Source organism: Tachysurus fulvidraco, chromosome 11 (genome assembly GCF_022655615.1).
Source record: "Tachysurus fulvidraco isolate hzauxx_2018 chromosome 11, HZAU_PFXX_2.0, whole genome shotgun sequence".
Classification (NCBI taxonomy): domain Eukaryota; kingdom Metazoa; phylum Chordata; class Actinopteri; order Siluriformes; family Bagridae; genus Tachysurus; species Tachysurus fulvidraco.
Genome location: NC_062528.1, coordinates 8,063,744 through 8,203,256, shown reverse-complemented (window position 1 = coordinate 8,203,256; position 139,513 = coordinate 8,063,744). Strand labels below are relative to the sequence as shown.

The 139,513-nt window shown below is 37.0% G+C and overlaps 8 protein-coding genes and 1 long non-coding RNA gene across 22 annotated transcripts in view; 3 read left to right on the top strand and 6 right to left on the bottom strand.

Annotated features, from left to right (window-relative positions):
- Nucleotides 1-11,701: 11,701 nt before the first annotated feature.
- pde9ac (phosphodiesterase 9ac) lies at nucleotides 11,702-22,053 on the bottom strand. 4 transcript variants are annotated; one of them, XM_027173919.2, is made up of 19 exons: nucleotides 21,515-22,053; nucleotides 19,390-19,460; nucleotides 18,218-18,295; nucleotides 18,080-18,123; nucleotides 17,865-17,919; nucleotides 17,680-17,750; nucleotides 17,491-17,578; nucleotides 17,300-17,381; nucleotides 17,142-17,216; nucleotides 16,939-17,025; nucleotides 16,724-16,828; nucleotides 16,537-16,619; nucleotides 16,279-16,435; nucleotides 16,040-16,153; nucleotides 14,942-15,046; nucleotides 14,723-14,851; nucleotides 14,129-14,224; nucleotides 13,039-13,116; nucleotides 11,702-12,598 (listed from the first exon to the last, which is right to left on the bottom strand). In XM_027173919.2, the coding sequence occupies exons 1-18, from the start codon at nucleotides 21,581-21,583 to the stop codon at nucleotides 13,066-13,068; spliced, it is 1,560 nt and encodes a 519-aa protein (XP_027029720.1). In that variant the 5' UTR covers nucleotides 21,584-22,053; the 3' UTR covers nucleotides 11,702-12,598; nucleotides 13,039-13,065. The 4 variants fall into 4 exon arrangements, with proteins under 4 accessions (XP_027029720.1, XP_027029721.1, XP_027029722.1 ...); XM_027173920.2 differs by having other exon boundaries at nucleotides 11,703-12,598; nucleotides 13,039-13,110; nucleotides 21,515-22,051; XM_027173921.2 differs by lacking the exon at nucleotides 13,039-13,116 and having other exon boundaries at nucleotides 11,704-12,598; nucleotides 21,515-22,051.
- Nucleotides 22,054-24,905: 2,852 nt separating this feature from the next.
- Nucleotides 24,906-36,532, bottom strand: hepacama (hepatic and glial cell adhesion molecule a). 2 transcript variants are annotated; one of them, XM_027173926.2, is made up of 8 exons: nucleotides 36,319-36,532; nucleotides 34,667-34,807; nucleotides 33,374-33,712; nucleotides 31,425-31,706; nucleotides 29,608-29,701; nucleotides 28,693-28,757; nucleotides 27,009-27,085; nucleotides 24,906-26,889 (listed from the first exon to the last, which is right to left on the bottom strand). In XM_027173926.2, exons 1-8 carry the CDS (start codon nucleotides 36,404-36,406, stop codon nucleotides 26,587-26,589), a joined length of 1,389 nt encoding a protein of 462 aa, XP_027029727.1. In that variant the 5' UTR covers nucleotides 36,407-36,532; the 3' UTR covers nucleotides 24,906-26,586. The 2 variants fall into 2 exon arrangements, with proteins under 2 accessions (XP_027029727.1, XP_027029728.1); XM_027173927.2 differs by lacking the exon at nucleotides 34,667-34,807 and having other exon boundaries at nucleotides 24,912-26,889; nucleotides 36,319-36,528.
- A 4,295-nt stretch (nucleotides 36,533-40,827) lies between these two features.
- spa17 (sperm autoantigenic protein 17) lies at nucleotides 40,828-55,323 on the bottom strand. Of its 4 annotated transcripts, none has more exons than XM_027173904.2 (7): nucleotides 55,261-55,323; nucleotides 54,494-54,659; nucleotides 53,033-53,103; nucleotides 52,886-52,944; nucleotides 50,694-52,146; nucleotides 45,012-45,210; nucleotides 40,828-41,717 (listed from the first exon to the last, which is right to left on the bottom strand). In XM_027173904.2, exons 2-7 carry the CDS (start codon nucleotides 54,645-54,647, stop codon nucleotides 41,665-41,667), a joined length of 1,989 nt encoding a protein of 662 aa, XP_027029705.2. In that variant the 5' UTR covers nucleotides 54,648-54,659; nucleotides 55,261-55,323; the 3' UTR covers nucleotides 40,828-41,664. The 4 variants fall into 4 exon arrangements, with proteins under 4 accessions (XP_027029705.2, XP_027029706.2, XP_027029707.2 ...); XM_027173905.2 differs by having other exon boundaries at nucleotides 40,828-41,714; XM_027173906.2 differs by having other exon boundaries at nucleotides 41,356-41,717; nucleotides 45,058-45,210.
- Nucleotides 55,324-56,864: 1,541 nt separating this feature from the next.
- Nucleotides 56,865-60,362, bottom strand: LOC113660468. 2 transcript variants are annotated; one of them, XM_027173994.2, is made up of 8 exons: nucleotides 60,203-60,362; nucleotides 59,786-60,106; nucleotides 59,669-59,710; nucleotides 59,297-59,578; nucleotides 59,073-59,217; nucleotides 57,519-57,565; nucleotides 57,320-57,432; nucleotides 56,865-57,190 (listed from the first exon to the last, which is right to left on the bottom strand). In XM_027173994.2, the coding sequence occupies exons 1-8, from the start codon at nucleotides 60,255-60,257 to the stop codon at nucleotides 57,041-57,043; spliced, it is 1,155 nt and encodes a 384-aa protein (XP_027029795.1). In that variant the 5' UTR covers nucleotides 60,258-60,362; the 3' UTR covers nucleotides 56,865-57,040. The 2 variants fall into 2 exon arrangements, with proteins under 2 accessions (XP_027029795.1, XP_027029794.1); XM_027173993.2 differs by having other exon boundaries at nucleotides 59,669-60,106.
- Nucleotides 60,363-61,768: 1,406 nt separating this feature from the next.
- On the top strand, nucleotides 61,769-78,891 carry LOC113660449 (multiple epidermal growth factor-like domains protein 6). The gene is made up of 34 exons (XM_047820909.1): nucleotides 61,769-62,201; nucleotides 62,307-62,418; nucleotides 62,505-62,592; nucleotides 63,325-63,513; nucleotides 63,644-63,749; nucleotides 63,938-64,165; nucleotides 64,278-64,379; nucleotides 65,561-65,752; nucleotides 66,186-66,296; nucleotides 66,396-66,588; nucleotides 66,694-66,830; nucleotides 66,945-67,169; nucleotides 67,305-67,446; nucleotides 67,522-67,645; nucleotides 67,801-67,992; nucleotides 68,455-68,592; nucleotides 70,154-70,336; nucleotides 70,425-70,619; nucleotides 70,704-70,852; nucleotides 71,305-71,473; nucleotides 71,554-71,688; nucleotides 71,785-71,937; nucleotides 73,540-73,741; nucleotides 75,185-75,325; nucleotides 75,877-76,062; nucleotides 76,156-76,227; nucleotides 76,370-76,496; nucleotides 76,572-76,705; nucleotides 76,818-77,021; nucleotides 77,106-77,255; nucleotides 77,409-77,588; nucleotides 77,935-78,051; nucleotides 78,134-78,283; nucleotides 78,728-78,891. Exons 1-34 carry the CDS (start codon nucleotides 61,991-61,993, stop codon nucleotides 78,889-78,891), a joined length of 5,301 nt encoding a protein of 1,766 aa, XP_047676865.1. The 5' UTR covers nucleotides 61,769-61,990.
- A 72-nt stretch (nucleotides 78,892-78,963) lies between these two features.
- On the top strand, nucleotides 78,964-111,068 carry si:ch211-286b4.4 (zonadhesin). Its single transcript, XM_027173955.2, has 67 exons — nucleotides 78,964-79,192; nucleotides 79,322-79,426; nucleotides 81,320-81,464; nucleotides 81,572-81,783; nucleotides 82,045-82,263; nucleotides 82,696-82,799; nucleotides 82,969-83,122; nucleotides 83,217-83,316; nucleotides 84,073-84,239; nucleotides 85,200-85,433; nucleotides 85,543-85,730; nucleotides 86,139-86,259; nucleotides 86,342-86,492; nucleotides 86,599-86,738; nucleotides 86,851-87,000; nucleotides 87,571-87,690; nucleotides 89,805-89,960; nucleotides 90,149-90,265; nucleotides 90,352-90,513; nucleotides 90,600-90,818; nucleotides 91,693-91,860; nucleotides 91,944-92,081; nucleotides 92,310-92,525; nucleotides 92,777-92,955; nucleotides 93,039-93,141; nucleotides 93,459-93,617; nucleotides 93,698-93,860; nucleotides 94,301-94,404; nucleotides 94,545-94,724; nucleotides 94,860-95,066; nucleotides 95,594-95,773; nucleotides 95,895-96,086; nucleotides 96,167-96,316; nucleotides 96,404-96,507; nucleotides 96,662-96,864; nucleotides 97,344-97,564; nucleotides 97,742-97,888; nucleotides 98,016-98,180; nucleotides 98,980-99,131; nucleotides 99,213-99,381; nucleotides 100,346-100,454; nucleotides 100,550-100,689; nucleotides 100,767-100,892; nucleotides 101,018-101,197; nucleotides 101,847-102,071; nucleotides 102,160-102,286; nucleotides 102,382-102,581; nucleotides 102,712-102,924; nucleotides 103,031-103,176; nucleotides 103,543-103,670; nucleotides 103,842-103,989; nucleotides 104,124-104,256; nucleotides 104,421-104,576; nucleotides 104,672-104,798; nucleotides 105,219-105,430; nucleotides 106,248-106,410; nucleotides 106,496-106,569; nucleotides 106,673-106,833; nucleotides 106,928-107,018; nucleotides 107,114-107,256; nucleotides 107,348-107,579; nucleotides 107,908-108,243; nucleotides 108,967-109,070; nucleotides 109,155-109,261; nucleotides 109,356-109,435; nucleotides 109,517-109,551; nucleotides 110,028-111,068. The coding sequence occupies exons 1-67, from the start codon at nucleotides 79,117-79,119 to the stop codon at nucleotides 110,310-110,312; spliced, it is 10,521 nt and encodes a 3,506-aa protein (XP_027029756.2). The 5' UTR covers nucleotides 78,964-79,116; the 3' UTR covers nucleotides 110,313-111,068.
- A 531-nt stretch (nucleotides 111,069-111,599) lies between these two features.
- On the bottom strand, nucleotides 111,600-115,701 carry c11hxorf65 (chromosome 11 CXorf65 homolog). Of its 2 annotated transcripts, none has more exons than XM_047820666.1 (6): nucleotides 115,551-115,701; nucleotides 115,367-115,453; nucleotides 114,905-115,021; nucleotides 114,023-114,097; nucleotides 113,880-113,921; nucleotides 111,600-113,697 (listed from the first exon to the last, which is right to left on the bottom strand). In XM_047820666.1, exons 1-6 carry the CDS (start codon nucleotides 115,573-115,575, stop codon nucleotides 113,639-113,641), a joined length of 405 nt encoding a protein of 134 aa, XP_047676622.1. In that variant the 5' UTR covers nucleotides 115,576-115,701; the 3' UTR covers nucleotides 111,600-113,638. The 2 variants fall into 2 exon arrangements, with proteins under 2 accessions (XP_047676622.1, XP_047676621.1); XM_047820665.1 differs by having other exon boundaries at nucleotides 113,841-113,921; nucleotides 115,551-115,695.
- scn3b (sodium channel, voltage-gated, type III, beta) lies at nucleotides 112,378-129,685 on the top strand. Of its 5 annotated transcripts, none has more exons than XM_047820663.1 (7): nucleotides 112,378-112,541; nucleotides 120,326-120,416; nucleotides 121,698-121,864; nucleotides 123,811-124,036; nucleotides 125,999-126,137; nucleotides 127,560-127,651; nucleotides 128,428-129,685. In XM_047820663.1, the coding sequence occupies exons 2-6, from the start codon at nucleotides 120,362-120,364 to the stop codon at nucleotides 127,624-127,626; spliced, it is 654 nt and encodes a 217-aa protein (XP_047676619.1). In that variant the 5' UTR covers nucleotides 112,378-112,541; nucleotides 120,326-120,361; the 3' UTR covers nucleotides 127,627-127,651; nucleotides 128,428-129,685. The 5 variants fall into 5 exon arrangements, with proteins under 5 accessions (XP_047676619.1, XP_047676620.1, XP_027029830.1 ...); XM_047820664.1 differs by having other exon boundaries at nucleotides 120,299-120,416; XM_027174027.2 differs by lacking the exon at nucleotides 112,378-112,541 and adding an exon at nucleotides 119,598-119,953.
- Nucleotides 129,686-134,775: 5,090 nt separating this feature from the next.
- LOC125145847 overlaps nucleotides 134,776-139,513 on the bottom strand; it is a 7,454-nt gene continuing 2,716 nt past the window's right edge. The window contains exon 2 of the long non-coding RNA XR_007144303.1: nucleotides 134,776-135,468. This is a non-coding gene — a long non-coding RNA (uncharacterized LOC125145847). The remainder of the gene's footprint in view (nucleotides 135,469-139,513) is intronic.

The window sequence follows — 139,513 nt, the reverse complement described above, 5'->3', positions numbered from 1 at the left end:
GTGAGTGTTATGTCCAGTAAAGTGACAACTAGGTTATAAACAGATCCTGGAGCCTAAAGGAGTTAAAAGAACATTCCAAATTCCAGTTTACTGCTAGATTACTGGTTGCATTAAAGTTCTGTGAATATATCAGGACGCCATGCTTGTACGATTATGTAGGATGAAGTCTTTGTACTTGAAACTCAACATAGTTGTGTTCAGTAAGGGCACAGTGTCACATTAACTACATCAGAATTCACAGAAGAAAAAACAACAACAGTAAAGCATTTGAAGGCAAAAACAAAGATGAGTTATGTGCGTTCCACTGTAGGAATAGACATTAGAACTCAACCTTTGTGTAACTTTGTTTTATAAAGTTCAGTTAGAGAAAAAGACACCTTGTGTGATTAATTATAAACCAAGTCACTGGTTCTCACTAAAAGACTAAATCTCTGAACCGTTTTCACTCATTAACCAGAATCAAGCTGTTCTTGTACTGAACTTTTCAATTTAATTTGTGTTTAAACCCACAGTTCTAGCACAATGATGGATGCTTAAGATGTTTTGTATTTTTTTTTCTTTCGGTTCACTGTGGCGATTCTGTGTCTTTATTAGGAATGTTAGATTAAATGCAAAGTGTGCAATCGCACAGGACTATACTGACCATTATAATGAGTTCCAGCTGATATAAAGCCTCATACTTTCTATTCTCTTAAAACACAAAACCATGATTGCAGTTCTTGGTAAATAATTCCATCAGAAACAATGCGATCATATCACCATGTGTGATGCAGCAGGAATCCTAGGGAGGAAAACCTGCTTTACTCATTCCTGCTATTCATTTACAGGTGTCCATGGAGTTTTATCACAGAGGAGACATTTTATTAAATACATCAGTTTCTGCTTCAGTATTATATGAGATTTTTAATGGACTGTAGATTCAAAAGGACGAATGTGTTATAGTAGAACAGAGAAGAATGTGAAAAAACTAAGGTAAAGTTTTTCTATTTACATTTTATTGTTCAAAATTCTATTGTTCGCTCTTGAACGACCTGAACAATTGCACTTAGTTCACAAAGAGCATTACTCTGAAATCTTTAATAAAACCTCGAAGAAGAAGAAGAAGAAGAAGAAGAAGAAGAAGAAGAAGAAGAAGAAGAAGAAGAAGAAGAAGAAGAAGAAGAAATGTCACTAGATCCCAATGTTTCACAATGTTTCCTGGTATGCAACCAAACACTAATTACTATTTGCCAGGAGGCCTGCTGACAGCACCAATAATGCCACATAGATATGCATGAAATGCATCTGTGACAACACATATATGAAAACACACAATAATTCAGAAGTATAAACCAGGCCTAAGTGCCGACCCATAGACTCTTATGCATAAATTGCATAAATGCTCCTGAAGGGAAATTTCATCAATGAAATAGAAGTTTGGTTTAGTAGCACAGAAGATTGGATAAGATATCATCTGGGAATATTATTGTAGTGTCTTAGTGCGAAAACTTTTATTAGGCGCTTCTTTAAAACAGGCCTGTTTTCAGTGTGTGCTTCTCCCAGGACAGAGTAAACTCACAAAATATACAGAAGAGACGTTTACATAGTACCACAATTCCAGTCTTCACCGTTGAGAAAAAGACACATGGCTCATGCTTCTAAACCAACAGTGTGACAGCATGTTGACAAATCAGGGTTTTTTTTTTTGTCTTAAGCAACTTCTCATTGAAGGGCTGACTGGAAAAATCACTCCTTTACACCATGAGCCGAAAGAATGATTAAGCATCATGAGGCTTTACTTTTTCAAACGACGGTGTGCTCTTTAGGCAAGAGCTTTAATCACTCTTCCAGAAAAAAGAAAAAAAAATGTGAGAGTAGGAGTGCAATATTTAGATAAAAATGGATCCAAGCGTGTGCTGTATAAGTAATGGAAATATCTTTAGCGTGAATACTGAAAGGCTGCCCAAGTCTGCGGTATCCAGCGTGGCAGGAGGAACATCAACTTACACGTGTGTTTGAGCACTTCAGAACACTTCACCCAGTTGGAGCACAGGCACAAATGGAGGACAGGATTCAGAGATGACTAAACAATGTACTGTAGCATTAAAACCCCATCCAGATATTTCTCCTAATGGTGATTCGATGATATAACTTTTGAATCCTTTTTACACATACACACATATACATATGATAAAAAAAACCATTCAAAATGGTTTTAACCCATCTTAGACAAGTATATCACAAGGTATTCTTTGCTAACTGTGTGTGTATTTTGCTCTTAAATGAATGTTGAAAAAACACAATCGAGGAGTTGAACACATAGAATTAACAAATACACAAAATGTATAACAACACCAATATGACAATAATAAAACATGACATGACAGGCATGACAATAACAAAACATTAACTATAATTGACTTAATAATTGACTTAAAATGCATTTTTTTTGTTTGTTTTTTCCCCAACTTGCTCTATTATGCTTGTTAGACAGGAAAATGGTTTTGACCCCATAGCCTTTCATCCTAAATAACTTGTCCGAGCTGGCTATGCCTATACAGTAGAGAAATGTACTTTAAGCTGTTTTCACAGCTGCATAAAAAAAGTTAGTTAGTCGCTGAAATCATAATGAGCAGACATGTATGGGCCTTATCTATACTGGATATAATTTCTTTGGAGCTTTCAACAGCTCGTATACAGTACACAAGCAAGATAAAAGGCATTAGAGACTTAGTGTGGCTTTTGAAACTGTCAAATCATTTGTTTATTCTTTTTAAGATTCTACTGTATATTTGGGATTTTTTTTGTCTCCTCTGTAATGTCTTACAACTCCTCATTACTGTAATAGTCGAAGTGTGTATGTGTTTGTGTGAGCTGGGGTGAGAGGGGTTATATCACATTTGTACTGAACTGGTTGTTAATATAACATACTATAATTTAAGTACTATAATATACTATATAACATACTATAATTTGAGTAATATCCATGTACAAAGTGACTAAGCCAGTCAGTGCACCAATATAATGAAAATAAAGATAAAACAATGAGGAATTTAGCTTTTCTTCTTCCCACAATATTCATGAAATTCAGGTCATGTTCTTTGATCATGTTGATGGTTTGAGTAAAAATTTTTTTTAATAATAATCACTGACAGCCATTGATAATGCTAATTCAAGTGCAAAATGTTAAACGAATTTGAAAATAGATTTTAATTAAAAATATTTTAATGATTCTATTCATTTCAAGGTAAAGTGGAGTTCTAGGGGTCTGGAACAGGCAAAAGAAAATGTATTGAATGTATTCTATGAAATATGCACACAGTCTATTGCAAAGGACACTTTACCTATGTTTTAAGTGTCTTTTATTTATTTATGTTAATAGATTTTTTTTAAATTTTACTTATTTGCTAACTGGAACACAATTGACTCACATTGTACTTAAGAAATGTAGAAAATTCTACTCAAACTCAAACAAGTCCGGTGTTGCTTCAGTTTCTGTCTCAGCTATACAAACACATCTGCACTGCACATGTACAATACATTGCATTCCTCATTACATCCAGCCATAACGACTACATTAGACCTCACATTCGTTTTCAGCACTTATTGTTCTGATGGGGAATTTTTCCTGAAACAAAGAAGGAAGAAAAGTCTGAGAAGTGATCAAGACTGGATCAAGAGGTCTCCTTTGCTGTAAGGCAAAAAAAAAAAAGGTAGTTGAAACCATCACTGTATTAGCTTTGCAGCTTTCTCTCTGCTTCTTATTTACCCACCAACTTCTTCAAGTGACTTCCAGATGGGACAACTTCAGCTCCAACGGCTGTGTTTAAAGAGGAGCCATGTGAAACATTGCTAATTTAACTCATCTGTTGCTACGGGATGCCTACAAGATTTCAAGGCAGGCTCCGAACCTTTTCCCTGTGGAAATTCCCATTGTCGGGAGTGGGGTGGAACGAAAAGAAGAAGAAAAACCCTAGGTATTTTAGATTACAAAAATAAACAAACATGTTTGGACATATCCTGGGAAAGTGCTTAGCCCCTCACAAGCTTCTCTAATGTCATACCTTAAATGTAAGATGAAAGAAAATCCGCATTTACCCGCTACTGGCAGACATATCATTTATTGCACTATTATGCAAGGTCAAAGCACTTAGAACATAATGGCTGTTGCTCCCTTCTTAGTCTGTCTTTAAGGTGCCATGTGCAAGACGGCATCTTTCCATAATTACAGAACTGGAGCCAAGCTTTCATAAGCCTTGCATGTACGTATATCTTGAGGCTGCTTGATCCATTTGTCTTTAAATGATCTCCTGACAGGACAGTCTGGAGCAAATGAAGCTGAATGAGCACTAGTATGGTTTCGAGTGAAGCCCTAGCTGCAGGAATCAAATTGCAGTTTTTGCAGACATGTGACACATTTGTAGTGGTGTGGTTAGGATGGCAGAGGATTGCTAGAAACTAGGAACAGTCAGCTGATAAAGTCAGATAGTCCTTGAGACATAATTAGTGGCCATGTGCTGTTAATAGAAGCAGGAAACGCTGTTTTTGGTTGATGTCCATGGAAAAAGTTACAAAGACTGGCTCTCCTCCTCTGCTCCTCTAAATAGTAATAATCCTAGCAAATCCACCCCTGGAGACATAAACAGTGCCGAATGATTTGACAATTTTCACAAACAAACACAGCGTTCTCTTTCCGTGCTTATATTATTTTAATGTGCACATAATTACACCTTTCAGACCTCTTTGTGTCCCCTATTTTATGAGGGCGCTATAAAGAACAGACTCCAGCAGAAATAAAGTCCTGCAGACTTTTCTGTACAGCAGGGTCTGGCAGGAAGTGGAGGATCTCTGGTGCACTCACAATAACTGCAGATAACCTGCAGGCAGTAGGAGTTACCCAGACCAGATTTGGAGTTTGAGAGCAAGATCTTTTCTCATTTCTCCTAAACCCCTCTTCTCAAAGTCAAATGCAGTCTCAGAGGATGACAAGGCTGACAGATACAATGCTGATCTTCTCCCAAAGCACAACAAAAATGCTCAGAGGAGATCAGCATCAATCAAAAATAGTTTCACTGGAAAATTGCATCAAACTGCCAGAGGTTTTATAGCAGATCAGATACTCAAACTTCTATCCATTCATTTTCTGAACAGTCTGTTCTGAAACAGGTGACTGGGGGCACAAGGACACAATTGCAGGGCACAATGACACAATCACACACACACACTACGGACAATTTAGAGATTCCAATCAGCCTGCCACAAATCTTTGCACTGGAGGAGAAAACCAGAGAATCTGGAGGAAACCCCTGAAGCACAGGAGAACAAACTCCTCTTATGCAGGACAGAGGCAAGACCCGAATCCCTAACTCGAATGGTGGAGTCCCATACAAAAAATTTTAGGAACCCCTGACAATTTCCAAGATTTTCATTTATAAATATTTGGGTGTTTGGGTGATGCATATTGCACATTTTCTGTTAATCCAATAAACTTCATTTCACTACTGAAATATTACTGTGTCCTTCAGTTATTTGATAGATCAAAATTAAATTGCTGATCTAAACACCCCAATATTTATTTATAAATGAAAATCATGGAAATGGTCAGGGGTTCCTAAACTTTTGCATACGACTGTATATACTTATGAATGCTGTAGAATTATATATTTTTGTCTTGCTTTACTGCAAAAATATCTGTTGTAAAATATTCCAGCAAAAAGATATTTTTAGTTAATCACATTAAGTATGCCATTTTTGGTACAGTATATGGAAAAATAAAAATAATTACATTCATGCAATATGCAAAATATAAGTAAACACTAAAATATAGTGAGATGTGATTTTACTAGAAAATAATCAACAGTTGGTGTATCATAATGTGGCATGACACATTCACAGAATTTGGCAGATGCTGTCACAAATAGCAACTTACTTGTCTTGCTCAAGGGTGCAACATTGGCAGCTTAAGTAGAAGTCCTGGGGTTTGAACTCAGAACATTTGGATAGGTAGCCCATTGAGCAACCACTTCCTAACACATAGGGACATAATCATTTCCAAATATAAGCATATCCTGAGGTGTTTTTTTAGTACTGCACTTTGCTAATGACATTTTTAATTGTATTTAAATGAATTGTAAAAAAAAAACAACTACCACACGATTTAGATTTGCTTATTATTTCCCATAAACTGCCCTTTCCCCAGCAGCCTCTCTATATTCTCTCTTTTGAAATAAACACATATCACATACAAACTTTGTCCTGAAGACTCTTACTGACAATGGAGACTTCTTCCAGAAATGTTAAACAAACAGCTTATTACAGAAAACAGCATAATTTCATTAATTATACATCATACTTTGTTAACATCCATCATACAGGTTATTATTAATACATGTAATCAATAACTTCTGACCAATCAGATTTGAGAATTCACCAACCACAGGGTGTAACATGCAATTTGATATACTCTTTCATCACAAGTTTCATCTAACCTACTAAAAGGTTTTTTGTTTTGCCCCAATGGGAAAACACTTAAGGTTTCATGTAGAACAGAGGGATTCATTTTCAAAGAGTTTTCTCTTCAGATGAGTTAAGGGCTTTAAAAAAAAGGGAGATAGTTTGCTAAAAGTTTTAACAACACAGCTTAATGAGGAGCAAAAAATGTAACAGTAAACTGTAAGCAAATGAAATAAGCCAAATATCTGAGGTTATTTATGAACACGATATAAGCTTTACACTCATAAATCAGGCCTGTGAGATGTTTGGCTAGCATGCGAGATGTTATGACAAGTTGCAGACTACAGGATCATACTCTGTCTACATGAGACAGTGGGACAAGGTCTCCTGAGGTCAGACATAGAACTTTTGGCCCCCCCAGTGGAGTACTTAGATATTTGTTCCAAATTTCAACAGACTGTCGAAATATTCTGGATCTTTGCTGTAAGTTTTGATCACTATGCGCAATAATACAAATGCCCAGATTTTTACTGAGCGGAAGTCTGTTGCAGGTGTTAAATTTTTAAGACTTTGTTCAGGAGGTGAGACAACCCAATCTTATAAAAAGTCAAAGGGATTTTACTTTCTCACGAAGACAAAAAATGCCCCCCAAGCCTATGCTTTGTACCTCACATGATTTGAGTTGCACTGTTTGTGTGAGCATTTATTTGCTCCCTCATGGTCCGCCTGGAAGTGAGATGAACAGGCCGTGTGTGTGATACTGATCTGTAAAGGCACCTTCATGCTTGAATAAAAAGTACTAAAGGGAAGTTCAGGGTTATTACCCGTAAAGCAGAAATCATTTACCATATGCCCATTGGAAATAATAAATGAGCACATACAAAATTAAAACATTTTAGAGATTAGTTGTCATTCAAGACGGGAAATTACAAAGGGATATTTCATTTGAAGAGATGAGTCATCAAGGCAGGGAGGGCTGAGAATCTAGGGAGAACTGAAGCAGGGTTCATCCCACGCAATGACCCAAAGCTCTGAACTGATCGTAGAAAACATATTGCCGAGAAGAAGATGAGGAAGTTCTCAGAACAGTATCGGGGTGTGGTTAGTTGAAGAATATAGTTTTAACCAGACTGATTGTGAAGAAAAAAGTTCCATAAAAATATTTGTAAGACTTTTTTTGACTAAAAACAAACTGAATCATTGGAAAAGTCCCTAATTAAGCAAGAAAAAACATCCCAGGGTGTGGTGTTAAAGGAAAATAGTCCATGATGGCATGGTGTAACAGAACCCAACATGGAATTATTTCTTATTGCCAATGATAACAATTGATTCAGAAATTCGTAATGTTTTTTTATCCATTTACAGTTAATAGTTCTTTCACCACCCTCTCTTTTGTCCCCTTTTTCATGAAGTTAGATAATGGGGCAGTGTGTTGTTGATCGGGATTCAAGGCCCCGCACAGCCAAGCTGCCACTGCTGGGCCCTTGAGCAAGGCCCTCAACCCTCTCTGCTCCAGGGGTGCTGTATCTTAGCTGCCCCTGCACTCTGACCCCAACCTCCTCAGTTGGGGTATGTGATGAAAAAAATTCCACTGTGCTGTAATGTATATGTGGCGATAATAAAGGCTTCTATGCCCCCGTTCTTCTATATACAAAAATAAAAGTCATCATGTTATCAGAGAGTCTTGAAAGACTTTCACTTCCTGTTACAAAGCACTGACACTGGAAACTCTTTCCATAAATCTGAAATAAGCCATAATTTTACATGGATTTTTGTTTTTTGTTTTATAGATATATTTTTACTTTTAAGTCACAATGCATGTTTTAATCCATTTATTATTTGCTTTACCTATGTATTATCGTCCAGCATACAAGTCTCTGCGAATTAGCTATTAATTCCACTTCTGCTTTCAATTTGACTCGTTCCATTTGCACTACAGTGAGATTTTACAGATTTCGATTTACATTCCAGTGAACGTTCACAGGCAGGGCATAGGTCTGATAAGTTGTGATAAGAAACTAGGGAAAGGTTTAAAGCAGGATCAGATTACCAAGCGGCCCACATCTCCCACACGCTGTGGTTAGGACCTACTAATTTTAAAAGGCACACATTCATTGATTCATTTGATGAGTCCAAGTCAAACAAGATCTAAATTAATATCTGGTTGTTGAAGTGTCCTAAACACTTTGGACTGTTTTCAAATGGTTCTTAATGTGGCAAAGCTATCAAATGAGGGTAGGAGGGGTCGGGTATCAGGATATAATAGACAGTATGATATATGATACCACCAGCAGAGTAGTTGAGTGAAACTTGTGAATATGAACAATAATATTATTAATATAAATCTTCTCATTTTAAGTAATCACCATAAGTGGTGGCTGTAGAGAAATGTTGCCACCCTGTGGAACAATACAGCTTAAACAATACAGTGCTCTAAATCTGTTCATCCCTTAAATTTATCTAATCAGCTGATTTACTTCAGTCCCTCTTCATTTTGTTTCCATTACATAGCTGTAATTTTGCTTCTGTCCCAGCTGCGAGGTTTCCTATTCTCATCACCTCAGACCTCATATATAACCACTACACAGTGCAAGCTATTTGTCAGCTGAACATGCCATTGGGTTCTGGCAGTACATCTTGGCACGCAACTAAAGACTGGTGGTGGGGCTGATCAAAATAACAGCTTAGTCAAAATAGAATCACTATTTTACCTCATTTCTCATTCCACTAACATTTTTCATTATAATATGTAATGTAATGGGTTGTGATTATGAATGCATGAATAACCAGTTTCTAGCAATGCTATGTTAAATTTGGTGAACACTCAACTGCTGATAAGTTTGATAAGATAGACGTCATCTTAAAACTAGAATGATTTTCCTGCTTACATAATCATAAGTTACTGATCATATACAACACATATATAAAAGGTAAATATTTTTTTCCCTTGAGGATGAATTCTCTCTTGGCCCTCTCTTTATCTATCATTCTACAGATTAAAGCCAAATTTAATGTAAACCTGCTACCCTGATAATAAATTATCAACATGTTCATATTTTCCTATTACTTTGTTTGAAATGTATCTAAAGTGTACAAGGATTTAAATGTATAGTATATAACAAGTAATTGGTATTTCGATGGAATTTAACAAGTACAGGGCAGTGAATTATGTTCAAATGTAGTGATGATTAACATCACTAGGTGATGTACCTAACAAAGGTGCTGATTACAGGAGGCACCGTTGGATAATCCACCATAGAATGAACCACACACACATGAAAAAGCTAACCTACTGCACATGCACTTTTCTCCATAACAAGCAAAGCAAAGGCTTCACAAAGCTAGGTTTATTTATGGTTGTTTCTGTGGTAATGGTTGCTGTTTTTATCATGAAAAGAAAACATAAAAATGCGTCTGTGATGAAAAGTGTCACAGACACAGCAACGCCCTATATCTGTACACGTGTCAGTGCAATAACCTGATAGACCTATTTTTTCTCCTCACACCTGTAATCAACAAGGTAAACTTCTCACCATTTTATTTTGTATAATAGGGCAGGAAGTGCATGGGTGTATGCTGTCGTACAACTAAAGGTGAAGCTACACTCACAATTACTGCTCCATTTGTGCTTCAAGCAGTAACCTGTCCTTACTTTTTAAAGTTTCTGGTAATAACACAGAAAGAGCCACATGATGCCAATAAATCATCTTTCATTGCAACACTAATTCACTCCAATAATTGCTACCCTCTGCATGTCGCCATGTTGGCTAAGAAGTACTTTTCAACAAGTGACAGTTTCACCAGTTTACACAGCCTAGAGCTACAGAAATAGATTAAGCACAATGCTCCCCGTATACTGTTTAGCCTATTTTAATAATATGCTGCTCACCTTCTGTAAGGTTTTGGAACCTATTGCCTGAGAAAGAGTACTCACTATGTATTCAGACATTGCACTCAATTCACAGAATCTGAGGCAAATTAGCAACTAATGACAATTCTTCAAATGTTATCTACATAGATTCTTACTAGCTTTTAAAGTCTCAGTAAAACTATGTAGCTAGCATATCACCATTAACACAAGTTTTAAACTCTAGATCAATGTGACAAATAAAAACAAAAAACAAAAACTAAATTCAAGTACAAATCAGTGACTTGCACAGCAGGGAAAACATAAAAGATCCAAAAGATCTTTGTTACATGCTTTGTACTAACACCGTTGGCATACAACATATACATAAAAATGTTTCTGTTTGTTCCGATTGTTACCAATTTCTACCAAACACCACTGATACATGTCCTGATTGGAAATTACAGGTACAGGACTTTTTATTTAATAAAAACCATAAACAAAGTAGTTTTGGAATTATGTCTCAAATTACACATCGAAAATAACATTGAAATAATGACTGTTTAACGGAATAACATTGAATGTTACACTGAAAAGTCAGTTCATGATGCTGATGTGTTGAAAGTGGCAAGCATAAGGATCTGAGCTGTGGTCCTGGTATGAAGAGTGTAGAACCAGAAGTGGTCCAACAAAGGACAACCGGTGAACCAACGACAGATTCATGGGCACCCAAGGTTTCCTGATACGCTTGGGGAGTGAAAGCTAGAATATATGGTCTGATACTGTAGCACACATTGCTGAAAAAGTTCATGCTGGCAACGACAGAGGTTTCAGAACCCATGCTGCAAATGAGGCTGCATGTGTTGCAAAGCAGTTAGATTAACCATGCTGACCCTTGTCTAATGCCCAAAAACACTATAATGTTTTGATGGCAAAAGAGGGACCTACACAATATTAGGCAGGTGGTTTTAATGTTTTGGCCATTCAAGGTATACAATATGTATACCTTACATTTCACACCTGTAAATGTGTACATTCAATCTCTTCCATACTGCATATGACATCCTGTTACACTGTGGAGATTAACAGGAACAAATTCCTTGCATGTGTAAACATGCCTGGCAATAAAGCTGATTCTGATTCTGATTCTGATGTACTTATAAGTAAATTTGATTGGTGTATTACGGTGAAGTTTTTAAATGACTGCACTCTAATTAGTGGCTATTTATGCGGGTATGATGAATAGAGACAGGAGAAATTGGGTGAGATCAACTTTGGGCCATGATGAATAAATAAGTGCATGAATAATTTCAGCCTGAATGAAGCTTGGGTATCTTATAGGTTATTAGAAGGAATCTAGAGATTTAGTTCTAAGGGGTAAGGGCCAACACTGAAGAGGTCATGTGTGTTTGTCTGGTGTTAGACCAAGGCAAAGTGAACGCAGGGTCTTCTTCTGGAACATAATATACTCATAAGTCAGTATATGAACAAAAGCACAGCCTTTTTCAAGTAGAACTGAAGGAAAGACTCATTAGTGAGACTTTATTGTGCTATCAGGTAGGAGTCATTAAAAAAATCAATATGACAGTAAGTAATGAAAGAAAACATTAAGTATGTTTTAATTACAGATTATTATTTTGGATTTAACAAATGCAGCACAATCTAAACATAAATCTTCCATTGCAAACCCGTATAATTATAATGAGTGCATTACTCAATGCCTTTTGTTAATTTTTTTTTTTATTCTCACGCTTATTGATCATTTATATGCAACACCGTTATGGATTCTATTCTGCAATCACTAGTAAAACTAGGAAATTCAGACATCTTGTTAGGTGTTATTACACTGCTCCACAGCTTCTAGGAATCAGTACATTAAGCATTTTATTATTATCAATTTCACAGCTATTAAGAAGCACTTTTCAATAGATGTACATCAAGCTGTAGCCTTGATTGTGTCTTCAGTCTGGCCTCGTTTAAAACATTAATCTCTACTGAAATCATACAAAATAATAAATTTAATTTGTAACCTCAAACAGATGTCCCAGTGCAACACTGCAATACTAAAAAGCTGGAAGAAATGGAAGAAGAGGAAAAACCTAGCAGACCAACAGGCTACTAGTCTATTTGTTTGCAGCTATGTTGAGAGAACCCTTGTCCTGGTTCCACACGCCTGATTCGGTCAGATGTCACTTTGGATTCAGCACAGGGAGAAACCATCTTGAACACCACTTCAGCTTTAGGGAAGACCGATGAATGGAGCATCTTATCAAAATCTTAGACCGGCGCTCTGTGTAAGCGGGCCAGAAAACAAGATCCCTGGGAGGAAAAGAAAAAAAAGAACATATATATAAGATACAGTGTAAAACAACTTTGTTCTGACATGATTTTCAGCTCTGCAAAGCTCTGCAAAACAGCCAGTCCTTAGGAAAAGAAGGCAAGCTTGGTAGTATGTTAGTGTAGCTGAAGCAGAGAAGTGGAACCTGCTAGTTCAGAATACACAGAGGAAAAGGATCAACAGAGTGGATCAGTAGATCAGCTTGCTCACTTTGTCACAGCAGAAAGTTGTTTATAATTACAGATATTTAAAGTATACCAAAACTATCCTTCTAGCATTATTACCTAAAAAATATATTCCATCCCAAAGCAGTATGCTGTCACAAGGTGAAGCTTGATTTAGTAGTATACAGAATGTTGAGCATAATGGGTGCTGTTGACTAGAGAGGAAATGGAAAGCACTCAGCACACAAGCTACTTACACAGTGTCACTGAGCTCGCCCCAAAGCTTATTTCTTCTTTCCTCCTAATGACATATTTTCTGTTTTTTTCTTCTGTGCCTCATTGAACAAAAAACACACTTTTATGTTAGCACGTGCTGAGCAATATGGCACCAGGCAGCTAACCAGCACTTTCTAATGAGGATCAGCTACAAATTTTCAGCAAGCCTATTTCCAGTGTAATTATAACTTCACACTAGCAAGTGGTAGCTTCTAAAGTGAAATAGGAAAAGACAATATAAATAATGTCCTAAATAGTGTTACATTTTGTTCAATTTTTGATTTACATGTTACATGATACATATTACAGGTTTTGTACTAGCATTGTTGGCAGATTGGCAAAGCAAGCAATGTTTACAAGCTAATAACATATACCAAACTTAAACAGTAGTAGCTTATAACACTAAATAGTTAAACACAACTTAAATAACGTGCTAATTAGTGTTAAAGTTGGTTGTTTGAATTGCATGTTATCTGCTAGGATTTGAATTAGCATTATTGGAAGATTAGCAAATCCAGCTAACTGTAGAAGATGTCCACACACAATAGAGGTACAAACAATGTGGGCTACATATTTCCAAGCTTTATTTATTTATTTATTTATTTATCTATCTATCTATCTATCTATCTATCTATCTATCTATCTATCTATCTATCTATCTATCTATCTATCTATCTATCTATCTATCTATCTATCTATTTATTTATTTTGCAATGTCTCAATATACATTTAATTATAGGTTGAGCATTATTTGGAAATAATTTATGCATGATGCTGTATGTAAACCAGTCAAAACGGAAACAAACATAACATATTCTTGGAAATCTTAGCTTATATTGTGAGATCAGATAGAATGTGATTATTCAGTACTGAATTCTTTTAATATGAAGACCATAAACCATCATGAGTATGCATGTTAATAATAAAAATATGAACTGAATGGATGCTATATATATATGTCTTTGTGTGTGCGTGTGTGTGTGTGTGTGTGTGTGTGTGTGTGTGTGTGTGTGTGTGTGTGTGTGTGTGTGTGTGTGTGTGTGTGAATGGAGGGAACAGTGGAGAGTTTACCTCAGTCATGGCGTCATCGATCTGCTTGAGCTCCTCATAATGATCTCGGGAGTCTCTCAAAGGTTGTACCATGATCTCCTCGATCTGCGGGAACAGCTAAACAGACATGAGACTCAGAGTTAGCGCCACAATGTCATTCGCTGCAACAAATGACTTCAATCTTGAATGTGATCAAAATGGTCGAGTAGATCCTATTTCAGTAAAATATCTTCTAAACTTCTAGATATATTTCACTATTTTTAAGCTTCTTTTTTCTGAGATTATTATTTATTTCAATTTATTATCATTATTATTTTTAAAAGAAGCCAATAATCGGGCAATAGAATAAGAAAACTAAAAAGAATAAAATGTGCCCAAAATAGGATAAATTATTTTATATTTTGTTTATTGTAATCTTTTGACTAAACTAAAGATATTATTACTTGCTAAGATGTCTTTTTTTTTTTACAGTGTACCTAGAATGCTGATATTAAAAATATAATATATATTTTTTTTATTTAAAGGCAAAATTCACAGTTGTGCCAAGACAAATATCCACTGAGTTCAAGAGCTATATCTGAGTTAAACATACACCAACAAGACACTGGTTCATACCTTCATGACTGTTTCAAACATGGGGATGAGGACAAATTTAATAAATCCAATCTGAGCTGTGGGCTTGGTCACTTTGTCTCGGTCCATAAACGGAGCGACGGGTAAACCCTCAGACTTCTCTCTGTCACTCTGAGCAGAAATATGAATGCGTGACTCTATGTGTGGAGCAACTCAATTAATAAAAGCACCATACAGTGCAGGAGAAAATGTTGTGCTGACCTGCATGAAATATTCCTCCAGCAGACAGTCTACCCATGGCTCTGCAACTTCTGTGGGCCTGACTTCATTGGAAATGTCACAGCATTTGATCAGGACCATCTTCAGCTACACACACACACACACACACACACACACACACACACACACACACACACACACACACACACACACACACACACACACACACACACACACACACACACACACACAAGAGAGAAACAAAGAGGAATATTGTGTACTGGGTCATCAATTCGGTACTTTTAATCAGGTTCCATGCAAGAAAGACAAAACAGGCACTCATCAAACTGGGCTATATTTGGAGTTGAGTGAAGCATGAGAAACTTAAACTGAAATTGTGTGCAAACAGAGGTACGTTTCAGTTATCCTATATTCACATTTGAAGCAAAAAATATACTGAGGGTCTGATGTTGGTCTTGAGGAGCTTGGTGCAAAAAATTGGGCTTTGTTATTTTATCTGCTTTATTATTATTATTATTATTATTATTATTATTATTATTATTATTATTATTATTATTATTATACATTCATTTATTTTCTACCGCTTATCCGAACTTCTCAGGCGTCATCGGGCATCAAGGCAGGATACACCCTGGACAGAGTGCCAACCCATCGCAGGGCACATTTATTATTATTATTATTATTATTATTATTATTATTATTATTATTATTATTATTATTATTATTATTATCTTCTTCTTCTGCATACTACTGTAGTGTCTACTATTTCCATATAGTAGCAAACAATAACATAGGTGAAGCACAAACTGCAACATTTCTAAACTGATAAATAATTAACCTTAACCATAACTATGTTGACCAAGAGTTTAGAACACATGACACTGGACACTCCTTTTAGAAATTAATGTCACTTCAGAGAACATTATCATTTGGACTGAATGAAAAATGTTCCAGTGAATGAGCTGTTATTATAGAAATGATAATATTATTATAACATATAACTTCAAGATGCATCCACCTGAAAAATGTTTTGGACTTATGGCCATCTTTATTAATTTAACTCTGGATGTGGCTGTCACACATAAAGTGAATTTACATTCTGTGAAATTGAGTACATACACAGGTTACATGCTCCTCATTGGTGAAGTCAAAATTGTCCACTTTGTGCTTGAAAGAGTCCAGGATCTCTCCATGCCTGGCCATATCAGTAGCTAAAATCAGTGTGATGATCGCCTATAGGTGAAAGGTTAAAGAATTACAGTGCATTGTATACCTTCTTATTTGAAATCAGTTACTCCCCTACAGAGTTCTCACAGAACTCTGTAACTCTTACAGAAACTGTGCCTGCATGGACCAACCTGACGGATCTGTTTAAATGCCTCAGAGTCCACGTTAGCAAAAATGTTGCACTCGGGCAAAGCCAGGATCTGAAAGGCCACGGCACAATGGTGGTTCTCCAGAGGAGAGATGTCATTGTAACGTACGGCTAGCTCGGTGCGTGCATTTATCTGATACCTGAAAGAAAATTGGATGTTGTTTACACTCCACCGACTTGCTCTATTCATTTATATTAATGTAGTAATTTTAAGGTTTAAATGGCTTTTAAAGCTAAATACGTGTTATTGTAGCCAGGATGGTCCAAGTCATGACATACTGCAGCAGTCATTAAAATGCCCAAGTCCGTCAGTGTGAGCTTTTCCTGTTGACCAAAAACACCCACACATGCACACATACACAAACAACATGTTTATGTGCTTCTATAAAAGTGCAGCTGTCAAACCTTTAGTAAGCAAGAGTTCACACCTGAAGGTTGCAGAGGTGAATCATGCCATACATCATCTGGCTCACACAGAAGCAATGACGGAAGTTATGGAAAGGGTTGCTACGGTAATTCTCTTGAATAGCAAGCTGGGAAAATATGTACATTAACATTATAAACTCTATTCATTTTTCCCCCCTATAACTTCACCTTTATAGACTCGATAACTCAATAAAATGGCTTAAAATCTTTTTCTTACCAGCCAGCGTTTGAGAGTAATGGGGTTCATGTTGAACTCCTTCACCAAGCCTAAATCATGGTACATATATTCCAAGCAACTGAGCATCTGAAAAACAAAGCAAAACTCACACTGCTATCAAATTGCTAAACATAGATGCGTAGATAACAACAAAACTTGTCATACCAAAACATTTACTTTCCACCGAAGCATAGTGTACTTACCTCATTATGCTCCCAGTGCCAGACATCAAAAGTAGGCTTCTTCAGAGCTTCAATCGTCTCCTGAGAGAGTGTGTACTAAGGTGAAAGAAAATAAATGGTGTGATGATGTTTTTTTCTCTTCTTCTAAAAACCAATTCAAATCATTTTGTTCCAAGCACCTTTGGATAGCTGGGCACATCACGTCGTGGAGTTAATTTCTTTCCATCGTCCGAGAAGTTGTACTTACACGGACAATTTACTCTAATGAAGGAAAAGGTAATGTTATGCAATGCGTAACTGTTGATTTACAAAACATTTTAGTTTGACCGAATGACTGTAATTAAGAGTGAATGAGTCCCCAACTCCTTACCTTCCCCCTCCTCTGGAAGTCATCTCATCTCTAAGCTTCTTCAAGTCGTTCTTGCACTTTTCAATCTCTACAACCTTCAGGCCCTCCACTATGAGATATAAAACAGAGCAAAACTCTATCATGAATATCACAATTGAACTACAACACAATCTTAATTTCTCATACAAAACAGATGCACAGAACACCTACGCTCCACTCGCTTCTCCAACATAGCCAGCCTATTGGTCACTTCAGTTTTCAGTTCATTGATCTTGAAGGCCCTAAAGAATGAGAAACTCTTTTCAGACACATGGTCCGAGAAATTGTCAGTGCACTGCATTTGAAATGTGAAAGAGTGCTGGTTCAGTCTCTGGGAAAGCAAACACTGGCCTTACCTGCTGAACTGCTCTGCCACCTGCGATAACACGTTCTGAAACATGTCTTCTTTCTCTGCACAGGGAAACATACAAACTGTAAATCACATGCTTACCTAAATTACCTGCAAAATATAGACTGAGGAAACAGTCATCAGTCATAATAAATGTCAGTGGCAGAGATGGAAAGAGTCATAACAGTGTTGGAAAGTACAACGTGTTTTACTGTTTGTTACCTCCCAGCTGACCGGTGGAGAGGGGAACAACTTTATATAAGGAACTGGATGGAAAGAAATTATGCAAAATAGTTAGTTACAATTACAAATACAATTTATGACAATTTATTAACACGATAAATAATTGAGTTACTGTACTTGGGCGAGTTGGTGGGCATGGTGGGGTCGATAGATACCAGAGCGCCCTCAGGGTCCACCAACATTATAGCTGTGGTCCTGTGGAAAGAGATAATGTATCTAAAACTTAGCACCCCTGGGCCACCATCCATTCCATGCATCCATCTATTCATTTACTATACACAGGGAACCTGGAGTCTATCTTATTGGATTCAGGGCAGAAGGAAGGGGACACCCTGGGTGCAGTCCCAACCCATCATGAGGTACAATCACACACACACTCGTCCACACAGTATGGACAATTTAGAGATGCCAATCAGCATAAAACATATTACTTTATACTGCATGAGAACACTGGAGTACCGGACAGGATGGAAGCAGGAATCAAACACGCAACTCTGGAGGTACATGCTGGAACATGGAAACCACTAAAGCATCAGGACACCTTTATGAATATTCTGGGTTTTATTTAGGTAAATATATGGGATTTTGGATTTTGTCCATCTTTTTTCAATTAAACCCTTACCGCTCATGTATGCCTGTAATTTTGGTTTTCAATAGTTTACTAAGACCTACATCATAATGTGTGAACAGCATTCTATAATGTCTTGCTTAATATGTAATTTGTGCAGTCCAGTGCTTAAAAACATGTCTCTAATTAACCATATAGACAATAATGAGGTAATTATAATCTATAATGTTCTAGAAAATATAAATAAAAATCTTCATAATACAGTATATTATTTATGAACTGTGAAGTGTTTGAAAGGAAACATGGGTTAGTACAGATGCCTTACACCTCTAATGTTGAGGGGTCGGTTCCCTTTGGAATGCTCCGTGTGCTTTAGAAATTTCTTCCTGCGGTCCATAGACATGTGCTGTAGGTTAATTGGCATCTCTAAATTGTCCGTACTGTGTGGATGACTGTGTGTGTGATTTTGCCCTGTGGTGGGTTGGCACCCTAACCGTGGTGTCCCATGGGATGAGCTCCAGCTAAGCAGTGAGCCTTTGTAGGAAAGGCATTACAGAGGATTGATAGATAGATGGATGGATGGACAGATGGAAGTGCTTTTGACATTTTTACTTCATTATTGTTAATAAGAAACATGCATAAAGCTTAAAACCATAAGATTCCGCTGTCGTTTAGAGGTGTTTACATGCTATGTCACATGATACTAACACAAGCGACTAACCTGGAGATGTTGGAAGAGGAGCACAAAAGCTCTTTAATGTCACATGGACTGCAGTGACGACTAAACAACACCTAGAAAAAAAAAATCTGTGATGCAGAAGTAGTAGTGGTAAAACCTTAAAATATCAAATATCTATGCACTGATTCATACAAATGAGATTATATTAAGTAAACAAAATAATTTGACTATTAAAAATGCGCTTGATTAAGCCGATGAGATCGTGTACAAGGACGTTAATAAATATATATCAGGGACGATAAACAGGCCATTTCGTTTGGATTATAGGTACCAGCTTGGAGTAATGGTCTACAGGTGTATGAGACAGCTCACTCAGCTCCAGTCTCCAGCACTTCCTACTCTAGAGTGGACACATGTCAAATCCAGCTCCCACTTGGCCCTTCTGCTGCATGCGTTTCACCCAGAAGTAAGCCGTGATCACATGATCATCATTCATATCAATTATCTGAACAAGCGTTTCACAATATGTGAGTACAATTACACATGGCCATGTTTTAGTAACATGTGACTCTCTGTAGAGAGCATGCAATGCTGTGTGTGTGTGTGTGTGTGTGTGTGTGTGTGTGTGTGTGTGTGTGTGTGTGTGTGTGTGTGTGTGTGTGTGTGTGAGAGAGAGAGAGAGAGAGAGAGAGAGAGAGAGAGAGAGAGAGAGAAATGGAGAAAGGGAGTTAGAAAGAGAGACCTGTCTCCAAGGAATAGTAGTGTAAATTGTCCCCTATCTTTATTACAATCATTTACTCCTCATAAAATATTTCCTGAGGGTAATGTACCTGAGAAGTGCTGACAGTGGCGGTGCAAGTTGAACGTGTTAGTAGCAGGTGTCGCTGCAGCCTATTATGCCACTGACACCTGTGGATCAACTTTATTTTTAACCTCAACTCATTGCTATTCCTGCACAAGCTCTTGACTACTACTCCCCGTGTCCTCTTAACTGATGATAAATAAGCTGCTCGATGACCTATTTATTAAAAACAGACATTGCTTTATCTGCATGTGTTTTTATATCTAAACAGGGCATGCTTTTTTTTTACAGTACAAAATGTCATGCAGATGCAAAGCACATGATTTGCAATTATGTGGGACAGATGAGGGTTAAAGGCCTGAGGGGGAGACGCACCCAGGAAGTGGTGGGATTTAAACTAACAACCCTTTTATCACTCTAATACTCAGCCTAATAGTTCATTCAACTTAATCGAATGTTATTTGAATTTTTAGCTATTGTGTGGACTTTTTTATAACCTCTTACAATGTTATCCCTTATAGTAGATCTATTTTTTTATTTTAATATTTTTTAATAATATTTTTTTTTAATTAAAATTCTAAATGAAAATAATAATGTACATTTTTTAAACAAAATTAAAAAAAATTGTCATGTGTTTTGTTTTGGTTGTATTATTTTTTGTATTTTTTTTTTATGTAACCAAACTTAAATACAGAAAGCATTAAAATATCCAGACTACACTAGATGTTGTAATGCTTTTACTAATCCTTTATCATTTTCCTTATAATAACAATGATAACAATTGATACCTTGAATGGAATTTGTCAAAAGTTGCATATGCTTCATAGTTTTCCTAAACAAAGTTTTTCTTTTGCTTGTCATGCTAAAGAACTACTTTATGATATTCCTTGATATTTTTTTTTACCCATTTGTACCTTGAAATTGCCTTATTCTCTTTGTAAATACTTATACTCGTGTTTATGTCTACGAAAAATAAAGAAAATTGACAACATGATAAATAGGCTTAAATGTCTTATATTTGGAATATAATAAAATCCCCTAATAAAAATACAGTAAATAATTTGAACTTTTATTCAAGAAATAATCATTTTCACTGTCACTATTTTTTTTGCAATGTGGGTATCTATATAGTATGTGTTTGTTCACTAACCAGTATTAATCATATTGTATACTGATGAAACTCTGTACATTTATCTTCACTGTTAAGTCCCAGAGAAATATATAAAAAATAATTTGATAACAAAATAACATTTCACTAATTGTTGTACTGTGCATTAGTTTGTGTGTGTGTGTATGTCCAATAAATTATGCATGTCATCATCAGTGGTATCGGAGCTATACCATACACAGGAATGCACTACTGACCTTCTGTACTTTGCCATCCACGTCCAGGTAGATGGTTTTGGGGGAGTAGGATGAAGAGCCTGATCCCATGCTGGCAGTGTAGGATGTGTTCAAGCTGAAACGATCTCCCAAGGTTTATGCAGCCCCTCACTCTTCCAGGTACAATGCATGGAGGGGAAAGTGAAAGGGGGAGACGAAAAGGGATCGTAGGATTTTTAATGTAATTGCAGCTCTCCACCGTTGCCAGGGGACTGTTACTACACAGAGAAAGTGGGCTGCTCTTGTCTCGCTCTCATATCTTCAGCTGCTATTGTATTAGCTTTTATACATATTGCTGCAAATGATGTCAGCCGATCCGACAACTTATGCTGGGCGGGTGTATTTTGGCTTGGGTGAAAATGCATTGAAAGCTTTATGCATGCGTCAGAGCTGAGATAAACTGATTACAAAAGACTTTTCAGATAAATCATTAAAATTAGGCAGTATGTCTATGAGATGTCATTGAAGTGAATGAATGGTCTTAAAAGCAATCCAAAGGATGTTTTGTGGTCTGCTAAAAAAAATAATATAATAATAATTGCTGATCTTGTTAAAATTCTGCACAATATCTTTAATTGTTTGTGTACCTCGGATTTTCACTCAGTCTACCCATCACTGATCATACACACACTATGTATTGCACTGAACTGCAACTCTGTATTGGCTAGGAGCTCTCCAGAACCCGAATGGCAGATGTTTTTGTCAGATCTGGGTAAGCAAGACAAGACACTGTTATACCATTTCATAACGATTCCCCTTCAAAGCATCTTTTGTATTTAGAATCAATCAAAAATGCCTCCAAAAACAGCCAATATGGGAGAATAAAGCTGTAAGTGCATATGGCTGAATCATTAACACCCTTGTGTGAACAGAATCAGAGTGTCAGCAGTCGAGGCAAGAGTGAGCCTGCTCAACAGCCTTGCTCTAATTAACCTCCTTCCCAGGGGTCACACACATCCTTCTCACCTCTCCATTCACCAAATCTACTTTTCTCCTCCCTAAACCATGCAGTGTACACATATGCTGTTTCAATGCACAGTACCAGAGGGAAACAATTAGGATATGCAAATTGGTCTCCAGAAACAAATGTGGAACCAAGATATATTTTTTTTTAAATAATACATCTCTGTTTGTATCTCAACAGGGTTGGCAATCTCTGCATAATTACACAGTGGACACTAATATATAGAGAAGCTGGAAAAGCTTATGCAATCCTCCACATTAAACATTCACACTTTGGTTAATCAAGAATGCAAGAGGCTGCGATTAATGAGGAGACAAAGGCGAGGCGTCCAGTCACATTTGAATGATAAGAGGTGTTCAGGTGGAGATCTGAGAGAAAGACAATGTCCTGATAATGGAGACTGCCTGTGTGTGACTCAGATGAAGCCAGTAATATGGAAAACTACTCTCCTGGGCTCCTTTTATCTTCTCCAATCTCTGATCATATTCCTATCCTTTTTTTCTTTTACTACAAGTGAAGAGCTTGAAAAGTGTCCTCGAAGATTTATTGACTAAACATACAAACATGGATTGTCAACAGACACGGCTTTGTACTTTATATGTTTGAATGGACTCATGATCACATTAGAAAAGGAAAGTGCTTCTTAATTTACAATGAGGTCAAGTTTAAAATGTTTTTATAGCTACCTAATAAAACAGAATCCTGCAGACGACATGGTCATACATCATTCATTGTTAGTGCTTTAATAAAAAGCCCACTTAATTAAGGCTATTTAAAAATAATCAGAAATCTATTCAGTAACATACGTCTGATAGGACTTGATTTGACTCTATATTTATGCTGGAATACTTTGGCAAACACTGGATTTTACAAAATTATCTCATTTCCTTCCAGGGAGCCTGATTAGAGCTATTATCAACACTCTACAGCAGCATTTAGGGCCATGGAAAAACACTCAGTAAGCTTAACTACGCTCACATGAAGAGTTCTTAACCCATAAATAACAACTCTGAGCCTTTTGGGACCCATCATTGTCAAATACAATCAAAGATGGCTATAGTCTAAAACCATACTTTTTTCTTTAGTATGGTTACTTCATACAAAGCAAGTGCTTTAATAAATGTAAATGTTGCAGTCATGCAAACGAACAGAAGAATAACAGAAATTAATGAAGCAAAATTAATTTACATGGATACTTACCAATAAAGTACACAACAATTAATGGAGCAAACTTCTTGTGAATCATTTCATGGTGAACTAAAAACTGAATAATATTATTAGAGATTTAATCAATTTAATTCAATTTAATTCAAATCCTTTCTGGAAAATGTTAGATTAAGTAATCACTCAAACCATTTGGAGACATCACTTAATGTGATGAAAAGATTCAAAGAATTCCTTCACATCCTCAAAGGTATAGACTAAGTATCAAACTGTAATCTGGTAGTGAAGGGTTTGATAAGATTATTCCTTGCTTTAAAAAAAAAATGCTCTGATGGTTTACGTGTCTTTGCTGGTTTAAGTGGTCTCCCAGAATGGTAGAATGACTGGTCTGTTGGCTGTTGGGTTCCCAGCATCATTTAGCTGGATGGTTAACAGGCTGAATTTCTACATCAACCTGACCTTCTCATGATGTATCATCTATGCATCTTGAAATTTTGAGAAAATTTGAAATTTTGGGAGACTACCGTTTCCTAAACATTTTCAATAAAGACCTCTGTCACCACCTACTGGTCAAAGTGTAGTATTGTAGTTTAGCTGAAACATAATGAGTAGTAATAAACAGAAATAAATTAAACAAGTTGTAAATTAAATTAAATGCAGTAGTTCCTACATTCCTACTTGTAACCAGAAATCTACCTTTACTTAAAGATATCTTATTGCACTTGTAACATATTATTGCTTATTCTGCTAAGTTTATTATGATAGTTTTCTATACATATATGATTTATGTCCAGATCTATCAGGAATTTGTTTGCTTGTGCAACGAACACATTTACATAACTTTGTAAATGATTAATAAATTAGGCCAGCATTAGATGTCGGGCATGAAACAACATGACGATAAGTAAGAATTTGGCCGCCTTTTGTTTTCGGAGCTGCTACACAAACACCCTAGAGTGTGAAAATACACCACACTTCAAGAACATACTGTTATGTGGAATTGCTGAGGGCAGCCACTGTGAAAAGTGAAACCCATCCAGACACAGGATGACTCACCAGACAATATTACTTTCCTTTAACAAGTTTGCAGTCATTATATAAGACTGGTTATTAATTATTATTTTGCATAATTTAAAAGTATGTAAAAGAAATATCAGCTACGGCCAAATTAGTTTTGTGGCTCGTTCAGCGATTTTCATTGAGCAGCTACTGCTGAATATTAAAGCAAAACATCATAATCATAAAAATTTCGTGTTTTATTTATTGAAAACTGTCCAGCCCACTATCCATTGTTTATTGCTATGTTAGGTGTCTGATATTGATTTAAGAATTGAAAAGTGAATGTGCTCCATTTAACATGTCCTGAAGTAGAAACAGAAATAAACGGTCAAGAAGTAGAGGTATGATGACTTTGAACTGACATAAAGCCATTTCACAACAAGTACCCCCATATAATCTGATATTTCTGACTTCTATGAGACATTTAGTTTTTGTTACCAATGATATACAATACGTGTGGCAGCCTGGGAAAACCTGTGGCTAAATGTGGACAAAAGAAAATGTGTTTTGCTTCAGTTTTACATTTTTTCATTACGTTAATTTTACAAACACAGCTGTAAAAACAGTCAGTCCGCATAACCATACTTTCTAAGTATGCTATACTTAGTCAAGTGGCTAAAATGCAAAGGTTATGAGTTGAATGTCATGCTTTTTCAGTGATACTGTAGGTTTTTTACAGATGCTTTTCTGGATGTGGCATTCAGATTATATAAATCATCTGCTTATACACTATGTGGTAAAGTAAAGTATGTGGACACTTGATCATCACACCCACATGTGGGTTTTCCTTAAACTGTTGCCACAATGTTGGAAGCAATTTCAGGTTCTCCTCATTGTGAATAAAAAGGCCAAAACAAAGCAAGCTGCATGAAGACATGATTTACCGAGATTGGAGTTGCCCTGACTCTGTCTCAAACACCCACTGAACACCTCTGGGATCAACTGGAACACCAAATGCACCCCAGCCCTCCTCATCTAACATCATTACCTGAAATCACTAATGCTTTTGTGCCTGAATGTTCACAAATCCTCAAAAACACGTTCCATAATCTAGTGGAAAATCTTCCCAGAAGGCTGAAGGTCATTATAACAGCAAAATGTGGACTATATCTAGAACAGGGTGTACAACAAAAATGTGTGTGGTGGCTACATGTACTTCACACTTCCAATGTTGCCAGATTTATCTTGATAATAATCTATTTTTTTAATGAAATTTTCTGTACTTTCCATTATCCTCCATGCGAACCAAATCATTTTGTGGATTTTAAAGGAATCCATATTAATAATCATATTTATGCACTTAATATTTTTTCAAATGGCATTCCCTAACTTATTTTAGTCTATTTACAGACATATAATGGTTGTATTAAACAAGCAGACAGTGGTGTTGGATTAACTCTTCTTTGTGTTGCTATATGTCATGCCAGATAAATGAGCTTTCCATTCTGTATTCGTAATTTATATTTGATTTCTGAATGCTGGTTATTACTATATAAAATCCATGAATAACTCAACTCCCTCTGAATGTCCTAATTTTATCAGGTTGTATGATAGATACATAGTATAGTGAAATAAGCATAATGAATTCAGATACAGACAGTCAGAATATCTGCAGTTGAGTCTGATAGAATCAGAAAATTAAATATTTTCTTTTTTCACTTTAGGGGATAGATTTAAAATGTTAGCACTTTACTTTTGGTAGAGTTACATACAAATGATAAACAGGCTTTAGAAGAGAAAAGTTGTATGGTAGAAACTCAGTATATGAAGAGTTTTCCCAGACCGCTACACCTTAACAAACACAATCAAACATTTCCTTTTTCTTTATATATTTGTTTGTCTCTAATAGTGTGCTTTGACCTGATGGCTAAATGTGACTGTGAATGCTAGACTCGTGTACAGTTGACTGTTCCTCTGTCTGTGATGGGGTGGGGCTTGCAGCTGATGGGTGGGGCTTTCGCGGTAAGCTTCGCAGGTGTGGTGAGGGTGCCATGGGCATGGCGGAGGTTGGGGTTGGGGGAGGAGAGGGGACAGGGGTACGAGGGTATCTTCTTCCTGAGTAGGTATATGCTTCTGGAGAGGAGAATGTGCTAGGATAGCAAGGTGGACTATGTGGATTCAAAGGGTGGATGTAGGTACATGGGTCCTCGTCTTGGTCTTCAGAAAAGTCCTGCAGTTGTATTAGAAAATAGTAGAATGCAATCAACTAAGCTAAAGGGAATCACACAGCTATTCTTACATTTGTAAAGCAACTCTGCTTTAATGATTCAGGAAGATATTTTTACTTACTGTTTCCTTCAGAACGTATAATCCACCTGGGCCTTTTCGGTTATGGTAGCTTCTCCCCGGCACAATATCAACTGAAACTACAAAGTATGGATATGTATTATTAGTGCACTGATAATGTTTGTTTGGTAATACCGTGACGATGACATAAATCCTTATTTCAGTAACACTTATATGCACAACCAGGCTGCCTTACACTCATACTTAGTGTTTGTGAGTGTTAGTGTTTACTCACTGTACATTAAAAGGTAATAATAAATAACTTCAGAAAAAAGCAATTATTTATTACAATATAAATACCCGGGTACAGCTTCAAATTCTTCAATTCAAGTTAAGGTGGAAAATTAAAATCTGTTAAATTTAACTAGGAAAGCAAAAGTACTAGAAAGTTAAGGAAAAGAGTAAGAAGTCTGCCTTGAAACTGACTTGCTGGTAAATTAGAACCTCTTTTTAACAAGCAACCCAGGAACGTAAAAAAACTTTGGCTAAGGCAAACTACCAACAGCTTTTATAGATATAACTGTAGCTAGCATACAAATAAGTTGAATGCTAATAGCAAACCTTGCAAACTCCACTGATTAATTAAAAGTTTACTAGTGAGAAATACAGAAGCAGATTATATGAATAGTACTCTGTTACATTCCACTTCTTGGTGAAGTTTGCTAAGCTAAAAAAGGTATTATGATGTAAACCTGATATACTGTATAGTGACAGTAGCACACATAAAACATAAGGTTCTAAGACCTGAGACTGTAGACTCATCGCTAGCCTGTAGCGTGCTGTAGCTATATTCCACCATTATTTATTTAGTAAAAACACAATTGCAAATGTGATATTGCTTTTATAAACTTCCATAAACAAATGAATATGGAGTAATTGATATTTCAGACACAAAATTTCCAAATGTTTATTTTTGCTCAGTTAGCGGAAACCTAAAGAAGTAATACTCACTTTATAGCATGTCGGCTAGCTAGCTCATGTGGAGTTGTATATTCTCATTAAAGATGCTTCAGGTAAAATTAGCATCCCTTTTTAGGTAATCAGTTAAAAGTGGGAAGTGGAATTTGATGTAGTGAATACAGATGAGTGGTTTGTATTTGTAATTTAAAGTTTACTATTTAATTAAAATTTATTACAGTGTACTGAATTAATTATATATTAATTGATACTTTAGTTTAAATGTTGTTTTATATATTTTTTAGATTATATATATTTTTAAGTTTAAGTTTAAGTTTAAATCTTTTTTTTTGCTATGTGAGACAACCTTAAAGCCTATGATAATATAATTAAATACTTATGCCTGATGTATTTCACATCATCACTATTATGCAAATATCTAAACCAGTTTATGGCACATTATGATAAAAAGCAATATTTATGAGAGTGCACACCTGTCAGATTTTGCCTTTATAGATGTAGGTTAAGACCAGTTGTAATTAATGATCTATGTAAGATACATGTAGCTTTATAAAGTATATTATTATAAAGTGTTAATCCTTTAGATTCAGATAAGCGGTAGAAAATGAATGAATGAATGAATTCTTTAGATGAATGAAAATATATAGCAATGCATTACTCCTGAAATTCTACCTTTTACCCTGCCATCATATACATAATATTTAGAATTAAATTGCCTATAGAATAGAATTATTTAAAAATAAAAAAGATTGAAATCTTGAAATGTTACCTTCATGATTGCCATTGCTCTGCTCTACATTCTGCCTGCTCTGAATAAGAGGCTGTTGCCTTTTTCTGTAAAATCAGATGAAGAGATGAACTTTGTGAAAAGCAAATTAACAAATAATCAATCAAATGTCTGCTGCAGTGGTGAAGATAGAAGGTTCAGCAAGTTTATAATATGGTTAATATTTACATTCATTATTATTAGACATAACTGTTCATATTAGATATTCTGTTTCTAGGTTGTATCGAGTGACCCCTGTCCATTGAAGGCATCTCAGTTTTTAAGTCCATAAGTAGTGATATTAATAGTATTAGTAAGTCACTATATACATAACATGAACATAAAGGTTATAATAATAACTTTTTTGATAATGCTGTTGAGTATTTACATCTTGTGAACTCTGAAGTAATCCTGTGAATTTCAGGATTAATAGTAAAAAAATATTGCCACAGGGTGTGTTTAGGGAGAATTTAGCTTAACCCAAATTATAGGCTCGTATATAACACAGGACAATTTGACCTTTGAAGCCAGCCCCATAAAAAATGTTGTTTTGAGATCTCATTTACTGATCTACAAAAAGGGTCTGTTGAGAAACTTGCAGGAGTTTGATCTATTCATGAATAGAATCCAGTTACATTTTTAACAATATGTATATTCTATTTCTATTTGCAATATACCCTTTATTAGGGATTATATTTAAAATTAGAGGGGCAAGAAAAGAAAATATAAAATGTCTCAGATTGACAAATTATCATTCCGTAACATTCATTGTTAATCATCATTAACATTTTTTGTTACCATTCCACACATAATGCCAATAATCTTTAATAATCCTGCATACACTGTTTGTGAACCTTTTAGTAAAGTGTGATTTCAGACTTATTATAACCAAAGTATTGACTCAGGAAGTGAGATTACTTTTTGGAAGGCTTCCAGCAGGCACACACCGTCACCAAGGTTATGAGCAAAAAAATTCCACCAGTGGAAAGGATGATATAGAGAGAGCTTCGTCCTGCAGAAAAAAAGAAAACACCAGGAAGACCAATGTTGTCATGGTGCTGTTCTGTCGTGCTGAAAAATATGTGCCACTGTTCATCCATCTCTTTCCATCTACATGCATGCGGCACTACCGTAAAATGATTTTACTGCTCAAATGAAACAAAGTGTAAATGAGGCTCTGAGCTCAAACTGAGATGAGAGACTGGATTTGTTTAGAAGTTTAGTTAGAGTGGGAATGAATAGTTGTGCTTGTTTTTTTTTTAAAGGGCAGTCAGGTGAAGAGAAAATGCAGAACCCCACTGGGCTGTTGCTGTGTCTTAAGTGTATGGTAGTGTACAAGGAGAAGGAGGAGGAACAAGAGGAGGAAGAAGAAGAGGTAGTGGTGGAAGGATAGGCAAGAGTAAGTAAACTAAGTTTCACTAGGACTAAAAATTTTCACCTGGCCTGAAATTAGGTTAGTTTTTGTACACTATTAGTATATAATGAATTTAATTTAGTTAAACCTAAACTGTATCCTTTCTATCAGTGCTATATGGATAAGTGTGAATAATAAATCATTTTGACTCTGTTTCCCGAAATCTAGTCTATCAAAAGTCTGAACTATTACATTCATGCTCAATTCCTAGAATTTTATTCATATGGGTTTAATTCACTGGTTTCACTATACACCTCAAAACTCTGCTCATCAATAGTCATGCCATGAATCTTTATGTTTGTGTTTACATCACAGTTATTGTTTTAATTGATTATTTTTTGTTTAGTTTGTTTGTTAAGACAAGTTTGTTGATTGGTTGAACCCTAGCATAATTTTAACCCTTTTTGAATCTGTCTGATTTCCATAAACATTTATTAAAAATAAATGTTCTCCCTATTTCTTTATTAGTTTTGTCTTGGCCAATCCCAAAAACTGTCCACTCTCAAATGACATAAAACAGCTAACAACCAGGGAACATTACGGATAACACAGGACACATTTCATTTAAAGGAATAAGCTGGCAATTTTTTCCATATGCATGATTTTATCTCATGTAACTACATCCACCCTCACTCATTCATTGTTAATTTTGCTCTATTAAACTCAAGCTTGACTTTTGCTATTTTTAAGATTCAAGCTCACAAACTCGGGATGATAAAATTATGGATTTTATTGGAACACAACAGATAGGGTCACTGTTTTTCTGTTCGACTTAGGTAGCAATGTACATTTCAAAGAAAATCTCAATATTTGCACTATGTTAAGCTCTGAATTTGTATAATTCTTGCTTTCAGAATTAGACATGTGTTTGTTTGGTCATTTATAGTAACAGATCAAAATGCATAGTTACCAGTAGGCAAGGAGTTTCTAAACTGCACACATATGATGTATAAAATAAATAAATCGGCAGCAGCAGCAGAATCATCAGCATATACAGATGTGTCTAGTTGCTCACTGTACAGATATGACACCTAAGAAACTATGCACTTAAAAACACAACTGGCTAACCTGGCTTGCTTAAACAAAAGCAATGCTAGCAAACTAAATATCCCTGGGTTGATTCTAAGACATTTCAGAATATTTATTGCAAAAGTTCAACAGCTCAACTTAGTTTTCCATTAAAGGTGAGTTTTCAGTCAGTTTGATTTCTTCCATTTGTTAAGTACTGAGAAATAAGCTATTCTTGAAAAGAGACACACATTAGGCAGAGATTAGTGGGGGGGGGGGGGGGGTTAAGATGGAAAAAGAATCCTGCACCTACTGTAGACTGTGAGTCTGATAGGTGTGCTCTTCATGTTGCTGATGGGATTCTCTACAGTGCATGTGTAGACATCATCATCTGATATTAGAACCCTGGAGATAGTCAGAACTTTCTGGTCTTGTGACAGAAGCAGACGTGAGTCATTGGTCAGAGGCTTCCCGCCCTTCAGCCAGCCGTAAATAGGCTTTGTGCCCCTTTCATGAGTGCAGTTAAGTATAAAGTGCTCAGTAAGCTCCAGCACAGAGGAAGCCACCAGGTGCACAAATGGCCTGGATACAGGAACTAAAAAAGAAAACACAAAAATTCAGAATTCTTTTTTTTATGTGGATTTGTTGCATAATTTTTCCATTTAATAGGAATCGTTCTGAGCAACTTATTTCAGTTTCAGTAACAAGTAACTGTTTCAGTTTTTTCTTCTTGCTTTCCTGCTAAACAAAGAAAGCATTTGATAAATCGTAAAAACTTTATTTTTATTTAGAAAAAAGATCCCAATCCTAAATTTTCAATCTGTTCTCAGACATTTGGACCCTAATAAGCATCTCAGGATTTTGGGTTTCTATTGTGTCAGCCAGGAATCTGCAGTGGACACAAGCCCAAATAAAATTGGGTCATATGATACCATTAGGAAAACACTGCTTGGTCTTTATTCCAATCTTCATCTTCAAATTTCGAACTTCAATCGTTTAGGTTCAATCCAAAATTGAACGAATCTCCAGAACTATGCACTAGACCAGGGGTGTCAAACAACCGGCCCGTCAGGGAGTTCAGTCATTGTTCTGTTCAGGGATAAATCTGCAATATGAAAAAAAAATCATTTTCATTTTCGGCAGAACTACAGCAGATGGTAGTACTGAGCTTCAGGGTCTGAATAACATTTTAGTCAATAACTCCTGAGCTAAACTCTGTTACTACACAAATAACACCTCTTTTCTCTCGTAGTAATGTAGAGAGGCAGCTACAACCGCGTTTTGTGTAGTAACAGAGTTTAGCTCAGGAGTTATAGACTCGGGAAACTCCAATCTGTGAATATGCGCCAACTTCCTGCTCCTTCAGTTCTCTCCTCAGCGCTGGAAAGCTGATCCTATATTAACACGTCCTACTTCTTGCCTTATCGTAAGTCTTTCTTCTCTTTCTTTCTTTGTTTTTATTCTTCACGTCAATGTTAAAACCGCTTTCTGCTAATGTCACACATGCGCACTGAACACCCTCTCCGCCGCATATTGACAAGACAAGCCCCTTTCTGCTCATTGGTTACACGTTTGTTTTGATTTTTTTTGTTTTGTTTTTAGTTTAGTTTTTTTTTGTTTTTAGTTTTCTGAAGCAGTTCTCTATGGGAGACCCTACATTAACATGCGATTCTAAAATTGTCCGCATGCCTGATATTGATGCACTTGTGCAGGCTAAAAGATGCCAAGTTTCAGGGGCAAATTGATAAAATAAATTTGTTTCCTTTATTAAAAAACATATATACTTGCGTATAAATTAACAATTTTTACAAAGATTTTCTTTTTATTAAGCTGCCACTTAAGATTTTAAGTTTGTGGAGTCAAGATTTGTATTCAGATTTGCTTCTCAGAATTGGAAATTGGATTTTAAACAGTTTCTATATTTTGATGTATGATTTATGTTAACATGCAGGACAGTGTTTATAAGTTCCACAAACCTGTGACTAAATGTTTTGTGCCACTGTGCAATAATTTTGTTCAGTTTTTATGCATAATGCACTTAAATAAATGTTGAACTGGGTAAGTGTTTTTGAAATTGCACATACTACTTAGGTTGTTCATAGTTCTATGTAATTTTGCTATGGGTTTACTGGTCTGGCCCCCTTGAGATCAGATTAAACTGTAAAACCAAAATGAGTTTGACACCCCTGCACTAGAGTGTTTATGCTGGAGCTGTAAATGGCAAGCTAAATGCTGTAAGGAAACCCTCCTGCCCCTGCCTACCGTCTACAGTGAGGTTCATGTGTTTCTCCCCGGTAAAGGTGTCATCAGTGATGGAGATCTCTACTTCATAAGCACCCTCATCTGACAGCTGCAGGTAGTTGAGCAGCAGTGAGCCATTTTCGAAGAGCATGATGCGGCCGCGGTACTCGCCCCGCAAGTTCCCAATGATATCAGTGCCGATAGACTGTACCACAGTGACAGGTTTGTCCCTTTTCAGCTGCCACTTGATGACAGGCCTGTCAGAGCTGGTGCTGGTGTAGCTGACGGAGAGCAGGGCCGAGCCACCTAAGGTGCCTCTTACAATAGAGGATGGGCAGGTGATGTTCACGCCACTGACAACTTTATGTAAACACAAAACATGACACAACATTGACCTTAATGAATTTATAATCTAATATGTTTAACAATAAACTTCCATTCTCTACTATTTATAGATATAATTTGGTCAAAGAAAAACTTCACAAATATCTACTTAATCGTTTGGGCCTTTTTTCTTTGTATCTTTTCCATACACAATCAAACTTCAATCAGCAATATTTATGACCAAACTAAAAAAGAAAGAAAAAAATCTAAGAAAATCTCGAAGGAAATCTAAGATGAAAATTCAGTAGAATTTTATAGATCTGCAAAGTGCTGTCATAACTTTAACCTATTCCCTAACCTTGAATACTGCATAAGATTTAATGTTTTTGGTTTGGTGCAATACCTACAGCACAAGATGTTGGCTCATCATAGATACACAAAACAAGCAAACACCACAGAGACACATAAACAATTAACTGTATGACATGCAAAATGAGTAAATAAGTGATAGTTGCTATAGTATTTTTGGATGAAAAAAGCTCTGATGAAAAATAGAAAGTTGTTATTCATCTAGATTGGAATCTTAACATTTTTGCTCTTCTACTATACATGTATACTAATACATAAATATGTTCTTTACTTTTCTATTGGCTGAAGATTAGTCTGCCTACTCTTATATCCTATGTGTATTAATCTTGAAACTGTCAAATAAAATATCTCTTTTTATCAAGTATAAATGTAAATATTGTCAATAATGTAAATATTATATACACCAAATAATATTTATGTACGAAGTTTCCACAACATATCAAATATTTGGTTTGAAATACATTACATATGGCCACATATGGTGTCTAATGGCCACAGGCCAATTTCCTTCAGATATTTATACATTAGATATGTTATATATGTAAATATAAAACTGATAACATGAAAAGCATCCGCCTAATATTGTGTTGATCCCCCTTGTGCCTCTCATACAGGTCTGACCTATTAAGGCATGGACTTCACAAGACCTCGGAAGGTGTGCTGTGATGTCAGGTACCAAGTCCTGTAAGTTGTGAAGTGGGATCTTTATGGAGCAGACTTGTTTGTCCAGCACATTCCTTAGATGCTTGATTGGATTGAGATCTGGGGAATTTCAAGGGCAAAGTCAACGCCTTGACTCCTTGTCATATTCATAAATCATTCCTGAAGAAGTTTTGCAGTTTTCAGAATAAAAGAGGTCACTGAGATTAGAGAATACTGTTGCCACGAATGGTACATGGCTTGCCACAATAATTGGGAAGGTGTAATCAGGACCCAATGTTTCCCAGCAGAACATTGACCAGATCATTACACTACTTCACCTGTCAGTGGTGGTGATGTTATGGCTGATCGGTGTGCATTTTATCAATTTCTCTGCAACTTTCTCAGCCTATTGTTGCACAGAATTGCATTGCACCTACAACTGCACATATTTGCATTTTATTCCAAATATAGTTCATACTGTTACTGCTACCCAACTTTCATTTCCTTTATACAATTTTTATTATTGCTCTTCTACTTCTTATACAAAATTTTGGTTTATAAAAATTCTATTTTATGTCTTGGAAAGTAAAAAAAGCATTTTACTCGTATTTTAATTTGTAATTTGATCATTCATCTCAAAGTATATACTAATGAGATGAATATTTATTCATGGCTATACTTTATTAAAAAAACACTCCCTTTCACCTTAGCGGCTTTGTACAAATTAGATTGAATAAAGCTTTTTTGAGAATTCAGGGGCGAATATTAGGTCTGCCATGTTGGCTAAATACTCTCCAGGCTTCCTGAGTTGCTGAACCATTATTATTCTGTAGCAAAGCCATCTGAATATTCCAGCAGGTTCAAAGGCTGTTCCTCTACTCAGTTGTAGCAGGACTATGTAGTGCGATTCAGCATGGCATGTCTTCATCGCCTTGGTAACAGGCCTCAGCGTTCACGGCTTGCCAAGACGAGTTAACAAAGGCCAGGATTGTAGGCCTATCCTCGTCCTCTGAGGGCCAGCTGGGTGATAGCCAGGCTCTTATGTGATTGGTGGCTACCAGACAGTGGCAGCTCAGTGATTTTGCTAATCAACACACAGCACAATGACACAAAAGTAGTGCTTGGAGCCAGGCTTCGACTGCTACATGTTCTCCTGCATGAAACAACCTCCTATTTCCTAATGTCTTTCTCCATCTAATCTACAACATGCTACAATCTCTTACAGACTCACAGCATGAAACTAACCCTTACTCAGGGGGAACTAAAAAAATGAAATACAAATAATGCTTTTGCAGCTGATTTAATTATGGAGGAAATTACATAAATAATTACATAACATTGTTTTGAAGCAAAGTGTTTCGACCGAAATAAGAAATTATACAACTAAGCCAAACGAACGCATATCAAATTCAAGACCTAAAAGTTTTCATCAGTTAAGATTTTAAATCATCTGCACAATATAAAAATATGTAAATAATGTAAAAATATAAGAACCCAACAATTCCACAATTAACTATGAAGCATTGCATACGTATTTAAACACTTTTTTTTTTTTTTTACTTTTTTCTTTTTGCTTTTCTCTGCAGTTTTAACCCTGGGACACATGGCACAGCAGGTATTTCTGTACTTACCTGCCAGGAAATAGGTGAAGATACACAGTTTCTGGAAAAGTGAAAAAACTCCTGCCTCTTTGGAGGAAGCCTGCATCTCCGCCTTCATCTTGGGAGTAGCATTAGGTTTCTCTCCCCCGCACTCAGCATGGTTTGGCCACTCCAGGCACGTCTCCGTGAACACACAACACTTCCTGCTAGACTGGACGCTGCCTGCACTGAACCCCACTCCTAGGACCCCTCAATGAACAGCTCTCTGTTTCTCTCTCTCTCTCTCTCTCTCTCTCTCTCTCTCTCTCTCTCTCTCTCTCTCTCTTTCTGTGTGCCTAAGTTTCTGCCCAGTGCACATCTATTTTCAGGGGTGCCTCTGTGTGTGTCCTTATCCAGTGGTGTCTATTGTATTTCCCCATAAGTCATTGTTCTGTCACAGGTTGAACTTTTACCACTGTATTTTCTCTCTAAAACAGACTTTAATTACATTGCTGCTATTTTTTTCGAACTTTCTAGACAATTTAATTCCTAGTCCTACTGATATAACTGCTTTTTTTTAAATGTCTCGCAAAAACCCTGAAATAAATGACACAAAACTGATTTACAGTTTATTGTAAATAAGGTCCTTGATGAGATTCTGCAGGGCAGGAACTTAGCTGCTCTTGTAGAACATAAAAGCCACATAAAAGAAAGCTCTTGGGTTCACATGTGAGCTCGTCAGAACAAGAGCACAAAATGAATAGACCTGCTGTTGCTGAAAAGCATTCGCCCTCCAACCGAGCCCCAGTCTGCCCAGCCTCCTGAAACACTGCTCAAACCCTTTAAAATGGCAACGTTTCGTTTCATTTTCTTAATGAACATTAAATGTCTATCCCCTTGGATGTCCAGCTTGGGTAGGTGAAATAAAGATTTCGGTGAGACTTACACATTTTAGAAGATTTCTTTTTGTGTGACATGATATCCAAGCTTTGAATAAAGCATAATTTTCTCATCAAGACTAACACCCCTAGTCTTAACAGAAAGATGATGTCATGTTGCTGAAATCATTCTCTCTAAAAATGCCTGAGTCTAAGAAATATTGTTTAGTTTGAGAGTATGATCATTTGAATAACACCTCTGGAAATTCGCAGCATGTCATGTAATGAAATTTAGGCTCCTCTGAGAATACAAGGATGTGTATATTAGAAAGAATGAGAGTTAGACCGACAAAGAGCAAAGCCAGAAAATCCCCTTTTCTGTTGCATGACTCCTCTGTTTGAGCTAATCAAAGCTTTTATGGGGATCTAAGAGTTCCCTTTAATACCCTTATATATACAGGCTTTGGCTTTTGTAGCCTTTTCAGAGGGATAAAAGCGCCACTGGGATGCTCATCTTCTGAAGTTTTCAATCAAGTAAAATCATAAAAATGGGTAAGGAAGAAGGTCAGCAGAGCATGAGAAGAGTGCAAGGGCTGTATGGAGCATGTAAAACTACCACCTTGAAAAACTGCTCAAGATGTTTGTGAAAATTAGTCACTTTATCCACCTTGTTTGTTTTAACCAAGTCACAATGGATAGATTATTTATTTATTTATTTATTTATTTATTTATTTATTTATTTATTTATTTATTTATTTGCACAGTAACAGTAAAGTAAGGTAAGTTAAGGTAACACATTTTTGTGTGGCAAAGAAGTATTAAGAATAAGTATAATATGTTCATGTATAGATTGTATACTATAATATAGGCTTATTTGCAGAAAAGTACTCAATTACAAACACAAGGCAAAGTACACTAGGTAATAAGTAAACTATTAAATTACTTTAAATGTAGTGATGGTCCATTTATGGTATAAAAGGTTTTCGATTATACTAAACACTAGAGTCTACTTATTTATTGTCCACACTAAGTTATTTATTAATGTTTAATGTGGGCAAGTTTACTAATTGAGTATAGAATATGATCAGAATATATTTGAATTGTTAATTCTAGTCACTTTATTTTACTTGTCTCTGTAAATTAACTAAAGGATTCTCTCAAACGTTTTCTTTACCTTTATCGGCTTTTAGGAGAAACAGGTGAAAAGGTGATATCTAAATTAAATGTAAACGAAAATTCCTGTTAAATCTTTACGTTTAAAAATCATCCGAGAACCTTAGGGTACAACTCTTTGCTATAATATCCATAAATAAACATATATTAATACTTAAGTATATAAAGTATGATATCTTGCTAACTCATTAACATTCTGTAACTGTTCATTTGTTCTTGATTTTAAGCATTACCTAAGGATCTTTATATAATGTATGTGGACTTTATATAGTGAAGTGTTACCATAACGTTTCTTTGAGGTTTCGCATCTGAGCTGACATTTTTGTGAAAAGCCTCCAAATCTAGACTAGATTCTAGCGTAGAGTTTGCGAGTCACTATTATGTCCACTAGAGGGTGAAAGACAAAATTAATAGAGACCATGTTCTGACTCAGTGACTCAATGCTGAGTTAATACAATACATTTCAGTCAAAAAGTGATACAGTGTTCATTGCATTACAGCCCATGAATGCTGTTCATCATTCATATGTTCTCTGCAGGGATTACATGTGATCTCAGCATCTATAAATACAATGTGTTGCTGAGCTGAACAGGTTCGGTGTCAGACAGAGGTGTCAACAGCATTCTTGGGAAGCAGCGCAGTCCCCATAACAGCTTCAGAAGGAGTGTAAGAACAAGAGAAGTAAGAGCTGTCTTGCAGGCTTTGGGTTGCCATTGGCAACCAGCGATAATGCTGATGGCAGGCTCTAACTCCTGTAGCCGGTGACAGGATTCATTGTGAGGAGACGCTGCTATCTGCCTGGGCCCCATGCATGTGGGAGGCAGTGTGGGCGGCCGGCTAGCTCCACTGCTCATTTCTGCACCTTGGGAAGAAGCCAGCTTTAGCCATAAACATGACAAACATGACAATTACTGTGAGGGTCTCTCATGGTTTGTCTTGAGTTAGAGAATTCGGGTTATTTGCTACGAGATGCTTTAGACTAAGGCATGATTTGAAAAAATCTGCCAGAGGATATATTTCAATACCACTATAGTGATAGAAATAATTTAATTTATCACAGTGTCCTACCATACCCCTACTGTAGGCAAGTTTGTACTATAAAGTTTAAACTGCACTCTACAGTCAGACTGGATCACAAATAGCCCAGAATACCACACAGCAAGATTCATCGGTTCAGGAAGTGTGACTCAGATGAGCCTGGTGCAATGTGACAGGACTGCTGTTTACAGGTACACCTGCAGATCCATATTTGTCATTTGGAAATAATGAAATGGTAGCAGAAGAGGTTTCTGCTTCAGCTCCCAGGTTGCTGTTTGTGTTGAGTTTCACATGTTCTCCCTGTGTGTCCGTGTGGGTTTCAATCTTCAGTTTCCTCCCACCTTCTAAAAACATGCAGGTGGCCTAGTTGCCCTAAATTGTCTCAAGGAATGAATGTGTACATGTTGTCCTGAGATGCACTGGAGATGCACACTATAGGCCCACAGTAGGAGGACAATAATACAGGAGGATAATGCATCAGGTTGACAGAAGTGAATAAATGTATGAATCAATCAATGAATCAATCAATCAAACACCAAATGCCTTTAAATTTTATCATAATATACTTAAGAGTTGGTGCAAAAGCTTGAAAATTAAGGAATAATGTGACTCCCAGTGACTTTCACCATGCCAAATGGGCTGGGTTTAGTAGAAATCTTCTGTAAGTTTTCATGCATGTCTCTGGGGAAAAAACACCCAGTGAGCATCAGTTTTGCAGGTGGAAACACCTTGGTTATGATATAGATCAGTAAAGATCCGGCCTTGTAGTTTGACTTGATATGAAGGTTAGGTAACTCAAAAAAACACTCATTTCTCCTCTGGTAAGCAGAAATACATCACACAATATACACCATGCTCAATTTGATACAGATCAAGTTCTATTCCTGTCAGCCAAGAATAGGAATATGAGGCTACAGAGGGCACAGGATCACAGAAATTGGAGAGGAGATGTTACAAAAAGACCATTTTTCAATTATCCTAGTGTGCCATGTATAACAACACTGTACATTCAAATAAATTAATAAATATTGAATATCCATAGCCACAGGTTCCACTACACAATGCAAGTTGGACCTACATGCTGGACCTACAGTACTTGTAATTTTCTTCACGTTCCCCAAATGAACCAAATGAGGAACAATGTATGCAATGGCTGTATATATTTTGATGTAAGTATCATTATTAGGCAGGTTAATGAAACTACTTCCTTCTGGGTAATGTTACATAAGAAGAAGAATTAAAGCCAGGTGTTAACGATTCATTTAATCATAATAGATTATAGCCTAGGCTTATTGGATTAGTTTCCTACTGGGAGAACCCAAAGTGATGAGAGAGAAGTGTAGATTAATATTTCAGTCTCTGTGTCATGTCTCTTATGTTGTCTTTCCATTCAGAGCTACAGCATCTCTTATAAAAAGCCATCAGAAGTCTAATGATCTGCAAACAGCACAAAATCATCTACGCAGAAAACTACATTTCAGAGCTTTTTATTCAGTTTACTGTTGATGCTTTAATCCATTGTTTACATGCAAGATGATCTTTATAACCATTAATAAAACATACATTCCTAGTAAAATCAAAATTCTTAAACTCCTTGAAATACAGCAATTTGATTATTTAAAAAAAGAAGAAAGAACAGAAGGCCAGCCATGCTAACTGCCGTTTTGGAAGCTCTGATTTCTTTTTTCATCTGATTCTACAGAGAAGTTAAATATTAAAGGGAGCAAAGCAAACATTTAACAGATTATAAAGCAGATTCATAACAGCAATAAATATAGAAAGCATTCAATAAATTATATACACGCACACTCGCGCACACAATCAAACACACTCACAAATTCCTAAAGTATTTAAACATAATGACATAATGCATACTACATAATGATAATCACCATGATAAGGCAAACCTTCAAGCAAACAGCAAATACAAAAAACAGCTGTGATACATCATTTCAAGTCTAAAATATTACTGAGTCGAGCAGTACGTGTTAAACTCTTACGGGCATTCCTTGTCGCTTTCACACCAACATTTGGACTAGCACACAATCAGGAAGAATACAAATGCACCAAGTTCATGCCCAGTGAGATGCAAATGCATGCTGGTTTGGGACAGTTATTTCTTGTTAGACTGGATTAAAAGCGGGAAAAAGAACGAAAAAAGAGAAATAGGTAGAGAGAAACAGAGATTGAATGAATAATTAAGAAGGAACGATCATAATTTAGACGAGAGATCCAACCTACAACTACTGCTTGTCTCTAAATAAAAAGGTATGTCTCCAGGAACTGCTGTCCCCAGAGTGAAGAATCCTCACTGCTCTGGCACAGACGTCTCATCTGTCTCTACTCCTTCTGATCCTCCTGCTGTCCAAAACACATAACAGATTTAACTAGATCTGTTGACAATATTGCAAACAGTTCCATTGTTGAGATATTGTTTACACACTTTAATTGGTAATGAATTCAATCATGCAACAGATTTAACAGTGTATTTATGTGTTTATTACATTCTTAATACCTCCAATATGCAAAATGCTTGTAACGTGGATTAATATTAATAAAGTGGATGCATGTATAAAAGAATAGAGCTAGAAAATGTATATTGTCTATATATTTTCTCTTAATATATATACACATATTCACTATATAGTCATTAGTGAATTCTAAAGTGTGATGTATCCATAAATGCATTGATCTGATTCTGTCTCTATTATGTATTTATGTAGAGGCAGAAATATTATTTCCTCACCCTCTCCTTGTGATAAATTATGAATATTATATACAGTGTTTTTTGTTTTTTTTCAAAATATTACTACTTCTACTTCTATGCCTTGATCATTATAATTTCTTAATATCCACATCTATCATTTTTAGGGCATAACCCACACCTAGGCAGATGCCTGTGTTTTTTTTTGTTTTTTTGTTCACACCACAGTTAAGACAGAACCCAGTTTCTCAGTTGTGCAGATGCACCTGAGTATAAAAATAACAGCTCCATTTATAAAATGCATAGCAACCAAGAACTGGGTTGATGTTGCTTGACAGAAAAAGGCCTAAATTCCCCCAGTCCTCTTCAGAGGTGGGGTACAGAGGACCAGCACAGCTGAAGGAGAGAAATCTAGGCCTGGTGATGTGAGAAGGACGCACTCACACTCGTTGCATGCCCCACTTTCCACCTAGAATGACCAGCATTCCTTAGTTTCTTCTCAGGCTGAACAAAGCATACCAATATATTCAGGGAGCTTCATAAATGCAGAAAAACATAATCTTTGTAGAATATTTAATATTAGTTTTTGACCATTTAAATGTGCTGGTTTTACTGCTGAATTAAAGTGATTTAAGCATTTCTGTTCCAGGCACACGGTTTGAGTCATAAAAAATGTTGAAGTGTGTGAAGATGGGGTACTGATTATGTTAGGGGTAGTTTTATAAAAAAGGGGCAGTTGGGGTACACTGGTGCTTAGGATTAATAAGGCTGTAGCATTGTTTTAAATCATGCAATCAAATACATTGTATAAGAAAAGAGAACATTTGTATAGAGTAAGAGATATTTTCGTACACAGTTATGGAAAAACAGCAGAGGTTTCAGACACCCACAATCACAATTAGATTTGTGCCTCTAAAACCGAGACACGATTACCATACTGCAGGTGTAAGGTTTCTCTCTGTCGTTCCATTCGTTTTAGTGTTCTTTTTTACCCTCCTATTATTTTTTCTCTCCCTAATTCCCACCTACTTGTCAGCCATCACATGACAGCTAAATAGCAGGGAACATGGACAACTCTGTCCTTATTTATAATCTCCACAAACTTCAAGAAATTGTTAATGAGTCCAGAATTTGATTCCTTGCTCTTCTAACTACATATGTATGTCACTTTACTTTTGATTAGTTACTGAATAATATGCTTTAAAATGGCTGCATGATCAGAAAATTCTAGTAGTTTCATGTAGCTCTGGTACATTGAACTCTAACGCTTGCCAAGGCATCCCAACAAAGTCACATTGTGATATGTGCCACAGTAAGAAAAAACAATCCTATAACCATCTTTTTCTCTCTTCTTGAACCAGTGCCAATTGCAAATAACAAGTGTCCTTTGTGGTTATCCAGATTTGCTAAAACTTCAGTTATGTTTTATAACTTGTTCTATATGAAGTTCTATTTCATCTATAATACAGTTACTGCCAGGAGCAGTGTGAAACACCTGGATAATGTATAGCAAGAATTTAATTTGGAGCAGAAATAATTTATCCTAGAAAGCTATCCTGAAATAACCACCAAATTCATATTAACTGAAGAATTGATGTTAACCTTCTAGAATCTAGAGAAACAGAAGTGTCATACAAATACTGTAGCGGCAACTTGCAGTGCATGTTCATGAAGAGGACACAATCCTTGTACAGTACAGACTTGGCACCTTGTATATCCAACTGGGTTAACCATTGGAATACCCAAAGTCTTTCCTACATGGAAAATGAACATTTGGTACAGTATGAGGATTGAATGGCTGCCATCTGGTATAAATAATACCACAGGGCATGTACCAGACTCAGCAAGGAATACTCTACAGGATCAGTTTCAGTGAATGCTGTAAGGTCAACTGACTGATTCACATTCTTGGCTGACATAGCATTGGAAAACAAGTTTCAACCAATAGGTCATTTCACAGTCAGCTGGCATGCAAGATGCTGTCTAGCAGTCCCTGAAAGAAGTCAAGTCAAGATACATGGAATAAGGCAATACAATGGGTCTACCTGATTAAAATAATGACATACTCAAAACTCCAGTTTAGGTCATAAAAGGCCTTTACAGTATGGTTCTTGCTTTCAGAAGCATCTCCTGGACTTCTGGGTCACAGTCTTTGGTTGGAAATTCAGTATGAGGGACATCATACTGTTTGGGACAGCAGACCTCAACAAACAAACAACCATGGTATCGTCAAACAAGCATGGCACTTGTAGCCTAGTTACAAAAGACTGTAAAATGTGGAAAGAATCTCTGAAAGAAGTACATGATTCTGTCCAGGATAATTGATGTCCAACCACACTAGTAGCAAAGGTCCACTAGTTGACTAGACGGCAGAGAAAATATAATATAATAAAGGATAATATTTTGAGGGGAAAGGTGACCTGTACAGTAAGAGTGGTAAATGCCACATACAGAAAAATAAACAGAACTAAACAGTTTATGCACAGAGAGATCATGAAGCAGACAGAGTGGACAAGTAATGATAACGGATGCAAAGGATATCCAAATGTGCTTAAATCTAAAAGTTAATGAGAAGAGGCTACACACAGCTTTGGAGTATAATTTACTGACAGTGGTTACAAGCTGCTAAACATATAGCTCCAAATCATGTACTACACTACAACTTAACTTTTTTGGGATTATTTTACGTGTGTGAATGTACACATAAGAAGGTATCCAGACGTATTCATACCAGTTTTGGAAATAAATCCAGTCGAAGTAGAACTATATATTTCACAAGTCAATATAATTCTTCAGTTCACTTCTAATTTCACCTAAATCTAAAATCTGAAAGTCCATTTTATTTTAAGTTCTGGTACGTGTCTTCGGGGGTAAGAAAAAACTTTGAAGTGTGTGAACTACATAGCTTATCCTGGTCCTCAGTCTATAGGCTACTGGGGACAGTCACTGACCTGCGTCCCCCTGGCTTCCGTTGAGCGTCTCACCAGTGCTGCTCACCTCCTCCCCGGGTTTATCACCGGGTTTCAACTTCTTCCGGGTCATATGGCCACGGAACCCAGCCTGAATCTTGGCGGCTGCCTTGTTGGCCTCTGGGTCATCCAGGGGGATGTCCATGATGTCCTCTTCCTCCTGTGGCTGGCTGCTCTCCTCCTGTTACCATAATAACCAAGAACAAGTTCAGTAACCAAGGGTCCATTTCCATTGATAATTTTATGCTTATCCTCACCTTACAATGATCATTGTTGAATTCAGCTCAGCTTAGTGTGCTATCCCTACCCAGTGTGTATTGGCTTCAATATAAAATAACAGTCTTTCTACTTGCAAAAATAAATATCAATACACAGTAAAAGGAAGCTCTAATTTTGGAACTATTAAAAGAACTCAGAAAAGTAATTAAGGCCCTGAACATTTCATCATTTACAGAAAGACAATTATAATTACTTAACCTTTCCAGAGCTAAAAACATGTCATGAATGATATAATTTCTCCTGAGAAGTAGGACATGCAGATGTCCTTGTTTTCAGGTTTTTGTGTTGGTGGGATTTATTTATACAGATATAAATGCTTATGAGGCTTGAATGTGTGAGCCCATGCCTTCTCCCACTATGCATCTGTAAAGCCGGTAAGCATAGAATGAGTGACAGGGCTGAAACAGCCTCTGGGTGGGTGAAGCATGAAGCCACCCACTGACCTAAAAATTAATCAACTCCTTTTCATTTTGTTGAACATTTTTTGACATTTTTATCACACCTTATGGACAAAGGCAGGGGTGTTATGCATTCTTGAATTCTTAAATAAGAATTTGTGTTGTCTGCCAGTGCTCATGTAATTTTCCTTAGCCTTTCCAAATGATTTATTTAAGTTAAATATAGTGTAGACTAGAGATCCTAGAGAGACTAGAGCATGGACATACTCCTGTTTGCAAATCCAGAGTTGATCAAATAAGCAGCTTGAGTGTAATATAAATAAAATTTGTACTTTTCGAACATTAAAGCAGGATCCACTGTGACAAAAAATAAGTTTTAACCAGTATTGTGCATTTTGGCAACTAAAAGGTACATCACAATATCCCTATTCTTGTAAATATAATTCTTTGTGCTATGTTAATGAACTAGTGGCATTAAAATTAAAATATTTCACTTTATTTGACCATTTAAAAGGCAAAATCAACAGACCTTCCAGATTGCATCTTTCTTAAATCATACAGATGGTGTTGGTGATCTGGATTAAAAAATCCTTGAAAATTTGTTATCTTTGTTTTTAGTCTATGTGAATTTTATATTTAAACCATAGGCCAGGGCTGTAAAATATACACACAAAACAACATTATTACTAATATTCCAATTCTAACACAAATTCCTACTATAATATGTAAGCCTGCTAACAAACACTGTGTGTTGTTAATAAATCAATCGCATTGTATTAACTGTCACAAAAACAAAAAGTGTAAATCCCAGGAAAGGCAGGCATTGAATATTTAACCCAGAAGTCTCACTTTAAGAGTTTGAAAACCTTTTTTTTCAAGGGCTAGGGCTGGACATGATGGACAAAAAATAGCACCTAAAAATTATCATTGGAATAAATCTTGTAGGGTTTAAACCTATGAACCTATGAATTCAGTTAGTGATTGTGTTTTTTTTTCTTTTTGCATCCATCTATCCATCCCTCCAAGCCTACATTATGCTAATTCCATGATTTATCAAAACACAGCAAAAACATATTTTAGAAATTAAATATGACTTCTAATTTGCAGAATATCTCATATTGCAAATGCCTTGGTTCATCTTCATCAGCGTCTTCTTTTAGTAAATCACGCAGTATTTCATAAACGTTTCACTAATCAATAATCTGACACAATCTGACCACCAGGAGTCACTATAACGTAACATTTCGAAACACTAAACCTTGAGTAAATCGTCCAAAACGTTATATATCCATTTTTTTTTAGTTCAATCGCTACATAACACTAAATTGATCGCAAAAAAAAAAAAAAAAAAAAAAAAGATTGACTTCCAAACTAAAAAGGCTTTGTGCTACAATAGAGTTCTGCATCGACCTCTAGAGGACGAGTGTGGAAGTGAATTCAGGAAAATCATATTAAAGTGGAAAAAAACACAAAACTGTTTTCAAGCAGTACTAAATATGCGAACGTATCGCGTTCTTTTTCATTATTTCTCACTAAAGGAATATGTTGAAGCATGAAGCACATACGGTGATGAACAAAAAGGAATGCATTTTCCATTTTAAAGCTGCTGTGTTTGATAAGTTGCACGAAATAATGTGCAAGTGCATGCGATCACGGTTATCTTTTCACTCAGGCTGTTCGGAGAAAACTTAAATAAGTTATATTAATACGCTGTTACAGATCACCCATCAAGTGGTGTATAAAAGGCAGACATGTACTTACGCAGTGGCAGTCCATGCTGACAAAATGTGTTCTTTACTGGACTAATAGACGAGAAAGGTGATGATAGAGAGATTGGAGCGCACGCGCCTCTCACCAAGCTCTGCTTATTATTCTCCCAGCTGGAGTGGGTGGAAAGCAGGAGCGGGGGAGAGAGAGGAGAGTGAGGGAGGGAATGAAGAAGAGAGAGAGAGAGAGAGAGAGAGAGAGAGAGAGAGAGAGAGAGAGAGAGAGAGAGAGAGAGAGAGAGAGAGAGAATAAAGGAGAGAGAGATAAATAGAATAAAGGAGAGAGAGAGTGAGAGAGAGAGAGAGAGAGAGAGAGAGAATAAAGGAGAGAGATAAATAGAATAAAGGAGAGAGAGAGAGAGAGAGAGAGAGAGAGAGAGCGCAAGCACCTACATCTAAGATGTCTCACTAACACTATATTTCACCTATTATCACTCTGACTCAACTGACATGACTTTTCAGTGGAAAATGATCAATGTCACATGGAAAAAAGGTGCAGACAAACTTAAAATAAAAATATCAAAACACTACACATAAAAATCCCTTATGTTTCCTGTTAACAACAATAGAAAAAAAAAACTTGCATACTTTTGACAGAACCTTAGGGTTATGTCATCAGGAGATTAATGCTACAAGTAGAGCCATCCTTTGTGATCAGATCTGAATGACCACCAAGAAAGGTACAACAGAGACTAAGCATTCCCACGTTGATTTAGTGTTACCGAGTTCGACCCATGGTACCAGGCCTGGGGCTTTTGTGCAGAGATAAGCATCTAGTGACTGTGCTACATACATAACCTGGTTGTGCTCGGCCTGAATCTTGGTGATGTGGAGCCATCTTATGGGTCAAACAACCAAGATGAAGGTTTAGGGTCATTGGCAATGTCAATATGGTGGTGAGGTTGTGATACAGTCTTGGATGGATTAGACTCTTGGAATGAAAAAAAAAAAAAAGACTGACAAAGCATAAAGTGATGCAGAGCAGTAAATAACACCCTACATAACACCCCTGGAGTGTTTTTTTTTCTTTTTCTCACTAATCGCACAACCCCGCTGTGAAGTCTGCAGGTCTGGGATGAATGTTTTTCAATGGATGGGGTGTTTCAATAAGATGAAACAGATGCCTGTAGTTCACAATGCCAACTTTTCACATGAATGAAAATGAAGCATATACTACAAAAGAAAACTCTGAAATGTTTTTGTTATTATCTTAATAATTCTGTATTAGTAATATAGTGTGTTTTTGGTCAACTAGCAATTTGTTTATTAAAAGCAGCAAACCTTTAATGTCTATGAAATTAAATATCTGCTATATTCATGCATTGCTGGTTGTCATATTAGACGGAAGGGATCAAATGTAATATCTATAAATAACAGTAAAACTATTACAGCTGAGCAGTGTGGGATTAGTCCTTCTTCTTGGATTTGTATATAATCCAAAATCAATTTGGAGTGTAACTGTACAACTGTGAAGGTATTTTACGTGCACCATCTCAATCATTAATGCTGTGTTACAGACATGTTAGTGAAGCAAGAAATATCAATCCAAAAGGAGATCAATAGTGCCAGCATTAGATGTATCCTGCGTTTCCATATGGTGTGTTTGTCATATCCTGCTGGTGTGGGTTTATGCCAGAAAAAGCTCTCTCTGGTCCATCAATAAAACCCCTTCTATATTTGTTCTATACCCTTCCATTGAGCATGTAATCTCTGGATGATAAAAATAATGTTTTTATAATAAATCCTGTAAAGAATTCATTGCTATTAGCTATCACACGCTCAGGTTGGTTTTGACTGCATGTTGGGCGCGGTTTAAAATCAGGAGTCAAACCCAGTTTCGAAAATCAGACACACATGTCATGCTATGGTGATGCTTTGAGACATTTCTCTAAGGAGGCATTTGTAACATCTGGACATTGTAATTGTCCCACTGCAAAACAGGATGGGAAACCATTGCTATACTGTAGGTCTTATGTCAGGATAAGTGTAGTTTAATCCTTTAATAAAGCCTACGTGAATGAACTTAATTCCCAGACAAAATTCTCGACTTGCTTTCCATTGCCTAGAGGCACTAAAAATTTGCTTATCATCCAGCTTTGCTTTGGCAGGACCATGCAGTACTTCACATTTTTAAAAAAAAACCTACCATGTTCTAAAAAATGCTGAAAACCTGGCCTGCATGTCTAGACGCTCGAAAGATATTCCTCCTCTGACCTGTATGCAGTCTGCCAAGATGCAGCACCAAATCCATCCAACCCAAAAACCCTGGAGCATTACACATTTTCCTTACCGCCATCCTCTAACCAGATTAAATTCTTGAGGGGGGGGGGGGGGGGGTGTAATAAAAATAAGGTAAAAATATCTCAATATTTTGATATTTATGATTTTTTCGAACATTACAGAAGACAAGAACACTGTACTTCTGCATACTAGAAAAGTAAAAGTTGCTGGATGTGATATATACATGACCTCCTTGTAAAGGAGACAGAGTGAGCACACTGAACAAATCTAATTACCCCCTGAAGACATTCTAGTTGGCTTTCCATAAGATTTTTATTTTTTGCTTTTCTTAAAGAGGGAAAAAAAGAGGTATTAATAAGGTATTTTTGAAAAAGGAAAAGAAAAATATCTATCTATCTATCTATCTATCTATCTATCTATCTATCTATCTATCTATCTATCTATCTATCTATCTATCTATCTATCTATCTATCTATCTATCTATCTATCTATATGAAAGAGCATCTATCTATCTTGAGCTAGAGGAGAGAAAATATGGTAGCAATGTTTCCATGGCAACACTTATAAATCCTTCTCCACCAAACTTCCTTCTAGAACAATTGTATAGAAAAGAACCATTTTTTCTTTAGAAAAGAACCAAGTTTTGAAATCCCTGAGACGAGACTTTCCATTGGGTCTCATATCTCTAATGACAATATTGTAGCATTGAGTGATTGGAAACCTGTGTCTCTGAATGATGCAGTCTGTTACCCAGAAACTGAACTATTTCAGGGGCATATTCAATCACCTATCTCTCGAGACCAGAACAGAGGCACCTCGCTGTTGATCAGACATGTCCTTGAGGTTTTTATTTTTAAAATATCAGCTTGGGACAGAAATTGGAACAGCCTATATCCAGGATAAGGTCATCACTTATCCTGGATTCTCTGTTTGCCAAAACACACTCTAAATTCAGATAAAACACTATTTCTACATCTTACCTGTTGGTCCACCTCCTTGTTCTCACTTTCAAGTATGGATTCATGGATGTTGTCATCTTGTTGTTCAGACTGTTTATAATCTGTTGCTAGCTCAGGTTCCTCTGTGAGCACGTGGGAATCTGTAGCAGATTGTTTATAGTTGACCTCCATGTCCTGCTCAGTTTCCTCGGATGTTTTAGATTCATGGGTAAATGTACTAAAAAACAAATTGTCTTCCTGTGTCTCAGGTGCATTCACACTATAATTTCCTTCATCAATTTCACTGGTTTCCTCGACCTCATTTACATCCTGCTGAGATGTTCTGGTGTCATCTTTGTTCATGTCCTCATCTGAAATGCCAATGGGATTAAGGTTACTGTCCTCCAGGCCTTCCATATCCCCCACAGTGATCATTTTAGGTATATCTTCGCGGTCAGTGTCATCATGTGTCTGATCTTCCTGCATAACATCTCTGTCATCAGTGGCAGGAGTGTCATCAGTGAAACTTTCACAATTGTTATTTTCTTCCTGGACTTCAGAAGCTACATTCACCATATCCTCCAGTCCTGGTGTATCCTTGTTCTTCCTGTCTGCTAGACTGCCTTTTTCTAGAATGAATGATGATTCACTCATAGCATCAGCTGCCAAAATGTCATTTGCTTGCTCATTTTCATCAAAAGTTTTCACTTCTTCTGACAGACTGATACTTTCAGCTCCGTCGTTGGGATGATGCGGATCAACATTAAGAATTTCTGGGCTAGCATCATCAAACAAAGTGTTAGTCATTTCACCGACACCCTCAGAAAGATGACCAGTCTCTACTATTATGTCCTCTTTAACAGGAGAAGCAACAGTTATTTCATTATAAGAAATGTTATTTATTTCTTTATCAACATCCTGTTCAACATATAAAGTAGTCTCAATACCAGGCTGAGTGCATTCTTCATGGGTATCTAGGACACCTTGTTCGACTAGGACATGGTCTGGACTTTCTGAATGTGGAATAAAACCTGCATCAGTCTGCATTCTATCTTCGCTGTCCTCTGTATGCTCTTCCTCCTGCAAAGTAGACTGCAGTTCTTCAGCACACACATCTATATCTGCGAGACCACGATATGATGACAACGTTACAGGATCGAGATCTTTTTCTGCTGTTTCATTTGCTTCACTGATGCTGGCAGCCTCCTGTATATTTTGAATCGTTTCTTCCTCAGCCATTTCCATAGCTTTAAGCTCTTCAGCACATATGTCAACATCTGCAGTTCTCCTGTATGAAAACTCCAGGTTAAGCTCAGAATCAGTCTCTCCTGATTCATCTTCAGATTCATTTAGCTCATTGTTTGGCTGTAGATTTGATAGATCCACAATGCCTTTAGAGGTATCAAGGGTCTCAGGTGAAGGGGAGGAGGTCTGTGCAGGCTGGGTAATTTTGTCTTCAATATTTTCAACCGAGTCGGCTTGAAAATCTCGGTCTCTGGAGGGTGACATTTAAATATAAGGACAATTAAGTAGCAATTAAGAATAATTCAAAATGAAGGCTTAGTTAAAACAGGAGCTCAAACAAGCATCACAATGATAATTCATTACTGATCCTGAATAGTAGGTGTGGAGGTTTGTTTTGGTGCTGTGATTATCTGTAGTCTTTTGAACTAGCTAGCAACTGAAAATCTGTCTTGATTGAGATGAAAAAGAACTGCTATGGTTCAAAATGCTGTCAAAGCTAAATATACTACACTTCAGTTAAAGCCATGAGATACATGCATACATCCAATGATGTTCTTGTCATACAAAAGGTCATAGGGGACCTGGAGTATATATTGAATGGACAACCTGATCATCTGGCAACCAATCACACATATGCTAACACACCTATTCACACACTGTGGACAATTTAGAGATGCCAAAAAGCCTAAAATGCATGTCTTTGGAATAGGGAGGAAACTGGGGCACACAGAGGAAACCCCCAAAAGCAAAGGAAGAACATGCAAACTGGGTAAAAACCTTAACTCCAATAGATTAGAGGCAAACATTTTAACCTCTAAGCTACCAGACCCTGTTTGTCTATGAAACACAGAAACACTCAAAAAAGTAAAATCCGGATTCATCTCAAATTTTATTTCCTATATTTTGGCCATGTAATTAAATCAGGAAAAACTGGATCTGAACTAACTGATGCTGCCTTTCTTGTCAAGCCGTGGAGAAATCTGACTCACTCATATACAGAATTTCCAGTTTCTTTAGCTGGGCTGCACTTTTCCTGGTTTACTGTATCCTGTTCCAAAATAAAAAGACAAACTGAGAACAGTGCTAAATAATGATAAATAAATTGTTGAGGTTAATGCAAAATCTATTCAACCCACATTGAAGGTGTCATTGTTGGAAAACCTGTGCTGCGTCTGTGCACCCCCCTCTGCTGGATCAAAGCCATTTTCTGGAGAAAATAAATTACATAAAGCGCAAAATATGTATAAAAAGACTTCAGGAAGTAATTCTAAAAGTGAATAATGAAATAGTGCATATTTTTGTCCAAATCACTTATGAAACAATTTTCCCCAAACAGGATTAAGCATTAAAAAAGTGCCATAGTGTTGTAGTGTTTGCAACCTCACAGCTCCAGAGTCTCTGGTGGAGTTCTACAGTTTCATCCCACCCACTGACAACATGCCAGATTAGATTGGCTATGATAAATTGTCTGAGGTAAGAAGTGTTCCAGATCCACCTCAATCCTGATCAAGTACTGAATAAAGATAAACAACGGTATGATGAATAGAAAAAGCAGATTTTCTATATGTTGTTTTTATATTGCATCATCCGTAACTTTAAAATCATTAAGAGGAAATATGCTATACTGAAAAACATGAACTTCTAAATTATGCACTTATCTTCCACTTTATTAGGAACACATATACACCTATGTTTCAGTTTCAGTGAGACCGGTGTGTCCATGATAGCCTAATAGCCTGTGTCCAAAGATTCTTTTTCATGGCTGAGTGGAACCTGGTATGATCTTGTGCTGTGTCCAACTCTATACTTGATGTGTTGTGTATGCTGAGATGCTTTTCTGTTCACCATGGTTGTTAAGAGTGCTTAATTAAGTATTATAGACTTTCTGACATCTAAAATCAGCCTGGTCATTCTCCTCTGATTTCTCTTATCTACAGTACAGAAGCCACATAATTAGCTGATTAGGTATTAACTGTGTCAATGTGCAGATGTTCCTAATAAAGTGGACATAGAGTGCAGATTAAACTTTGGGGAGGATGCACTACTCGATGCACCCAGCCCATCATTTCAGTCGAGTCTTAGACTAAATATTTCAAAAATGATTCATTTTCAGCTACAATGGAAATTTAATTTGCAACATGTTCCGTTAAACACGTTAACTCACTCTTTTATACTTTTTTTTGTCATTATGTCTAAGTCCATACTCCCAACTGTGTAAACTAACTAAATTAATCACACACTCACACACACACACACACACACACACACACACACACACACACACACACACACACACACACACACACACACACACACACACACACACACACACACACACACAGAGGCTGCAATTTAGAGCCTACTGTACATGCCTGGACGGTGGGAATAAACCTGGAGAACTTATAAGAAACCCAGAATGAAATGTGAAGAACAGGGAAAACCCAAGCTCTTAATCAAACCGGTGACTCTAGAGCTATGATATTTTCTTGTAACATACTGTAGCTATTAAATAATTGTTTTAGAATTAAGAATGCAAAGTACCATGATGCGGTTTATAATGCTGAACAGACACACTACACACTACTGAAGAACATTACCCTCTCTTTTCTGAAGAAGTGCTGTAAAGTATTGTGCAGCAAAGGTAGGGATGTCTTCAGGCTGATCTCTTAGTACCTCTCTGGTTAGTCCCTCTAGGATTCTGGCAAACCCAGTAGGAACTCTCATGGTAGTGTTCGAGAAAGACACAGCCATTTCTCAAATGAACTGCTTCCCCAACATAGAATAGGAACAATATAAAAACAGCCAAGAAACATACATAACACTTTATAGTTTCCAGTTAACATAAAACAAAAACAAAACCTGGATTATTTGTGAGATCCCTGCATAAACCTATAGGGCCCAATTTCACTGTAACTTCATAAAAAGTTCATGTGATTCACGGATGATCTTCGTGCTGTGATTATTGTGAAATTCAGGCTATGACACTGAAGAAATGTTGATTTTTTTTCTTATACACAATACATTAATCTGTCAGACTAGTGGTGTCAGTCAGTCCTATATGCAGTAAATAGCTTGCAATGTAGAAGTATGCAGATATATTTTGACACAACTCTCTAACGTTCTTTAAACTAGCGCCTGCAAACTAGTAAAGTTTCAATGTTACAATGTTTGACATTCATTATCTCTAAAGAATGCAAACGTACCAATTACTATTTAACATATTGTAGATGTGACCAAACACATGGAACACAAGCATCTCTCATAATACCATATATTATATATATATATATATAGTATTTACATATTAATATATAACATATATTAACATAACATATAACATAAGCATCTCTATATTAAGCCTTACCGTTCCGTTTCCAAAACTTCTACTTGTGTTCAGATGTTGCTAGGCAACCGTCTGCGACTACGGAAAGCAAAGAAGGTCTAAAAGTGTGCGCGTTCACGTAGACAGCAAAAACCAGCGGGTGTTTAAAGCTTTGGGTATCGGTATTCATTCATTCATTCATTCATTCATTCATTCATTCATTCATTCATTCATTCGGGTTTTTTTTTTATTTAAATTTATTTATTTTTATTCTAAACGTCTTGCGACCTCTTAACTGTAGACATGTCACAGACCTCTTCAATTCTACGGGAAGTGCAAAACAAAATAACAACTCCGAAATCAAAATAATAAATCCGAAATTTGTTCTTTTGAACGTGTTATTTTGTTTTGCACTTTTGCCACCGTACAATACAGACATATGACGCTGTGGCTATTTACTGGAGTGAAAAAGCCTTTTAATCCAGAATCCTCCACACATAGATATTTGTTTTATAATAATTAAAAAAAAAAAAAAAAAAAAAAGTTTGGATTAACTGCCCTTAATTATGTGACAAAAAGTCAGTCAATTAATTATATACAGTATGTTTTTATTTTTATAATACATTAACATGATCATACCCACTATGGTAGGATAATTATATTATAGAAATTCACCTGACCATCACACTCAAATGTTAATATTAGGTGTTCACAACCGTTTGGCCGTATAGTGTATACTTCTCAATATAATGCAAAATAAATTACATAAAAAATACTTGTGTTCCTGTGTTTCCAAGTGTTTCTAACCCTTCGTCCTTCTCCCCTTCAATAAACCCCCTTTACGTTATCCCTGCATTTGGTTCTTTTTTTTTTTTTTTATCTGTTAAGACACCCACTTTCCCTGACATGTTTCCTCAAAACCTGGCTACAGTAACTTGTGTTTTCTCCATGACTGCCTTGTATATAGGTGATAAGTAATAAGTGGGTAGTAAAATGATTTGGTGGTAAAATAAATCACTTTTGCTTTCAGAAAAAAACGAAGAGAGTGGGAGAGAGAGAGAGAGAGAGAGAGAGAGAGAGAGAGAGAGAGAGAGAGAGAGAGAGAGAGAGAGAGTTAAATGCAGTAAAAATGTTTAAAATATTTGCCTTACTTTTTATAGATTACAGTTTAGTATTTGAATATATTATAGAAATTCACTTTAAGACCAAAGGTTTGTAGATACCTGACCATCAAACTCAAATGTTATTATTTCCCCAAACGTTTGCCACAAACTTGGAAACACTATCATATATTATGTCTTTGCATGCTGTAAGATTACAATGTTTCTTTACCTGGAAGCTCAGGCCTCCTCATCCACAATCAGTACCTGATATAACTAAAGCGCTTTTTAGAAATCTCAAACACACTCCAAAAACTAGTGGAAAGCCTTCCCAAAGGAGTGGAGGTTATTATAATGGGATGTTCAACAAGGACATGGGTGTGATGGTCAGCTGTCCACAACCGTATACTGCTCAATATATTACAAAATAAATTGCATAAATTAAATTACATTTTAAAATACTACTACTACTACTACTACTACTACTAATAATAATAATAATAATAATAATAATAATAATAATAATAATAATAATAATAATAGCAATAATTACTAAATATTTTATTGAATGCATTAGTGATTACACACAAAATGTTTATTTTACAGTTTAAAATGTATGTGAAAAGAAGGAAAGCACAAGCAAGCAGCATAGTTCTTTATAAATGTAAAAAAAAATATGTCATGCATTTTTATTTACATGCAAAAGCTTGTATATATTTAAACTAATTAAGTGCATCTGTGGCGTATGTAATGACAGCATATTCAGAGGTTGTGCTTAGTTTCCTGCTGACCTCTCTGGGATGAACGTGTAGTCTGTCAGCAGAGCGACAAACTTGTAAATGAGAGACGCCTGTGGCCTCCTCCCTCCATCTCTGCACACACAGAAACAGTTTTTTACTTCACATATCCTAAAACCAGCGATGAATCATATATAACCTTGATTAACCTTGATATAACCTATAACATTTGTTATTGACTACAAGTAATGAAGCTGCTCTTACAAGTCTATGATCTCGTGGAGTTTGGCCATGAGGTCCTGTGAGCTCTGGAATGCTGGACCCTCTTACAGAAATCACAATGTCAGCATAAGGGACTTCATGATCGCTCTGGCTGTCTAACAGAAGGAAAGTAGAACTTCAGTTGTGTTGTAAAAGCTTTGTTTTATTCGTAAAGGTTCACTTACTTTCAAATAAAACTCACCTTGTACTATAGGTCTGTGGATCATTCCTTCATTTTTGCTTCTTGTGCTATAAAAAAGTTAAGATACACATAGTTAGTAGATAATTGTGCGGTGGTCTTGGAAAATGGTAAAAATGTTACATTTTTAATTACATATAATTTTGAGAACTGTGTAATTTTTGAGAATTTCTTAACATGAAATATGTTTTTATTCCATTCATATATCTCAATCTCAAGTAAAATGATATTATGTTAAAATCTGGCTACCTCCAAAAGTGAAAAGAGAGAATTTCACATGTTAATATTTACTTTCAATAAAAAAGAAAAAAAGAAAAAGAAAAACACCACAGCGACTACTTCGAATCTAATCAAGGCAAGTGAGTTTACACAGAACAAAATGTTGTTTCTCTAGGAACACAGTACAATGCTATATATAAGTAAAACTATATAATGTGCAATACACAAAAGATAGAGAGGAGTGAAGTTAAATGAACACGAGCATTAAACTGGAAACTACTGTCTAGTTTAACAGCAATAATTATAGAAGCAATCATGAAAGCAAAACAAGTCCATAGTAAACATTTATCCATAAAATCATGAAAAGCAAAATTTGAATAAATTAAAAGGCTATAATAGAATATGAGTTTTATTACTGGCTTTATTTGTATTTTCTTAAATATTAACTTTAGCTTTTAGTTTTATTAATAGCACTAACATTAGTTTATGTCTCACCACCTGAGGTACAAGTCACTAACATTTAAAACTTTACCTAACTGACCTCTGTTCATGTTAACATCAGTGTAGAAAACACATCACTTCAGTCAGTTCTGTTTCTGTTTCTTTTTAGTCAATTCAGTTTTTTATTTTTATTTCTTTTTATTAGCTTGATAAAAATGTCAAACTATACCGACTGTCATATGTACATAATGTGTAAGTTCTGATGATGATATGATGATGTAACGCTTAAGCTGATTTGTTTTTCCAGAACAAAAAAAAAAATAAATTATCCAACCTGATCTATACACCAAGGCAAGGTTAAAAATATTTATGTAAATTATGTAATTATGTAATTACATAATTACAATTTTTTTTTTAAACTTGGTGTGTTAACATTTTCCGTGCAGATAATTATCATTGTTATTTTACATTTATTTATTTATTTATTTATTTATTTATTTATTTATTTATTTATTTTTTGCTGAGTCCTTGTCTCTTTGTTTCTGTGTTTCCACGTGTTTCTAGCCCTTTGCCATTTTTCCCCTTAAATAAACCCCCTTTACATTATCCCTGAATTTGGGTCTGTTTTTTATCTGTTAAGACACCCACTTTCCCTGACATGTTTCCTCAAAACCTGGCTACAGTAGCTCATGTTTTTTTCCATGACTGCCTTGTATATAGGTGATAAGTAAAAAGTGGGTAGTAAAATGATTTGGTGGTAAAATAAATCACCTTCGCTTTCAGAGGAACAAGACTTTTGAGAGAAAATGAGAGAGAGAGAGAGAGAGAGAGAGAGAGAGAGAGAGAGAGAGAGAGAGAGAGACTTTGCATTAAAAATGTTTAAAATATTTGCCTTACTTTTCATAGATTACAGTTGTTGAATCCTCTGCATCCAACATATCCTTCCCTCTCTTTTTGTAGCACAGATATATCAGTAAAAATAGTAGCATCACTGCTACACACAATGCACCTGCTGCTAATGGCCTGATCCATTCAAATTCATCTGTTTGGAAATTCACTTATTTTTAGAGTCTTTATTTACACGTTTTAGTAATTTATTAGTTTGAATGATAACAACTTACCTTTTTTAATGACATCTACCACTACACTAATCCTCTGGCTGGTACAGAGCTGCTTTGTGTGACATATATACGTTCCTTCATCATCTTCTGTAATTTCGTTCCATTCTATCAGTGGCCCAGAGATGTCGTCTGTGAGATTTGCATCATCCCTCATCCACTGGCTTTCACATAGGTGATTGGTAGAAAGACATTCTAGATTTAGTTTGTCTCCCACTGGCACTTGGATGGAATATGAAGATAGGTTTAACTTCTTTTGATTTTGGTAAATCTCCACTTCTATGCCTGCATCGGAAACAGAAGAAGGCAGACTTGAGTAGCTTGGATAATGTTGTGAGTCTTCATGACATGAGCAATTCATTTTTCTTGACTTACTGAGAGCTACTTTAGGAGGGATGACTGGTCCTGAGGTGGTATCTACAACAAACATGATGATGAATAAACACCAAATACACGCAAACAGCACATGTAAATTGGCATACGATGTCCTACCTTGGATTTGAAGTGAAACGAGCCGTTCAAGCATACGAGGCATGCCTTTATAATCAGTCTTCATGGAGTAACATGAGTAATTATACTGGGTCTGTTCTAGGGTCAGATTAAGTGTTTTAAAACTCACAATACACATGTCTTCACTCGTGTTTTTTTCTCTTACAGACCACAAACAGGTGCCACATTCTGGCGTTTTTTCAAATTCCCAAGAGCCGCGAATGAAGCCAGAGGAGCAGTTGTAGATGCAGTCTAAAGTAAGTGGTTCTCCTAATCTAGCTTTAATAACATCAGGGATTTTGTTAGTCCTTCTACACGCAGCATCTGAGAAAGAAAGGTAAATACATTAGCAGGCAGAAAATAAAACAGTGACTTATATCCTGATTGACTAGTCACTAAAAGACAGCAATAAGAAAATACCTTTGATTCCAAAATGTAGAAGCAACAAACCCACATGAGGCAGAAACAGAAACATGGTACAAATGCAAGGATATGATATGTTCTGTTTGTGTAAAAGCTCAAAAAACAGAAATAATGGAACATGCAAATGATTTGTTAGACTCCTCCTTTTGAGGTTTAACAAGTTCGTTTAACAAAAACTCCTGCCTCCAGGATATACTACGTAACAGCAGCTGAAAAACTGCGGTTCACAGAGTTAAGAAGAAAACAAAATACAACCGCATTGGTGCTATATTTAAGTCTGGTGTTTAAATATTTGTACATGAGTTTTTTTTTAACCTGCTCCTTTTGACTTTTACACTTACTGCAAAAAAAAAAAAAAAAAAAAAAAAATCTGTGTATTTTTCCATTCTGCTTTTAGTTTTTTTTTTTCTTTTTTTATTTTCTCACACCCAACTTCATTAAACTTTTCTGTAATCATATATTATTCGAAGTGACCTTTTAGCATCAGGCATCTTTTATTAGTTAATCTAAATTCTTACCAATTGCAACAAAATGTTACAGGAAAAACAAGACCAGTATACTGTATCACTGTATCATCAGATATATTATCATGCTAGCTACAATAACATTTGATAAATTATCAATAGAGCTATAATAATAAAACTTTAGCTAATGTTTTCCTATATTTACAAAAATTAAAAGGGCTTTCATTTAGCATCGTTAGGTAAATCAGTGTAAGGTTTAGAACAGATATGTACAGAATTTGAAGCTATACTTCAAAATTCACCAGAATATTTATTTATTTGTTTCTTTTATTTATTTATTTATTTATTTTTTATATATTGTTTACATCAGTAAAGCATTTATAATTTCTTGTGCTTTATTATAAGTTTTCTGATTATAAGAATTGTGCCTGAACTTTGTGTGACATTACAATATTTTAATTGATAAAGGAATAATTAAATTAAACACTTTAAAATGTAAAATATATGAACTATTACTATGAATTATTTTATTTTTTATTATTCCAAGTTCCATATTCCTAAAATAATCTTCTAGTTAAAAATTAGAATACGTCTAAATAATACATTAGTTTTTTTTTTAATCTATATGGACCATTTTTCTTTTTTGTACATATGATTCTTTATATTATTTATTGTTTCCAGTTTAAACAAACAAAGAATCGAACAAAAAAAACATAATTGTAAGAATTATATATTTAGTAGAGCAAGGCATGAAAATGTTTCCCTGACACAAGCATATTCAGCTGTCCTGTCATAATTAATCAGCATGTCTTCCTTTGCAGTTTGATAATCATTTCACTGGATATATGTGGTCATTAGAGTAGAAGCTTGGGTTGGTGCAGTTTGCAGAAGCACAGACGAGCCAAGTTGCACCACGATACATTGCTTTGCCATCTGTTAGTGGTTAAAAAAAACAATGAAAGAAAACAGGAAACATTCTACCTATACTTTACCACAAAGCAAGCTCCCAGTGTAACTTATGCTTCTTTTCATTGTTTCTTTTCATTTCTGTGTTTTTTTGTGCATAAAAAAGAAAATTCAATTGAAATCATTTCCAGTTTTTACAGTTTTTTTCCCCCTTACACATTGTTTCATTGTATTTCATATTATGCTGTATCATTTGTACATATGTGCTAAGCCATCTATCTGAATCTGTAAAAATATAAAACCTGCAGAATCCAACCTTTGGACAGCAGACTGAAATGGCAGTCATTCTAGATGTGCCCTCTTCCACCTCCACACCCAGCGAGTGCCTGAATGGCTGCTGGAGGAATCAAGTTACATGGTTTGTATTTCGCTTTCAATTATTGAGGCCTCTGTGTTTTCTGATAAACCCAGTGGGTCTACAGGTTCATCCAGCAGAAAATGTCCAGGTGGTACAAGTGGAGAACAAGGTGTTTGGATGCTGTTCATCATGTACCGATGGTTTTCTCTCCTTCTCTTCTGCCAAGTGTGGAATAAACACCTGAGGATACACAATATCCTCGTGTCAGGTAAGCAAACAACATAGGTATTAAACAATTCATTAATACAACTCTATAATATTTAGCATGCGTCATAGATGTTTCAACAATGTATAATTTTTTTTTATGGTACAGGAGCTGATACTCTTGACTGTATAAGCCGCTGTAATCTAACTAATGCCACACTGTGTCCTGAGGGATCCTACTTTTCATCAGGGGATTGCTTTGAATGCCCTGCAGGAAAATAGTAAGTATGAAATGAATTGAATGCATTAATGTTATGAGTTGAATGAATGCTGATTTATGTTAACACTGTCATCTGTTCTTTATTAGTTGCTTTGGCAATGTCTCTGCACCTAGAAAGTGCCCACCTGGCACATACAACCTCTATCCTGGAAGAAGCAGCATTCAGGATTGTCAGGTAATCCAATCTACAAAATCTCTGCTTAATCATAGAAAATCTATGTCCAGTTTGGATACGGTCAAAATATACGGAATATTTATGTATAATTTTTTTGTATCTTGAGAGGATGACAACTGGATGATTATGATTAGCTAAAGCAATATTTTATTGCCCACTCCTATGTTTTGACTACACATCAAAGTGGTACTTAAGGTAAAGTAATAATATATGGTATACTACTCAGCTTGTTAAATGCATAAATGTAGACTATAATATAGAACAAATAAGACTATACTGTTTTAATGTAGTCCATTGTCTTTGCAACCCTAAAAACATAGGAAAATCTGTTGAACCTCATTCTCTGCAAGAAACTACAAATAATAAACAGCCCAGTCTCACTGCAGTTCGTGACATAGTCACGAAAATTTAATCTACTGATTTGTGTTCGTGGACAAGAATTTCCTTTTTTTCGTGTCACTCAGCATCCTTCGTGTCTGCAACACGTTTTTCTTTTTGCCACTCGGAAGCATTGTTTTTGCTCATTTGTTATTCATTTTTAAACTTGAAGCACTACATTACTCAACATTTAACAGATTAAATTTTCATGACTATGTCACAAACTGCCGTGAGACTGGGTTGTAATAAATCAACAGCCCAGACATGACATCAGCTTGTCCTGAGCACCCAAGCTAATATGTATCTGTACTGATGTTGTAATGTTCTGAAATCTTAATTATCCATCCATTACAGCCCTGTGCTCCAGGTTTGATCAGTACAGAGGATGGTGTAGATTGTAGACTCTGTCCTGCTGGGTACTCGTGTGACAGAGCAACAGGAGCTCTTTTAACATGTCAGAATGGACAGTATTCACCTGAGGGCCACATCCAGTGCCTCCCCTGTCCCTTCGGTTTTGTTTGCAAGGATGGATTTCAAAAGAAGGTATGTTTAAATCATGAACTACCAAATCTGGTTCCTTCACAAGGCAGCAACAGTGATTCATACCTCTGGCATTTGACGTGGATCAATAAGCAATAACTGTATGAATGTGTCTGTGGGTGTATTGTTTTAGTGTGGGCCTGGAGAGGAGCCTGACACAAACCGAACTGAGTGCACCAAATGTCTTAAAGGCTACTACTCCACTCTGTGCAGTGCCCAGTGTGAGCTGTGCCCAGCTGGTAAAACTTGAAGATCTTTGCTTTATCATTAATTTAGGTCCATTCGATCACTTTCACCCGGTTTCACCTAATAGAAAAACATGTGCATTTGATCACTTTAGTGCATTTGATCACCTACTTTCACCTGGTTTAACCCAACCCAAAACTGTCATTCTCTACAAAATGTTTTATTTATTTCCCTCACATAGGCAGTTATTGCCCTCACAGTGGGATGTTTCAGCCAGTGCCGTGTCCGATGGGGCAGTACACAGATGCAGCAGGCCAGAGCTCATGTAAAATCTGTAATAGTAGTGTAGCCTGTGCATCCATGTCCAAGACAGAACTGCAGCTTAGCCAGAGGAACAGAATGTCCATCTCCTGTCCACCTGGCACACACAGAGATGGAGAGGGACCTGGCTGTGATGTCTGTCCACTTGGTGAGTTCTAAAATTAAAAAAAAAAATCAATGTATCAACAGTTATTAATTATTAATTAATAATTGTTCAAGTTTGCTTCCATGGTCCAAACTTACAATTCTGTTTTTTTTAGGACATTATTGTATAAGAGGAATTGCTATACAATGTCCAGCCGGAACATATGGACCAAAAGAGGGACTGCAGAGAGAGAAAGACTGTACTATTTGCCCTGCAGGTAAATTAGTATAAAAAAAAGTTTGGTAAAGAATATGACAGGGTCAAAAAAGGTTGTGCTATAACTAAAAAGGTTCTGCTTTTAAAAAATAAATAATAATAATAATAATAATGTAATTACATAATGTAATTACATAAAACACAATAATCCCAGTGAGACAAAAATGTACGGCTCAACTATCAATGTTCCAACAACAATTTCCAACTATCAGCCTGGAGTCCGTCTTTGTGCATGTAAGGTCGGATAGCCAACCAAAAGGCAAGGGTATCCATGAAGGAGCTGAAGAGATCCACAAATCTTTTCTAGTAACCAGAAGAAAGCTATTATTGGAAAGAAAAATTTGGATTTGGAGACCCAGCAATCAGTAGTGAAAATAGGATCTAAGACCATAAGTGAAATGTTTAACAAAATGCTCCATTAACTTAAAACCCAACATAGTTTATCATCCTGAGAACACATCATCCTCAAAGTGATGCATGGTGGTGGTAGCATTATGTAATTGCTTCGACATGAACTGGAAAACTGGTCAGGGTCCTGGAAAGAGACTCAAGAATGATGTGGTTGTTCAACTTACAAGACAATGACATTGATTATACTATCAAAACTATCCAAATCTGTACTTGTTAGAATAATCTAATTGAGAATCTGTGACAAAACTTGAAAATTACTGCTGAACTAATAAAAAAAAATCAGGTTTCAAAGGCACAAAACCCAGCTGTAATTGCAGTCAAAGCTGGATCTAAAACACATTAACCTTTGTGTTACAGTAAGAAAAAAGAAAACTATGTGAAAGTGAAAATATTGTCTTTCTTCGCCTACTCCCTGTTCGGGTTTGCCACAGCGGATCACATGGTCCGCATATTAGATTTGGCACAGGTTTTATGTCGGATGCTCTTCCTGATGCAACCCTTCCATTTTATCTGGGCTCAAGACCGGCACTGATTGTCAACTCTTCAGGATCCTGCCCCTGACCACTTGGGTGCATGTTTGTGTAAATATTGTATATTTATCAAGTGTTAATAATCCAGATTGAGTAACACAACCTTACAAAATGTGGAAAGGTTCAAGAGGAGTGAATACTGGTATTTGTATAGTTAGTATTTAACGTGGAAAGTATTTGATGTGGAAAGAAATGCTGTAAAATGTGATTTCACTGCTGAAATTAGTGTGATTGTCTCCAGGGTTTTACTGTTTGGAGGGCACATCCCGGAGGCCCAGTTCTCAGTTTCTGTGCCCCCAAGGTTATTACTGTGAGGAGGGCACTGCTGTGCCACATGGGTCACCTTGCCCGGCTGGTACCGCAGGAGGACAACTGGGTCAGACAAGTAGGGCAGCCTGCAAGAGGTGTGCAGAGGGTCGCTACTGTCCCACAGGTAGTGTCACACAATATAACATAGGTTTATTTATCTATCTACATGCATGAACAATATTTAGTAAATATCCTGTGTTTCTCCTAAAGTAAATATGCAAACGACAAAAATGTCTTTTTTTTTTAAACCCACATGAACTATACTTATAGGAGCTTATATTTCCTGCCCTCAACTGTTTCCTTGCCTCTTACAGTATCTTATAAGTACAATGTGTGTGATGTGGGTCAGGCTGCTGAGGCGGTGGAAAACTTCCCTTTTATACCTTCCTATGTCATTGTTCCTGTTTCAACTGTCAGTTTCCTTTCTTTTAGTTTAGTTTTACTGCATGCATGTTTATTATTTTTAATTAATTTATGAATTTCAATTCTTAAGGTGCTCTTGTAATTAGTTATATTTTATAATTTTACATTTCTATTCCATTTCTGGATAAATAAAGGCTCTGCAGGTCCAGGTTTGCTCTGTGCCCGAGGGAGATACTGCCCAGCAGGCACCGTTGTAGAAGTGGTATGTCCACGAGGCACCTTCACCCCACATCAAGGCGCTCTAAGTAAGAGCTTTTGCAATTCTCACCATTTTACATCTTATGATAGAAAGCAATTCTCTGTATCATTTAAAAATGTCAATTTTTATAAACTACCTTGTGTAGGTGTGAAGGACTGTCTGAAGTGTCCAGCAGGTTTCTACTGCCCCGAGGGCATAAGTGACCCGTTGCCCTGCCAGCCTGGCACTTTTAACCCTTTGGAGGGACAGGACGCATTAACAGACTGTAGGTCATGTTACCCAGGCAAGGCCTGTACACAGGTTGCCCTGAGGGCTCCTGATGTTGAGTGTATGCCAGGGTAAGTCCAATAGTACGCACATTTCATTTTAATTTGTGTCAAGCCTCTATGAAAATTTCAGCTATAAATTGCAAATGAAGAATATCCTAACTTTTTTCATTTTAGCTTTGTATGCCCACCTGGCTCAGCACGGCCCAATGACCCTGCTAACGCTTGTCCACCTGGAACTATGAGCAATCGAACAGATCTAACTGACCGTGCTCAGTGCCAGCTGTGTCCGGCACGCTTTGCCTGTCTGCGAGGTGCCAGTATACTGTCTCTGCTAATGTATTTTATAGGAGCCATAATCCAATATTTTACCTGTATTGTGTCTATAATGTATTCTGGCCCCCACTTACTCTCACTCTCATACATAGGCACTGGTGGAATACAGAGACCTCAACTCTCCTGCTTTGCTGGCCATTACTGCCCGGTTGGCACCATGTTCCCCACCCAGCACAAGTGTCCAGCAGGGACCTGGAATGAGCATAGTGGGCTGGAGTCTGAGAGCGAGTGTAGGCCATGCCCACGAGGCTGGTACTGTCTGGCTGGTGTAGGCGTTCCTTCTGGAAGGTGCAGCTCAGGATACTACTGTCCTGAAGGTCTACTGTCCTCAAAATTCTTTCTATACAATGAAACTGAAGCAAATATATTTCAGTGCAACAATTTCTACTTATTTCTTTGTTAACCTGACCTGAAACAATACCATACATTGTTTATTTATCTTTTCTTATCAGGCACAATGTATGGCACCCAGTTTCCTTGCCCTAGAGGCACCTATAGCATAAAAATGGGCAATGGTGGAAAGGAGGACTGTGTGGTATGTCCTGAAGGGTATTACTGCCAGGAGGGTTCATCCAAACCTGTACCCTGCCCTCCGTAAGTAAAAACCTTAGTAAGATTGTTGTATGTGTTATGACAGTAGCTGAGACTAGTTGAATTCTCTGTGTCTAGAACAACATTTCGGCAGTTTAAAGGAGGCCAAAGGCCGGAAGATTGTGTTGTGTGTCCAGCTGGCTACTACTGCCCCCACTCAGCTACAGTCCACCCCAGAGTGTGTGGGACAGGCAGTTACTCTGTAAGCACAGAATACACTACTGTATAAATATATTTTGGGGTTATACTGTATATAAATACATATAAACATATTTTAGTAAATGCTTACTGCTGCCTTACATGTTAACACTAATTACAGTAGTTTATGCACCTCAATATGGCATTCTTCACTCTCAGGATGAGGGTTCAGAGGAGTGTCTGCCATGTCTACCTGGTCATTACTGTAGTGATGAGACCACCAGTGAGGAGGCCATGCTCAGAGTCATGGTGTGTCCACCTGGTTTCCTGTGCTCTAAGGGCTTGGACCGGGATCCCCAACGTTCAGCCGTTCTTTGCCCTATAGGCTTCTACTGCCCTGGAGGTGGTGTTGTAAGTTATGAGGAATGCCAGGTTACAAAAGCAACATTGTCATCCAGAACTATTGGCAAAAATGAGCAAAATTGGTTATACAAAATAAACACAAAATCATTTAAATTCTGTCATTTTCTATTTTATTTACTGTCAGTCCTCAGGAGCTATCTTCTTGTCCTAAATCTGATATCCTCTATCCCATATCCCTAATGCATTTGATGCACATAAGTAAAATATGTAAAATTCTCGTTATCTAGAATCACTATGGGTAAAAAAAACAAACGAAGGCACAAAAGACACATACAGAATATTTGTTGAACTACACAGCAGTTCAAATCTATGTTTGATTTTGAACTAGAACTAAATACAGTGAGGTATCTTTGATAGATTTTGTTGATTTTCATGAAGAGTGCCAATAATTTTGGTGCACACTTTATGTTTCATCAGTCATAGCATTCTCTACATTTCTGTTTTGTGTAGAATCCAAATCCTATACCATGTCCCAATGGTACGTACAGTGGGAAACCAGGATTGAGAGACCCTTCAGACTGCACTATATGTCCGGTGGGAATGTACTGCTTCACTCATCAACCCAACGAACAACCAATTACTGAACCAGTGAGTCTTTTTTCCTCCTTTTTCTTCCTCTTCTAACAAGATTTACCATTAAAGAAGCAGCACTAATCTTTTTTTTATTCTTCTTCAAATGCAATTACAATTCAACATTGACAAACTCCTCTTTTCCCACAAATAACCCCATCTTTAATGAAACTTAGTAAGCCATTTGAGTTGCCTTTTAAAACAAACCTTTTTCATCATCATGCCCTTGTGTTTAAAAACCTTCTTGGTCACTAGGCACTAAACAAGCTTATGTAATCACTGAGAAAGGCATTGAATCATAGAAAGATGCTCCATACTATTTACTTACTGTAATGTTGTTTTGGTTATTTTCACAGTTCAGTGAATCAAAAGAAATATATGTTGTTTAATTCCCAAGAACTAAACTTGAATAAAGAAATATTGTCTTTCTGTCTCTTGACACAACTTAAATCAACAAATATGACACGACAAGTGTGTGTGTGTGTGTGTGTGTGTGTGTGTGTGTGTGTGTGTGTGTGTGTGTGTGTGTGTGTGTGTGTGTAAGGTAATGAAACACTGTAATGTAAATGAAAATATATTTTTGAATAAATAATTCAATTTAATTAATAGTTAATTAATGCTTTGAACACACTTAGATTATTTTGAAATACTAATAAACAAGTGTCCGGTGGGAAAGCTCCAAAATAAGGCTCTGTAGCTCCAGTGGATGACACTGGCAGGCAGAGTGAAATGAATTCTGTTCCAATTTTTTTGAGGGTATTGCGGGTAAGGAGAATTGAATTGAATTAATTTTTCTATTGTGCAGAACATAGGTTGATGAGTTTTTCTGTGCATTTTGGGAAGTAAATCTACAGCAAACAAAATCTGTGAAATTCAGATTGTGGGACTGATGAGTGTGTTTGTGGCATATGCATTTTAACAGCATGGGACTTAAACAAGCCTTGCCCAACAGAACAAATAGACCTCACAGTGTTCAGATCATCATTTGGGTTTAATGCCAGCCATCTCTAATATAGTAGGATAAAAATTATGGGGCAGTGGTGGCTCAAGTGGCTAAAGCTCTGGGTTGTTGACCAGAAGGTTGGGTTTCAGCATGGCCCTTAACCCATCCTGTTCCAGGTGTGCTGTATCATGTCTGACCCTGCACTCCGACCCCAACCTCTTTAGTTTGGATATGTGAAGAAAAGAATTCCACTGTTCTGTAATGTATATGTGGTGATAATAATTGGCTTCCATGCCCCAATTCGTTCCTAATTATTTTCAAGGACTTCTCTGGAGTTCTTCTCTGTTGGGTGAGAGCAAATTTTATCTGCCCAGAAAAATGTAAATAGAAGAAGATATATCTGTGTATATCTTATACCTAGCCTCTAGTATATATATATATATATATATATATATATATATATATATATATATATATATATATATATATATATATATATATATATATATATATATATATGTATGTATATCAGTATTGAATGACTGAGTCTAACTGTGGCTCTGACTGTGGATAGCTTGCCTCTAGTGTTATGTAATGTTTCTGCATCACGTTACTGTTAAATCATTTTGCTTTCAGACTGGAGGCTGTCCTGATGGATATTACTGTCCTTTGGGCACTGGACACCCTCTTTCATTTCCATGTGAATCAGGATTCTACAGAAATGAGTCTCATAGACATGGTGGAGGTGCCTGTGTGAAATGCCCAGCAAAATATTACTGTGCGAGTGTTGCGACGCACACACCATCAATCTGCCCAGCGGTAAGACACTAAAAGTACTGTCTGTGTCATGGCTTAAAAGTATGAAATGCATTGGGATGAAGAAACCTCTTACTTTGTTTTATACCAGGGTTTTTTTTGTCCGGAGGGGAGTTCTGCTCCAGAGCCCTGTGAGGAGGGCACTTATAGCTCTCGGCCAGGTTTACGTGATGCGTCAGAGTGCACACGTTGCGATGGGGGCAGATACTGCACAGGTGTTGGCAAGACAAAACCATCCGGAAACTGTGAGGGAGGATTCTACTGTAAACGACAATCTATCAGTGCCGTAAGAGCTTTTAATTAATTCTGGACATTTATTCAAAGCACTTCTTAAGGTCAGGTGCACAGTTGATTTTTTTTTGTAACACAGACTCCTTTTGATGGAACGACTGGAGGCCTGTGTCCAGCTGGCAGTTTCTGTTCTCCAGGTTCAGCTTACCCACAGCCCTGTCCCTCAGGCACATTCAGCAACAGCACTGGCCTTAAACATGTCCAGCAGTGTGTCAAGTGTCCTGCAGGGTACAACATACAACATACTTTAATCCCTTTCACAAAGCATGAGGTTCTTCTGTAGTATTTTAGTTGAAAATAAGACCAGACCAGAACGTCATCAGTAGTGGATACTTGGTATTCTTGCAGTATTATTTTTTAATTTACATTTCCTTTTGGGTTAAATGTAGTATTATAAGGTTCTACATAAATGCGCATTCCCCAATGTATAGGACAAAAAGATTTATAGCATATGTTCAATAAGATTAAAAGTAACTGTTCAACAGAAGAATAGAATTTGGCTTTATTTACTGTACTGCCTGGTTTTATGATTTGTAAACATACAGCACTGCAGCAAAACTTTAATTCTGTAATACATTATATAACACCAAATTAGCACTAAATCACCATTAAAAATGAAATAGACATTAGCTATATGCAGAATGCCTAATAAACCAATTAACTTTGTCTTGTTTTGTTAGTTATTACTGTTTAGGTTTAGGATCCACCTCTCCAACTGGCCTATGTTCTGCAGGACATTACTGCAGTGGTGGTTCTGCATCTCCTGTTCAGCATCAAGTTGAAGAAGGCCACTACTCTGTAAAGGGAGCTGTGAAGCCTGAGCCTTGTTCTTTGGGCACTTTTCAACCGGTAAGTAAAATCCTTTGCAGAATACTAATTAGAAACCAAAGACTTTGTTTTTGACTCTCGTTTCCCGTTATCTGCATTAGGAAAGAGGACAAAGTGTATGCATTCAGTGCAAACCAGGTAGACAGTGTAACCTGACAGGCCTAGCTCATCAGCCTCTTTGCCCTCCAGGACACTACTGTACAGCTGGAACCTCAACTGCACATCCATGTCCCCCAGTTAGTATTAAGATATTTTGCTTATAGTTACTGTAATTAACCTAAAATTGGTTCTTTCCATTATACTGCTATGTATGTATTACTCTCTCTTCAAAGGGAACCTACATGACTAACCCAGGGGCGGAAAAAGTGCAGGACTGTGGTCCATGTGATGCTGGTCAGTACTGCCATGCTCCTGGTCTATCAGCCCCACAGGGTCCTTGTGAATCTGGGTTCTACTGTAGCGGAGGAGCCAACACTGCCACTCCAGTAACTATACCGTAGCATATATTACACAATTTAATAAGTGGAACATTTTCATAGCCTACATATGTCTAGGCTTTTGAAGTAGCTTATGCTAGTGTGAAAATACTTAAAATCTAAAACTAATACTGTATAATATAGTATATAGTATAATTCTTTATACTATAGATTTATAATGATTATAATGACTTTTCCTATAACCTCTAATTCTTACTCTTTATGTGATCTAAATCTACACCTGAATTTCTAAAAAGCTGCATTTTTGGCAATGTCTACCGTTAAAAGAGCATTTCCGGTGAGACGTCACTGACTCGGGTTTAGCCATGACTAAGGAAATTTTTTGAATACTTTCATGAATTATTCAAAAATATTAATCAGTGACACTTTTGAATGTCTTTTAATCCATCTTACATTTAGTACAATACCATTGTCGTATAGTAATGAATGGAGATTTAAAATCAGTTGTGGATCATGCTAACAGATGGGAGGGCTTAAATCTAATATGCATCCATAACATATCCATAGCATAACAACAAGCTATTATGGTTCGGTAATGCATTATATCACAAAGTATCATTTGAGACAATTTTGCTAAGCCAAACCACTTACTGGCATTTTACTGGGTGGTGTTAGGAAACCAGAGAACCCACAGGAATCCCACAAGGAAAATGATAAAAATACGCACAAAAATTCCTGAGCTCAGAATAGATATGAGCTTTTAATTCAGGACAAAAACTTCCTAGAGTTCTTTCACCTTTATTTTTAATTTTTGCTTCCATTATTGCTTCATTTTTCTCACACCATTCTGAATGCTATTCTTATAGCCTGTAGACCTTTATTCTTCTTTAGTACAATAATAATACAATAATGTATTTAAAATGTTAATTGATGGAGTTCAAAATCTTTGGTTAGACAGCCATTATTAGTACCTGTAGAGAAAATGTTTTCTGTTTGTTCCGTTATATTGAGTAATGTGTTTAGATCCTTATCTGTAGTGATTGTACATACTCTACAGATGTGGTGGTTACAGATGTGGTTTTATGCATTTCTGGTATACATTCAACATTATATTAATTTCAAAATAAAAAGATGCCATATTCCCTAACCTTTATTCCTCCTTGGGTTAGTGCTAACTATCTTCTTCCTCCCATTAAAGCGTTTCCTTTAAAATGGCATTAAGGAGAAAGCTCTAACTAAACCCTGGTGTGCATTTTCATTGCAGATACAGTATGTGATGGTGTATTTAACTTTTGTTTTAAAAGACACACATTAATGCGGCTGGCTAAGTTTATTGACCTACTTTCCGAATCACCCTCTTCTCCCCCTCACATATATGTGTTGATGATTGACTGCATAAAATGTGCGATTGCGTAAATCAAGGGCAGATAAAGGGCCTTTGGCAATGACACATACAGTATGAATGATTACACCCACCATGCACAGATAAACAAACAAAATCTGTTTGTGTATCACTTTGTTTTCACAGACAGAGGCAGGATTAAGCGAAAAAAGCAATCAGGAATACGGACAGTTAAATAAGACTAAATGAAGAATTAAGCTGTGTTTATTCATTACAAATGAGCTTAAACCGAATATACATTTCATTAGGTGAACCTCAGGTCTGGAGATGTTTGCCCTGCGGGTTATTACTGCCCTGGAGGCTCCAGACACCCATATCAGTACCCGTGTCCTGCTGGAACATGGAGCAGTGTGATGGGAGCTCAGAACCTGTCCTCCTGCTCACCTTGCCCTGCAGGGTTTTTCTGCAACAAGACTGGACTCACTCAGCCTACAGGAGTCTGTGCTGCAGGTACAGTTTTAATAAAGCAAATACACCTGTGGGCAAATCATCAATTCATTAGCAAACCTACTGTACCAGGCAAATAAAAGGTCCAGTGTGCTACCCATGTCTCATATTTTGGCTGACTAATCCAAAAAGTATTATACAATAATATAATATTATTTATTGATCAACACTGAAAAAAGGAAATTTGTGGCCAGTCAGATTTAAGATAATATATAAGACATAACTTCATCACAAAACATGATTACATTGTTTATACTAAACTTAATTTAAACAGGTTTGTAATTATTAGATTGAGACTTCTGGTGGTCATGTGAACTCAATTCCTCATTAGTTCAATTCCTCATTAGTTAACTCTCAGTGCCAGTAACAAGGCTGGATACAATCGGACGGTTGTGTCAGGAAGGGCATGTGGCATAAAACCTGTGCCAAATGAAATATGTGGGCCACCTGAACCGCTGTGATGACCCCAAACAGGGAGCAGCCGGAACAACCACTTCTAATGACTAGACTAAAGTCCATACATTAGTATTAACGTAAACCAATTACATTAGGAAATCTTGTGTAATGTGACTATTACAGAGCCTGGGTTTGAAGCTCATACTGGAAAAATGGAATATCTGCTTGGTCAGATTTAAGAGTACGTGGAACTCATTAAAATATTATTTCATCGCTTATAATAAACTCAATGTAAACAAGTTACTAATTACTAGATTAAATTATATATAGTGTCTTGATAGTGTCTAATTTCTCTCAAGATGCCTGTGTTTGTGCATGAAGGAAATGTTCAACATTGCTGTGCAGCATATTAAGTTTAAACATACATGCAAAATGAAAAATAAAATGGTTTTGTCAGCAAAGGAGAATGGCTTTATTGTAGCGTTTGTATGATGAAATACAGCATATGGCTGAAAGTATGTAGACAACTGACCACACACATACTGTACTGTATGTGACTTTTTCCCTAAAATATTGACTCAATTTTGGAAACAGACAGTTGTATAGGTGTAAAAATAAGTGTTAAAGATTCTCTTTACTGGAACTAAGAGGCCCAAGCATGCTTAAAAATAACAATGCCACTATGCCAAAATTAAGCTCCAAGAAGACATGGTTTGTCAAAGTTGGACTGAAAGACTTCAACCTTCCTTCAGAAAAACCCTAAAATTAATCCCACTGAACACCTCTGAGATGAATTGGAACACCAACTGCACCCCAGAACTTTTCACCAACACCAGTGCCCAATCTCTATAATGTGCAAATCCCCACAACCAACCACACTCCAAGTGGAAAGCCTTTCCTAAAGAGTGAGAGAGAGACAAAGGGATGTTCAGCAAGCATATATATGTCATGTCATCATCAGGTGTCCACAAACATTTGGCCATATTGTATCATATCTGTTTACCCCAGGTTCCTAGGATAGTGATTTGTCCACTGTATTTCCCCATACAGGATTTTTTTGTATTAGTGGTGCTAAAACCTCGTCACCTGAAGATGGTGTTACTGGAAACAGATGCCCAGCAGGATATTACTGCCCACAAGGATGCACTTCACCTCAACACTGCCCTGATGGCACATACTCCAACACTACAGGTATGCAGTTTTAAATTTAAAAACACATGAGCATATTAGGTGGCTGCCTGTACTGCACTTTCAGTTTAAGACAGTCACTTTACTCTTAGAGCTTTGTTATTTTAGAAATGAATGAAACCATTAGAATTTAGTTTCTACCAATGATGCTATTTAATCTACCGTATCTAAATATTTTGTATATTTGTAATGTAATGTATTATCAGCACGCACAGGAAAAATTGTAATATGTGGAAAACATTTGAGGATAATAGAAGATATTCTGACTCACTTACAAATGAAAAGAAATGAATTCATTCTAATGATTGTTGGAATTTTATTGCACTCATTTTTTTTCATGCCCTCCAGCTCTACCACTGTACATCTTCATTAGGTGCACAGATTATGTGTTTTTCCCCCCACAAGTTTATGCTTATCTACAATTTAATCTGTCACTGTGTTTTTTTACATTTCTGTATTATTATTATTATTATTATTATTATTATTATTATTATTATTATTATTATTATTATTATTATTATTATTATTAATACCACAATGTGTGATGTACATAGGGTCTGCCAAGTGCAGTGAATGTCCTCCTGGATGGCTCTGCCTGGAAGGTGAAGAAGCCCAGCTGTGTCCAGAAGGACATTACTGCCTGGGGGGCACAATGGAGGATATCCTCCCATGCCCCCCAGGCACATACAACCCCAAAGCAGGACAGAGACAAGTAGAGCAGTGTTCACTGTGCTCAGCTGGTGAGAACAGTGCCCCTGCTATGCTTACTTCTTTGGCAGTGTTAATTGCATTCATCGGGTATTGTATTTATCACACCCACCTATCATTTTAAGGAATGTACTGTGAGGAATGGGGACTAGTGGAACCAACTGGTCCCTGCCAGTCAGGGTATTTTTGTCTAGCAGGTATGCCAAGTTAGTTTCATCTGTCTCTTTTTAAAAACTTGTATTTCCCCACATTCTTCTATTAGAGTCTCTTCCTAGCATATATTTTCAGACAAAGGTGTTACGCTAGTAAAGACATCATATATGACCTTAATTTTTATAGGTATAAATTTTAGGAACCCTGATGGGAATTTTAGCACAGGGGTTGGGGGAGCATGTCCTCCAGGCCATTACTGTCCTGAAGGTACCAGCCAACCGCTTCCCTGCCCACTTGGGACCTTCTCGAACAGGTAGCACTCACAACCATCAATATGTTTAATCAAATAACAAGATAATTAATTAATAACTACCTTTTATTTTTTCAGCCTTTATATCACAGAGAGCTCAGGCTGCAGTTTGTGCCCACCAGGACAGTTCTGTGGCTCTGTTGGCCTAATCAGGCCATCTGGACCATGCCATGAGGGATTCTTTTGTCCTGGTGGTGCTATTTCTTTGACAGGTATGAACCTATAAATAACTTTCAATAATATATCCTTCAGCAAGCATATTGGTCTTGTTAGTGTTACAAATGAGGTAAGACTTGCTAATGTGTCTAATTAACATGTATGCAGGTGCTGGCACAGAGGGTGGGCTCTGTCCTCAAGCACACTACTGTCCACTAGGTAGTGTCATGCCTCTTCCCTGTCCAGCCGGCACTTACAATAATCTTACTGGCCAAATTAAATGTAGCCTCTGCCATGCTGGATACTACTGCCCAGAGAGCACCAACAACTACACAAAGTATCCATGCCCTCCTGGATTCTACTGCCCTGATGGTATGGCTTAAAATGTAGTGAACATTATTTTTAAGCCTTTCACTTGTAGATCATCAGTGACAATTCATAGAAATGTTTATACAGGCACAAGGCATGCCACCCAGTTCCCATGCCCAAGAGGCTATTATAACCCTGAGCCTATGACCCAGAGCCTGGATAGCTGTCTTCCCTGTCTGCCAGGCCACTATTGTGAGAAGGAGAGGCTAACAGCTGTGTCTGGGAAATGCAAAGCTGGTTAGTTGTTAATTTAAAAAATACAATATACAGTATTTATAATAACTTTGCTAATCAAACACAGATTTGTTTATACACCATTCAATGTGCTCCCACCTGTTCTTTGAAGAATAAATACTTGGCTTGCTTTTCTCTCCCTTAATTCTCTTCCAGGCTGGTTTTGTGTCTCTGCAGCCTGGAATCCTCAGCCATTCGATCTGGACAACTACACCAGTGCTAACTGTCTGTGTCCAGCCTCCTCTACTGGGGGACGATGTCAGGCAGGATTCTTCTGCCCAGCAGGCAGCTCTGAGCCTATACCATGCCCTCCTGGAGCCTTCTGCAATGCCACAGGTATATCAGATTATTTTAGCTTCTGTACAAATACTGAAGAGAAGTTTTTAAAGAACATAATTAGGGATTAATTATTAGGTCCTGAAAAACTCAAGTGCAGTTTTGCTATGCCACTCATGTGGTGTAAGGGGATTCCCATAAATGTAATTAGCTGTGCCCTTAATTAATGGGAAAGATTAATACATTCCTGACTCCCTTTAATTTGAAAAGGAAGATGTCTTGTAATTCACAATGGCAAAAATGTTTTTTGTTTCATGAGGCATAATCCTTGATGCTGCATACACAAGAGATGATAGTTGGTAATCATTCATTTTTAGTAGTCAAAAATATTGTTTTTATCTAATAGGTCTGGCTTTGCCAAGCGGTCCCTGTGCTGCAGGATATTATTGCACTGGGGAAACAACTCAGTCTAAACCAACAGATAGCATCACTGGTGATATTTGCCCTCCTGGCTCCTTTTGTGGTAACTACTGCCTGATGGTCAACCTAATGTATCTATAGGTGACAAAAAACAGATAAGTCATAATTCTATTTCTCTTAATCAGCTGAAGGGTCTAGCGAGCCGGAACCATGTCCAGTTGGAACATTCTCTGCACTGGCTGGTCTGAAGCATCGGTCCCAGTGTCAGTCATGCACAGCTGGTCACTACTGCAGCACAAGAGGCCTGAGAGCTCCTACTGCGCCTTGCAGTCAGGGTAAGTATAGAAGAATGCTCTGTACTGAATGTCACACTGTATCTCACAGCACGAGTACAGTTTTGTTCATTTAAGATTAAATCACTGATTTCTCCTGTAATTACCTTAGATGTCAATAATTACCAACACTGATGTTTTATTTGGAAGGTAATACTATCTTTTGGGAACCTGTATTGGATTTTAATAATGCTAATACCTGTGCAGCTAATTGGACAAGGTGATTAATGTGTGAGCACATGGTAAATCAGGAAAGATTTGTATATATGTGCAGAACTCTAAGAGCATCTCTCAAACTAACTCAAAGCGTGATGATACTATTTTACACACAAGCTATAAGTCTCAAAAATAGAACAAGTTAAAATCTCTGTATATTTATAGAACCTCACAATTCTTATCGTCATGTTTTGAGGCTATATCTACCTGTCCTTGTCCTCTGTATGACAGGTTATTGGTGCCCCCCTGGTCAGACTGACGACCTAGCTTTGCCTTGTCCGCTCGGTCATCAATGTCCCCCAGGAAGCAGTGCCCCACTTATCTGCACCTCTGGGACTTACCAGGACAAGCAGAAGCAGGCCAACTGCACAGTCTGTGAAGAGGGCAAGATATAGTTATAAACATCTTGTTATGAACCAGTAAAATATCTGCTGAACATGAGTTGCAATTTCATATAATTTCTTAATTTATTTTTAACAGGATTTTACTGTGACGAGAGCTTTGGAGTCAATAATGTATCTGTCCTGCAGTCATGTCCTAAGGGATATTATTGCCCTAAAGGAACTCGCTATGCCACTCAGTTTCCTTGTCCTGCTGGAAGCTACAACCCAAAAGAGGGCATGGACAGCTTAATCAGCTGTCTTCTGTGTCCAGCAGGACACTTTTGTCCAATTGTAGGCTTAGCAGAGCCTGCAGGTAAAACTACAAGTTTAGATACATATGTAGTTCTGTTCATGCATTATAATAATGGACATTTCATGGATTTATTTTGGTAGACACTTTTTAATGTTCAATGTGTGACTTAGAAATGAATCTGAATTATAGGATTGTGCATGTCTGGGTACTGGTGCAGAGAGGGCTCCCACTCAGCCAGTCCTTCTACGGGATCTTCAGGATCACCTTGTCCACTTGGACACTACTGCCCTAAAGGTGATACAAAATATATTTAGAGTTTTACATATAGTCAGAATTAACATGCATTAGTAAAAAACAGCATTAATTCAACCACATTCTGGAAAATAATTATAGAGGGGATGCACTGATGCAACCTGATATGAAGAATGGTTATTATTTTCCTACAACACCATGTCTTTGCTGTGTATTAATCCTCTAATACCACAATCCGTTGCTGATTTTTTATATATCAACAAACAACAGATCTTATATTAAGCAATTACATTTGATATTTGATTTGATTATTTAATGTCCATTCCTGATATCAATTATGATATATTGTTCCTGCATTTTGCCCAGTGTTTCCAGAATAGACTTTGGTCCTAATGATGTTCCTGTACCAGAAAGCTTACACTTGAGTCTTTTTCTCTAAATGTTAAATAAAGGTCTACTTGCAGAAACCTCCAACATATAAATTATTTCTGAATACCAACACATTTTTAACAGTTTATTATTAGGCTTAGGTTCTATGGAGGGTCTGTCATTGAAGTCCATGTGAATGAGCTGTTACTATAGAAACAATAATGTATTAGGACAAGAGCATTGATATAAACCTGTGACTTGCAGCCAGAACTAATGTCAAATGTCAGCCATGCTGTTGTAGAAAATAAATCAATCTTCTAACCAATCAGATTAGAGAATTTAACAGCACTGTATAAATAGACATAAATGTGTTTATACGTTTATGGGTAAATTTATGTGTTTATACATAAATACCAATGTTAATAATAATAATGTAATGTACTGCTGTGAATAGTGACTTGATAAAAAGTAACTCTAGTAATTTTCTATTAGACAAATTGAATATTTTAAATTAAGTATAATAATTTTGAGTTTATCTAATATTATTCTTTATTAGTATGTCCATCCATTCTCTGAACTGTAGATCATCCGAGACTCAGGGCATATGGCAGGAGACACCCTAGATGTTGTGCCAACCCATCATATGGCACAGTTATTCACAGTCACACACACATTCACATGCTACAGACAATTTAGAGATGCCTGTAATGCATGAATTTGAACTGGGGAGGAAACCAGAGTACCAGTAGGAAATCCCTAACACATGCAAACTCTGATCACACAAGGTGTAGATGGGAATTGAACCCCCAATCTCAGAGGTTGTTAATGATTTATTATATTTACTTATTAGAAGAAAGGGCCGATATCTGGTAACAGAAAAAGAGTTAGTCCCATCACCCAGATATTGCAAGTTTGAATCCCCGTGAAGCAACAGCTATCTGTGCCCAGATGTCCAAAAGAGATAAATCACAGTGACACTAGGCATTATTGGATGTCTGTGAGCTCACATGCTGAAGTGGGCGTATGGCCCTACATCACATATATAGGATAGAATGCTTTAGGCTTTCTTATGCTGCCTCCTGATGTTGAATGAGCAGCAGTGCCTTGGAGGAAGAATGTGATTGCTTTCACCCTCCTGGTTGGTAGGTGGTGTGTTATAGGCAAGCGATACCTGAAGGATAGGAATTGGCTATAATAGAACGAGAGAGAAATGATGGAAAATTCCAAAAAAATATGTCTAGAAATAGGCTTAATATTTGTATATTTCTTGCATAATATCCTCATAGTGGGAAATTTTGCCTTTTACTCACTTAGATATTATTTTTACAGTGTTCTTCCTTTTATAGGAAGAACCTTTAAGACTTTGTTTAACTCTTCTTTGAAGACCCAATTATAAGTGTGTTCCCTACCCAAAAAGGGTTCCAAATATTGCCCCATTGGGAAGCTAAAAATAACCCATACACTAGCTATACAAAGAACCCTTTATGATTCTGTGTTATATGATAGTCATGACCTGTTTTTTCATTCTGTTATTCCTCTAACTATAAATTTATGTTTACGATGTAGGTACAATCAGCCCTGTGCCATGTCCACCCGGCACCTTGTCCAACAGTACAGGTCTAAGAAGTGAAGATGAGTGTCAGCCATGTCCTGGAGGATTCTTCTGTGCTCTCACTGGCTTATCTGTGCCTACTGGCCACTGCTCTGAAGGGTGTGTGCAAAATAAAAACTATTAAAGTTCTCTTATATAATACATAATCAGAGAAACATTTATCTAGATACAGTAAACAATTTATTTCCATTTTTTTTTTCTGAAAGATTTTATTGTACTGAGAAAGCAACAACCTCCATGCCTACTGATGGGAGCTCAGGAAACATGTGCCCACAGGGTCATTACTGTCCGCATGGAACCACTCGACCTGTACCATGTGATCTAGGGACATTTATGACTGCCACACAGGCCTCTCACTGCTGGCCCTGCACTGCTGGCTGGTATTGTGTGGATGGGACTCGCTTACAATGTCCAAAAGGTTAGAGAGACATGATGACATCTTTAGAACATCTTTACACACTACAATTAGTACAAAATTGTAGTGTGACTTGGAGATGATAGGTACAGTTGTTTTGTCTACTTGGGAAATAAATTCTTTCATGTTCATAAGTACCTTCTGTACAGGACAAAGAACTGGGACAAAAATGCAATAAGATAGCAAATAGCACCACTCTGTGGAGACACAATATATTTGACTTGCTTCCAAACTGGTGTCTGAGACCTGCTGATTTACCCGTAGGCTTTTACTGCCCGGAGGGGACAGCTTACAAGTGGAAAGCCTGTCCACCTGGCACCTACAGCCCTAATTCTGGACTGAGTGAGCTATCCCAGTGCAGGGAGTGTGATGGAGGACACTATTGTTCTCACTACAATGCTACCTCTGTCTCTGGACAGTGTTATGCAGGTTATTACTGCACACGTGGAAACACCTTACCCCAGCCACTCACCATGTCCACAGGTACAAATAAACTCACAGTGAAAATTAATGGGATAAGAGTCAGAACTGAATTACCTTTCTTAATTAAACAGAGCTGCTTTTTCCTATTAAGTTAGCTTAGTACCTTCTGAATTGTTCATAGTTTTTTATTAATTGGGAATTATGTATGCAAACATGAGGTAAGAAATAATGCCTTGTACATGTATTAACAATAGATTTCTCAGTATGCTGTAAATAATATTCAAGGATAAAACATACTTCCATTTACTTTACACAGCTGGCTTAAGGCGATTTTTTAGTATGTGTAGCATGTGCATGTGATGTTAGCTATTAAAAAACAGTACACACAGAATTTTTATTAAAACTTTTAAATGAAATAACCAAAATCATTTATGTCATCTTAGTTCTGCTTTGTTTGGTTCTGCTTTTTTTGATCTATTGTTTTCTTAGCAGATGGTGGACCCTGTCCTGTAGGTCATTTCTGTCAAGAAGGCACCACTGACCCCCAGCCTTGTCCAGTGGGGACTTTTAGTAATAGGACCAAATTAACTTCAGAGGTATGAAACGATACAAGGACAATATAAGGACAATACAATGTAATGTTGCAATAATAACCATGTGGTTCTCTTCTTACTGCAAGATCACTTGTATTGAGAGTGTCCTTATGTATATATCTTACAAATTAGGAGTGCTGTAATGTTATAAAGAGACACCTTTCACCTGCAGGACAAGTGTGTTCCTTGCTCTCCTGGTCATTACTGTGACACCCCTGGGCTGACGGCTCCCAAAGGGGAATGTTGGGAGGGTTTCTACTGCAGCCAAGGAGCTTTGCTGCCTAATTCTTTAATCAGAGACCACAGAGGAGGGCCATGTCCTGTAGGTAGGCTCGGGCTTACCTTGTTAAGGTTGGATTAAATCTAACGTTTCCCCTTTAAAATGCTGACTTCTAAATTCAATGCTGTGTCATACCACAGGATATTTTTGTCCTAGAGGATCCAGTGTGCCACAGTCCTGTCCACAAGGATCCATCAGCAACAATGAGGGCCAAGCCAACTGCAGCCTCTGTCCTCGAGGGTAAACATAGAGTTATACACTGAGAAACATAGCTCTTTAATTATTAAGATAATAAGATAAGATAATAAATGTATTAAAAACAGATGCATAGATTCAGCTTTATATTTTCAGGAAGAAATTCATGGAAACTAAAAATAAATAAATAAATAAATTACAGTTCATACTCCGCAAAAATAAGCAAGAATAACACACGAATGGCACAGATATGCCCTAAAACCCTTAGTAAGATTTCAGCATGTTATCTAACAGGCAGTTTAATTAGAAACAACTGAAAGGATGCAAACACTTCAGAACTCTGGTGATGCTGACCTCTGGTGGTCAGAAATAGATGTTTGAGTAGTGAATTTTACAGTACCAAATATCTGAGGCACAGCTCCATATATGAATAATAAGCACAGAGGTCAAGGTGCAGAGCAAGCTGAAATTTTTACTATTAGATTAAGGAGAAGTTTTTTTTTTTGTTTGTTTTTTTTACACAGATGCTCATTAAAAAAATAATAATAATTAATGAGGTCCTGATACTTATTCTCATTTCAAGGGTGTCTGTAGTCATGCAATAAAAGAAGCTATTTTAGTTCATTTTGGAACAAGGAGATTATGAAAAGTTTACTTTAGATGTAACCTATTTACAGTAGTGTGACTTGAGCAGAATTAATGAGATATAATAAATATCCTTATAATCTTGTATTGTTTGTGTTCGGACAATACTCTGGATAACTGATTTACAGGGTTTTTTCCCTCTTTCTCTTTAATTAGGTACTACTGCCTGGCCTATGGCTCTGTTACTGAAAGCAGAGACTGCCCAGAGGGTCACTACTGTCCCACAGGCACCTCCCGGAAAAATCAGTATCCCTGTCCTGCAGGGACCTTTAATCCTTATACAAGAATGAGCAGTGTAGATGACTGTTTACAATGCACACCAGGTAGAGTAATTCAAACATGTTTTTCTGTAATTAAACGAAATGCTATAATGTAATCTCTGTCTACTGCATATGTTATTTGGGCTGTTAGCATATACAACTACAGCTATTCAGAAATCTAAACATTTATTTAGTATTATTTAGTATTATTGTAAATCATTATCCATCATGCTTATGGACAGGGCTACACAAATTCTGTCATAGTCCATTTTTGTCTTTTTGAAATTTGCCAGTTGACTGACTGACTTTTCTTTGCACCTTCTGCGCTGACAAATCTGAGCGTGAAATGTTTGTGGCTATCTCAAGTATGTTCCAGCGAATGTCAACCTTTAAATAGCTGGGTAGATTTTCACAAGTCAGCTATTATTGGCAATGTAGCTAGTGATTTATATACCCTCATAGTCCACTTTATTAGGAACATTTATACACTTGAACATTCATGCAGTTGTCTGTACTGCCAGATGGCAGATGTATAATGCATAAAATGAGGATAGAGTTAGGGGGGAAATGATGATTTGCTGTGGTGACCACTAACAGGAAAAGCCGAAAGTAGAAGAAGATGAAGAATAAGGTCAAGAGCTTCATGTAATGTTAGGCCCATCATCAGAATAGAAAAATACTGTGATATTTTTGACTTCATAGCATACTGTAGATTTTGATCGCATATAGACTGGTTTGAATATTTTGAAACTGATGATCTCTTGGGAGGAAAATGGCCAAATTTTGTTTGAGCTGACAGATAGGATATAGAAATGCATATAAACTCTTAATACAATCATGGAACAGAAAAGCATTTTAACATACACAAAATCAATTGGGTCCCAGTTCTGTTACCCAAGAACAGGAATCAAAGGCCATGGGAAACGTATGGTGACTAAAGATTAGTATGAAAATGCTGAAATTTAAAATGAGTCAAATAAGTGTAATAAAATTGTGAATTGTCCTTGAAACACTCATTTGCAGGTTTTTTCTGCAAGGCTCCTGGTCAGAGTGCCCCAGATGGACCATGTGCAGCAGGACACTTCTGCCTTTCTGGGGCTGTATCCGCAACACCTGAGGATGGAGTGACTGGGAACCGATGTCCTCCTGGGCATTACTGTCCTGTGGGTTTCTCAGTTCCACTGCCCTGTCCACCTGGTCACTACAGCAACAGCAGTCAGAACGCAGAGCTCTCTGCCTGTCTGCCCTGCCCTGCTGGTGAGCCCAAGATGTAGAACAAACCAGCTATAGGAATTGCAATGAATATTATGTAAAAGTGATTTGTGACATTGATTCCTTGCACTGCTGGATATTTTCTCTCTTGTAGGATTTGCTTGCTCCAGCAGGGGGCTGTCTACTCCTTCTCATGTCTGCCATGCAGGCTATTACTGCCCACAAGGCCAGAACTCCAGTCAGCCTGCTCAATATGTATGTTCACCTGGCCATATGTGCCCCCCAGGCAGTTCTATTCAGATTTCTTGTGATCCTGGGAGCTATCAAAGCCTATACACACAGGTTAGCAAAAATAATTGTGTGTTAGCTTAACAGCAGGAACTCTCAAGTTTCCTTTGCTCAAGCTCACTTGATCCAGTCTTATGGTGGTTCCCAATCAATACTGATGATATAACTTACATAATATTGCTAATATTGATTGTCATACCATATAAAGATATTTGAGGGTGTTCTCTGTGTGTTTATGTGTTTATTCCAGTACAATTGATTTCTGGATGATTTTCAAAGACTTGGGTAAATTATTTTGTGGGTATTAATTTTTATTTGTAGCAACATTCTTGAAATCTACATATGTCAGCCTTTAGGATTGTTCTACACTTGCTTGGATAGGCAATATAATTTTAGGGGCAATAATGGTCAATAATGAAATGCCTGTCTGAACTGATACACAGTGACACATTTGTTCTGCAGGCAAAGTGTTTGCTCTGCCTGCCAGGGTATTTCTGTACAGGCTCAATTGATCCTGAAACAGGGATTATGACAGGGACCACAACACCTGTACCATGTCCTGTGGGGCATTACTGTCCAGCAGGTAAGCACATTTCTTGGACTACAGTATGTCAACAGAATAAAACATATGCAATGTTTTCATATTATTGTTCTGTTTCCGTCAGGTACAAAATCTGGTCATGAGTTCCCCTGCCCAGCTGGTACTTACAACAATGAGTTAGGTATTTCTAGTGTGGGACAGTGTATTCCCTGCCCCAGTGGAATGTACTGTGGGAACTCTGGCCTGTCCAGACCCACTGGAGACTGCTCCTCAGGGTGAATAACCATCTCCACAGTCCATAACACACATTAATTCACCAAAGCACTACACAAAGTGGCATATAAATTACTAACTATTAACCTCTGCCCTTTTTGGGAGTAGGTATCTGTGTATTCAAGGTGCCTCTCAGTCACAACCACCTGGAGATGCAACAGGAGGGATATGCCCGGCAGGCTTCTACTGCCCAGCAGGCACCAGATATATGCATTCCTGCCCTCCAGGAACATTCCGTTCATTAAAAGGTCTAATCTATATTTCTATAAACTTCATGTACTCTTTACTATATAACACTTGAAATCCTATGAACAAATAATTAATAGTGCAAATGCGAAAAGTAAATACACATCCCTATAGGGGCAGCATCTATTTTGGAGTGTCAGCCATGTCCACCTGGTCAGTACTGTGCAGACTATGGACTGAGTTCACCATCTGGCCACTGCAACCCAGGATATTACTGCAGTCTCAGATCAGTGTCTCCTAAACCGCATCATAACAGAAGTCATGGTAAATACCTATGCTCACAAATATAATGAAATCCACTAGTATCTTTATTTTTCATTCTCATGTCATTTGCTTATTCCCACCCACCACCTAGCTCAGTCACAGACTGCTGCAGTTCAGTACTCAAACTTGCAAACTCCTAAATACTCTTGATTGCATATGTAGCATTATATGCAGTTGTGTGTTATATGTATATGTTATACACTACAACTATAAAACAACTGCACTTTATTACTAAATGTCTTAGGATGAGAAGACAGAGAGAGTTATCAACGCTGTGCTTATGTATTATTCTGTTTCAAACAATTTCCTTAAAGTTTTTTGGTCTCAACAATTCACAATCAGGCTGAAACTGGGAAATAGTGGTACCAGTTGTAGCCTTTTTCAACCAAAAATATATTTAGCAAAAATACATATTGACCTCTCCAACAACTTCTTTTGGACTGCAATTGTAATTAAGGTTGAATTTACATTTACATTTTATATAAAGAAATTCTAGTCAGTTGTGCAAGCCTTAATGCAATAGATAAATAAGTGGAAAAAGGAAATAGCATTGTTATTACTTCCTTTCAGAGAATAAGGTGTTAAATACAGAAGAAGAACTCTTCGATTTTGGTCAGATCACTGGGAATGTCTGTCCTCGGGGACATTACTGCCCCATTGGGAGTGTCCAGCCATTAAAATGTCCTCCAGGTAAAGATGCATCCACACAAGTAAGATAATAAACGAGCAATTAGTGCTGGTCACATTTAACACTTACACCAACAGAAGGTAATTAATCTGAATCTGGTTTCATAATAGTCACATCTTTAAAACTCCCATTTTTAGCTATGGATGTGGACTAGAGCATATAATTGTGTTCATTTTAGATTATGATTAAAATCACACAAAAGTGTTAGTTTAAAGTGAAGAGAAATTCTCATATTCACCTTTTTTATTATTCTTTTCATAAATGGAGTGGGGGGGGGGGGGGCACGGTGGCTTAGTGGTTAGCACGATTGCCTCACACCTCCAGGGTTGGGGATTCGATTCCCGCCTCCGCCTTGTGTGTGTGGAGTTTGCATGTTCTCCCATGAATCATCACTTGGGATATTAAAGACAATTTGACAATTTGCAAAAATGAATGATCAAAAAATTTTATCACAATGCTGCAAAAAGCTAATCGTGTAGGTGTATTGAAGCTGTTGCTTCCAACAACAGCTTTGCAACACAATACAATGATTAGCATTGTCTAATTCTTTTTTATCTTTATTATATTTTATTTTTTTGGTTCATACTTATGAGTAAAAAGTCATTTTGTAATGTGTGTAAATCTAAAGAGGATATGCATCTGAAATATATTTACAATGCATAAATAACAAAAACAAAAGTGTCTAAATGCTTATTTCCTCAAACTGTATTTCTTTGTTACTGTATATCGTTTGTTTTGGCCCAGTATCAAATGGCATAAAGATATTAAAGAGGCTATTTGCAGTTGAACATTAACTGCAAATAGCCTCTTTAATATCTTTATGCCATTTGATATTAAAGAGGCTATTTGCCGTTTAACTGAGCCTAATGCACCAACCTTATTGGACCCAGGACCATCAGCTCTTTAGGGAGTATATTAGGTACATTAACATTACTGTAGAATGAAACATAAAAGCAAAGCATGATTAAATAAAATGGACAGGAAATAATGTGGCCTAGCAGACACATACACTCAAGCTGTGGTCAGGCAGTTATATACACTCACTAGGCATTTTAATAGGAACACTGTACTAATAACGGGTTGCACCTCACTTTGCACTCGATTTCACAAGATGTTGACAGCATTCCTGTGAGATTATGGTTTATGTTGACATGATTGCATCCTGCAATGTCTGCAGATTTTTAATTTGTACATTCATGCTATGAATCTTTTGTTCTACGACATCCCAGTGATGTTTGAATAAATTCAGATCCAGTGACTGGGAAGGTCCGTGAAGAACCTTGAACTCACTGTAATGTTTGTGACAACACTTTGAGATGTTTTTTGCTTTCTGACATGCTGCATTAGATGAAAGTAAATTCTGGTCATGAAGGGAAATGCATGGTCAGCAACAATACTCTAATAGACTGTGGCATTCAAGTAATAATTGATTGGTATTAATGGGCTCAACATGTGCCAAGGAAACATATTTACTTATCCAGTATTGGTGTACCTGTGCCTTCCGTAGCCTTCTTGGCTGGCAAAACTGAAACTTTTGCTTTTGTAGTTTCAAGTGTCAAGGTTCAAGGTTTCATAGTGGGCATTTTAAAATGCTTTTCTGGTCACCACAGATAAATCAATTTTCTGCTCATCTATCTCACCAACAAGGTGTTTCATTTTCATAGTACTGCTGCTCACTAGATGTTTTTTTTTTTACCTTATTGCAATAGTATGAGTAAATTTAAAAATTGTTGTGTTTAAAAATTAATTAAAAATAATTAATTATGTAAATATTTAAAGCAGTCTATCTGGCACCAACAATTATACCAAGGTCAAAATCACTGAGATTACAGGTTTTCCCATTCTTACAGTTAATACGAACATTTACCAAAGTTGCCGTCATCATTTTGTCTGTAAATCATTTTATCCATTTTACTGCAGCCATAGATTTGGCTGATTAGATAATGACATGATGTGTAAGAGTACAGATCTTCCTGATATGTAGTGCTCTGTGAGTGTACAGTTTCACACACCCGCATGTCTCTGAATGTGGCTTAAACAGTATGATGCTTAAATACAGAGATTTATTTGTGTATTTCACTGTGATAGGAGTAACTTTGTACTTGCTTCTTTATAGGAACATTCCTGAGCCTATATGGTGCTGTGTCTGAGTCTGACTGTAATCCATGTGTGCCTGGATTTTTCTGCCCTCATTGGGGCCAGATTTCTGTGGAGCTTCCATGCCCAGAGGGCTGGATCTGTCCTGCAGGCTCTGCAACTGGACATGAACCTGGTAGGCTGTTAACGCAATGCCTTAATATTAATCTCAAGTAGTTACTAAAATGTTTAGGCATAAAAAGGTTTATGCCATTTCTTAACAGCAAGAAAATGTGTATGTCAAAACTTGCACCTGTTTGAATGTATTTTTTCATAAATGAGAGTAAGAGCTTAGGCCTGTTATTTGCAATGTGATGTGGTCAGGTCAACAGTGCCCGCTCGGCCATTCATGTCCCTATGGTAGTACTAAGCCTACCATCTGTCCCCCTGGAACATATCAGTCTCAACCAGCTCAGCCGTCCTGCCAGACATGTCCAAAAGGTGAAGGCAATACATCAGTGTCATGCTACTGTATATCAGGTATGTATGCAAAGTATGTCCTAAAGATCTGTCCGTTCCTGTTACAGGTTTTTACTGCCAGGAAGGTGCATCTTCTCCTATTCCCTGTCCAGCAGGAACAGTGAGTCAAGTTGACGGGTTGCAGTCTTTGCTGGACTGCTCCCTTTGCCCTCCAGGATTTTACTGCAATATTAGTGCCCTGACTGCCCCCTCAGGACCCTGTTCTGCTGGTCAGTGTCACTTCTTGTTAATTTTATTGTTTTTTCTCAGTCAGAGCTTGTTTCCACAAATTGCTTTCTGATCCATTTTCCTAAAGGCCACTTCTGTTCATCTGGAGCCACAGAACCTAGGCCTGTCTCACAAATATATGGAGACATCTGTCCAGCAGGGTATTACTGCCCTAAACAAAGCAGTGCTCCTTTACCCTGTCCTGTTGGCCACTTCCTGCAAGATAAAGGAGCATCTTCTTATACATTATGCTCTCCGTGCCCTCCAGGCAGGTACTGCATTGCATTGGGCTCCTCTCAACTATCAGGTAGGCAGATTTTAAACAAATCTACACCTCTACACCTACCGAAACTACATATGCTCTTTTTTTAGCTTGTAAGGAAAAGAAGCAGCTGTATTACAGCTGGGGTAAAGCTATTTTAGACAAGTAGAGAATCTAGCCTGAAATAATTATCTTGGCATTGTCGTGTATCACAGATCAGTTTGACATTTAACAGCACCCTTCATGAAAAGAAGCAAATGTGTCTGCAAATGTGTAATTAAATAATTTTAATCTCTCATGCCTATCTATATCGAAGAAACTAATAAACATTTCCTTTAACAAAATTCAATCTTATGCTCAAAATTCAATCTTATGCTCACTGTCGAACCTGGACTTTTTCCTTCATCTTTGGTCGAGTCTGTGCCCATTATAGCTTCCGATGTGGTCTTCTGCTGTTGTAGCACATCCACCTAAGCGTTTGATTTGTTGTGCATACTTTGATGCTTTTTCTGCTCACTGCAGTTGTAAAGAGTGATTATTTGAGTTTAACAAGCTAAGTATCATCTGAAACCAGTCTAGTTAATCTCTTCTTTTTTATCTCCAACAATGTTGGATGCCTAAACTCTAGGGTCTGTTGTATGTGAAAATCCCAGAAGATCTGCAGTTACTGAAATACTTAAATACCAGTCCATCTGGTACCAACTAAGCCCCAGTCACAGAGATTAAACTTTTCCTTCATTCTGTTGTTTGAAGTGAAATTTAGCTGAAGCGATTGACCTGTACAGTACCTTCAGGTTTTATGCATTCTGATGCTGCCAAATGCATCTTTAAAATAAAAGATTATTAAATAGTACATAAGAAAACATTTCTCTTTGGTAAAAATTGTAGATAAGGATCACATTAGTTTTATCGGTTCCAGGTTTTTGCTCTCCTGGACACTACTGTACCGGTGGTGCGGATACTGCAGCACCAAAGGCCACGGCCATTCAGCTGACCTGCTTCTGTGACCTCTTGCCAGACTCCAGCTACTCTGAGTATTATCTCTGTGCTCAGAGATACAACACTACCTGCACAGCTCATAGCACAGGTACACTGTTGTGCCTTGAACAAAAGCATCAAAAGTATGTGCTGTTTTTAAAGCACAACCAATTTATGTGTTTCTTTCTATAGAACATGAAATAAGAAACTGCATGAGTGTAATCTCCAGGCTTTCCTTAGATATAGCTCTGGCTGAACATAATTCAGAAACAGCCATGGACGTCACACAAGCTCTATGCACTGACTTCAAAGGAGATATTTGCCCTATAGGTAAGGACACTGCTTTTTGATATCTGCATTTATGCAGTGTGCTTTATAAATTTTAATTACTGATCATAAAATATTTAGTGAAGTCTATAAGTAATTAGAGAGTGACAGAGTGTGGGTGGTTATGGCTTTATATTCCACTGATTAGATTTGCAAAGACTGGATAGAATTCATGTATATGACATTGTTGATTTACTACGTTTTTTAAAATGTTGTACATGTGCTGCTCAGGTTTTTACTGCCCTATGGGATCGTCATTGCCTCAGCTTTGTGATGCAGGCTTTCACTGTAATCAGACTGGCCTTCAGGCACCTGCTGGTTTTTGTCCTGCTGGTTTCTACTGCCCTAAAGGCTCCTCAGATCCTTATGGTACACCCTGCCCTCCTGGACATTACTGTCCCAGAGGCACAGTTTTACCTCTGCCCTGCCTGCCAGGCACATTGAGAAGTAAGATACTGCATTGTTCTTGCTGTAATCTTTAGGGATATTTCAAATCAATATCTATAAACACTCAAATTGTATAGTAAGTGTACTCACTGAAATCTAATCAAATAATTTAAAGAAGGCTTAATATTATTAAACTGCATAACTGTAGGTCAAAGTGATTCTTGTATTATGTTAAAACTCCCAATGCTGTGTTATTTAACAGATCTTTTGTGGTTTGTGCTTCATAAATTTAGTTTCTGTGTACATCTTAGGCTCTGCTGGAGCAGCTAACATAGAGGATTGTCTGATCTGTCCATCTGGATATTTCTGTGGCCAGAAAGGTCTAACGAAGCCCAGTGGATTGTGCTCTGAAGGGTATTACTGCCCTGTAGGACAGAACTCATCTCGGCCTCCAGAGCATAAATGTAGAGCAGGTCATTACTGTGAACAGGTAAAAAACCTTACACAATATAAATAGGTACAGCATGTTTTTTTAGTTGTATTCATTACCATTATTAAGTTATACTTTTTTAGGGAAGTATGAGTGGTAAAGCATGTCCTATCGGCAGCTACCAGCCCAGGGAAGGGCAACAGAGATGTGAGATGTGTCCTGCTGGTTTCTTCTGTCCTCAAGAAGGTAAGTGAAATTTCTTAACAGAAATTTCTCCTTAACAGAAGAAAAATGTTTAGGCAATGTAACACCAAAGGTAGTGGGTAGTCACAAATAATATCCAATATCATTTAAAATTAACCCCCCCAAAGTCCAACCAAAGTGGAACTGAACTTACCTTAACTGAACTTAAGATTATCATTTAAATTAACTTGTATTTTTGTTTTTTCTTATAGAAATATTTTTGTGTAATATTTATATTCCAAAGCGGTAGAAAATGGATGGATGGATGGATTTATATTCCATTTTCTAGCCCATATGCTCAAATATTATTTTTTCCCTAGGTGTGATACACCCAGTCCCATGCAAGCCAGGGTTTTATTGTCCTGCTTGGTCTGTAATTGAACAGCCATGTCCAGCGGGGACTTATGGAAATCAGTCTGGCTTAACCGATTTATCTGAGTGTACTTTGTGCGATCCAGGCACATACTGTGCAGGAGCAGGTAGAGAATAGTGTATGTAAAGAATTTAAAGGTCATCAGAGTCCTCTGCTAGAGGGTTTTACGCATTTGTGTCTGCTTAGGTAACATTTCACCGACTGGTATGTGTATGGCTGGTTTCTTATGTTTTGGAGGAGCTTCTGTGCCATCTCCTAAAGACAATGTGACAGGAATGCAATGCCCACCTGGATTCTACTGTCTCACTGGGAGATTTACTGCAACACCCTGCCCTAAAGGCACATTTAGGTACACACACACACACACACACACACACACACACACACACACACACACACACACATATATATATATATATATATATATATATATATATATATATATATATATATATATATATATATATATATATATATTATCAATGCTCTCCATTATAGATATGCACTTTATTAATTTTGTTTGTACTACTGCTTGCATTTTTTTTCTATTTCTATGTCCAAAATGATAAACAAAATTGTAGCCTAATATACTTTAAAACCAAGTGACCCCGATGAGGCAGTATCTAAGGATTACTCAGTGAATGCTGTAAATACATTGTGAAGTGCCACACTGTTTTTTTCATGTGCTTCTAATCTGAACACGCACTCAAATCAAGAAGAAACCTCCTGCTTTGTGCTTAGATATGTCAATCTGCTTCTGTAACCTTGATTAGCTGATTTTGTCTATAGTATGCAGAGAGGATTGACAGAACTAGGGCAGTGCCAGAGTTGCTCCCCAGGCTTCTATTGTTCAAAAGCAGGCCTGACTGCAGTTAGCGGACCTTGCCTCCCAGGTTAGATGTGTGAAATGTATCCTTTGTTTGTTTTATTATTTATTTATTTATTTATTTATTTATTTATTTATTTATTTATTTATTTATTCATTGCTTTTAAAAGGTGGCAGAATTAAATAGGCCTCTTTTGATTTTGCCAGGTTTTTACTGCAGTGAGGGATCACCTAGTGCAGCCCCTGTGTCTGCTGTGTTTGGTGATATTTGTACTCCAGGTCATTACTGTGACAGGGGCAGTGCTGTGCCCACACCTTGCCCGGTGGGCACTCACCTTTCTGAGAAAGGTGGAAAGGGTGCAGATGGCTGCATGCCCTGTCCTGATGGTAATGCTTCATTATAACTTTGACTTCAATAATGACCCAATGAAGTTGTAAAAGCGGTCACAGACACTAATTAGTTTCACACTTTGAGTTATTTGGTGCAGACTTTCTTTATTTCTGCATGTGATTCATCTTCAGGGCTGTTCCAGGACCAGAAAGGCCAAAAAGAGTGTAAACCCTGTCCTCCTGGATTCCACTGCCCCTCTTCCACCCAGAAATATAATGTCAGCAGCACTCCACTGATCTGTCCAAAGGGCTATTACTGTCCTAATGAAACACAGATGGCCCGGCCTGTCCCTTGCCCTAGAGGTACATACAGTAATACTCGAGGCCTTACATCACCAGGTAATGCATTAATTAAACAATGACAAGTACATAATTAAAAATACACAAGTAATATACAAGTAATATAATGGATATAATACTGTACATGGTAGCATTCAGTCATAATTTCCCCCTTAATTAAGAGCAATACATCAGACTCTAATTTATGCATGAAGGTGTGTATAAAGTGTAGAAACTTCTTCTTCTTCTTCTTCTTCTTCTTCTTCTCCTTCATGTTATTATTATTTTACAATTATTTCATTGTAGCCTCAAAGTGACCTCGGGAACAGAGCTTGCATGCTGTAATCAATAAAGCCAAATGGTAGTTTCATGCAGTCTCACATCTAGACTCTTGTTTTATATTAGTATCATTGAGCAGCTTGTTTTATATTGCAGACAACTCAGTTAAGCATAAATGTTCTTAATTCTAACTGAAAAAACAAATAGAAAAATGAACTGCTTTATGAGCAGAACATGTTTGTGTATTGAAAGAAAAAGGATCCTTTATGTACTTTTGGCATTTCATATTTGTCTGTTTTTGTGGTTAGATGAGTGCCTTGTCTGTCCACTGGGTTATTTCTGTGGTGAGCTTGGACTTGTCCAGCCCTCTGGGCCCTGTGCCCCTGGATTCCTCTGCTTTTTGCGATCCACAGTTCCCAACCCCACTGACAACAACACAGGAGCCCTTTGTCCACCAGGAGCATACTGTCAGCTGGGGGTCAGATCTGGTACTGGTCAGAATGTCCAAAACATTTTGTGACAATGAGAACATTGTACTGAAATCAACATTGTAAAGAGATTTTGTAATGCTAGAATGACTATAAAATGATTCATTGCTGTGCTTTCCAGGCGACTGTTCTCCAGGGTACTACTGTGACTGGGGATCTAGTAGCCCAGAGCAGAGGCTATGCCCCACAGGCTTTTATTGCCTTGCAGGTACAGACAAACCCATTGCTTGTGGTCCAGGAACATTCAGCTCAGTCATGGGGAACAGTGACATAGAGAATTGTGAACCATGCCCAGCAGGCTACTTTTGCCAGGGTGGGTTTTCCATATTTTATGTAATATTAATGTTACAGTATTATTTTTAAAGCATCATTAAAGATGTATTTACAATGTAGGAGATGGAGTGGTGATCCCAGATGCTTGTCCCCAGGGGTTTTATTGCCCCCTTGGAACTGTGTTAGGCACAGAGTTTCCCTGCCCTCAAGGAACAGTGCAACCTGTAATTGGAGCCTCTACTGAAGCTGACTGCTTACCATGCCCTTCAGGTTACATGTCTATTCTAATCTAGTATCTCATAGTATGTGTTTCAGAGATAAGCAGATCAATATGGCTCCATATTTATATTTTTATAGGTATGTTCTGTGCCCTACCTGGGCTTTCTGAGCCTACTGGGCAATGCCATGAAGGCTACTATTGTCTTTCAGGAGCCATTAGCCCTAATGCTACTGGATACAAGGTAGATTTAATATCATGTTCATGCACATTAAAATTAAGCTTTTGGTGATTTGTGTCTTTTATTGTTTATTTTAGAGAAGAAGAGTAATAGTGAGAGGCCCTAAACATTTTAATTACTTTTCTAACTCCCCCAATGTTTCTCTCTTTTTTCGAAGATGAACTCTACTGGTAATAACATGTGCCCTCCTGGTCATTACTGCCCTGCTGGCACTGGCTACCCTCTTCCATGTCCTCCTGGCACATTCTCAAGTTCACCAGGGTTAAGCATGGTGGAGAAGTGCCAATCCTGCCTGCCGGGCTACTTTTGTGATCAGCCTGCAATGACCAATGCCTTTGACGCTTTACTCTGTGATGCTGGGTAATATTTCAGTATAGTATGAGCTGTAAAAGGATGTCTGACCAAAATACACCCACATCCATTTAAGTCTGTCATTCTCTATGCACTTTTCTGCTACTAATGGATGTGGGTTACCCATAATGCTCCAGCCATTATTTTGTTCCCTTAGTATACTTTGAAATGGAAGCTGCCTATACACTGTATATTATAAAGATTACAGCTGAACAGTAATGCATTTCATCGAGACATACATATGCTAAGGGAACATAGATTTTTTTTCATAATGTGGCTTTACATTGCATTTTTGCAAAATGAAAATATTATGAGAGTTCCTTCGGCATGCTAAATGGTGAAATTTCTCTAAAAGTGTATAGGAGAGCAAAAGTCACTGCATTTTCCAAGTGTATTGTTTAAAGATTTTTTCCTTACATATAAGTGATCAACAAACAATTCATCTTATTAGCAGTTGCATTTTGTACAAGATGTTTTTTCTTGCTTAGGTATGTATGCCTTGGAGGCAGTCGCAGTGCACGCCCAGTTGATGGCCTGGAGGGTTATATCTGTCCTATAGGCTATAGTTGTCCAATTGGTACCTCAGTAGAAATGCCATGTGAGCCTGGCACTTATAGCAGTGCCCCTGGAGCTGCTCATTGTCTTTCTTGTCCATCTGGTAGCATGTGTCCTTCGTCAGCTACTAAAGATCCCACCTCATGCCCTAAAGGTATCTTGAGTTCTCTACTGAAATATGAATTTCAGTGATTCAAAAATATTGTTATTATTTTACTATGTACTTAACTATCCAACAAGGACTAAGTTTACAAAAAATCTTATTTGAGTAAAATATTTGATGTGTTATTTGGCATGATTATACTGTTTTATACTTTTTTTAATACACCAGGTCATTTTTGTCCCTCTGGCACTGCTTTGGCATTGCCATGCCCTATTGGTACTCTGGGCCAAGTTACCAGGGCTCAATCTGAGTCTGAGTGTGTGCCCTGTCCGCCTGGGTTCTACTGCAGTGTACCTGGAACCTCTCAGCCACAAGGTCTCTTTGATTTCCCACACTCCTCATTTCTCACCACTTGCTGCCAAATGATATCTTGGTACACTTTATTTAGACAATATTAGTATATGAATGAAATTACCAAAATGTTTATTTTGTTTTTCTATAGGCCAATGCCAAGCAGGATATTTTTGCCAAAGTGGTTCTTCAGACCCTGCTCCCCTTAACACCTCCAGCATCATGAGGAATGGTCTCTGCCCTCAAGGCCACTTTTGCCCCTTAGGAACCCTCACACCCCTGCCCTGCCCTGCAGGCAGCATTCGCAATCTCATTGGTGTGTAAATTCTCTTCAGTAGCAGTTCTCAAGTCAAATAAATGATAGAGTGAAAAACTAAGATCAAATATTTTGCCATGTGCAGGTCACTATTATGGGGTATGAGTTTCCCACAAGCATAAAGACAAAGCTTATTTATAATGGACACAATGACCATCATATTTGATGCTCCCTCTACTATGTTTATCCTAATTCTACAGTGCTATATTCTGCAATATATTGTTTATTATTCAGCTTTCTTAAACTGTCATTTAAAACATGTAAGTTGTGAGGAAAGAATAGCATGATTTAGCCTATTGACCTTACGTCCAGGGATGAGGATCTGCATTGATTAACAAACTTGACTACTTGTAAGTTAGCAAATTTACATTTGTAAATAATGGCATAACTCGCCAGAAAGTTGTCAGTGTTCCAGCTGGGTCATGGCACCACTTTGATCAAATGTGGCAATGATGAGAAGTAGGTAAACAAGACATAGGTGTTAATCTTCAGACTCGTTATGTTTATTTACCTTATTTAAAGAATCTTAAAATATTCAACAGAAGCATCACTTTAGAAAGCTTTCACCAGCTACAATGGAATTAAAACTACAGAGTAAACAGATTTAGAATATGTAGGAGGAGAAGTTGTTAAAAAATGACTGAAATTTTGATTGAGCTATACCACAGAAGAAATGTGAGCGTTAACAAAAGGTTAAAAAAATGACAAACACAGATGAAAATGAACACAGACTTATACAATAATTGAAAAGGTAAATACTCCAAAACAAAATAATAAAAGGAAATATTTAATTCAACAGGTGGCTATTCCATAGACAGTTGTCTACCCTGTCCAGCAGGGCACTACTGCGCCAGTGAGGGTCTTAATGCTCCCAGTGGGCTCTGTTCTGCAGGCTTCTACTGCCCTGCTGATTTCTCCTCTACTACTCCGCATGCCTTCATATGCCCCAAGGTTAAACCTGTGTTTTCATCTTGTTCCTCTCTCACATCAGTCAGATCTTAATGAATACTCTGACAAGCTGCATCCTTTCAGGGTCACTATTGTCCCCTGGGCTCTCCTGTGGCCTTGCCATGTCCCACAGGACAATATCAGCCCAACCCAGGCTCAGAGATCTGTATCCCATGCCGCCCAGGCTACTATTGCGAGGCAACCATTGCAGGAGACCCCTCCCCATGTCCTCCTCACTCCTACTGCCCAGCAGGTATACACCAGAGACACAGATAACATAAATAATACTAATACCTTACATATATGGTGTTCTGCACAGTATGATTTATAAATATTATAACTATACTTAATATAAACAGCAAAGGAAAATAGAATAGTTGGGTATGTCTGTGCAGCTCAGAAATACACAGACAAATATACACCAACATTTACTAGACAAAAAAAATAAACAAAATCAAATAGCGGACACTAGACATAAGGACAAGCATCAAACTATTAATGAAATGACAATATTCATTAATAAAAAACAATATTGTGACATCTGGTCAGTAGAAGAATGCTGGAAATTGATAGTTGTAGTTTTATCACTTATCCAACAAAATTACCAAATCAATGTAAAGAATTTACAACTGACCTAAAAAAGATCCCACATAAAAGTAAAAATTCAGAAAAATAAAAAGAAAGTTTGTTTAGTGTTTGTTTGAGCTGACATTATTTAATTATAACAAATAAAAAAAATGATAATGAACACTTATATAAGTCTTATATATGAGAACAACTGTTAGCATTTACTCTTTTAATTTGTTTTGCATTTGTCTATTTGTTCATTACATTGGCATGCAATGATTTCTTCAAATCAAATCTGGAAATTGAGAGGGTCATTATAGTCTTGGTTTTTTTTGGTTTGTTTGTATTTTTTTTGTTGTTGTTGTTATTGTTGTTATTGCCTTGTTTCAGTTTATATCCAAATTACATTTCATCTGAAATTCTATATTTCAGATGTGATAAACATATATTTCACATTTTAATACAGTGTTTTAATATTGCCTTTTATTGGACATTAGACAAGTCTCATGCAAGATAAATTAAAGGAATGATTTGGCACACATTCATTAAGAAAATCTGCAATGTATTCAGTTTGATTGTATAATCAGAATGTGATCTTGTAATGGCTGAATTTAGGCACAATTTTTGTATAATGTGATGTATATCTGCAGGCACTATGGTTCCTCATCCATGCCCCGATGGCACATACACTCCTCCAGATGTCAGAGGTCTGCAAAATGAGAGAGAATGCCTTTCATGCCCACCAGGAAAATTCTGCAGGTTATCTACTAAACCTAGCTGTGTTTACAGAATAATGTGTTTTTTTTTTTGTGTAGCAATTTTAGAATGAACATAATGGAAAAACCTTGTTTTAGGGGTGGTCAGATAAGAGGCCTATGTGCAGCGGGGTATTTGTGTATCTCAGGCAGCACAGATTTCATGCCACAGGACACAATCATCGGCAACATAAGCCAGTGTGATTGGGGAGTCCAGTGTGCCAGTCCCTGTCCTGCTGGTAGGTCATTCAGCATTCAGAAATTAAACTAAGAGCACTCAGTATGTGCCACCATGTAATCACATTTGTATTGGTAGGCTTCTACTGCCCAAAGGGCACCGAGATGCCTCAGTCCTGCCCTGTTAACACCATAAAGGAAACCCCTGGAGGTAGCAGCATACATGACTGCCTTCCCTGTCCACCAAAACACTGGTGCAAAGAGGGTAAAAGAAATCCTCAAAATGTTTAACATTCTGTAGTTAAGCATGAAATATATATTGGAAAAGTACTTTGTAAACGAATGTATACGAATAAATTTTCAAACACTTTACCCTAACCCTACATGCAGGAGATCCTGAGCTCTACATGTGTCCTGAAGGTCATTACTGTGATGGTATAATTGATTATGAGTCTGAGGGAAGGCCTGGACCAAGAAAGTGTCCTCAGTTCACCTACAGACCTACCTCTGGTGCAGGAAGCAAAGGAGACTGTCTTCAGTGTCCAGCTGGAACTTTCTGCAATGCCACAGGTCGGATATACAATTACTTCAGTATAACTTCTATAACTATAAAGCTATAGAAATGATTAAAGTCTCATTTATCCATAATTAGATAATTGGATAAATCCACTGTATTATAAATTTGCACTGTCAATATCATCACTTTATCACATTATTCATATGTGTTCGATTTTTTTTTTAAATATGGGTCTCTTACTAGTATTTAGCAGCTTATAAAATAACACTTGGTCTAGCACATCCTATTTTGCTTATTTTTTTACTGTGCACTGACAGTTGGAATTAAGGTTATGAAATCATGTGGGAGATGTAGGCTATTTTATTATGCATTGTGTCTGCTATAATAAAGTGTGCATCTGCTACACTTATAACTCACTGTTCATAAATATTGGAAATATTTAATGTCCCTGATATAGGACATTAAAGTATATATTATATATAGGATATATATTATTGATTCAATAATCACAGAATAAAATGGGGTTAGGTTCAAGATCAGTATTATACAACTATGATATGTCTTAGTTTCTATTCCACACTATATGCATAACTCTCATACAGCTTCTACCTAGCACTTACATCCATTGGTATGAATTTTGGTATCATATCCTATGTTCTTGATCATAACTTAGCAGCCCATTGGGTTTTTTTTTTTTTTTAGGTCTGACTGATTTTTCCAGCTTCCCCTGTCCACCTGGTTATTGGTGCAGTGGAACAGGCTTGCCAGTTCTCTGTCCTGCTGGCACCTTTAGAACCCAACCAGGGGCAAATGCTTTCAGCCAGTGCCAACTCTGCACTGCTGGTACATATTGTCCTGACCCTCGCCTCACAGGTCAGCCTAACGTTGTAGGAATTCCTTGCAGAGCTTCTTACCAGTGCCCTATAGGTGGGTTTCATGTAAATGTGTATGTAAAATCTTCATACACTATTTGTATATAAGTAATAATCTACAATGAAGTAAAGTCTTCTAACAGGATCAGTGGTGGAGGTCTTGTGCAGAGCAGGTTCATATTGCAGGCCACAAACTGGAGAACCCACTCCATGCCCTGCAGGATATTACTGCCCTGAAGGCTCACACATTTACAACACACCTCAGCAAATGTATGCACAATAAAAATACTTTTAATAAATATAAATTTTAAAAGATTTTAAAACAATATTTTGTATTCATGTTTTGTATCTACTTACTTTGGCAGGTGTACATACCCATTTTACTGCCCAGCTAACTCCTCAAACATGCTGTTGTGTGGTGGTGGCTTTATGCCCCGTAATGTCAGTAGCCTAAGAATCTCTCAGGAGAGCAGCTGCATAATGTGTGAGGCAGGAACCTACCGGTCCAGTGGCTCTCCTCATCTCCGCTGTCTTGCATGCCCCCCAGGCTACCACTGCCCTCCAGGTAAGTCTTGTTAGTGCGAAAACATGTAATCTACAGGTGTAAGGATTTTTTGACAAGTTTACAAATAAACTATGATGCAACCATACTTACTGTCCGTAAGTATAATGAATAATAATGACCAATCCCTCAGGCACTGATAACTACAGCAGTCACCCATGTCCAGTTGGATATGTTTGTCCGTGGGGCTCAGCCAATCCTGTTGCATGCCCACCAGGCAGCTATAGCAACATTACCAAGGCTGAGCTCATTGAGGAATGCCACCCTTGCCCTCCAGGCACATTCAACCATTTGTATGCTCAGAGAGCTTGTTTCCCATGTGGAAGCTCCTCTGTATCATCACAAGGTATCTTTATTAATGGCAAATGTGTGATCAACAATCTATTGTGTTCATTAACTCCCATTAAATGAAGTCCATATTGTGATGGTATTAAAATGGTGTTTTTTTCCAGGGGCATCCTCATGCATGTGCATAGGCAAAAACAGGGCATTCCAACACTCTGATGGCTCTTGTGTATGTAAAGCTGGTTATGTCTTCTACAATGAACTGGATTTCAAAAGTTCCAGTGCTGACAGTACTCTAGACTGTCAACCTGAGGTAGGGCAACTAAAAAGTCTTACTTAGAAATCAAGTGGTCTTGTTCAGTAAGCAAAAATTTGCCACTGTCCATCTAATCTGCATAGGATACTCTGTTATTGTTTAAAACATTTACAGATTTTGGATCAATCTCCATGGAGTTTATGGTTCACATATGGGCAGGAAATTAGGTATCATGTTATTATGTAAATAAGATGCCTTTCTCTGAATTGGCAAGGACTGGAATAAAGTGCAAAAAGTGGAAGTGTATATGTATAGTGTGCATCCAATATAGATTGCAAGACACTATAAAATACTCATCTGAAAATCTGCATTATTTTATAAATCGGTGATGAAAGATATGATGAAAGTGTGTGGTTCCTAAAGGTGAGCAAACGCTGTGGAACCGGACAAGTGAGACTGGCTTCCTTACAAGACTGCATTAGTCCTTCTAAATACTCATGCAATATTACTTGTGGACCTCATGGTGGGAGTCTGGATGCAAGCTTGGGCATGTAAGTTCACAAAATATGTCCTAGGTTAATGATGTTAGATTATATCTGGCCAGAACAAGTGGATGAGCTTGCAGAAGTGAATAAGATGTATGGGTTTAGACATACATTTACAGAATTAACTCTAGTGCATGTGAAACATTGTAAAGGAGTCTATTCTCTGTTTCCCTGCAGTTGTCACTGTGAGATGTATGTCTCTGTGGAGGAGCTGTGTAACTCCTCATGCTTGTCTGCACTTCCTATACTATCTGCCAGACTTGCTCCAAATGGACAGCTGGTGCTCAGGATCAAAGCGGCAGATGAGAGCAAAATCTGGAGCAGAGTGAGTGTTGTTTGCATGTGTGTATATTCTATGCTATTTTTTCTTTCCCTAACAGTGCCAACTTACTAATACATATTGATAGCCAAGATTTTCATTTTTGTCCTCGTTGTGAGATTTATTGTTTCTCTTTTTAGAATATGATGAACGTACTGGGGCCTGACAGGCATATCAGCAGCTTTGGAAAGATCCACTTTGTCCAGTTTTCTCCAGATGGAGTGTTTGGATGGATTTTAAAGGATCCTATACTTATTGACACTTTTTTATCTGGTACACCAAATAAACATTTCATAACCCAGTTTATTATTTCATATATGCATCTTAAACATTTATTATTTGTATTCCTGAACATAAAAGAAGAAGTATAGCACTATAGACCGGTAAAAACATTAGAGTCTGTTTGGAAGCTTAAGGGATTTTATATCTCTTTACAGAACCATTTGAAATTCTGGATGGACATCCAAGAAAGCGAAGAGACACACATGAGCTAGGATTACTGATCTCAGGTCCTTTGCCACGCATTTCCAACCCCATAGCCTGCCTTTCCCCCAATGACATGCTCATATTTCAGCTTACCATCAACTACACAAGTAGGGTATTTTTAGAGACAATTTCTTCTTAAGTATTTATGAACGATTGTATACATATATAGTGTGTAATGTCACTTTATTGATTATGAATACAGACCGACTCCTCAGCCATTTTCCAGTCTATCAAAAGAACCATCTGTTCAGCAGTAACCCTACTTGGGACTTTGGTGCATTCAGACAACTTGAACGCCTTGTTAAACATTCCAAATTTAATTCTACCAGGTACTGTATGATCACTTATTTATATGCAAATGTTTAAATGTCTTGTTTTATTCATGGCTTAGTGGGTGTTCTGAAGATCCAGCTTTCCCCTTTTGATTTAATACCATTTTCACTTACATATGAGAAAGATAATGTATATTTATTGAAATAGATATACAATTACAGAATCCTTATGGATCCTGCTCAACATATCTTTCTGTATATGCAGGTAAAAAATCCAGTAACTAATAAATCATTACAAAGATTTAGAACTTTCAGTTCACTTACAGTAGGTATACATTATCTCTGGTAATATAAAGGCTCCAACTTCCATTATGCTCATACTGAACATCTTTCCAAGTTCAAAACAGGCCATCTAGACCTAAATATCATAATTTATTATTTATTTATACTATTTATAATTTATATAATATTTTTCAGATTTGCACATGTATTCATGGATCCAGGGAAGTATGTGTTCCTGGACAATGCAGTACCAGACTGGAGCCTGATAGTTGTGGTGAACGAGGAGGGGACTGAATGTAATCCTACTGCAGCTGCCTTCCAGCCCACCTCTCCAGCACAACTGGTGCGACATGGGATTGTCAAACAACAGCGCCTCAACCTGCTGCCTGACTGGGGCACCATTGGAGGTTTGTATGCATAGCATGGTCCAGAAAAATTATATTTGGAGTCATAGTCTTGGTACATGAAAACTAAATATTTGACCTAATATTGGCAGCAATGGCTCCAACACGGAAGTCTTGGTTTATATGTTTAGTGCTTTATGGTATGCTGAGGTTTTTAATGGCCAAGGCAAAACAGCTTCGTTGATTTACTAATTGGCACAAAGTAAAAGGAGAGCTTATTATCACACCCATAAGTAAGCCTTCCACAAACAGTTCACAATTGTCTAGAAGTGTTGTCTTCTCTGGAACTAAGTTTTGTCCCTGAACTGCACCTATGCACAAAGCTCTATTAATACATGGTTTGTCAAAGTTGATGTGAAAGAACTCTAGTGGCCTGTTCTTTAACTTCAACTGTACCAAAACCATTAGGATGAATTGTAATAGAGCAGAAAACATTTTGACCAACTCTGTTAATACCTGTGGTTTAGGAATGGGCAGATATAAGTGTAATAGTCAGGCAACCACATGATTTGCATTTCTGGCATTTGGCAGTTGCTTTTATTTACAGCAACTTCCATTTTTAAAACTGAGTAGTCAAAGGATAAAGGCCTTGCTTGGGGGCCCAACAATGGCTAAATGGTGGTGCTGGGAACCCATTACCTTCCAGGCAGAAGTTAAACATCTTAATCCCTGACCACTTTACAACTTCTACTACTTTTTTATGTTCCCAAACAGCAGCCTCTCTATCAACTTGGGAAACTGATCAAACCCTTTTAACGTATGTATTATTAAAATAGAGATATAACCCAATTTATATATTGTTGTATATCTTTATCTACAGGGGTATTAGCACTTTTGGTGATACTAATTGTCGTGTTGACTCTGTCTGCCCTGCTGTTGAGACCTAATCATGACAACCTCATTGCTAAAGGCAGACCTAAGCCTAAATGGCGCAGCTTGGGAGAACCTAATGTTCCTGTAGCATATGTTTACAATGGAGAGTGGTGAGTCAGCAGTCAAGGTAACTATATAACTCTGTGTTATTTGTGCACAATAAATAATGGATTTTTTGTTGTTCTTGTCCCACAGCATGGATAACACTCTACTTGGACTCAGGGGAATGGGTGAGGGTGCAGAAGATGAAGAACCTGCTGTGTGCAAAGGTGACCAACTTACACCACTCAATTAATTAAATACAAACCATTGTCCAAATAAGGTTTAAGCTAATGATGTTATTCAAAACCTGTATTAAAACAAAACTTAAAGGGCTCAAGAATATATTCATGGAGCTGGAAGGCTTCAATGTGAAAACACTGTACGACAAATTAGAGGACCAGAATTTGCATCTGGCATCACAGCTGGCTAAGCATCGCAAAGATACACAGGAGTTCTACAGGAATATCTGTCAGCAGACTGACATATTGCGGGTGAGAGCCATGGTTAATCTTTTATGCACAGTATGAACGTAATTTCATTTATTTTTGCCAATGCAATGGGATTTAATTTGCAGTACATTTTTAGGATGTTTTAGAGAACATGGAGCCCTCAAAACTGAACCAATGGAAGAAAATGATAGACAGTAATGCACGAGCCAAGAAGGAATCATTGTCTGGTATGAATTGCAAGATTAATGACTGAGATGTGTGAGCTGATAAGAGGTCAGTAGACAGTATTTCAGTGTGTGTATGGTGTATGTGTATGTCACAGTGGAGTCATCCATGGGTTTGATGGAGGCTCTGTTGAAGTCTTTAGAGGCCGTGTTGTCTAGACTGAACCAAGAGGCCCGGCATCAACAAAGACAGCAACAACGAGAAAGCAGCGAGAGTCAAATCCACACCGCAAACACCCAGGTTATGGAAGATGGAATATAGTGTGTTTTCTATTGAATCTGATTTGCTTTATGCTTTAATTTCTAAACAGTGTGTCTGTAACCCACTGTAGATTTCTTCAACTTACATGAGTGAACTGAAAGTACGGTCTGAAACAGAAGCAGATTCTTCTGGACCGGGTGGGAGGAAATGTTTCTCAGTTCCCCCTTTGAGCACAGCACCTTGTGTGAGTGAAGAGGATCTGGCCAAGCTGGTGGCACTCACACCTCTCACTAGAACTCTGCAGGACATACAGCAGTCTCTGCAAGAACTCAACCAAAAGTCCAGAGCTCAGGAAGGTCCAAGTATGACTTTTTAGATTTTGTTCAGACTTGTGACTCAAATAAATGTTAGACTGTTAAACTTCTAAAATGATCTTATATTTTAAAATAGTCAAACATATATACATAAACAAACATATGGACCAGGAAAAAAGTGATAGACTTCATTTAAACACTTGTTTAATAATAAAAATGGAAATATAAAAAAACATGGCAGTGTTGCCATAGGAACCACAATGTACAATTGTGAACAATATGCATTTTTAAAAAGCAGCATTTTTAACATGTTTTTTAACTAATGATATGAAGAAGGTTTAAACTATAAAATCTTGACGTTGATCATGTCTTCCAGGTTCTTCTACAGCAATTCCAGATGACCTGGCAGAATGGACATCGGCACAGCTGATCCCCGTTGCTCTTGACAACCTTGCTCCGATGCACTTTACAGTGTTCTTGTTTGGTTGCCATGTTGTACAGCTGCTGTGTCGAGTCTGCTCATTCCCTCCTGTCATGCTGCTACTGGCTAAAGTTCTTCCAGTCACACGCACTGATTCTCTGCTGGCTTGCTGCAACAAAGAGTTTTACTATGACACATCCAACCAGATCCTTTATATCCTTGAGAGCAAGCTTCAAAATGCTGGCCAATTTATCTCAGTTCTTGTACACTCTTTGGCCTACATTAGCTCAGGTGAGTATTTATATTACCAAATGTCCCACTGAGCCAATTCATCACTTTTTACAGCATACATACAAACTCGAGATGACTCAATTCCACTTTTTCTTTTCCTAAAGACATACTGGTCTTAAAACCTAGATAATCAGCCAATATCAATAACTAAATAAAACTACTTATCTTTTAATTTTTTTTTAGATAAAATATTAAAATACTTTTTTAGGCAAAAAGTTGTACATTAAAAAAGCAAGAAAAGGCAACAGCTTTTATTAATATTAAATTAACTCTTTCACACAAAAACACTTACAAAATAATAATGGAATAAAGTATAAGTGTAATAAAAATCGATCCTACACTTTATGTACATATTTCTAGTTCCAAAAAGTTTTTTTCAAAATCAAATTCCAGTCTTTAATGGTTTTTTGGGTACTGTTTCTAATACACTTTTTGTGTATATAATTATTTATATTATAAATAAATATATATCGACCACGTAACAGGAAATACCATACATAATAGACATTAAAATCTAATTAAAATACTTAATTACTACTTAATTTGCTACAAGTTTATAAAGTCTTACTGTATCTATTGAATTAACTATATATAATTTTGAACATGAAGATATTACTGACTTTTTTTTTTTTTTCTTTTTTAAGTATAATTCCTTTTTATTTTGTAAAGATCTTAAGTGACCAAGGAGGTTTAAACACAATGAAATTCTGCTTTTACTTCCAGGCTCTTCTCCACAAGATTTCATTGGTGCTCTTCACTCAGCTCTATCTGCCCTGAGTACGCAGTTATTCCATCTCTCCTTCACTCAGGGGCAGCAGGAATGCATGGTACCATCAGCCAACATATTTGTCAACACTGTAATCTGTAAAGTCCCCTCTAGACCTTTGTAATGATTCTCAGCATGCTTACAGATTAAGGAGAAGAACCCAGATGTTGCTTTCGGAACAATAGTGGAGGACTTCCTCAGTATTAAAGTTCCACCAGAAACTCAATTCTCTCAGACTCTATTAGCAGAAAGGTTTGTTCTCAGTCCTATTTACAGTATATACAATAATATCTACTAAATTACCATGAACATGTGTCACAGAGTCATGTTTTCTATCCAATCATAGATTGCAGAAGTATAAGTACTTCAAAGTGGAGCATATACTTCAAGAACAAAAACCCTCTTCAGCAAACAGATCTGCAGAAGGTAAGAACATAAATCTAATTTAAGCTGCAAGAACTAAATTAAACTAGAAACGGGTTTGATATGATTTATTCCTTGTTCCAGATTCCCCTCACAAAAGCTGTAAAGTTGTAAAGCAGGTAAGGTTTTTTTTAACTTGTGTACTGGAGATACAACTCATTTTTAACGATATGATTTCCTCACAGAGATCCATCTTCCACATATGGCTTATTTATTGGTTTTGTAAAACAGCTACTGTATGTGACATTTACTGGCAAGTTAGAAGCAAAATATACAGCCTGTCTATTCCCAGAGTGACTGATTCACCTTGAGTTCATGTGTTGTGTGTGTGTCCCAACGCTGAGTCACCCTGCTAACATTCAAGTTCTTTTCAGTCTTTCAGCTGTGCTTTTCTATTTTTGGCCTTAACGTCTAGTCTGCTTTGATGATTGGCAAGCTACTGTCTCTTAAAGCCTTTGTATTTACTAGAGTTTTCTTTCGCTTTCTCTTCTCTTGCTTCTTATTCACCCTTACTCTTGGCATCCATCCAAACTTTCTGTGTTACTTAGTAAGTCTGCTTTATTTTAACCGAGTCTTGGTGTCTCTCTCTTTGCAGGAACAAACATCGAGGTTAAAGCATCATCAGCAGGACACAGTAGAGCAGAGACTGAAGGAAATGAGAGACAGGCTGTCTAACTCTAGAGCAGCACAGAGTACTGTGTGTCAGGAAGAAATCCCATCACAAACTGCAGAACAAACCCATTCAGACAGCCAGTCCATGAGCAAACACACAATCAAACCAGCTAACGATCAGGGAATGGTTACTGAGCCATTCCTTAGCAATAAAAAAAACAACAAAAACATGGATGAAGCTGAGGTGGAAAAGGACATAACGGTTTAAGGTGTTTTAGTAAAAAAAACTACAGTGCTACCATGTAATATAAACAATTTAAATTGCTATGATGTATTTGATCACTCATTAGCTGTAAATACATTTTACTGTAATCTACTAAACACTTATTTATACCGGGTTTTTTTTTTTCAATAACTTGAGTTAAAAAATTTGACTCTTAATATGAAATAGTTGAAATACATGAAATTTAAAATTCTCTAGCATTTTTGTAATTTCTGTTTTGTTTTAATGAAACCTGATGATCCATGTCTGTCCATCACAGTGTCATCTAAACATGTGCTTCAGTGGATGGAGTAAAACTCAATAAAAAATCTAAGACATTAATACAAAAAAAAATACTTACATTTAAATAATGACTTAGAAATGGCGCAGGAACTTGACTATTGAATAAAGACACTGAACTTTTTTTTTTAATTAAATAAAAGCAATCCCAGGTTTTCAGCATCTTCACTGTGGTGAAATCCCTTTTTATGTGTGGTGGCATGGGAAAAACTAATGGAATTAATTCTGAAAACCATAGACTTTTAGATCTTATAGATGTTTGTAATTTGCTCATATTTCAACCAGACATTTGATAGCAGACAAGCTATTTGAGCCTGGTTAACTTCAAAACTAAAAAGAGAGAAAAATCGTGTACCAAGAAGGAGGCTGCAACAAATGCAAAAGAAGGTAGGGAAGCTTTATTAAAGATTTGGATAACAGCCCAAAATACTAAGCAGATTCACTAAAATAGATACAGGCCATGCAATCGGCAAACAATAACACAACATTGTATTTAGGTAGTTAAATAAATATTTCAGTATTTTATTGTTTCTGTACTTGTAATATTTAATGTAATGTCAAAGCTACACTATATAAAAAGACACAGATGAATACATTCAAGGGTTGAAGTTTCTTTAATTGTCACATATGAAATATCTTACTTACATTTCATATAATGTAGTGAAATGGTTTTACCTTAGTTACTCGTCCTACTGTGCAACAATGAAAAATACAACATCGCAATATACTGTATGATGTTATACAATTAAATATAATAAACTTATAGTAAAATCTAGTAGTGTATGTAGAATATAAATAAAAAGTAAACGAATATATACAGTTTATACCAAACTGTGTCTGCTTATTTCTACCTCACAAACAGATACACATACACAAATTGATTAATCAACATTAATGTATTTAAAAACACCGTAGTTAATTGGATTTATTGTAAATATACCTTTTGACTTGTATTCTGCATCTGCAGAGAAAAGATTGACAATCGATCCAAAATTGTACACGAGAAAGATTTTCTTTATTTAATTAAGACTCATTATTAATAATGAAAACTTGGAACTGTCTCTCGGGGACACAGAGGCTCGACAAAATAAAACATGCTTGTGATTTTGTTTGTGGGTCAGCGTCCAGTCCCCTGTGATTCTTGTGTTGCATTTAATCAACACATGAAACAAGAGAACATATGATGCTTGGTTTAAAGAGTCTTAAATTCAAGTGACCTATAATATGCAAACCAACATTCAAAAACGGTAAAGAATTCTTTAGTTTATTACTTCAGAATGATAAGGCTTATGTAAAAAAAGTCTAGGATTGACAGCACGCAGATTGCAGTTTTGTGCTATATCTGTGTCTTGTCATCAATGCACCCCCTAAGCTCATCCCCAGAGTCTGGGACAGCAAAGCAAGTATTCCTCCAGGACAGACTGTGAACAGATTGGAAATGGCCAGCTGGAGTATTTTCTCATTCTCTATCACCGCTGATACGCTGCTAAGCTCTCCTGGCTGCATTCTGTCTCATTCCTATCACTTAGATAAATTCAAAGAAGTGTGACTGTGACACTTAGCATACCTTTCAACTGCTCCTACTGCTGTAGTGGCGAATGTCACGCCTGGTGTTGTGCGTTTGTCCTCACTGTTTCGAGATGGCGTTGTTTACATTTTTGTCAACAGGTTGTCAGGCTGTATTTATAGAGCAGGGGTGAGGGGATCTACTTATTATTATATTTATTTCTGTCTCTATTACACATAGACAGCTGCAATGCCTGACAGAATGGGCTTGAATAACGTTAAACACACTGATTCAATTCTGCGAGGGCAACGTGCTTGCTGTGGAGGCTAACGTTTTATTAGATATTGTTTTGATATTATTCTGCATGAAATTTAAAGCTGTAGACGCAGTGGGAAAGTAATGTCTTAGTTAGGAGGAGCTCTTGTCAAGTAAGTGTTATCATTTATTATTTATAATGTACAGTAATTCCATTGATTTTGAGGCAATAAAAAATTGTCTCAAAATCCTATATTTAGAAGAAGAAGATAAACCTTGCATCTGTAAGATTTATACATTTATTCTTGCTCTAGTTTTAAAGTAACCCGTACATATAAATAACCTGTACATAAAAATAAAATTGAGTTTAAATCAATGCATAGTTTTCTTAAAATCATTTTTGTGAGCATTTTATTTCAGGAATAAAACGCTCTCTGTGTCTAACAACTAGCCAGAATAGTGTCACTGAATGTACAAAGTTGCAAAGTTGTACAAATCCTTGCTATAAACCTAGTAAGAGTTCAATTAAAGATCTATAGAAAAATAAGTTAGTAAATAAAGACAAGACAGGGGTGTCTTATATGTTATATGTAATATTATAGTAATCCTTCCAAATCCCTTGAAATCTTGTTCTTTTGTTCTGATTTGTTCTAATAAAATGCCTTGTGCCAAATATTGTAATAAACTACACACTTAGAAACTCATATAATTAAATAGCAACTGGTATAATCACCCTTTAAAGCAGAAGACCACTTTAGGTTTCACTCCAGTCAGCCACGAATAGGAATCTGTAGCTACAAAATCATCTGTCCACAGAATATAGATGCAATCTAAGATGCTTTTCTGATCACCACAGTTGTAAAGAGCAATAATGTGAGATATTATATCCCAAAAGTTCAGTAGCTTCTGAAATCTGGCCATTTGGTACCATCAATCCTGCTACAGTTAAAGTCAGGGATCACGCTTTTTTTTTTTCTTTCATTTTGTTGTTTGATGTAAACAGTAACTGTAGCTCTACAGTGCGCAGGTGTACAAGTGTTCTACAAATTACTGAACAAATGAATAAACATATTATATCAGAGATAACGTTCCTTAATTTAAACGGCACAAAACAACTCTGTAGTCATTACTTTTTTCTTTTTAACTGGCCGGTATTAACTAGAAATTATTAGTATTAACCATAAACAATATACAGGAATTTACATTTTGTGGCTCATATCCTGGTCTAAGAGAAATAAATGTAGAACGAGTAATACAATATGATACCAGATTACACAGGGTCTGCTTGATAAGTTGAGAAGCGTATTTGTTTGTATGGTCTTGGTTGACCTAAAACAGAAGGAGGAAAAATTAAAAACAAATTTTACAGAACAGCCCCTTTCAACCATATGTACAAAAATTGAGTGTAAGAAATGCTTGGAGAAGTTTCATTTGAAATAGTGGAACTATAGTCATTAGCATGAAGTGCTTACTCTCAGTGGATAGTGATGAGGTGAACTTTCTCAACCTGCCTGTTTCTGCAGATGCACAAGTTTCCTGTTCAGTTTTTGATTCTAGTAATTGAATTATAGGAAAGAAACACTGTGAAAACAGGAATCAATATACTGAAACATTAAATAAATAAGAAATAAATGAACTGTAGCATGTACTGTACCTAGGCACTGAGGATCAGGCAGGTCATAGTTATGAAGCAATGAAGTGTGTACTGGGATTGAAGGATTACTAGTCCCTTGACAGAGAGAGAGACAGCAAAATAATATATTAACCACATGTACTTATTAACAGAGGGCATGTGCTGTGAGGCTAGATGTGATATCTAACAAGAATACACTTGTAAAGAAGCAGTGACTTAAAAACAAAACAAAGCTACATTTACAGCCTTTTCTTGTAAATCATGCAAATTTAATATCATATAGTTTCACTGAAATCATCAAAATTGAACGGGTTTTACCTTGAATTATTAGCATAGCTAATGTTTGTCTGAAATACAGTGTTGTGAAGCTAGCTATAAGTTGTGATGCTATTAGCTTCACTGCATAGCTTAGTAGCATGTCAGAAAGGGAGCTGTGTATATATTATCTTAAAACAAATCTAGATCTTTTTTAATCTTTACCAAGAATAGTGTATACGCATAGTTTCTAAATATCTTTACAGCGTATACTATAAAAATCATGTCAGTTTTTGGCATAATACATTTACAAAGGGCACAACAGAGTTAAGGATGTCATATGTCAAATATGAAGCTGAATATTCTCAGTTTGACAAAGAAACTAAGTCTGTATGGGTTTCTTGGCATGTTTTCAAATGTCCTGGTTTATATCAATACTGTATCCTTGCTGTTGGTAAGACATTGATGATGAGGGTGCTTTTTTAAATCACTGCCCCTACTTTGACCTCCACCTTAACAAGGTATTGTGTCTCCAGAAATGCATTCTCTGTATAGATTATGTCTGGCCTTAAGTCTAACAAAGACCAGACATGAGCATGAACAAAGGACATGACCATGTGTCTTTGTAAAGATTTTCCATTTCCTTACGACTTATGCTGATGAGAATGTATTCCTCCCTCTGTCCCAGAACATCTGAAGCAACTGCAAATTGTTGATGAGGCAGATTCATCACCTGCCCTTTCAAATTTGCCAAGTCTATTTCAGCTGGCAAAGATAAGAACAATATCAACACATTGCAATAAAACACAAATTTTAGAGTACATCATTAGTCTACATAGCCAATAGTGATAATAACCAATAACAGTTATATAGGAAGAAACACTCTCTTAGGAAAATAAATGCTAAGTCAAGCACAATTAACATTTCTTCGGTTTGGTCTTCAAAAGGAACTTTTACATATTCTGTGTATTTCCAACACATATTTCCAATAAAAGATATTTCTAAATACAATCACTTTAAGAATCTCCAGTCATCCAAAAAAACTCTTGAGGAACATCTTTATCTAATATTATCGACATAGAACATTTTAGGCACATACCTGATACCTACCTTCATGTTCACATCCACACTTGACTTTGATCCAGTCCAAAAGGACTACTGTTTTACACTGAGTGTTGAACAGACTTCTTTGATTGTCTATAAATTGCACATAAAACCCAACAAATGATTAATATATTCCCTGTATTCTAAATGAAATGTTTTTCCTGAAGCACATTGGTGAGAGAGCACTTACCACCATGAAGCACTGTAATAAACATTGCAGTCTCCCAGAAGAAGATTGTCAGAATGTTTAATGAGTAAAAGACCAAAGTGCAAGACAGGAAAGGGAGCGTTTAGCCAACCTGATTGTTTATTACTGTCACATGACCAATAACCAATGGGAACACAATTCAGTTCTATATCTTAGCTGGCGCTGAAATTTCGACAATATTACACACAGCTTGCTGAGAGGCACTTCGCATTAACTGCAAACAAATAGTCGTCGGTTATTTGGGAGGCATTTTCAGTACTAACCAGCCAGCTGAAACACACAGATGAGCTGTGGTGGGCTCTTGTGTGCTGAGTAACAGACCTAAGGGAACTAACAGCATGCATGACTACTCACGCAGAAAAAAATAAAGAAAAAAGGAATAATAATGTTTTGTAGATTATTTCAACTTTCTACCACTTATTAGTAATTTCAGTATATAAAACAATTATTTTGATTTTATATTTTAACCGTTAAAAATAAAAAATAATAATAATAATCGAAAATTCAGATCCTCTGGATTAATCAAAACATTGATTTCTTACTGTATCTAACACAGTACATTGATATTAAAAGAGCATTTAGGCTAATAAGTAGAATAGCAGAGTTTCATGCTTTTCTCCTATGTGAGTGCACTACTCTGGGCTGCTTAGTGCATGCTGTCATTTTGCATCACTGTTACCATGGTTTCCCTATCTTGTGGATATGGCAACCACCAGGACTGCCATTTTTAGCCTGAGCGGGGTCTCAGGCGGCTGGCAGCAATTCGCTCCCTCAGCAGCACACCAGTTCCAAGGCGATTAAACTATATTAACCATGTATATACTAGGGGACTCTATATTAGACAAAATACAATTTCTCATTGCAACACTTTTATACTGCAGTAAAAGGACAGTGGTTAAAATCAAAATGTTACTGTACATGCAGTAAAATTGACAACAAACCTTTTTTTGAAGATTAGAATCTGTTTGTTTATTAGTACCTAGTATCTTTTAAAAGTAAAAATAATCCCAGAGAGAAAACTGGTCTGTCAACCACTATAAGAATAAATAAAGATGAAGCTGTCTAATTCATTGAAAGGACAGCATCTTCTACTATAAAGTGGGCGTATATGAAAATGTCAATAGATTGCTGACCTTTAAATAATAGTGGATTTTAGAAATCCTCAAGCTCAGATTTTATCTCCAAGAGTTGAACCTGTAAATTCATGACATCCAAGATCTGATTTATATACTGTACATTGCAAAATGATCTTGAACAAAAGTATCAGAGAAATGAACCACATGTTGGTAGGGAAAAGGTTGTGTATTAAAGAAGTCATAAAAAAATTTATTAACGTGAAACTAGACTTAAAGAACAATCCAACAGTTGTCCAGCAAAGAGCCTAGTCAAAACAGGCACAATTTAATAATGCTTAAACATGGTCCAGTTGAGAAGAGAAAAAGTACTTGATCAAAAATTCGAGATAACAAGAGCAACATATACAACACAAAGAGTCGCTAAACCAAACAAACATAATTAAATACAGGTGAAAACAATTAGAATGCTGGCAACTGTGAGCCTTGGAGAACAGGCGGTTGCTGGGAGTAAGAGTCCATGTTTGTAGGCAGCAGTGAAGCAGAGTGTGTGATAATGTGACAACATGACAGAGAGTGCTATAAAATAATCAATGACAGGTTATTATTGACAGCAACAGATTTCCTATAACAGCAAGTCCTAAAGTCTTTCATTCATCTTATACCACAGAAATTTGTCTCTATGAGTTTTTTAATTTACTAGAGAATGACACACTTTTTATCCATTAAAATTACATTTAGTGTGAAAATTGCAGCTTGTTCTGGAGAAACCATAACATCGTCTTTACCTGGCATGAAAAACGTATTATCTTTAAATGCTAATTAAATATCTTTGCCATTTCAAAGATATAGGTTAAAGTTTTTTTCTTTAAATAACATGTTTTTAATCCATTTATGATTAGACAAATTGTGTTAAACGTTTGCCATTTGAGTTGTGAATTATTATTAAATGCTATGGTACTAAAAAGATGGAATTAATGTAATATAAACCTCATTTTTTGGTTACAGCAGGCACGTCTTTCAGAGCTTCTCTTATAGAGAATAAACAACACCTTCCACCCAGTCAGATGTGAGAATTTAACACTGGTATTTTATAAAAATTATTCAAATGCATTGATCATACATATAAGAGAACTACAGTATATCACACATTTTTTCTAGATGCCACTATCATCTAATCTCAGTCTAGGTACTATTTCAAGACACATACTGTTTGCACTCAGCATGATTCATGAAATAATTGCTGTAATTGCAGTGAGCCTGATTTTCCAGCCTCTCCTGGGTTAAGTGCTGTGCGTGGGATTGGGCACTGGAAAAATGATCCCTTGTTCTAGAACCAACTGGCTGAAGCCAGACCATAAATGCTGTAGATAAACCACTGTTTTATGTTCTGGGACTAGACATTGTTTCTCAGAACATGGATGATGTGGATGCTGAATATGCAAACTGATATACAAAGCCCAAGATGCCCATGAATGCTTCACTGATCTGTATACCAATGTATGCAAACTATCATGCAAAGCTATAGATGCCCATGAGTGCTTCACTGATCTGTAGTTAACGTGTGTGCTCTGACTCAGCATGCTCCATTTACACTGTTGCATAATCACAATTATATGAGAGAACCAATGAAACATTAAAATAATTAAAAAAACATTTTTTTATGTTTTGTAGGAATCTAGACATTATAATATAAGTTAAACAATGCTGTTTTCAGACATTTTACCTTACAGGTCACATACAGCACTGCTAATCCAATAAAAATGCACTGATGCCAACATTTGATACCACATGCTGCACTTAAGCATTGTATAGTAACATAGTGTACACAACCACCAGGACTGCCATTTTTAGCCTGAGAAGAGTCTCAGGCGGCTGCCAGCAATTTGCTTCCTCAGCAGCACACCAGTTCTAAGGCGATTAAAGTATATTAACCATGTATATACTAGGGGACTCTATATTAGACAAAATACAATTTCTCACTGCAACAGTTTTATACTGCAATACAAAAGGACAGTGGTTAAAATCAAAGTTTTACTGTACATGCAGTAAAATTGACAACAAACCTTTTCTGAAGATCAGAATCTGTTTATTTACAGATTAATAATCCCAGAGAGCAAACTGGTCTGTCAAATCATCCAGACCACTATAAGTATGAATAAAAATCAAGCTGTCTAATTCATTGAAATAAGAACAATCTAAAGGATAAAATAAAACGGGTGTATATGAAAAGGTCAATAGATGGCCTTTAAATAAAAGTGGATTTTAGAAATCCTCAAGCTCGTATTTTAACTCCAAGAGTTGAACCTGTAAATTCATGACTTCCAACATCTGATTTATATACATTACAAATAGTGATCTTTAACAAATGCACTAATGCCAACATTTGATATTTGAAGGTTTTCCAGCAACTTTCTCTAAATAACCTAATTAAAAACATGTATTTTATTTTAACATCTTTACTAGAGAGCATGAGAACAGCTGACCAAAGTCCAATTCACCTATCCTTGCATATTTATTAGTTTGGTTTGTGATATTTAACAAATTATTTTAAAAAAAAAATCAGCACTAAGCATTTTTCATAATGAGTATTTTGTCTTTGGGGGAAAATGGTTGCCTACTGGTTAAGGTGTTGGACTTCTGACTGGAAGGTCATGAGTTTGAATCCCAGGTCCACCAAGCTGCCACTCCTGAGCAAGGCCCTTAACCCTCAATTGCTCAAAATAAATTGTAAGTCACTCTGGTTGATGGTGTCTGCTAAATGTCGGTTGAATGTAAATTCATATCAGGACAAATTTCCATGTCTATAATAAAGAGAATACATTTGTTCCTGGTTGTAAAATGAACGACAATCCACTTGTAGAGATTGATTAACATGTTTAACTCAATACTCTCTCTACATCCTCCTCTCTCGGGGAACACAGTCAGACCGGTTCAATTATAACACTGTCGCACATGCGCAGCTGAGATAAACAAGAACGAACAGGCTACATAGTGGGGAAAACACAAAGCCAGGCACTTCTTCTTCCACGAAGACGGAGTGTAGTGCGTCAGCGTGGCAGCGGATAATTTGTGGTACTAAAAAGGACGAAAAGTGAGGCTTTTCTTTTCTTTTCCTGAAACGTTAGAGCGATCTTTTTCGACGAGGAAGGATTTTCTTTGAACAGCTGTCTGGATACAAGTCTTCGGGCTGTGTTTCTTTGTTTATGAACATTACTAGGATGAAAAACGTCGGCGCAAAAGCGGAGCGTCAGTTCTAGCAAGTGGAGAGGCTTGTCTTAGAGGATGTGGATGTAATGTGCATCTCTCGCGGTACGATTTAAACTTGCCTTCTTAAAAAAGTAGCACAAAAAAATAAAACACTTTAATAACACAAGATGAGTTATTAACAGTAGTATTATACTGAAACCTGTTACCTCGTGAATACTAGTGTGTCGCACAAGCGCTTTCCTTTTATTATTATTATTATTATTATTATTATTATTATTATTATTAACTTTCGGCTGAAAAGTTGCTGTCCATGGTCCTGACAAACACCTTATTTATAATCTGTCAACACTGACTCGGTTTCGAGCCTCAGATTAGTTTGATTCATGTGTCATTTTATTTATTTATTTTATTTGTTTGTTTGTTTGTTTGTTTGTTTGTTTGCAACAGAATGATGTTTGCTTTTTGATGTGTTAGTTGGTGATCAGGGGACGCCGCCCTGCAATTAATATCATGACAAGTCAAACGACGTTTCTATGGCATTTTCTCTTCCTGCTCATATTTGCTGGTAAGTCTTCTGTAAGTTGTTTTTTTTTAATGTTTTCAAGTATTATGTTAGTATTAGTAGTAGGATAAACATTTAATTAACAAGCATGCAGTTACATAGTGTGTGTGTGTGTGTGGGTGTGTGTGTGTGTGTGTGTGTGTGTGTGTGTGTGTGTGTGTGTGTGTGTGTGTGTGTGTGTTGTACCCAGATCCATTGCAACTTAGTTTTACATGCGAGTAACTTTTTTAACATTATCATTATTAACTAGATTATTAAAATCTTTGCAAAGCATATTAAAGTATACTGTATTACTTTGATTCATATTACACATACTGTAGGCTTATCGCTTTGTCAGATCATTCTTTGAATTGAAAGTTCAAGGATTAAAATCTAGTAACTGTTCTTAAGAAGGAAGTCATTGCAGCTAAACCTCTTGAAATTTTCATTTTCAAAAACGTTACATTATGTAATTCTACTTCGAAAACCTTATCTTATGTTAAATCTTATCCAATGCCCCTCCAATGCCCCTCCGTGATGCCAGTATAAGCCGAAATTCTTGGATCAAATCATTGGACTAATGCGACTCGTGAAACACTAAAACTATCAACAGAGGCATACAGTGATGCATTTGTTCTACTACCACTGTGGTGTATATTTATCTGTCTAACTCTTCCAAATAATAAAACATCATCCATGTTGGCAGCATGTGCTTGGGGCTGTAGGTTATGTAAGATGGCTGCTGTTTCAAACAGATATGACTCAAACAGAGACACAGAATCACAGTGCTTTAAAGAGGGTTTTAATTTAGTCATCACAGTGGCTTTACCGTGACTTTACCGTGTTTTAATATATGTGGGTGTACACTTTTCTGTACAGGCATAAAATGCATGTCTGACTTGGGTCCAACACTATGAAGGCTGATGAGCTCAATTAAGTTTCACTTTTTCTGGGATTTCAGACTTAATATTATATTGTATGCTCCTGTTCTCCCTTAGCAGCTGTCTGAATTCAAATTAATTGACCTGCTTTTCAGAAAAAGGCTAAAATTCTGACAAAAGGAAAGAATAAAATTGGGTCATTTGAACTGAACAAGGCATGTTCAATAACATGAAATATTCTTAAAAGGCTAATAACTATTATGTCCATAAGTTGCATTAGTGCAATAATGTTGAACTGTCTGAGAAGAAGTTATATAAAAATGTGTCAGGATATGCTCATTATTCTCAGAGTTACAACATAGAGAGATGGTCTGCAATGATAATACCTTCACACATTTCTAATTCTCTCTGTTCTTGCATCCAGTGTGGGAATGCAGAGCGGTGTGTGTGGATGCAATTTCAGACACAGAGGCAGTGTTGGGGCGAACCATGAAGCTCACCTGCGTCTCATGTATGAAAAGAGAAGAGATCACTGCTCAGACTAAGGTGTACTGGTATTACAGACCTGACAGGGATGCTGTTCGCCAGGATGTAAGATCATCATGCACCATTAGGTGCAATCACTCGCATGCAACTTATCTGTAGCTTATCTATATGTTGAATTTTACCATTCTGCCACAAGTAGATGTTGTATATAAACCTATCAAGGAAAAGTTTCCTTATTTCACTTAATTTAATCAAGCCCACCTCTACCACTATGTTATTTGAATAAGATCAATATGCAGTGAATAATTTGTCTTTTTTAAAAGTCAACAGGTGTATTTCCAATGCACAGATGTTCAACATGTAACTTTCACCATTTTATTTTCAATACTTTTTCACCATGTGTGAGAAAATATCAAATAGATTTATCTGACAATTGTGACTTTTCATCTGAAGACTATGAAGTAATATATCTCACAAATAAATTCAGTCATGCGAAGCCAATTGGGTTGTAAACTAATCGCTAATCTAATCATTTAAAACATATCATATTCAAGCCTATTTTCATTTTAGCATCAATTTACTTTTCATTGTTTTGTGCAGATCATATTTTAGTGCTGTTTCTTCCCTTTCTACCTTTGTCCCAATTTTCACAGCAACTACACAGTATATCTTGGCATTTGGCCTTACTATGCTATTGTGAGACAAGGACAGATTAAACAAGCAGTAGTCTAGGTTTATGTAACAAGCTCTTAATTTGTAGTACTTTCAAGTTTACCCAGCACAATGGTTAGTAAAGTAATGGAGATTTTTTATGGTGTTACAATTGACCTACATTCAATTACTTCAAGCTTTTGTTACGCCCCCGTCTAGGAAACGGGAACAAGAAACCAGGGGTAACCGAAAGAGCAATATTTTAATAGGAAAACAAGTGTACAAGCGGGGGTATGTCTTCAGGAGCCGACAAGGCCAAAATAACAAACAAAACAGCTATTTATTGCAACCTTTAACTTCCCTGCTAAACAAAAGAAAAAGAAAATACAAATCACTTCTCTATCTCTCTAAACATAAACACAATCAAGAAAAAGTACCAAACAAAATGGCATCGGTCTCCCTACCTCCCCAAGAATACTATGTACAACTATATACAGATTAGCAAACAAGTCCAAAGAAGGGCAATCCAGAATCAAAGTCAAAAGAACAGGCAGGAGTCAGTATTAACAGGGAACGCTAATAATATAAATACACAGAACAATTCACAAAACTAGTTCCCAGAAAGCAAGTAACCACAGCAAATGAGCCAAAAAAAAGCTAAACAGGAAGTGGTGGTGGAGGCTTTTATAGGCCACAGGGAGTCAGCTGACCAGCAGGGCGTGGCACCAGGTAAACCTGAGGAACCAATCAGGGTTTATCCTGCACAGAAACACAAACACCTCCCCAAAACAGAAAACAAATAGAAAAGGACGTAACACTTTGAAATAATGACAGGATGATTTTTCTGCTATTAGCCATTTGTTCTTTGTTGGTCTACTTTCTAAATATTATCATCATTAACCTTATTTGTAAAGTGTTCAGTTTGACACTTTGTTGTACTGTATGTCGTAAATATTCATCTCTTTTGGCTGAACGCACTTTTGACAATTTTCAGCTACAATATTTAACTGACAAATGTTTAAAGGTAGCTATGCACAGCATTGATTATAATCAAATCACATTAATAAACACAAGATCACGTGTGATGTTATTTTCCTTGTGGTTTCTGTCAAAATTGCAATGAAACAACTGCACAAATCATTCCAGATTCATTATATGTTTTATGGCACACTTTACATTTTTACTGGATATAAAAACGCTGCTCGTCTGGCATATTTTAGATATATAATATTAATTATTATAAACTTGACCCATGTTCGTTGTATAAACACACCTTTGTAAACAAGTAAAAAAAATATGTAGCGGGACCTTCATACATTTTACCTGGGTTCTATCTGATTTTAAAAATTAACTCTCTATGTATGTGGGTTTTTTAATAGTGACCTCTCTAAATCCATTAGATCTACCTATATGATGGCGTAGGGCAGGACATGGAGGGGCCATGGAAGGGTCGTCTGTTGTGGCATGGCAGCAAAGACCTGCAGGATGTCTCCATTAGCATTGTCAATGTCACGCTGAATGACAGCGGCCTGTACGAGTGTGTTGTGCACCGCCAATTTTCCTTCAACTCATATACCCCTTCCATTGAGAAGACAGTTGAGATTGAGCTGGTGGTGCGAGAGCAAGGTAAGGAAGAGCGTACACTATTGTAGTTCTATAGGTGGAAGGGCCATGTTTTGAACTCTGTGGCATTGACCATCTGATAATGATCAGCTTGTTTAATTTTTGTCCCCAAAAATGTAATGTCAGATTTTAATGTCACCATATCTGTTATAATATGGCTTCACTTTACCCTTTTTGTGTCTTTGTGTTTGTCCAAATAATAGTGTTTTTGTTCTGTTTTTGTTACTACTGACTGTCTACTGCTTATTGGAAGGCAGTTGTTTTCAGGGGATGAGTTTTATCTAACCGAGCTGTTACTACTCTTTCTATTTTAAGGGGTAATGTACAGACTCTAGCTTGTATACTATTCTGTGGATGCCTGCCTTGAGATTGCTGAATGCACAGCATCTGACACTTCGAATATACTTTACATAACGTATATTTGTCTCTACTGACTCATGCGACCACAATTGCATTATCTCTATCTGTGTCTTGATAGATTTTTCAACACAGATAGAAATCCACAATGTTGTAATTAAGTGGTGGATTGTTCATATTATATAAACTAAAAACCAACAACTTACTGAACAACTCTGCAAAGCTTTCACATTTCATGCATGCAATGTCATCAAGTGCAGTGCACAAGCCAATATAGCAGCTGTGTATAAATCTAAATAAAAGAAGGATGACCGTATACTACATATTATGTATAAACTATTTAACAGTTGATTAGCTACTGCTAAACAAAGTCCACATGCACTGCACTGCATGTGATGGATCATTAAACAACAGTTCTCAACTTTTTCTGTCTCGCAGCTAAACGTCTAATGTCTGATTAATGTAACTTCATATATCAATTGTGTATGTTGCTTGTTGCACATCTTTGCTGTTCTGCTGAAGACGATAAAGCTGAGAAGTCTGGTGTCACATTATTCCACTCTCTGCTCTTAACTCTTCACTCATTTCGACTGAGATGAATTTGTCATATCATCGATCTCTGTGTGTTTCAGTACACTTCAAATTTTTCTACAGCATATTTAAGCATGGATTGTATGCATGGGAGTCACAAGATGTATTAATGTAAATCCTGTGTTAAAAATGAGCTTAATCCTGAGTTCCAGTCAAAACATCCATGAAACAAGCCAATTGCACCCATGATTCTAAATATAACAAGTGCTATTGCTTAAAATCAAATGGTATATTCTTTCGACAATATTTACTACACATGCCATACATAGACAGTTCTAAGTTTTTAAAACGATACCTTGTGTACCGTTCGCATTTTGTTCCAGTTGTTTTGGATGTATAATATTGAAGAAAATGTTCAAATTGACAAGAAATTCTTGTTAGTCTCATTCAATTCAAGTCAGTTCAGTGATGCAGAGTACCATTAAAGTTCCATTACATTAATTTAAATTAAAGTTAGTTTGTCATATAAATGGAATTACTTCTGATAACTTGTTTATTCAACTCGAGATTCACTCATCTGTCTTCAGTAAGCAGATCTCACAGGCTTTTTTGTGTTTCTTCACTGATGGCCAGATGTAAAGTTACCACCCTAACATTGATTATTTTCCAATGACAGCGTGTCAAAATTGTTTCGTTCTTTCTATTAAACAGCAGTTTCCCAATGCTAAAAATATTTCTTTTGATTGACGAATGACATCATAAATTCTATACATATTAGGTACATCAAAAGTTGTGGCATGTTCACAAAACTTATTTCTTCATGTACTTCATGTCTTTCCCTTGCCTTCCTTTTTATTTTTTCTCGTTATTATGTTAAAGACAAAAATGAATGCAATACTCTTCCGGAAAGAATTCATGGCAAACATGCCGCACTTTAATTGATGTATCTAATGAGCTATCTAATGTAAACATTTTAAACGCATTCAATCTTTAGCCCTATAGCTTCAAATCAACTCACCGATCACTGAGTTATAGACACTAATCTGGTATTTACTTTATGTTGTGTGCGTGTGTTAGCAAGTGAAGATCTCACAGCACTGTACTCAGAGATCATGATGTATGTTCTACTGGTGTTCCTCACCCTCTGGCTGCTGGTTGAGATGATCTACTGCTACAGGAAGATCTCCAAATCAGACGAGCAAGCACAGGACAGTCCGTGAGTAGCCAAAAAAAGATTTCTTTCCAAATTTCTGTATGCATATCTGATAACGTTAGCTAGTACATTCAGATCTTAACCCTGATTTCAAATCTGGATACCAGGATATTTATGGTGAATTTCTTTTACATTGTATGTGTCATTAAGTTTTCACTGTCACATCTTTAACCATGTAAGTTCAATTCAGGTCGGTGTTTTTGGGAGCTGGTGACCAAATTTGTTATGCTTTGTAGGCTTTGTTAATCCAGAAATCTTATGTAAGGCTATGTTAATTTCGTTTTTTCTCCTCTGATTCAACTGAATATTATCACTTCTCACTCTTTCCTCACTCTTTTTTCTCACTCGCTCCTGAAACAATTCCTTCCCTTTTTTTTCCTGTTGCCCTTTGAAGCTAAATATAATTTAAAAATGTTCACAAAATTCTGTATGTCATGACCAGCCTTCTGGAAGAGTGCTTTCAGTGCAGTAAATTGAATGACACTATCTCCTCAGCTACTGTAGAGTGATGTATGCTAGCTGACAATCAATCCCGACATGTCTTCAGATGCGTCCTCGGCTGGAGATGAACATGATGGAAAAAAAGTCCCAGATGCTGCCTTAGACATGACATAATCCATGCTCCTGTCATTGAGCTTTATTGATGGATAGGAGCTTTCATGCTGCCAATCTCAGTTCCGGACTCAGCAAATTAACCCGAGCCGCAAGATTTTTTTTTTTCTTTTTCAAGAACTGGTTTCATTCTTATATAGTTTAATGAATATAACTAGTTGCCTGGACATATATTTTTTATGTCATGCAACCTCTATGGTGAACACAATATCAGAGGTTAATTTAGTTTTTTTGAGAACAATGAACAATATGGATTGTATATATAAAGTCAGAGTAAAGACCAAAGCAAACAGCATTAATGATCGACAAACCGTATTATGAATGCACATACACACACACACACACACACACACACACACACACACACACACACACACACACACACACACACACACACACACACACACACTGTTAATGGATCCATCCACAGTGGTCTAGCTGCATTAGTGAACCATAATCAAATCAAACCATAACCATCTCCAGGCTTATCTGTTACAATCAGAATGTGATGTTTATCCTTCCTCTACTGCCATTTGAAGCAATCACAAAGCATTATAAACCCTTTTTTAAATTATGCAGTTTTCTTTCCATTATTGATAGGTTTCATCAGCCATTACCTAATGTTTGTGTTTCTATAACTGTTTTCTAATCCTCTTCTATATCCATGGATGCTGGGGAAAAAAAAGGAGAAACTGGATCTGAAATTTCTGAATTGAATATTTGCACTGATTTGCAAAAAGCCTAAGTTGTACGGTGCAGTAAAGCTGTGCCCTCTTAGATTTTGCCTCTTTTTTTGTACCCATTTGTCTACAGGACAGACTACCTAGCCATTCCCTCTGAAAATAAAGAGAACCCGCCGGGTCCTGCAGTAACGGAATAAAACTGGTTGTCTCACACACAATACGGTATTTTAAATTTACCTCTCGCTCAGTCATGTCACCTAACCTTTATCTACTCATCATGTGTGACTAATTCTGTCTCTCCCATCAGTCTGATCTGCTCAGACAACATTGTGCCATAAAAACCATCTGGATCTTCTCGTATCTGTCCACTCAAAGGATATCTACTTTCTGTCTAAAACTAGTTTCTTAAAATGACATCCTAAAATTTCATACAGGCTGTAAATGTGAGGTGAAGCACTGTCCTGACTGTAGTGACCATAGGAGGCAATTCTTTGTGTCAAGGGTGAAGCTAGACGTGATACAACTCCTCCTATAAGCCTAACCCAAAATCCATAAGATGGTGTGCAACATAGAACAAAACACAAATCTTACACACTTACCCACTTAGAGACACGCTGAGTTGTTTCCACCCACTGGACATTTGGAGGTGCCAAACATCTGACAGTCTCAGAGTCTCAACAGTGACACACAGTGGTTTAGATTCTCTGAGATTTAATGATGTCTTAAATAAAGGAGTCCCTTGAGAATTTTAGCCCAGTTATAAGTCATGCCTACTGTGGAACCATCTAGAAGCTTGGAACGGGACCCTCAACAGCATCCATTTTGCTGTGTGGGGAATTCATTTAACGTTATTGATTATACAGTAACTCCGGACTTCTTTGAATATGCATAAAAAAGAAGGATCTAGTAACATAGAAAAATGTGCCGCTTAGTTTAAGATGCATTACGCCAAATGAATTATTGACGTATATTAATCCTAATTTTCTTTTCTTTTGCAGGTTCTGATGATTCATATTGGCTTAGAAAGAGGCTGAGTTTTGCAGGGACGGCGCCAGCGCTCGAATAGCACTGACATTACACGAAACCTGACAAAAACAAATCCCTGTCGGCTTGCTCACATAATGAGAAGCGAATTCTCCGCTGCTTAATTATCGTCCCCGTCTTTCTCTCAGTGAAGTCGACTGTTACACTCGAGCAAAACGGGGTCATGTTGGTTTTTCCACTATGTATTGCCTTAGAGGAGATTCAACATTCTGAACAGCAATCAGAGATAAAAAGCAAACACACTGCCTATTTACAAAAAAAAAAAAAAAAAAGTAAAAAAAATAATTCATTAAAGATATTTACTTGATGTTCAACATACTCCAAAAACATTTCATGTTATTTGATAGTCTTGTTTTCACCATTTTGATAGAACAAAAACAATTTTTAAATAATGTACTCCAACTGATTGTGTTACATCCTAGGCTTCAGGTTGGTTTCAGAGCAGGCTATTTTTTGCCTTGTCAGGTTCAAAACAAAGTCCCTGAGTGGATGAGATGAGGTGAGATAATCATTGTAGTCAGCTCAGCTCATATGATAGCTTAGATGTAACATTATGCTTTTGTGTGTGAATGAACTTACCCGTGTTTACACCCTACATGCGTTACATCATGCCTCTCATGTCATGTGATTTTGAAGTTGAGGTTGTGTACATATAACACGATATATGTAACAAACTGCATACATCCCTTTAGAGCCTTCATATCAACAGTAGTAATGTTTACTGTAACTATGTTGAAGTCACTTTTAGTAATTATTGCTCAGTAACACACTATAGTGACTCCGGAAACCTTTACTTTTTAATCACTACTAATCTTACAGTTATTGTGGACTAGTTGTGTGTAATGTGTTTCTCTCTAGACGATGAAGAGTTGTTTTTTTTTCTCTCTCAAACGTTTACAAGAGGACTCACAAACTATCTGCAACAAATACTCTATATGTGAATACCAATTAGTGTGTAACATAAATAGCTAGTGAATGCAAAATTGGCTCCTATAGACTACTTTTACAATCATGGCGATGTGACGATGACTGTGTATCTGCACTTTATTATCCCCTCTGGAATTGTTGATAAGCCTTTTGCGGTCTTTTATATTTATACACGTCAGTACAAAGGACAAACGTGACATGTTTTCAAGCCTTGTCAAGGAAATCCTGTATTTCTCTTGTGAAAGCTTGCCATCTATTATTAAAGCAAAGCTGTGTATTCTGAAAGATCTTCATTCTTCATTCTAACTGATTTTATTTGTCTTTATTTTAAAAAAAAAAACTGTAAATGCTGGAGTGGAAAATTAGAGTTCAAGCTATTAAAGAGACATCACAGAAGTTTAAAACAGTAGGACAAATATCTGACATGGCCACTCATCTAGTGTCATCTAGTGTATATCCAGCCATATTACACTTATATTAACTCTCGAAATGTAACCCATACAATTAGTTACAATAATTTATTTTAATTACAGCTATCTATCCACATGCAGATAGAAAACAGAGTAAACAGAAATGAATTTATACTCACTATTGCTGTGACCTGTGTCTCCTTCTACTGAGCAATATCACATAAACAGACAGACATCTCAGACCAATTCTTTACTTTGTTGTTGATGTTGTTGTTGTTGTCATCGTGAAGAATTATGGAGAACATATGAAACAGACATGTGCTGATTTAACAGTTATGTTTGTTAAAACCAGAAGTTTTCTCATTTTAATATGATTTCTTGTGAACTTTACTGCTGCTGGATGTAAGATAATTTTGGTAGAAGAATGTTATTGCATTGTATAAAAGGTTTAACGGTTTGTTTATTGCACACACAAACACACACACACACACACACACACACACACACACACACACACACACACACACACACACACACATACATACGCATAGATAGATAGATAGATAGATAGATAGATAGATAGATAGATAGATAGATAGATAGATAGATAGATAGATAGATAGATAGATAGATAGATAGATTTTAAACGTGTCTGCATCAGTACCAGGATACTGATAATGGGTTGAAAATATAATCAGTGGTATGGCTGCAGGGCGCAGGACACCAGTGCTTTATCAGAACTTTACTCAAACCACTAGATGGCAGTATTTCCATTTAGAAAAAAAAAATAATTCATTTCCTCAGACACGCTTCTTTTTCATTTAGTATGCTTTTTTTTTTTTTTTTTTTTTTTTTTTTTTTAATAAAATGCTGCATGGTAGCAGTTCTGTTTAAGTGAAGCTCAATTACAGGATATCCAAGTAGACCAGCAAATATCAGTTCATCCCTGAAGAACACAACTTAATGAAGAAATCAATATCATCATCTATAAAATACATGAATGTCACCCTTAGGCCGTGCTAGTTTTCTGAGAAGACATCATGTTGCCTAAGAGGATGTACCTTGTATGGACCTATCACAAGCTGAACAGTGGAAATAAATGCAGGTGAAAAAGCTAAGCAAAGATTAGCTACTACTTAGTGGGATCTTTGGTACTACTCTTCACGGTACAGAGTGTACTCTCTTCAGGACTGATTTCATCATTAGATAATCTCAGTCAGCTCACACATGTCCAAGTGATAATGAAGACAACACGATAGGGACAGTGTTCCTTTCATTAACAGCTTTTTTTTTATTTCTCTTGACAATCTGCTTGAGAGATTTTCAAAGCAAATGAAAGCTGAGGAACTGAAGGAGTTGGTTTGAATACATCAGTGTTACAAAAAGGTAGTATACAATGCTGATATACATTGACTACAAATGTTTTGTTATTACATGGCTTTATTTTTGGCAACCACATCAGATTATTCACTGTTAAGAAAGGTGGAAGTTTCTGGACTTTGTGCAACAAGGCACAACAGCAACGATCCTAAGGACGAAAATGCAGAGCAGTACGATGGAGCATGGCTGAGGCTGATTTCTTTCTAGACCCCACTGTAGATTCAGGAAGTCAATCAGTGACTTTTGTTTCAGGATCGATCTGATTGCGCAGAGTGACACTGCCCCAAGATTTAATCTCCATTTTGATGTCATTAGTAGTGATTGATAAAGCAGATGTGAAGTACACTCTGAGGTGTAATAAAGATGAATGAGGTGGATTACTGATGCAGTCAGACTGCTTTTCCAAAATGCATTTGGAGGTAGACTAAATATAGGTAGACTAGAACACATTGGCCAGGTACAGTACGAATCACACAATTAAGGCCAGAGAGCAGAACTGTAAGTAACTGTGACGATTTGTGGTTTGAACAATAAAGCAGAAAACTTTCTGTTCAGAATGTTTTCTATTCAAAGGAAACATGGTGCGAACCCTGTAGGACATTATGGATTTGAAACACTTAAAAGGAATTAGAAGTCTCTAACACAGCTGCTCATCTGGATGTGTGTTTGTGTGTGTGTGTGTGTGTGTGTGTGTGTGTGTGTGTGTGTGTGTGTGTGTGTGTGTGTGTGTGTGTGTGTGTGTGTGTGTGTGTGTGTGCCTCTAACCATTCTTGACACCACCAGGGCTCAATCCTAACCCTATGTTGCTTAATCATAATAATGACAAGCTGTTGATAGATAATGTATGTACATATTAAAGAACAATTAGTTCCAGTCCACTAATTTGATTGGACAAGATGCAGTCCAGAACTTACTACAACTCACTCTTTGTATCACTCTGATTTCTAATTACTACAGAAGAATTATGAGTGAGAAAAATATACACGCATAGAAGTATGCATTTAGTCCGATTTTACATGCTACGCTGAAAAGAACGAAGGCAGATTATTATATTAAGTATGCTTTAGACTTTTTTTAATATAAGAATGAAACTTACTTAGTAATTGTATATAATTGAATTTCTTGTATTATTTGCCTTGGTGGTTCTATCCACACTATTACCTTCCGTTGTCTGAGTGCGCAAAGTATAATTATTCTACATGCAATCATTTCCCTCTGGTAAAAAGCAGCCAAAGAAAAAAAATAATCTCTAGTGTTTGCAGCTGATAAGAGAAGGAAAATGGATGCTTTCATATCCATTGCACAGCTTTTCTGGCTGAAAATCTCTAATTGTCAGACATTACCCGTAGACAATCCATCTGAAAAAAACATGAGACCATGTTTGCATGGTAGTCACTGAGGCTTGCTCTATGTGGTTGATGCTCCAAGCAAGAGATTTGTGAAAGTCTGACGTGAATTAATGATGGAATACTGTGCAACTATGAATGTAACAGTGTGTAAGCTGAGTTTAAATATTGATTCAAAATGATTTTATTTTGTACCAAGTTTAGAATATAAAGGATCTGTTTAAAAGGAAGACATAATCCTGGTTACACAGGAAGTGTGTGTCAGTGTTTGATCAGTTTATTCTTTTTTCCCTCAGGAGGGTGTTTTATATCGGTCTAAAATGATCAAAACATGAAGGACGAACTTCTGACAAGAGGTTTAATGTAAAACGTTCCTTTGTTTGTCCTTGACTTTTAACTATTATTAACTATTAATTTTATATTTGGAAACTATGATTTGAAAAAAGACTAGCTGATGTTTTTCTAATCAAGATTCGGAGTGTTCTTGGCTGACAAGAATTGCAACTGATCTTCTGTGGTTTTCTGTGGATAAGTTTTGTATTCTGAGATGCTTTTTTGTTCACCACAATGATAAAGTTATTTACATTATTGTTCCCTACCTGTCGGCTCACACCATTAATAGGCCATTCTTCTCCCATTAATACGATTTTCTACAGACAGAACAGCTGCTCAGTTGATGTTTTGTTGTTGTTGTTGTTTTTAATTTTTTTCATATTTTTCATATCGCCATACTATTTAAACTCTAGAGACTGCCTTGATATTTAAGTAACCACACACTTTTGTCCATACGGTGTAATAGTCACTTAGCCAATAATGTGGCAGCAGTGCAGATCATTAAAGCATGTAAATGCAGGTCATGTCAAACCAAACAGGAATTTCCTGAAGAAAAATATGATCTCAGTGACTTTGATTATGATTGTTGGTCCCAGAAGGGTGTATTTCACAATAACTGCTGATCTCCTGAGATTTCCTCTAGATTTCATATAGAAAACGTGTGAGTGACAGTTATGTGGGTGGAAACACCTTGTTGGTAAGAGTGTTGGTCCAGCGTGTCCCATGATTCCTGTTCTGGGCTAGCAGGAGTGACACTTGATGTGGTCTTCTGCTGTTATATCTCATCCACCTCAAGGTTTGATATTTTATATGTTCTAAAATGCATTTCTGCTCACCATGGTTGTAAAGTGTGAGCATTTGAGTTACTATAGACTTCCTGTCAGCTCAGGCTAACCAGCTTGTTCTTCTCTTTCATCAACAAGTTGTTTCAGCTTCAGACCTTCTGCACACAGGTCTGTTCTGCATCATTTTGTGTGTAAACTCTATAGACTGTTGTGTGTAAAAATCCCAGGTTTCTGAAATACTCTAACAAGTCCATCTGGTGCAACTATTAATGTCACAGAGATCACACTTTTTCTTCATTCTGTTTTTTTACATGTATAGACATGCTGTTTTGTATTGCGCCGCTGCCACATGATTGGCTGATTAGATAACAGGGTTTTATGTAGTTGCATGGGTGTTCCTACCAAATGGACAGTGAGTGTATTTTTCAGTTAAATGTGTTTCTGGTGTTTCTGGTAAAACTGCCATTTCATTAAGTTATTTTTAAAAAAAAAGTCTATATCACTTGTAATGCACGCTTGATGATATCGGCAAAACTACTTAGTAATTGTTTCAGACTGGGAAGTGAAATTTTATGTCTGAAACACAGACGAGTGGAGTGATACACACGGTGAAACATCTCAACGCAGTTGTACTTAATATAAGCACCTTGGTACGCTGCTTAACCAAACAAATTAGCAAATCAGAACTAACTGTTCTGGCATCTAAAACTTTTAGATTACTTCTACTTTGAAGAGTGTTGTTGCTCTGCACTTTATCATTTTCAGAGAAAATTATAACACTTTCTCACTGTCACCTGGCTGTCAAAATAAATTATTGTCAGTCTTCCTGTGTCATCCTTTTTCCACATCATTACAAGAAACTATTGCAAAGGTGTGGATTATGATGAATAATTCAACCAAATCCACTGTAGAAAATTCTCCTCCCCCTATTAGACACACGCTTATCTGTTTTCACTGCTTTATACAGTATAGATGAGCACAGTCTGTAGAGTCTTGGGACAGTATTGATAGACAATGACTGCACTAAAACCATTAATAGGGTTACTGCGCTCATATGCTGTAAGATGTTGTTCAGGTTGCACAAGTGTGATATGTAAATATCCCTCCAAACAGGCAGTAGCAACACAATAAACTTTTTTATTTACTTTTTTTTTTTAATCAGGTAAATAAAACACACACACAGACACACATATATATATACAACCATTTGGTAACATTAACATTTGGCAAAAGTCCATCAGAGTATCACATCCCAAGCATCTTCTTCATGAAATGATTCTAGTAATTAACATCTATAAAATTGAATCTGATTTCCTCAATGTATACTAATAAAAACTTACTAGGAATCCATGGATGGTATTTAATTAAGGTAATTCACAGCTCTTTCATATGTGGTACCACTCCTTTGATACTTTTATCTCACAAAGGTCCTTGTCTATGTCATTTAGGAAACATTTAATATGAACACACATATAGTGAGTTCTTAAAACTGAAATTGAACACAACCCCTTCAAGTGTGCAGTAATATCGATCTTTCAGTGTCACCAGACTTTGAAACACTATAAAATAAAAACACTATATAAATTTAAATTGCACTTAATTAAGGTGCGCTATACCAATACTGAGTAGGGCTTCTATTTGCTCTCAAAACATGTTGACGTCATTGCATCACACGGTGATGGCTCAAGTGGTAAAGACTTGAGTTGTTGATCAGAAGGTCAGTGTTCAAGCTCCCACTGTTGAGCCCCTGGGCAAGGCCTTTAACCCTCTCTGCTCCTGGGGTGCTGCATCATGGCTGACCCTGCCCTCTGAACCTAAATTTCAAGGCAGGGATATGCAAAGAAAGAATTTCACTGTGCAGTACAATATATGTGACAAAAATAAAGGCTTCTTCTTCTTTAATGTAGACATGCTGTGAATCTCCCATTCAACCATAAATAGATTGTTATAGTGTAATATCAGTAATGATTGATTCCTATTAATTAACCCAAAAGGTGCAAAGAAAACATCCCCAAAACATTAAAACATCTCTACTAGCCTGTACTGTTAAAATAAGGCAGGTTAGATCCATGGCTTCTTGCTGCTGGTGCCAAATTCTGACCCTACCATCTATGTGCCTCAGCTGAAATCGAGATTAATCAGACCAGGCTAGATTTTTCCTCAGATGTCTGTTCTTGGCTGACAGATGTGGATCCTAACGTGGTCTTTTGCTGTTGTAGCCCATCAGTCTTAAGGATTAGTTATCTGTGTTACTATAGCCTTTTAGCTCGGACCAGTCTGGACATCCTCTGTTTTGTCTCTGTCTCCAACAAGGTGTTTCCTTAAACATAAGTGCCACTCACTGTTTATTTCTTTAATTCATCGTTCTGGGTAAACATTCTGAGTGAGAAAATCCCAGGAGATCAGCAGTTATAGAAATACTCAAACCAGCCCATCTGTCACTATCATGCCACAGTCAAAATCACTGAGATCACATTTTCCCCAATTCTGATGGTTGATGTGAACATTACCTGAAGCTGCTGGCCCGTATACATATAATTTTATACACATTGCACTGCTGCCACATTACTAGCTTATTAGATAATTGCATGAATATGTATGTGTACAAGAGTGTGTGTGTGCCCTGCGATGGGTTGGCACTCTGTCCAGGGTGTATCCTGCCTTGATGCCCAATGAAGCCTGAGATAGGCACAGGCTCCCCGTGACCCGAAGTAGTTCAGATAAGCAGTAGGAAATGAGTGAGTGAGAGAGTGTATGTGTACAGATGTTTCTAATAAATTCATCCTCTTTATATTATTATTTTTATTAGCAGCAGTAGTGGTAGTAATAGAATTCAGAGGAAACCCATGTTAACACAAGTAGATTATGGTACCAATACTACAACTACTACTAATAATAATAATAATGATGAAGATGATGATGATGATTAATAGTAGTAGTAGTAGTAGTAGTTGTAGTACTAGATCCCAGAGGAAACCGATGTTAACACAAGTAGATTATTGTACCAATACTACTACTACTACTACTACTACTACTACTACTACTAATAATAATAATAATAATAATAATGATGATGATGATGATGATGATGATTATGATGATGATTAGTATTAATAGTAATAGTAGTAGTAGTAGTAGTAGTAGTAGTAGTAATACTAGATCAGTAGAAACCCATGTTAACACAAAGAGATTTGTTGTACCGATACTACCACTATTTATTATTTTATTCATTTCTTTTTCTAAACCTGCTTTTTATACAGACTTATCCATTCTTCATTAAATCTACCATGCTTCCCAAAGAAACAGTTTTAGATGTGTTGGATATGTCAGCGCTGCAGTCCTGACGTGTTGCAGCAGTACCGTGACTGATTTAGCACTGTACTGATGACCAGGTGTTCATTACACTAACAATAGGGCAAAGACGTCAGTGCGTGCTTCAGTGTGCGCTGCTCCTTCAACATTCATTACTAATGCTGCTGACAAGCCTGTTGTGTTAATGTTCTTTTTGTTTAAAGCATACTCTAATCAACGCTAGCCTGGATTTTAAATACAGATGAATGAGATTATCGATATGAGTAAATGAGTTGAGTGGGGAACTCAGAGGTTTAAATTGTTATGCTTGTCAGTGGCATGCATATGTTTGTACGTGTGCTTGTCTTTATATAAATGGCATTGTTTGGCAAACACAAATACTACTACATTTAATATTAAAAATCTATCTTTGCAACTGTAGGAGATGTTTCTGTGGTTGATTACAAAATGATACACGTGTACCATGAAATCAAGATGCGTACGTGGCTTTCACACTGGAAAATGTAATAGTTCTCTTTTAAGATGTAATAAATCAAAGCAGTTTTATTTGTATAGAGCCTTGAACAATAGGCATAGTTGCAAATATATAACCTCAAGATATTACATTTTACCTTTAGAAATCTATCCTTATTAAGCAATCCAGAGGTGATGGTGGCAAGGATATCCCCGATATGTTAAAGAAACCTTGAGAGGAACCAGACTCAGAAGGGAACACATCCTTAATCTGACATCAAATAGTGTTATTATGAACACAGTTTATTAGGTATAATCACATGAAGCACATGAAGGGACATTAACGGAATTATGTTCTTTAAGTCAATCAGCCAGAGACACTTGGGAAAGAAGCTGAAACATTGAAACTCTGCTGTGTCCATTAATCTGTCATGCTTACTTAAGATATAGTGAAAGGTGGAAAAAACATAGCGTCTGAGCTCTAATACATCTGTCTTTCTAAAACTTTAACACCAATTCAATAGGAAGACTGCTTTCCACAGCAAGGTGGCAGGAACAGCAGGAGGTTGTCGATCTCTGGTGATCTCTGTATTCACCCAGCTGCTGTGATCCTTCCACTGGCTTCCGGTAGCTGCATGCATCAGATTCCAAACACTGATGCCTGCCATCCATCCATCCATCTTCTACCGCTTATCTGGGGCTGGGTCTTGGGGGCAGCAGAATAAGCAGGGATGCCCAGACTTCCATCTCCGCAGACACTTCCTCCAGCTCTTCCGGGGGAATACCGAGGCGTTCCCAGGCCAGCCAAGAGTCATGTCCTCCAGCGTGTCCTTGGTCTTCCCCGGGCCCCCCCCCGGTTGGACATGCCAGGAACACCTCCCAAGGGAGGCGTCCAGGAAGCATCCGAAAGAGATGCCCGAACCACCTCAGCTGACTCCTCTCGATGTGGAGGAGCAGCGGCTCTACTCTGAGCTCCTCCCAAGTGACCGAGCTCCTCACCCTATCTTTAAGGGAGCGCCCAGCCACCCTACGGAGGAAACTCATTTTGGCAGCCTGTATCCGGGATCTTGTCCTTTCGGTCATGACCCAAAGCTCATCACCATAGGTGAGGGTAGGAACGTAGATCGACTGGTAAATAGAGAGCTTCGCCTTGCAGCTCAGCTCTTTCTTCACCACAACAGACCGGTATATCGACCGCATCACTGCCGAAGATACACTGATCTGCCTGTCGATCTCCCGCTCCATCCTTCCCTCACTCGTGAACAAGACCCCAAGATACTTAAACTCCTCCACTTGAGGCAGGAGCACTCTGCCAACCCTGAAGGGGACAAGCCACCCTTTTTCCGGCTGAGAACCATGGCCACGGACTTGGAGGTGCCGATTCTCATCCCCGCGCTTCACACACGGCTGCAAACCATCCCAGTGCACACTGAAGGTCCTGATTCGAGGAAGCCAACAGGACAACATCATCTGCAAAAAGCAGAGACGAAATCCTGTGGTCCCCAAAACAGACTCCCTCCGGCCCCCGACTGCGCCTAGATATCCTGTCCATATAAATAATGAACAGGACCGGTGACAAAGGGCAGCCCTGTCGGAGTCCAACATGCACTGGGAACAAGTCTGACTTACTGCCGGCTATGAGATCCAAACTCCTGCTCCGGTCATATAGGGACCGGACAGCCCTAAGCAGAGGGCCCCGGACCCCATACTCCAGAGCACCCCCCACAGGTCACCACGAGGGACACATTCGAATGCCTTCTCCAAATCCACAAAGCACAGGTTGGGCAAACTTCCATGAACCCTTCAGCAACCTGGCGAGGGTATAGAGATGGTCCAGTGTTCCACGACCGGGACGAAACCCGCATTGTTCCTCCTGAATCCGAGGTTCGACTATTGCCCGAATTCTCCTCTCCAGTACCCTGGCATAGACTTTTCCGGGGAGGCTGAGGAGTGTGATCCCCCTGTAGTTGGAACACACCCTCCGATCCCCCTTCTTAAACAGAGGGACCACCATCCCAGTCTGCCAGTCCAGAGGCACTGTCCCCAGCCGCCACGTGATGTTGCAGAGGCGTGTCAACCAAGACAGCCCCGCAA

Bases quoted from the DNA above. Each gene is read 5' to 3' on its own strand.
- pde9ac (XM_027173919.2), bottom strand. From the start codon at position 21,583: ATGGGATCAGGCTCTTCATCCTACTCCCCCAAAACCATCTACCTGGAC. The intron at 17,217-17,299 runs GTGCTTGGAACA...CTTTCACCTTAG, and splicing joins ATGTGCCCAGCTATCCAAAG to TACACACTCTCTCAGGAGAC. The intron at 15,047-16,039 runs GTATGTACTCAA...GTGTGTGTGTAG, and splicing joins ATGAGGAGCATGTAACCTGT to CTGAAGATGGTCCTGATCAA.
- hepacama (XM_027173926.2), bottom strand. From the start codon at position 36,406: ATGAAGGCGGAGATGCAGGCTTCCTCCAAAGAGGCAGGAGTTTTTTCA. The intron at 29,702-31,424 runs GTAGGTGCAGGA...TTTTTTCTGCAG, and splicing joins TATCAGACTCACAGTCTACA to GACGAAGCTCTCTCTATATC. The intron at 27,086-28,692 runs GTAACATTTCAA...CATACTTTGTAG, and splicing joins GAGCAATGGCAATCATGAAG to TTTCAGTTGATATTGTGCCG.
- spa17 (XM_027173904.2), bottom strand. From the start codon at position 54,647: ATGGCTGTGTCTTTCTCGAACACTACCATGAGAGTTCCTACTGGGTTT. The intron at 53,104-54,493 runs GTAATGTTCTTC...TATTTTCTCCAG, and splicing joins ACTTCTTCAGAAAAGAGAGG to AAAATGGCTTTGATCCAGCA. The intron at 52,945-53,032 runs GTGGGTTGAATA...ATTTTGGAACAG, and splicing joins CCAACAATGACACCTTCAAT to GATACAGTAAACCAGGAAAA.
- LOC113660468 (XM_027173993.2), bottom strand. From the start codon at position 60,257: ATGTTTCTGTTTCTGCCTCATGTGGGTTTGTTGCTTCTACATTTTGGA. The intron at 57,566-59,072 runs GTAAGGCAAATA...ACTTTTTTATAG, and splicing joins ACAACTGTAATCTATGAAAA to CACAAGAAGCAAAAATGAAG. The intron at 57,191-57,319 runs GTAAGAGCAGCT...CTGTGTGTGCAG, and splicing joins CTCCACGAGATCATAGACTT to AGATGGAGGGAGGAGGCCAC.
- LOC113660449 (XM_047820909.1), top strand. From the start codon at position 61,991: ATGGTTTGTATTTCGCTTTCAATTATTGAGGCCTCTGTGTTTTCTGAT. The intron at 66,589-66,693 runs GTAAGTCCAATA...TTTTCATTTTAG, and splicing joins GATGTTGAGTGTATGCCAGG to CTTTGTATGCCCACCTGGCT. The intron at 71,474-71,553 runs GTAAGTAAAATC...TATCTGCATTAG, and splicing joins CTTTGGGCACTTTTCAACCG to GAAAGAGGACAAAGTGTATG.
- si:ch211-286b4.4 (XM_027173955.2), top strand. From the start codon at position 79,117: ATGGACAGCTTAATCAGCTGTCTTCTGTGTCCAGCAGGACACTTTTGT. The intron at 100,455-100,549 runs GTTATCTACTAA...ACCTTGTTTTAG, and splicing joins CCACCAGGAAAATTCTGCAG to GGGTGGTCAGATAAGAGGCC. The intron at 108,244-108,966 runs GTGAGTATTTAT...TTTTACTTCCAG, and splicing joins TTTGGCCTACATTAGCTCAG to GCTCTTCTCCACAAGATTTC.
- c11hxorf65 (XM_047820665.1), bottom strand. From the start codon at position 115,575: ATGTTTATTACAGTGCTTCATGGTG. The intron at 115,454-115,550 runs GTAAGTGCTCTC...TGCAATTTATAG, and splicing joins TATTACAGTGCTTCATGGTG to ACAATCAAAGAAGTCTGTTC. The intron at 113,922-114,022 runs GTACAGTACATG...TTCAATTACTAG, and splicing joins GCCTGATCCTCAGTGCCTAG to AATCAAAAACTGAACAGGAA.
- scn3b (XM_047820663.1), top strand. From the start codon at position 120,362: ATGACAAGTCAAACGACGTTTCTATGGCATTTTCTCTTCCTGCTCATA. The intron at 120,417-121,697 runs GTAAGTCTTCTG...TCTTGCATCCAG, and splicing joins CTTCCTGCTCATATTTGCTG to TGTGGGAATGCAGAGCGGTG. The intron at 126,138-127,559 runs GTGAGTAGCCAA...ATTTGTCTACAG, and splicing joins GAGCAAGCACAGGACAGTCC to GACAGACTACCTAGCCATTC.